The sequence below is a fragment of the Electrona antarctica genome (assembly GCF_951216825.1).
Source record: "Electrona antarctica genome assembly, chromosome: 2".
In the NCBI taxonomy this organism is placed as follows: domain Eukaryota; kingdom Metazoa; phylum Chordata; class Actinopteri; order Myctophiformes; family Myctophidae; genus Electrona; species Electrona antarctica.
In genome coordinates, this window is record NC_136807.1 from 18579437 (window position 1) to 18721320 (window position 141884).

Sequence of the window (141884 nt, forward strand, 5' to 3'; positions counted from 1 at the left end):
ATAAATATAAGATAAAGACACAGTAAATCCAAGTGGTCATTTAAGTCTGAGTTAAATTGACACTAACGATTTTGCTGTGTGCCATGAATAATGGCAAATGCCTTGGATGAATGTTTCATGTTACCTCACTCACGAATGAGCTGCAATGCTTCCATTCAGTGCCTGACAGACTGTCCTCCGATCACGTCATACAGATGACAACCTGTGTTGTGAGGCAGAGTTCACTCATTATTTAGTGTTCAACCATTGACCAAAAATAACACCATGCAAACAATGAAGTACATCATTATTCAATAGCAGAATGGAAAGGATCGACTTTGCAGGGCCATACCCATGATGGTCATCTTTGGCTGCCTGGTATATCAGTTTATCACCCTGGATGTAACTCAGCTTCAGCTGGGCACAAGCTAATGAGATTTGTCTGCCAGTGCCACCAGTGCCACTAGTGCGCTGTGCGCCCCCCCCCCCCACCCCCTATCAAAACATTCATTTCTAGAATGCAAAAAAATTCAACTAGTCTTATACATCATTTTCATGTAGTCATAATTTAAAAGCGTGATGCTAATCATATTAAGATAACAATGGACAGAAGTAAAGTTGATGCGGTTTGTTTCTCAGAATGTCAAATCAGTGTATCAGTCCTATTCATCTCCGCTAGCTAAAACAAAGATGTGATCGTGAGGATGTGAAGTGCCGCAGCCCTGGTCCCACATATATAACAGGAGAGAATCTTGGGTGTCCCCGTTGACTGTGGTGGTGACCCACTTTCGCAGCACTGACTGCACACACCATTGGAGGTGATTATTACCTTCTTCTCCCATCTAACTCAGCATTGCTTGCAAGGGGGGAGGGGGAGTAAAGGTAGTAAAGTACACGCTACACAGATACCTGCTGACATTACAAGCCTGTCTGATCATGTGGGTTCAACATAGTGATCGCATCAGACAGCCATCCAAATACTGTATCATCGAATATCCAAAGTACATATGCCAACTAGCGAAGCCACCTGTAATGCTAACGCTATCTCTCTAGCGTTGGCTAACACCGTTGGTTTCCTCTGGATGCCAGTAGCCACAAAGCAGTGTTCAGTCAAGGGTAAATAGACAGATAACCGGCCTTTACAATCGGAAGGATTCAAGCTTGGTGTCTAAATCGGTTAAGGAAACTTACATCAACACACAGCCGAAAACATAAAACAGTCGCGATGTATCCTTATGTCCAGATGTCTGTATGTAGCTTAAGTTGCTAGCCACGTCCCAGGCTACATCCTAGAGATCCTACGCTTCTGTGTCGCTGTACGTACTGGGGGCGTCAGGGCGTAAATGTAACGCATTTGATTGGCCCAAAACATCAATTTTTTCTTCCACTCTGTACCTTACCAGATGGCTCTGGTGTACACATAACAGTGTGATGGCTTATGATATTCATGTCATGTTTATGAATTGAGTGCACAGGACCGCAAGGACGTTTTTTGTACTATCCTTTTAGACTAGTGTCTGAGTGTAGGCTACTGCACTGTTTACAAAAAAAACATACAAAATTACAAATAGAAACAGACAAACTAAAACAGAACATATAAGAACATATAAGTATTTATATTGTAGTTTTTTGTGACTGGAGGTCGCAGTTAACTGAAACTTTGCGGTCTTTTGACACCTAACCCACAATCCCTGTCACTCTCCCCATCACTCTCCCCGTCACTCACCCCAGGCAAGCCAAGTAGTAACGGCTGCAGGCTGCCACTGGAAGCAGTAGGGAGGTTGTCCTGGGGCCTGCAGGGTAGGGAACCCCTGCAGGCACCTTCCTGCCAGCTTCAGCCGTTACCTTCTCAGGCAAGCCCCCAGGTCATCGTGACATCATATGACATCAGCCCCCTGGTCACCCCAGGGACAGAGTGTAGAGTAGGAGAGTAGTGACACGCTTTGATCTCGCCGCAAAGCGGGTGCCTATGGGCTATAGTTCCAAACATTGCTCCTATGGCTGGAACTATCCCATTGAGATAGAATAAGCACTTCCGCATTCCATTGTCCATTGGGAGACAACGCTACTCTCTTACTTAGATTACTCTGCCCAGGCAAGCCCCCAGGTGCCCAGCTTATCGTGACATCAGCCCCCATTGTGAATTATTGGTCAAAGTTCATCCCATGCCAAAGCGTCGAGCGACCACACTCGCCTAGAAGTCTGATGTCACCCAAGCGGATGCATGCACACGCCAATCTGCCCCAGCAGGCATATTAAATATAGGATCGATAAGGACTGTTATTCAAAGGTTATGTTAGGGCTCGCCTCAGTGGTGTCCGATTAGAACTTAAACTGGGATGTTTAACAGAGGTAATTGGAACGGTGGTCTTGGTGAAGCTATGCAAGGTATCTGGGTTGTAAAGCCAGATACCTCGGAGCGTAGGAGTCGTATATACGGTACGAAGGCGTCTGGGTTGTAAGGCCAGACACCTTGGTTCGTATGTGTTGAGGTATTCTTGAGTTTGGATCTTGTGTCTTGAGTGTGGTGTCTTGAGTCCTGTGTCCTTGCTTGGGAGTTGGGTCCTGTAGATTCTGAGGATTTGAGATGTCTTTGGTATGGCTGGAGTCCTCTGGCAGTGTCTTCATGACCTTACCCTCTTCCACGTGCTCGCCTCGTGCTGAGGATGATGTGGTTGTAGAGCGACATCGGACTGAAACAGCAGTAACTGTGTGAGGCTAGATTATCCACATCATGTGTGCAATGATGTAATGTTGTGTCTCCCTCTGTAATGTATTTTTGTTTGTCATTGATGTTTTATGTGTGACTGTAGCTGGGGTGAAAGCCCAAGACAAATTTCCCTTGTGGACAATAAAGTTTACCTTGACCTTGGACTACAGTACACCTCATGCTCCTTTTAAAGGGGCATTCTACTCATTTTCAACATTTTACTATGTCATTAATATACCTTAAAGCTGTTGTGTGGAAATAATAAAAAAGTTCCCCCATTCTGTGTTTCCTAGAACTGTAAGTATGAAAAAAATCATTAACATGGTGAAACACATCTTGATGACATCATCAAGATGTGTTTCACCATGTTAATGATTTTTTTCAGATCTCCAGTAGGAGGTGGACCGTTCAGAAACCCGCCTACCAGTGACGTCATCGTTAGGCAGCGATTCATGCTACTATTATAGCATAGGCTACTAACTTTCCAGGAATATAAAGCCTGCTGTTTCTATTAGCTATTCTACTATTATATCGATGACATTTTTTTACCATTATGATCATTAGTGAGGACCAAATATATGAAGATAGGTTGAAAATGGGTAAAGTCGTCCTTTAAGTTGAAGCTCCACCCTGCAGGATTCTGTTTGGATATCTTAATTTACCAGAATTGGTTTTCTAGGGCAGAAAATACATTACAGTTCATTCTCTGGGTCTAGTACAGGCCAAAACTAGCCTGATTATCAGAGAGTGGGCGGGGTCTTTGGGCTGGATCCAGGCTAGGCCAAAACGTCATCCTAAGTAAAATGTCAACGTCACGTGTAAATGTTACTTGACAGTTTAATGTGGTGCATGTCATCAGAAAGCACAGTAAAAGAAGGAAACAGCAGCCAAAGTCCAAAGTAGAGCAGGTTTATTGTACTGCAATGAGTAGGTGGATTGCTGAGAATACAGCCACACTCACCACCTGAGTGATCTCCTAACAGTCAGAATAATAGACCGCCACAGTGCATGAAAGATAATTGCTACAAACCAAAATATGAGGATGTATGAGTCAAAACTAGAAAAAGTGGTCTCCACCAGGAGGATAGGACTGTGTGAGATGTTTGGCAAAATGTAATATAAACATTTTTTGCAACAATTTTCTTCATTTTGTTGAGGAAATGCAGAGCCAGATCACTCATAGCATCTCTGAGGATAGAATTCTGGATGAGCAGGACATGTGCAGCATTTTGAACGAAACGGGCCACACCTGAAAACTTTGGAAGGCAATGTTAGCCAATCAGTGTAGAATCTGACTCGTCTTGATCACATGACTACAGAGATCATGTGTACCGATTTACGTGAGATTTGGATGAAATCTGTGCGACTAACTTAAGCAATGTGTTTTGCAGAAATCGGCTTCATGGTGGCGCTATAACCGGCAGATGTGGAGGGATGCAGGGACAATGTTTTTCCATGGCCTCTAGGGAGTGCGCATACATAAGTTGTATACAGATGATGCAGTTATAGCTAAAAACAGGAATTGGCCTGGCGCCACCATGAGGCTGATTTGGAAAAAAATTACTGGCATGTCGTCCTCGGCCTAGTGGAAATGTGCGTGGATAATTTCACGGAAATTGCACACTGTGTTTGTGATTTGTGGCATTTTGTTCTTAACGAACCAATCATGTGAGGTTTGGAAGCCAATCTTAGCCAATCAGGATGGAAGATGGGAAATGATGCAGATCCGTGTTGATCACATGACTATGGAGATTGTGTGATGTATGGATAAAATGTGTATGAGTAATCTACAGAAATGTGTTTTGCCTAAATCGGCCTCATGGTGGCGCTATAACAGGCCGTTGAGGAATATTTGGGGCAGAGGTTCGTCATTGGCATCCAGGGTATGTGGAGTGTGTGCAAAGTTTGGCATGGATCGGGCCAACGGTGCCGGAGATTAGCAGCGGACGGACGGACGGACGGACGGACGGACGGATGGACGGATGGACGGACACACACAGACGGAGTGCGAAACATACTCTCTCCCCATGCCGTCGGCCTGGTGGAGACAACTAAGGAACCCAATGCACAGCTTTCCTGCGTGCATGTTCTCTACAGTCTACTCTAGAGCACTGTTTCTCAACGTCGGTCACACCAAAGGCAGGTCTGTAACTCTAAGTGAGTACAAATGGAACCATTTTGTATCTTTGGGATCAGTGTTAATTTAACACTGAGTGTGCAGAAATGGCACATTCGACACATTCTACACTTTCAGAGTTACAGACCCGTAAGGGTCCATTTGGACCCTTGGTGGTCCCCAGTTACAGACCCATAAGGGTCCATTTGGACCCTTGGTGGTCCCCAGTTACAGACCCATAAGGGTCCATTTGGACCCTTGGTGGTCCCCAGTTACAGACCCATAAGGGTCCATTTGGACCCTTGGTGGTCCCCAGTTACAGACCCATAAGGGTCCATTTGGACCCTTGGTGGTCCCCAGTTACAGACCCATAAGGGTCCATTTGGACCCCTGGTGGTCCCCAGCCTGATGTTAAGGGTCCATTTGGACCCCTGGTGGTCCCCAGTCTGATGTTAAGTGTCCATTTGGACCCCTGGTGGTCTCCAGCCTGATGTTGAGATTCTTGAGAAGACCCAAAAGAGAATTTGATGTCTCCCCGACCCGGGAACCAAATTAGTGAAAAGTCACGATGCGATGTAGATCTGTCTTTAAGGGACCAAGAAGTCACTAAGTGACTTTGGTCACTTATTGTTTTTGTGTTTTTTTTCTTCTTCTCCTCCTCCAAAAATAGCAGTTCTGGCTGAACCGTTCAGTCGGTTTTCGTGAAACGCGGGAATCAATCTGGTAGAGGGCCATGCCAAACGGTGACTATGCGAAGCCCATGACCATTGGTAAATGGTAAATGGTGCATTTATATAGCGCATTTATCCAAGGCGCTTTACATAGAGTTTTGCATCAATTCACCCATTCACACACCAATGGCGGCCGAAACCATGCAAGGCACCAACCAGCACATCAGGAGCAATTTGGGGTTCAGTGTCTTGCTCAAGGACACTTCGACACTAACTCTGGGGGAGCCCGGGTTCGAACAGGCAACCTTGCGGTTACTATCCAGCCCCCTCTACCCCTGAGCCACCGCCGCCCCATTGGCCAAAGGGTGGCGCTATAGCACTCAATTTAAAATGCAAACTTTTAACGTGCATAGCTCATGAACCGTTTGACCGTTGGAAATGACACTTTGATACACATATGTGTCTCCTCATGCCGAACAACTTTCATGTTCTGACTTTTGACCTCTGACCTTTAGATCACCCGCCATTTTGAATTATATGAAAAACAGTTAAAATGTATCTTCTCCCAGGATCTTTGATCAAAATGCACGAAAACTTTACGTGAACTTTGGACCTATACGGACAAAAGATCGTAGTACATTTTTTTTAAGTGAAAAAATGAAGTTTTTATGAGCATATAATACATACATGCAGCGTCATATGCTTATGTCACTTTACAGTATAGTAGAGGGTCATGCCAAATAGCACTGAAAGCAGTCTTACTCCAATTGGCCAAAGGGGGGCAATTTTTTGAAAATGAAACCTGTCATAACTCATGCCTCATTTGGCCAAAAGTCATGGCACTTGTTTCCACATCTGTCACTTTGACAGATGTGGTAAGCTCCGCAAGCTCCGCCCTCAGATTTTCCACCATTTTGAGCAGTTTGAAAAATGCTTATACCTGATTTTCTGCCTGGATTTTTGAGAGATTTGCCTGAAACGTTCTACACACAATCTATGGACCATTATCTGAAATTCCAGTTGAAGAGAACTTTGTACGTGAAAACATGAACAGCGAACACACTGTAGTAATGGATAATGACATGCCCAAAACGAGGACACACATGATTGTTATCAAACACAGGAATGATTTTCCTGTTTAAATTGTAGTCACTGATTGTCTCTGTGTAGCTCAGTCAGTAGAGCTCTCGCCCTTCGACCACAAGGTTGTGTTCAAATCCGGGTACCGCCAACTCAGTCTGTCAGTCTTATTTGTGCATATTGTTCTTATTCCGTATTGTCTTCTTTCTTGGTCCGGCCGTATTGCTGCTTGCAGCTATATTTTCCCCTTCTAATTGTCTCCACCTGGCAGAAGGCATGGGGAGAGACTATGTTTTGCATTCCGTCCGTCCGTGTGTTGTGTCCGTCCGTCCGTTACCAGCTAATCTCCGGCCCCGTTAACCCGGTCGATGCACACACACTCCCTAGATGCCAACGATGAACCTCTGGCCAAATTTTTCAGAACGGCCTGTTATAGCGCCACCAGGAGGCTGACTTTTGTAAAACACATTTTTTTATATTACTCCTCCAGATTTTGTCCAAAAATCCTGCAGATCGTTACACAGTATCTCTATAGTCATGTGCTCAAGACGGATCTGTCTGATATTTCATATTCCATCGTAATTGGCTAACATTGGCTTTCAAAGTATGCAGGATTTCTCCGTTTTGAACAAAAAGCCTCAAATCATGAACCTTTACCTTTACCTTTACTCCTCTTCGTCCCCTATGGGACATAAGGCTTCAATGAGCGCTCTCCATTGCATCCGATCCCTGGCAGCATGTTGCGCCTCTCCCCAGGACAGGTTCATCTGTTCCAGCTCCTGCGTCACAGTTCTGCGCCAGGTGGTCTTGGGCCTCCCAGGTTTTCTTTTGCCTGGTGGTGTCCATCGTAAGGCCACCTTTGTGATGCAGTCCTGCTCCATCCTCAGTACATGTCCTAGCCATCTCAGGCGTCTGTGTGTAATGTCCTTTGTAATGCTCCGGCTCCCTGTTTGTTTGTACAGTTCATTGTTTGAGATTTTATTCGGCCAAAATATCTGACATATACGTCTGAGGCATCTGTTGTGGAACACTTCTAATCTCCTAGTGTCTGTTTTGACCACTCTCCAGCTCTCAGAACCATACAGCAGAACAGACTTGACATTGCTGTTGTATAGGAGCATCTTCGTTTTAAGGCTATATTGTTTTGATCTCCAGATGGATCGGAGTTGGGAGAAGGCACCCTGAGCCTTTCCCAGCCTTGCTTTGATGTCTTTTGATGCCCCACTGTCCTTACTGATAAGGCTGCCCAGATAAGTGAAATCTTCCACAAACTCAAGTGGTTTTTCATCGACAAGGATGGGTTGTGTGGGGGTAGAGTTCACACACAACACTTGTGTTTTTGAGGTGTTAATATCGAGTCCGACCTGTCTGGCGAAGGTGCTAAGCCTGTCAGTTTTAGCCTGCATGTTGTTGTGGTTTGTGGATAGGAGAGCAAGATCATCAGCGAAGTCAAGATCTTCCAACTGGGAGAATAGGGTCCACTGGATGCCTCTCGGTCTGTCAGCTGTGGTGTTGGTGGTGATCCAGTCAATGGCGACAAGGAAGAGGATAGGAGAGATGATGCACCCCTGTCTCACTCCGGACTGCACGGGAAACGCCTCAGAGAGGTTATTTCCCATGATGATACTACACTCAAAATGTTCATAGAATGTTTTTATGATGGATATCAGCTTTGGTGGTATCCCATAGGAGTGCAGTATCTTCCAGAGGGTGTTTCGGTGGACACTATCGAAAGCCTTCCTGAAGTCCACGAAATTTATATATAGGGGTGTGTTCCATTCTAGGCACTGCTCTATTATGTTTCGCAGTGCAAAGATCTGGTCCGTACATCCTCTTCCCTTCCTGAAGCCTGCTTGCTCCTGTCTAAGCCTGGTGTCAATGGCTGTCTCCATCCTGTTGAGAAGGACTCTGCAGAACACTTTGCTTGGAATGGATAGAAGTGTGATTCCACGCCAGTTGTCGCAGTTCTTGAGGTTGCCCTTCTTGGGGATTTTGACAATAAGACCTTTGGACCAGTCTTCGGGGATGGTGTCACTATTCCAGATGTTTTGGAAGAGGTCCGTCAGCACTCGTGTTGATGTAACAATGTCGGCTTTCAGCATCTCGGCGTGGATGGCATCAATGCCACATGCTTTGCCACCCTTCAGGGTCTGTATGGCGGTTTTAATCTCAGCAGAGTCAGGGGGATTGATGTTTATGTCCAGGATATTGTATGTTGTTGTGATGTTGGCTGGTTGTTCTGGCTCAGGGAGGTTGAGTACTTCCTGGAAGTGTTGAACCCATCGGGCTGCTTGCTCGCGCTCTGTTGTACAGATGTTGCCATTCTTGTCCATAACATGGGCAGTTTGGTTTGTACATTTTCCGCAGAGACGCTTGGTTATCTTGTACACTGTGCCCAAGTTTCCATAGGCTGCAGCCTTTTCAGCTTCACTTGCCAGGTGTTCAACAAAGACCCTTTTGTCTCTCCTCGCACTCCTCTTTACCTCTCTGTCCATGTTTTTATAGGACATGTTGGCTTTTTCGAGGAGTCTTTGGGACTTGGTGTTCAGAGCCTTTGCCTTCAACTGCTTTCTCTCTTCGATTTTCTGCCAAGTGTCAGCCGATATCCATTCTTTTGCCCCTTTTTGTTTGAAGCCCAGGACCTTCTTTGCCGTTTCGGTGTATATGTTTTTGATGGCATTCCATTTGCTGCTTACGGTGGGTTCTTCTATCATTTCAGAAGAAGCCTCTAAGGTGCTGAAGCGGTTTCTGAGTTCCAACACAAACTCCTTGTTTTTGTTTGGATACTGGAGTTTTGCAATGTCCAGTTTCCTCTGCCGGTGGCCTTGTGGGATTGACTTCTTCAACTTGAGTTTAATGGTGGCAGCGATTAGGTAGTGGTCACTAAAGGCATCAGCTCCCCGGTAAGCTCTAACATCTTGCAGCGACCTGCGCCATTTACCATTGATGATAATGTGGTCGATTTGGTTGATGGTCCTACCATCAGGTGACTGCCACGTGAGCTTGCCAAATCATGAACGCAGCATGCAATTTACCTGAAATCCTTCACACACTTTTCTACTAGGCTGAGGAATATATCCCACCCTTTTCACATTGGTCATAGACTGGGAATTTCTTTTAAATGCAATTTAATCTTTTTTACTGTAAAATGCAATAGTCTTTTTTGTGAGTATTGAGTTCCAAATCAAATTGACATTGCGTTTGTGTGAGCAGACTCACTAATGCCGTCTCCCAATACCTTACTCAAAATCTGCATTGTTCAAAACAAGTCCAGATCAACCTGGATTCAATACAATCATGCTGGACCATTTTATCATTGCGTTGTTCTTGCCTGGTCCCATTTATTCATTAACAAAGATAAGTATGTGAAACTACAGTGGCGCATTGATAAGAAATTACTCAAGACACTGTAGATATTTAGCAATAGCACTTTATTGAACACAAACAACCCTAAGCCACAATACTGAATGACAAGACCAATTGGCTGCAGCAAACATTTTATAAAATAGATTCAGGTTTTTCATGTCACTAAATTCTCTTTTTTTTTCTTTTAATGTCAGAAAGACAGATGCGGGTTTTTCCAAAACAGTGAATGATCTTATACATATTTAACATTTTTGTAACAAATTATCATTCACGTGTTCACACAAAGGAATAACAAGGCAAAGTGCTTTCAGGATTGCATTGTTGGGAAAAAAGAAAAGAAGAAAAAAAAAAAGAATAATAAATGAATGGCTTGACGTTTAGGTGAGCTAGTGGGTGAAGGAGACACAGTGGGGTCCTGTCCTAGAGGTGGTGTGTGGGCATTGCCTGATCAAAAAACCTCAAGCCTTTCACCAATGTCCTGTACCCCTTGAGCGATGGGGGGGGGGGGGGGTGGGGTTGGGGGGCAGACACCTATATAGCAGAATTTGGTTTGGAGTAGACAGATGACTTTCGAAGGCATACGGCTTGAGGGTCAGGGGACTCACCCTCATACAGGATAGGGAAATCTACCTCACATATTTACCGCACGACAACCTGTGGTACAGCTGCAGGGTGAATGGCTAAGCCAGAAAACATGAAGCTGTAAACGTCCTAGTACGCTGTAGGGTGGTATACGTGATATATATATATATATACACACATACATATATGCATACATATACACATACGCGCACACACACACACTGTATTCAGTCAGTATACACACACAGTATATGCACAAGAGGAATTCGAAACAGATGGTAGTTTAAAAAAGAAAAAGTAGTTATTTTTAAAAGATGGTTCTTGTGGCCATGCATTACTGAATGTTAAAGGGGAGAGACTATCATCAGAATCTGCATCATAGCATTGTCTGGCTTCACATTCCAGTGGTATTTCTGTTGTATAAATGCTTTTCATAAATATTTTTTTTCTCCACGTCAAATAGACATATACACAACATACAGCACAACCAAGCACACTTCATTATGTGTAACTACCATTGCTTATGATAGAACTGTATTCCCATACGGTGAATAGATTTGCTTTAAGTCAAAAACAGGTGGAGAGACAAACAATACACAAGGCTGCAAAACAAGGAGGTAGGAAAAAATGCTACTGAAAACAGCAAGTGATGCTAACATGATCGTTTATATAAATAATTCACCTATGCATCAGGCTTAAGGCTAAGTCATACTTTGTGAAACGACAACAAATGAGCCTTTAGCCTGGACTTCTTGAATGCACCCAAGCACATACAGTTTCTATCCTGGTCAACTGTTGAGAATAATTATGGTTACATTAAACAAAACGTTAATAGGTCAGGAAGAAAACGCACCAAACAGACACTTCCTATGTGGCTTTTACACATTATCCTGATCCAGAAGAAGCTGACTAGGATGCCAAACTGGGGTGCTTAGCAGTATCCAAGAAATCTTACAGGGTGCTGTAGTCGGCCTTACAGAATTTGAATCGATTTGAGTCATTTGCCTGTATCCTTAGAACTGATCATGATTTAAATGGGCTAACTTAATTAGAGTAAGTTCCTTGGTCCTGTCGTCATCACAGGTCTATAGACCATGTTGCTGGTGATGGCATCGACTCCTTTACACACAGTAGACTAGTATATTTGCAGATTTGTAAATGAGGTAATTAGCGTTAGGCTAAATAGGGAACCCTGTCATTAACAAACATATGCCCACTCCATTCACTACCAGCAAAGCAAAAGGGGTTTCTAAAACCAATGGGCCAAGATTGTGAAAACAAAACTTAAAAACATAACAACTTTGGAATGTTGGGTCGACAAGCCAACGTTTTGTGAAGGTGCACCAAGAAATTATTTGATTGTAACTCATCATCATATGCCCTGATCCAGAGTCCTTCTACTCATATAAAGGGCTCCTTGGTATTATTCCCCAGATAAGCCACTCAATGTAAAACAGGCAACAAATATCTATCATTTTTTTCTTCCAAAATCTGTCATGAAGTAAGACTGCCTCAGTGGCAGACTTATGCCTGTTTCAGTCCAGTTGTAATAGGATTGTTAATAGCTTTGAGTCGCAATAAGGGATCAACATCAATGGTGAAGCAAAATAAACAGAAAAAAACAGCTAGGGTACTACATAATGTCAGAACATGCAGTATACATCCTCTCCTACAGTAAGCTATTCCTAATAGCACATTCAAGGGGGCTCCTAAAGGCTGTTCTAGAATTGAAGGACCAGAGTCCAAACAAGTATAAAACAGCCTTTAGTGACATTTTGTCTGATATGGCTCTGCTTGAGTATGATCAAGCTTGGTGTGAGACTACTTCCACTGTGGGTACACAGAAAGAGCAAGTCAATAAGGTGCTCCGTCAGAAGATTGCTGCCTTAGTTCACCTGAATAAACACCTGGGTGTCATTCAGTTCAGAGGGTCTAGGGATATACATTGGGGGAAACATGTTTTGAACATTTCAGGGTTGCTGTTTTTTTTTTTTTTTAATTTTTTTACTCCTTGCAAATATATGTTTTAGTTTTTTCTTTCCCAGACATGTCCTCTGCTGGTGAAAACAAACGGCACTTTCAAGGGGAATGTTACTCTAAAACCACAATCACAGGACCTCCAAGTAACAGATTCTGAGAACACATAGGCTATACAGTAGATATAAATCTCATGAGTTTCTTAACTGTACAAGCTTTAGGCTACACACTAAAAAGGGAGGGATACATAGGAACCCTTAATGCTCAACAACGAAAACAAATATATTATAAGGCATTTCATAATTCCTTTTATCCGCATACTTCACTGACAGCAGGTCTAAAATATTTTAGAAAACATTTCATTCAAGGAGGAAAAGGATGCATATACATCTACACATGCAAATGAACATGTCTATCAGCTATTAACCAGATTCAAGGAATTAGGTCTAAGTCCATAATACGATACCATCAAAGCCCATTTATTAAAATAAAACACGCGCCTACTCAAAATCTATCTTCAACTTGTGCACGGTCCTTTCTCTGAGCAGGCAGCGTTAATAGTTGAATATCGATCACAGTTTTAATAATGTAATATCACACACTCCACTATCAAACGTCACTTCTCTGAATGCAAACACAAGGATTGTTTTGAATCCCAAATTTTCTACAGGAGAGTGACTTTTGGTGTTAACAAATAAGGGCATATTAAATATTGAGTTTTATTTTTCCAACTGAGGAAGCAATGATAAACAAAAGGTTATTGCACTTTTATCTTTTGTCTATTTAAAAACGAGGTCAGCGATAAAGATGATTCATGCCTAAATAATGCCGTAAGAAGACAACAAATGTTACACTACTTCTATAGTATGATCACACTGTTATTAACACTGCACACAGCTACTACTGCAACCCTACTTTTGTTTAATCAGTCTACCCTAATAACACAAAACAATCTCCACAATCAATTTGCAACACAGTCACAACAAACAGTTATCCTAAACATAATCACTTGTATCTTGTATGAATGTACCATGTGACAACTTGGGACTGCGTTGATAAATTGTCTTTTGACTACCAAAAGAGTTGAGAACAATCAGAATTCATATGCTCTGGTATGAGACAATTGTCTTTCTACAGTTCATGTGTTGCGACAATCTAGTCTCGTCTTCCCTCACTTCACACAAGTCTCATGCCTTTCTTCCCCTGCATGCCAAAACTTCACACAGGCTCCTTAAACTCCATGGTTTTAGGAGCTTGGCTTAGCCTTGAGGTGCCATCTTTGGATTTGTGCTTTTGTACACTATTAATCCCTCACCCTTCCAATGTTTGATGTGCCCAAAAATCACATCAGGGTAACATGCCCTTCATTTTGCCACCCTAATGGAGCACTCGGCCACAGGCCACCCATTGGAAATGCAGACTATTACAAGAGGGAATTATTTAGGCTCTTCGGACTCACATCGCATCGAGTCGAGTTCAGAGGGAATATGAGCCCATCAACTGTAGTCTTGTACGTTCATTGTGTGTATATATTCGTTTCCCCATTATAAGGCTTCCGGGAAGTACAAATGGAAGACCGTACCTTTCGGTAGTAACAAATAAAAGGCACCATGCCACCACTGCGCTGGATATCACACTGGTTCTACTGGTGGGCGGGTTGGTAAATAAACAAGGATGTGGGTGGGGAAAGGCGGTCAAACTAGCGTTAGCCATACAGTAAAAATGTTTTACTTAACGTGTAGAGGTAAAGTTACATAGCTACCATCATCTCCCTCTTTACACTGGGCTGTACCCTAATCATTATGACTTGCCCTGGATTTACACTCATCTGCTTCGTATACACAGTACAATCCGTAGTGCTCATTTAACTTGTAGTGTAAAAGATTACCTGAAAGGATCAATTTTACAGCTAAATTAAATTTACACCGGATTTCACCGTGACACAAAGACACGAAATGTGTTAAAAACAAAAAAAAGGATTACTGTTCTTTTCAATATTAAACAGGGGACTTGTGCAACATGCATCTACAGAAAAACCACTCACGCACACTAGTAGAGAAATCTAAAACTACTGGCATCAGGAGAAGACAAAACGGGAAAATAATAATAAAATAATCACAGAGAATCAATGTCAGCGTCGTCACACAAAGATCACTGATGAGGTAAAACCGCAGGTCCAATAAAAACGCAAGGTGCATTAAACTGCCCCCCTTGTAAGGTAGGAAACATTAGACATCTGCCGACACTAATCTAACACTTCTGCGTAGATACATTTCTGGTTTAGGCTGGTTTAAGCAATTACGCTACCCTTTACAAGATGGATCAAAGAATTAACTCTTTGTTAACATAGCCATACAAATGTCCTCACTCCTCAATTTAATTTCTCAGAGGTACTCCACTTTTATTCTGTATTATTTGGCTCTGGACAGACCAAAGTTTGATTGTTTATCAGTGAATTATGACCGATTCTTTCACAGTGGCAAATATGGCAATATCCTAATCCTAACCTCTCAGAACAATCTCTGCAACCATGGCAACCTTGAGCTATGTGCTACCTCATTGATTTGTGTGCTTCATGACACCCACAGATGCCTCTATAGTCTGATTTATACTTTGTCACACAAAGGTGTTGCTCACCGAAAATAGCTGATCTATAAGCTTGCAACGCGTTGCAGATTCGCCAAATTGTGATCTTATAGATTAGCCTTTCCGCATGCAACAGTCATACAAGCATAAAAATTATTATTAGATCAAAATTAGCCAAGAATTTAGCAATCCAACTAAGTAGCATAACTCTGGGGGTGATGCAACTTATCAGGTACTGCCAGATATCACTTCCGTTTAAGCTTTTAAGGCAAAAGGCTCAACAGTGGATCAAAGAGTTGAATTGAAATTTGCAATTTATGAGCATTATTTCAAGTAAGAACCGAGACATCCATTGAGGCAACTCAATTTCATTTACACCATGCTTTAGTGGACATCTAAAATTATATTTTTCTCCCCTGGTAACACACATTATAAACCACATTGTTATACAAACAACCCTAGGGATTGCTTTGCCAATACCAAAAGGACTGACTATATTTCTCTGAAAGGTCCAATTAATTATAAAACAGATTTATAGTAACATTAAATCTTAACAGAATACTTGCGCTAAATGACTACTATCCCATGCAAATGTCTTCTTAGATTTTATTTCCTTTTTCTTTTTAAATTAGTTTATTACTGTTATACCTGGCAATAAAGGACATGCAGCTCCAAACACAAAATAATCCTGACTATCTACTTAAGTTACTGACCAAGTTAATGTTTTATGTCTAAAGGCAAATAAAGGTTTCTATGGCACTAGATGGGTGTAGCTTAGGTGCATTTTTGTCAAATATAGGCTATAAAATGTGTGTGATGGCATCTACTGTAGTCCTTTTTTTTTTTTCTTGTTTTCCGTACTGTAAGGCAATCTCAATGGAATGGATGAACACAAACTTTACTATATTTATCTGACCTCCTGTCATCGGTTTACCTTGTAGGCTACGTTTCACACAAAACAGAGGGGGAAAGAAATGAGTAAATATTACAAAGTAGGCCTATACTCTCAACAGAAATGCCAAAACCTACCCAGACCCTAATCGCAGGAAGACTAATACACAACTAATATGCAAGATAATTATAGGTTTTTCTTTTTCCATGCTACCTGTATAATTACATCTATACAACACAAATGAAGAGCAATATTTTAAAGTCAGGAGAAAGCAAATTGTCCTGCTCTAAACTGACCCTACATTCATTTCAGTCAGTAAATTCATGGCTCAGATTTGAAGGTCAGACTGTAAACTGCTTGAACATATGCATAAATCCATTGCTGCTTTACTAAGGGGGATCGTCCCCCTTAACAAATTTTGGCAAAATAGGCCTCATTCGTGACCAAAGATTCACACATCTAACCCGCATTTAAATCTTCCATTGGCATCTATGCTATGATTTACTGAATTGGCCTAAATGGATGGCAGTGCAATATTTGTGCTGCACACGATTACACACTCTCTCTATTGCTACAATTGGACCGTTCACTGCTTTTCATTACTGACTCTGGATATACTGTATATGCTCCTTTTGTTTGATCCATTTTTACAACAAAACTGCGATCTACCTCCATGCACAAGTACTCATCTACCATTGGTACACACAAATAAAGAAAAGCACATAAGAATACTGTGACACAAAAAAGGATTCAGTTACAATTTGTATATTTGCAGGGGGGCAATGGCTCCATTTACTGGCCATACATGGACATCACAAGAGCAAGATCTCTGCCCATTCCGACCTGTCCGCGAACAGCTGACGGCAGAGGAAATATGTAGGCTATTTTTTTAATTATTTTTTGGAAGAGCCTGAGGTGTTGTATGACTTTCACCACTTTGCCGCTGCCTAAAGTCAGTGCCTGCATTTATAATAGGAGGTTGGGTAATGTGATCTAGTGACATTGTTAGACTAGTTGCCCCAGAAAAACAAAACAAAATGTCTGGGTGCTTGCTACTGCTCCCAAGTGCTTAGAGATGACACTTCTGTTTTTGTCAATGATGCATTGTCAGTATACAGTTTAGTTGCAGCCTTTGCTTGTCTTTCGCAAATCTCTCTTCCGCTATTCGGCTGAAAAAAACTCATGCATGTAAACATAAGTACATACATACATTTGCTCCATTTTACACACTTAGGACCTGAATGTACTAAAGTGCGTGCTTCACTATCTAATTAAGTGCTGTAGGATCAAGAAACTATATATCATGGACCATCCCATAAAAAAGACTAAATATTTTTTCCATTAATATTTCTGATTTGATAAATGAGTTTTGTCTGCTGCATTAACACAGATCCTGAGACTACAAAAATGTATCTATTCCTACACAGATCATATAAAACATTAGAAATCCCTTTGTTCCACAAACCAATTTGACCCAGAGAACAAAGGTTGGGAAGGGGGATGGGGTCAAATAAGTCCATTTCATTTCAGTCAAGTTTCGTGATCATTTGAAATTGTGAACTAGAAATTTTAACTTTCTGAAAAACACTAAACTGTTATTTCACTGCTCTGAAATGGAGTTAATGCCAATCTTAAGAGTATCCAGTAAAGTACAACATGAAAGACTGTTTGCAGTATTTTCATGACAGTCTAGTTCCTCCTCTCTATCTCTAATCCAGTCAAACTCCAACTAACGCATGTAATTGTGCCATTTCGTCATGAGTTGATATGAAATATCTAGTCAGTGACAATGATCCTTAAAACTGTTGTTATGAACGCATCAATAGATGGCAACAAAGCGCAGAATGGCTAGGAATAATGTCCCAAGTCATAAAAAGCTCTAGTGGTCTAATACAATCATCTTTAGTATGTTAGTACCAAACATCAGGTGAGGCGACGACAAAAGGAACGCCAATGAAACAATTATTTGGATTTTTGCTATTCCTGAAATTTAAAAAAAAGAAAAACAGGTATTGGCCATAGTGGAGCGTCACCAAAGTTCTCTCTCAGTTTTCTCTTAGCCCTATATTCATTTTTAGTGAGGGTTAGAAATTCACTCTGGTCTCTTATGACACCAGGACACATACCATTGCATTTATTTATTTATTTAATTTTCCGCTGGAAAACTCTGGTTCAACTGTGTTCAAAGCTGTCGCTAAGCTATCGAATCGTTGAAAGACATAAAGGAATCAAAACCTAACTAAAAGTCTCAGGACTGGTCATAATCTGCTATAAAGCATTCCAACTGAAATGATGATGCGTTACAGAAGGCAGGGATCAAAAGGCATTTCATGAGATGCCATGAAGGTGATCCAGTGCATTTGTATTGACACTGACAGTAAAATGCCCGCTGCACAGAGCCATTCGTTTAGTCTTTAGATCAGTTTTTTTATGAACTGACAAAAAAATAATTAAATAATCAAAAACATTCCAGGGAAACAAAAGCCCTTGTGACAGTGATTGTCTATATAATAACGCTAAAATCAAAAAAGGCCAAAAAGAAAATATTGCTTGAAAACTGCCAAACCAAAAATAGCAGAAAAACTCTCCATCTTGTCAATTCTATCAGAGCTGACCACCAGAGAAGTCAAGATACAAGCTTTTAGATGGAGAAAATTAGATCACCGGCTCCAAACACGGCATTAAGTATGAGCTTGTTAAAGTCAAAAACGCTGACACTTGGTTCAACTACAGACAACAAAGACGTTTTAAGAGACTTAAAAAAAAGAACTTGATTGCTCTCTTTCAATATTTAGGCCATTCTAATTATGACATCTAATAATGGAAAAATAAAAATACTGTTCATTAAGTCAAGAGATGGGAAATAAATTGAAATGGCTTGTTCATTTATGTGCTCAGATATATGACGTTTGGATGAGGTGTTGTTGGCAGATATTACTAGTAAAGCCTCTTCATCTAAGAGATAAACAAGGCCTCAGTCAGTCACTATCCTACAGTAGTTCTCTTGTCCTACGGAGAGAACGTTAGGCCTACGGACCCTGGGTGAAGATGAAGCAGCTGCTAAACGAGTTGACGAGGTATATCAAAGATCTATTGTCTTTCTCTGTACAGTACAGTTCATCTCAAATAAATAATTTATAGCCATAGTAGTGTTGATCAACTTTGGTCATAACGTATATGCTTAGAAACATTCTAGCTTAACAAACACTTATGTAGCTTTTTTTTTTTTGTTGTTATGAAGAGTCAGCACTGAGAACAAAATAGATGTTAGAATGCCGACCCCAAACATGGATCTCCTTTGGAAGGAGACCAGCGTTACGTATTCAGCAGCATTAACGAATTCTCTTCTGTGAAAAAAGCGCTTCTAGGCCGTACATTAAAAGTATACTACGGAAATAACCTCTTTATGACCCTTTTCCAAATTTAGAATTGTACTGTAGTACACTGGCATTGCACTCTCAAACAAATTTGTACTTTTCCCTTGTATGGTTCCTTCATAAAAATCTAGGCTAATGGACAAAAAAAAGAAAAGAAAACCTCTTTGATCATTCTTTTTGGGGAGGCTATGCATTCCTCTACAAGGTCACAAAGTCTGATCCAAGATGATATGACTTTAAATACTGAACGATATGGAACAAATGACAGACAAGGATATACAGGTCTCCATGCTATTAGTTGTCAGTTATATAATTATGCCAACGTGATTTTAAAGGGCTTAATGATTCGGGGGATGGCCAGATTGCCAGGCTTTTTCAGGCGCCACAGCTCCATTTGAGTGACCTTGTAGAGCAATCAGACTCTTAAGTATCGAGCACTACTGGGACATGGAGGAATGGGATCTAATTGCATATTAGGTTTGACTGCACCTCAAGAGAAGACCAAACACTCACACGCGCAGACACACAAACACATACATACATACATACATACATAGAGAACAGACAGGTGGGTGGGTGCTCTCCTGGTCCTCTGGGCTGTGTTAAAGGGAGTCGCCCCCTGGTGGTGATGACGGTGATAGCAGCTGACTGTTGGGGTGGGGTGGACAGGGGGCTGGGACAGGGGACGGCCTCACTCAGACAAACACCCATCCAGGCTGACCGCCGCTCCGTGGCGGTCCTTGACATAGCCGTTGTGGAGGCTGCCGTTGGGCAGCGGCACGCAGGCGGCCGTGATGCCGCAGTGCTTCAGTAAGTTGAGACCCGGGGAGGGGGAGACGTTGGGGGACGAGCAAGAGCAGGAGGAAGGGTCCCGCTGGGGGAAAGGCTTCATGGTGGAGAGGATCAGAGCCAGGCAGTCAGCCACATCCTTGTTGGGGGCACAGGCCAGGGCTGGGGTGTGGCCTGTCACAACAGCAGCGACAACAAAAACAACAACAACACAAATCAGCAGTTTCCACAAGCAAGATTTTAGTGTGACACAAAATGCGCACACATCCCACAATAAACTTCGGGAGTGTTTAAAAAGTATGTGGTAATCTACTATCATGCTATACTTGCTGATTTAACTAAATATTACAGCTGTGGTGAGTGAATGACTGGAGCAGGTAACAGAATGGAGGAGGCAGGATGTGTGGGTTCATCACCTTCCTCATCCACAGCCAGCACGGTGGCTCCTCTGCTCAGCAGGGCCTGGACCACAGTAGCCAGGCCGTTGCGTGCTGCAAGGTGAAGGGGCCTGGGAACACATCAGAGACATGGATCAGGTTCAACATTCTGCCACGAAGGTGAAAATCCAACATGTCTTTAGCTGCTTGGTGTGATGGAATACCTAAATCTTTTTCTTTTCTTTACACATTTTCAACATTAACATCTCCAAAATAAATTCCTAGATTCTAAAAAGAATGTAATCAAAGAAAATATAAACCCAACAAATAATCTAGGAATTTCATAGTTTTAGACTTCAGATAATTGTAGTAGGTTCTCACATTTGCAGTGTACTGTTGGTGGCATTAATGAGAGTTGGATTGTGGATCTCTCCCAAAATAAGCAGGGCACACATCTCATGGGCCTAGAAAACAAATCAAAAACAGACAAGATCAAAACAACAAACATTAATTGATTTCGGTTTCCATTCCTGAGAAAATGAGCATTCTGGATTCCATTACTTGGTAGTCAAGAAACTAAATGTTTCCTGCTGGTGTTTAGCTTTTCGTAGGGGGGTGAACAACAGTGATGCATATGATGATTACCTTGCTGCAGGCCAGGTGAAGGGCAGTGTTCTTGTTGTCATCCAGCAGTGTCAGGTCAGCTTTGGCCCGGTGAAGTAAGATGGCTGGGTAGCAACACAAAGACATGTTATCTCCTGCAACCCTACACTTGACCACGATCACAGCATCCAGAACGGTTCTATTAGCTCACTAACAACTGGGATAGATTTAGTGCCTATGCATCCATGCGTGTCTTGATGAAGATGTGAACTTAGTGCAAGTTTGACTGATGCATGTGTGTATTTATGCATATCTGTCCCCTCAAAAGGAGACCAATCACAGCTTTATGGAATTCAGAAACGGGTCTCATGGTCGCAGCAAACATATTTCCGATGATTTTTTATTAAACAAAAGCTTGGCAGATTGAAAGAGGATAATTCAAGCTTTGCCTACAGCTGCAATGTTTGTGAGTTTTACGTTGCTTAATACAAGCAGATCGCAAACACAAATTGGATGAATGGGGAGTCAATGGAGGGTATTGCAACTCTAGAAAAGAATCTAGAGTTGCAAATTGCGGCTAGGGTATTGGTTAAGACTGACGGTCTTTCAGGACGTTTCACTGCTTCGTCTCAACCATTACTCTATGGATCTGGTCTCAGCCACCGTGGTGTCTTTTTTGACATTCCGTTTATCTCCAAAGTTGAATGTTGCCAATACTGTTGGAGCAACCATAAACTACACATCTTTGTAAAGTTAGTGTTAGTAAAAAGCAGGTAAAAGAGTAACGTTTGAGCAGACTAACATCAGTCACTCTACCATTCAATGTAGTAGAAGACCTGCGAGTTTACACCACAGATATGTCGTCTCCGCCTACAGGAAATACGTTTGCTGCGACCATGAGACCCGTTTATTAATTAGTCTATACAAAACAGTGCCATTTATGTGTGGACATACCCACGGTGCCACTCTGTCCCTTGTCAGCTGCAACCATTAGGGCAGAGCGTCCACTTTGGTCCACTGCATTGATCTCTGCTCCATGGCGAAGAACCAGCTGAAGTCCTGCCACGTCCTCAGCAAACGCTGCCGCATGGAGCGGGGTCCTGCGGGCAATGCAGGCAACTCATGAGCTCAGGATTACAACATCTGGAGGCATTGTTAACATAAAAACTGCTCGTGACGGAACATTCCGCCAATTAGAATCCAACCGGCAAATGCTCCTGGCGGAACGCTCTGTCATATAAGCTTTATTATTGATATCAAACGGGATCGCTGATTTTTTCTTTTTTTTGCTTGGCCTTTCCGTCTTCAGTGATCCTAGACCGGTTTCGTGCATGCGCACTGCCGTTCACTTCTTGTATACATGCTGACTAAAAAGCTGAATAACTCCATGGTTAACTCCATGGTCGGCAGTTAAGCGTTGGCACTTGCATCCACCAGGTGGCAGTGATACATAAGGTTAATAGGCTTTGTGCATTATGTGCTATTACTGGGTTAGTAAACACCTGTGAAATATGAAGATCACAAGAGTAAGTGCTGGAAACATTACTGAATATTTCAATGGGCAAAAGCTATGGGCAAAAGCTATGGATTGTTATGCACTGGGGAGGAGGAATGTCATTGACCGTGCCTGGTGCTGGGAGACTGGTGCAACGCACAGGTCCTGGACCTGGTGAGAGCAGGAATGGCCAGGAATGGACCTGGTGAGACGTAGGAGGGGCCCGGACAGGAGTCAACCCACAGAGCCTAGTCCGTCTACGTGCCAGTTCCTTTCACTCCCAGTTCTGGAGCATCGGATTGTGTTGCCCTGTCTTTCCCTAATGGGACTGATCGAGGGTAGCTACTGGGACGTAAGTCGGGACTTGATCACCCCCGGCTGGGTCACCTGAGTGAGGGGTTTGATGTTGAGATACCCGAAACCCAGATGACCTTAGGATACATCACTGAGGATACGTCCCAGGTGCATCCATGGTATGTATTTTTGTTTTAGTTGTTCTATTTATAGTGACTCATAGGAATAGGCTACGTGACAACCAGGAATAGTCTGGTGACCACCGGAGAGACAGGTGACAGCCGGAATGTAGACGGCACCCGGGAGCAGTTTGGGTTGGTGCCCCAGGCTGTGTCTTCCGTGAGGAGGAAGCCCAACAAACCCACGGTGAGGCCTTTAGGAGGCTAAGGTACTCCATAGACTCACCTTCCTTTGGCATCTCTGGTGTTTATCATGTGGACCCCCGCAGATTCTAGCAGTCTCTCTGCAGCACCGCAGTGGCCGTTCATCCTGTAACGCAGAGGATTATGGTTGTTTATTCTGCAAAAATAGCAAGCTCACAACCCATAAAAACAGGGACCTAGCATAGAGCCCTGGGGAACTGCAGTCAATGAAGTCTATATGGTTAAAGTACTCACAGAGCACAGTGCAGTGGGGTGAAAGGGTTGCCCTCCCCGTGGACAAGTGTTTTATGTTCAAGTAAAACCTCCAAACAGTCTTCATGCCCTGTGAAAGAAGTCAAACAGGCATAAGATAAGCACAAGTGACAAAACAATTCACACTACATACAGCATTGTAAGAAGAGCCTGAATGCAATTGTCCAATCAAGCATGGGCCAACCTTTGTAAGCGGCCCAGTGTAACGGGGTGTAGTCTTTGTTGTCCAGCAGTTTGTCTAGGGGATCACTGGCCATGACGGCCTGTACCATGTTGGCCAGGATCTCTGTGTGTCCTCTGGAGGCGGCGTAGTGCAGAGGGGAGCTACCCTGGGCATCCCGACACAGAGCAGAAGCCTTGTGCTCCAGCAAGGCCGTCACACAGTCATCGCGACCCAACACCGCCTGGAGTAGGAACCCAACCCATGTTCATGAATATGCTTTGTTCCGTCAAAATAAACATGCGTTGCCTCGTGCTTGTGGTTAGGTTATGGTTTGGGGTAGGGTGTCGGACTGTTAGTATGTCGGAACTTATGCTTGTACCCCTAAACCCACACCTACCATCAACTCCCAGTATTTACCGCATGACTTGCCGCACTCAAGCCCTGCTACTCATATGCCGAGTTGGCAGGCCTGGTATCGAACCCATGACCTTGTGGTCCAAAGGCATGAGCTCTACCAACTGAGCTACCCAGACACCAATACCAGTATGATTAAACATTGTATTGGCCTGGCCCAGGCGGTGGCGTAACCGTCTGGGCACCCGACTGGTAATCCAGTCGCAGTGTGCCGCGGGTTCGACTCCCGAGCCCGACACGGCCTTTACTGCATGTCTTCCCCCATCTCTCTCCCGTTTCCTGTCAGCCTACTGTCTGTCCCTTCAAAAACCAATAAAAGGCGTAAGCCGCAAAAGAAAAAAAAACTAAAAAAACATTGTATTGGCCTATTCAAAAACATATTCAAACGTACAGTGTAGGACATGAATGTTACATACTGTAGTGTAACTTTAATAAATAAATAAAATAATAAATAAATACTAAAATTTGATTATTTTTTTGATGAATGCCTCCGATTGATCGATTTGCAAAATCTACTATATACTACACAATAGTATTCAAGGAAGACCGGTATATTTGTTCCACATAATATCTAACTTTTGACCATTGCACTTATAATTACTACATTTTATTTTATTCTACTGTTGAACTTAAGTCACTTTGTATAATAGGCAGTTAAATGCTTAAAGTGCAATTGTCATCCATGCTTATACAAAATAATATCTCACTTTATAAGGGGGGGGGGGGGGGGGGGGGGGGTTGTACACCTCAAGACGATTATAATTAAGCTTTGTACGAGACATTATGAGGCCCTGCTAGAATGATAAATAGTGAGGTGTAACTCTGAAACTCACCCCTCTGTGCAGGGCGGTGCTGCCCCTCTTGTCCTTAGCATCTGGTGAGGCTCCCTTCTCCAGCAGGAGATGGACACAGTCAGTGTGACCTCCCAAAACAGCTAGCATCAATGGAGTCCTGATGGAGACAGGAAAACTTTTTTAAATAAACCTTTTTCATCATTAAAAATGTTACGGTCCCTTAATTTTCAGGAAACTTCCATCAACATTGACAGAAAACTACTCACTGGCCAAATGTGTCGGTGACATTGGTGAGGTCCCCCTCCTCTCCATTCTCAATCATCATGAGCAGGCAGTCTGTGTGACCACTGGCAGCTGGAAAGACACAGAAACATACCAGGACGTTTTAATATTTGCCAAACCCCCAAATGTAAGATGTAATTATAGTTTTGGCTAGAAACAAACAAGAATGGGAAAAACAGTCACACTAGGATGGAAGATAAAAACTTGAAATTTCATGTATAAAAGCTATGCGTTTGGGTAGATTCCAGGTAACCCTGACGGAGGCACGTCCTCGTTTCATTTGATTTACATTTTTGATTTTATTTTCCACTGTAATGTGCAAGAATATTTTTTCCAAAACATGAAATAAGACATCATCAGTATTAAAATTATCCATCTTTGTCCAACTCTGAGAGCATACAAATATGACATAACACTGGAGGATTGTACTGTATAGATATGGGGAAAATAGCTGCTATGCTTTCCAATTAATTCGATCTGACTGCCAGAGATTGGTATGCACCTGGATATGCCCCCGTCTCTGGCGGTCATCCAAAATTCATAGAGCCTTAGTTACCTGCAACGTGAAGAGGAGTCCACATGAGCCGGTTGTCATTGAGGAGACAGGACGCCCCCTGGGCCAGCAGGACCTCCACACAGCGGACGTAGCCTCGCTGGGCGGCCACGTAGAGCACAGAACGGCCTGCAGCATCCTGCACGTCCACATAGGCTGCAGTCTCCGTTAGCACGCGCAGCGCCTGCCAGTGGCCCTTATCAGCCTGAGGGAATGGCATAATCTAACTCAGATTGTACAATTGAAGGAAGAGACCTGTAAGGGTCCATGTTGTTCCACGTCTACACTCTCTTGAGTTACAAAAACATAAATGAACACTGAGGATTTGTATCGGACGCTATAAACACAGACTCACAGCAAGATGCAGTGGACTGACGGGGATACTGCTCTCAATGTCTCCTAGGGCGTTAAATGACATCTCCAGGAGCTAAAAAAAGAAAAGAAAGATTACATCTCAGTATGAGTGAGCTGTGACTCGAGCAAAGCATGCACAATTGTTTAGTGGTAAAACTCACCAGCTCCAGGTTCTGTTTGTTGCCGTGGTAAGCTGCATAGTGCACAGCACTGTAACCCTTCGAGTTGACCATTGATGGATCAGCACCATTATCCAGAAGATGTTCCAAGCAACTGTTAACAAATCCATAAATGTAAGTGCACAGGGAAAGAAAAACACAGGGTGCTCGTACAAATAATATAATGATTTCACTCCAAATTAGTCGTCATGATAATGAATTCCCCATTTTTCCACCCAAGTAGTATCAGTGACTGACTACTGACCCCTCCCTAATGGTTGGGCTTGGGGAATGCTGCAGACAACCACGTCTCTGCTGATACAAGTGAAGTCACCAGTCACTCATTTCCACCTGGCAGCTAGGGCAACAAATAGTGCCCTCCCACTGGTGAACACGGCCAGTTGTATTTGTTGGAGCGCCCAGCCAAGGCGGAAGCACCATGGAGGATTACATGAAGACAGAAGAAAACAAACAGTAACTAACTCACAAGTATGACTCTTTCGCTCCGTCCTCATCACTCTGATGGCTTCCAGAAAAATGACGGTCAGCTCTGCAAAAGGAAGGAAAGAAAGATCATCATTCTTCTAAAAGAACTGTTTACCCAAAAGCCTGGTTGAACAAACATTTACAATAATTACTTTCAAGTGGGTGATGAACATTATAATTTATTTTAAATACAAAAGTAAATTTGTATTTCCTATACCCAGTGTGTTTGGCAGAAACTGCTCACATAAATCATGACTTTTCATTCTTTGCTATACACCACCACCACCAGCACACAGATGAGAATGACAATATTAGCACACCAACATTCCACACTGGAAGCATCACGAGGGACTGGAACTGCACTTTAACTTTCTAAAAATGTAGTCATGTAAACACTTTAACCAAATTACATTCATTAGATTAGCCTCATGATCTGAATTGATGCAGTGTTATAAGTAGGCCTGTCACAATTACTACATAATCATCTAAATGCAATTAGAGATAATCGCAATACTTTAAGGTTTCTAATATCTATATTGAAAAAGGTTCATACATTATTTTTTGTATTTTTTAATAGCATATAGTCCATTTCCGCTTTTTCAATACGAATTAACAGAAATGTTTATATGGTCCGTGTTCAATGCCAAAACTGGGGGGGGGGGGGGGGTCCCAGACCCACAGGAACGCACCCAGGATGCCTTCCCGATTCCGGCGAGCCGCCCCGCGTTCGAAATGATGAAATGAGAAATGACAGAGTTACCGTGTGGGTCCCTCTACTGTACTGCACTGTACTAGCACACCCGAAATCACTATATATACACAGTCAATATGTGCGTGTTAGGTTGCGCACAGGTGGTGAAAAACAACCATGCTGTTTTCGTGCTCAGACGCACCCACCCAGCCACCCACCCACACAGCTCCGTAAGGGAGTGGTTGCACCATTAAAAAAAACTGAGCTATAGCTTGCATTGTGAGCTAGTAGATGCCTGATGAGCTAGTAGAAGATATGGCTTAAGTTGTTATGTAATCATATATAATATATAACTTTGTAATAGTTGGTGGATATTGACATTCAAACTACAGTGCTTAAATTAATACATTATTCAAACTATGATTTAATCCTGACTACGTGTGTGAGTGTACCACAGAGAGGGGCAGAGTGAGCAAAGAGTGCTGAGAGAGAACCTACCTGCAGAAGGCTTGTGAGGCAGCAGAATAGTGCAGGGGAGTACAGCCTGTCTGGTCAGGCTCATTGACCTCAGCGCCAGCGCTCACCAGGGTCACAGTGCACTGGTACCTCCCATTAGCAGCCGTATAGTGCAACGGTGTCCTACGGGGGACAAAATACAAAGTGACCTCAGACACATGCTAGTGAACTTCATCAAATGCCATGACATTATAATTTATTATCAGGATTAGCCATTTTGATATAAGGGCGTCACTAGGCTAGGCTAAAATACAGATACCTCATGATCCAGAATCTCTTGAAACAGCAGGCCACTTACCTTCCCATATTATCCCTCTTATTCAAGTCGGTACCACTACTTAAGAGCAAGTTCAGACATTCAACATTTCTGCAAGAGATATAAACAAGATGCAATTCTGTTACAAATAAAAATCAGTACCACTTCTATCAAGACTACATTGGGTACTTGAGTTCTTGTTTGTCAGTCTAACAGGTCATTTGGGGTGTGTGTGTGTCTCACCCTCCAGAGGCAGCAGCGTGTAGACAGGTCCTTCCAAAGTTGTCAGGGGTGTTTATGTCAAACCCAGCTGACAGTACATGCTCCTTACTCATAGATGAAACTATACTATACAGCTGACCTGCACATGGGGGGAAAAAGACCACTGTGAGAGAAGACTATGTCCAAGTGTACAGAAGCTGAGAGATCAAATGAGTTACTGTTGTCACACAAACACAGCAGGGTCACAAACCTGAAGAGAGTAATTTGCGACAACAGTCTGAAAACCCGTAGAGCACAGCTAAGTGCAAGGGAAACATTCCGTGGATCCCACGTCTGTAGAGATGAAGATAAATCAAATGTTATTGTAACCAGGTAATTTATCAGAACCTTGAAGCAATGAAACTGTTCACAGTAAAGAATATACACCAATACATTTCATAGTAACTAATAACACATCAGTTATCATGTTGAATTCAGTGATGAAAGCCCAATAGATGTGCCAAACTGCCAGCAATGACAGTGAATATTGTTCCCATAGTGTTCCTGACCTTATGTGACCTTGTTGGTCAGCTCTCGTTTTCTAGCAATATGAAAACATTTGGAAGAAAGCAACTGGACCGCACTGCACTCCTGCCACTGTGCCCACCTGGCTGTGTCTGCTCCGTTGGTCATCAGAGTGCTGATCAGCAACTCATGGCCGTACTTAGCAGCAACGTGGAGAGGGGTATTGCCATAGTTATCCACACAATCAATCTCCCCACCTGGTGGAGAGAGAGCAAGGAAGCAGAGACAATCAAAAAGCCATTGAGAGGCAAGATAAGCCTAATAACATATACATAATGTACACATGGTTACCATTTTGAATGAGGATCTGAGAGCGTGTGAAGCGTCCATGAATGGCTGCCATGTGCAAAGGGCTCTTCCCTTCTTTACTCTGAGGAGGGTAAAAAAAAAAAGGACAAATCAGTCTCAAGTGCATTGTTATGTTAACAGGGTAGTGACCTTTAAGAGATCAACATGGCAAATTACCATCAGGGAAAAGAAAAGGCTGGTACTGCAACTAAACAGCTTCACGTGAGTCAGCTCACCTGCTGGTTGACATCTGCCCCGTTGTTGACCAATAGCTCCAGGCAGAGAGCACCATTGGTGGAGACGGCAGCCAGGTGCAGAGGGGTGTAGCCACTACGGTTGGGCTGGTTGACGTTAGCCCCGTGGTTGACCAGCTCGGTAGCCACAGCCTCCTGCCCCATGTAGCAGGCCACATGCAGTGCCGTGTTCCCAAAGCCATTGGGCTCATCGATCTTATCGAACACAGGAAAAAACAACACAGTAGTGAACATGACTGTGTACCTTGTTATGGTGTGTGGGGGGTGTTTAATCATTAGATCTATTGCATCCCTGTGGCATTAAATGGAATTTGGCCAATAGATAAGTCGCAAGGACATGTGCAAGTTTGACATAACGCTTCCTTTTGCGTTCTGTCTGCCGACTGCCGAAAGCTTTGCTTTGACATCGATACAGAACACGTTCGGAAGAGTTATATCCAACAGAACGATATAATTATCCAACAAAATCATTTACACTAAATATCTGCATGGTTTTCCTTTGAGCTGAAAATTTCAGTCATTGTGTGCATTTGTAAGACATTCACCTTTCCCGATTCTGAATTTGAACAGAAAACTTGAGAATGACCTCATTTCAACAATAACAATGTTAATCATGCATCGGCAACATGAGCACTCACCTCGATCCCTAGCCTCAGTAGGTACTTGACAATTTCGATGTGACCACTGGCAGCCGCAGCATGGAGAGGCGTGTAACCCTGTTTGTCCTTGCAGCTCTTGTCAGCGCTGCGAGAAACCAGTAACTTCACAACCTCCACATGCCCTGCAGGAGATGAGAACACACACTTCAGTATATTGTGAGCAATGTATATTAAGCTTGAGTTACACTTCATAAAATGCTGCAGCTGCACTGTAATGCATGAGCTTGTAGATCTGCTATTTTCGTGTGAGACACATGTGCACAACTAAGTCAGGTATTCCTTGTCAGACGTCACAGAGCAAGAAGTCAACAGAAATCAGAAGGATCACAATAAAAGTACAAGTAATTGTCCGGTTGGCCGGCCGGGAATGCAACAAGGGATTGGACTCATTGAAATCTATTTCAATAAGGATCCTATGCCACAGAGAAGAAACTCAAGAAAAGGTGCTTACCCAAGTAGGCTGCACAGTGGATGGGCTGTCTCTCCCTCTTGTCAATGGCACTCAGGTTGGCCCCTTTATTCAGCAGTAGCTTCACCATCTACACCATAAAAGAATGATAAATACGACATTGTAGTCTAGACAAAAATTAGTCACGATGGACAATTGTTTCTATATTCCAATGGAAAAATGTCATGTGTAGACAAATTTTCTTTTAATAAATAGATGCTCCAACAGCATCCAAAACCAAGAAAGTGAACGCTGGTTTAAGTCTTCTCACCTCCTGGAACCCACTCTGAGCAGCGTGATGCAGGGCAGTTCGACCAGTGCGATCTGCCATGTTCAGGTTGCTCAACTGGGTTAGCAGTGCCTCTGCACAGCGCGTGGCGCGGTTGGCAGTAGCCACATGCAGTGGTGTCTGCCAGAACTTGTCCCGTGCATTTGCCTCTGCTCCACGCCGCAGCAACAGACCCACTGCCCTCTGAGGAGGTAGAAGCAATAGAAAAGGGACTTGAGGGGGAAAAAAAGGTATACACCTGCACGGCACCTTCACATTTCCTGCAGTGCAGCACTCACGCATATATGCGAGTCAACACATTATTGTTGTGAATAGATATAACACAATCTACACATACAAAACTACTATTAGATTAAAAAAGAGAATGTAAGATATTCATAGCTTACTTCATTCCGGGAGGCAGCCGCCCTGTGTAACGGAGTCAACCACACATGGTCTTTAGCATTTACGCTGGCACCTGTCAGACAGAGTAAACACATAATATGGCAACTTGGCAAGAAGACTCACAATTAAGCAACAGAACATACAACACTGCAAACGTAAAGGTACTATTACTCACATTGGAGTAATAAATGTGGTATAGCGAGTACTGAATGATGTTTGTTTACATACGAGTCAACCAGAAGGCATGCAGCTCACATATGGTACCTGATTCAATGAGAAGGTCCATTATATGGACGTCACCCACACAGGCAGCAGCATGAAGCGGCGTACGGCGCTCTTGGTCCTGATAATAAGGAACGTTACGATGAATCAACCCCATGACATTTTATTTGCAGCTCTCCAACTTATGAGGTTCGTTCTTACTGGTGATCACATTTTTCAACTAATAAATAACAACAACAGTGCTAAGGCATTTTCATACATTACATACCAGTGCATTGACATCCTCCTTTTTGTGCAATAATAATTGGACTTCTTCAGCATTTCGATTGAAGATGGCCTGGACCAGTGGAGGCTGCAGACACAGTGATGATGGCTATGTTAATGTAAGCTGCGTTAAAGTACATCAATGACGCCGTTCGGCTGCGTCTTCATAAATGCATATAAACCGGGGAGTCTGTACTGGACGTTTGGCATCTGTATGCCAAGAAATGCGAAAACAAGTTACATTTTGCGATTGCGTCCTTATCTCTTTCCAGCAAATAGTCTGATCCTTGAGCTGAGGCCTACACCAGGGGGCCGAGCTAAACTACGTCAGCCAGTGGAATGGATCCGGCTATAATCTGCTATCATCCTGGCCCTGACCCAGGCCAGGGCCTGCGCTACGCCACCGCTGCTGCTAGAACAGACACAATGTTCTAGCATCGTCGGTCGCAATATACCACGTTTCCACGATGCAAAATATTCTCACGCGTAAGCTTGACACTGATTTGGGTACCAACAAAAGAAATACGAAATAGATATTTCACGCAAGCGAGCAGTTATTTGCCAGCAAATAGTCTACGCCTGACGTGATGGAGCGCTTTCTCTAGTCTAAAAGCAAGCAGCAACCCACCTGGTCTGTAATGTTGTGTACTCCCATCTCCCTAAACTCAGCCAGGACGGAGCTCCTTCATGAGGATCAAACTGAGAGGTATGTTGTGACGCGCTGCTGTCTGTGTATCCACTTTAGTCAGACTACACCCATTACTGAATCACTGTAGAATTCCGTGCTGCTCTGCTGGGATCTTGGTCAGTGTTGTTGTCCGTATCCAATGTCTGTCTGACGATGATGCAGGCTACGACTCTACAATGGTCCGCCTGCAGGCGTGGCGGGCTGGTTTTTCCCTCTCGTCCGGTGAAATGGCGACATCGTGTGGCAGCTTTTAGAATAACTCTATGGTTGTAATCCAATAATCGATTTAGAGGATTGATTGATTGAAATTTGTATTCACAGACTCAGTATTGTAGAATGGGTACATTTAAAATAAACTACAGGTCAATACAAAAAACAGATAAAACCGGAAAAAGCACTAACTTGAATTGTTTACATCAGGGTCCTCCATTTTAAATTAATCAGAACATTTAAAGACGTACAAATATACACTAGCACACAAAAAAAGAAATCATCATATATTATAGCCTATACAGTTAAAAAAAAAACGTAATAAAAAAGGGGGGGGGGGGGGGGTCGGGGACAAAGGGAAAACCTTAGAGTATATACTCTAAGGGAAAAACGTGTACAGTGTGGAAAAAGGGTGAAGGTCGATGAAGCGATGCTTAATTAATGTTATTATTGTCTTGGCCTAAAAGTGACACATCCCACAGCCACACATCTGATTTTAACCAATTCAAAGATATTATTAAGATATTTTTTTGTTTTATGTAATATATATGTCGAATTATCCTCCCACACAGTAGGGGCAGCATAGTAGACGGTGTTGGGAACAAACCAAATAACCATCGTTTGGAGAAAGGAACCATTGTGCCTGGCTGGCTCTCACCGTCACCGCCGCCCGGCGTTTTTTTTTAGCCGAAGGTCGACTTGTTACAGCCTTAGCGAACACTCAAGACGTAATGCAAATATCGTACATTCGACCTAATCTTTTTTTACAGCCATGGAATGAAATAAGGGATTCGGCAAATTAACAGGACGCGTCGCGGCCCGACAGGTCGCGTTTGTTGGAACTTGTTGTTCTGGAATCTAAACGTTAGCAGCAGCTAGCGGGTAGAAGGGTCACCGCGGCGTTACGTTGTTGGACTGTCATCTGTTACTGTATGTCATCTAATTTACTAGTGCATGTCAACGTAGCTTAACGTAATCTGTTCGGTCACCTTAGTTGATCTTAAACTGTTGCTGTAAGTCACCTAGTTTAACTTAAAACTTTACTGTGTGTCAACTTGTAAGTTTATTTAACTTCAGCTGTTATGCCACCTAGTTGTTGTTATGTATTTCTCCTAGTTTCATTTTATCTTTACTGAATGTCACCTAGTTCGACTTAAACTGTTAGTTGTAATGTCTCCTAATTTAATTTGATCTTTACTGAATGTCACCTAGTTCGACTTAAACTGTTAGGTGTTATGTCTTCTAGCTTAATTTGATCTTTACTGAATGTCACCTAGTTCAACTTAAACTGTTAGTTGTTATGTCTCTTAGCTTAATTTGATATTTTACTGAATGTCACCTATAGTTCGACTTAAACTGTTAGTTGTTATGTCTCCTAGCTTAATTTGATCTTTACTGAATGTCACCCTAGTTTAACTTAATCTGTGCCAATGCCATCTAGTCTATTACTGTATGCCATGATTCATTGCCATCTAGTTTAACTTAAACTGTTGTTACCATATGTTACCTAGTTTAATTTAAACTATCAGTGTATGGCAACTAGTAGTTTAACTTAATCTGTTATTGTATGTCAACTAGTTTAACTTCAACTGTTACTGACCGTTATGTCACTTAGTTCAAGTTATATTTTGTTTCACAGACTCTGGTATCCCACAACCTGGTCCTGGACTGACCAGGCTGTTTTCTCACTTCCTCTGCTGTATCTCCGTCTTCCTGAAGACCGGAACCTGTGGCGGTTTTGATGGCAGTCTCGGCCAGTGCCAGGCGGTTACCGATGGGTGTGAGAACATTAAGCGAGTTTCTGGAGATTGCCACAGTGGGCAGCCCGCGATGCAGTCGGCCAGTGTGTACCAGAGAACGCTTGAGACAAAACATCAGGTGAGTTTTTCAATAAATCTTCTCAGTGAAACACTAAATTAATTGTGACTGCAACGGTAGATGCTGGTCTTCTCGGTAACGCCAACCAACCTCCTGGAGGTCCCCAACACCATGTGCTATACCTGGGGTGGTAGGACTTTTCTTTTGCTGCCCCAAGTCTATGGAATTTTCAATTCAATTCAATTTTATTAAAGTGTCAAATCACAACAAGTTGTCTCAAGACACTTTACAACCAACAAAGATCCAACCAGAGCAAGCAATATTGCGACAATGGTAACGAAAAACTCCCCTTTAGGAAGAAACGTCAGGCAGAACCCGACTCTATGGTGGGCGCCCATCTGCCTCGACCGTGTCGGGGGGGGGGGGGGGGGGGGGGGGGATAGGAAGAAAGAATAGAAGAGAGATAGACAGGGTGGGCTTCATGGAGGGGAATGCACTCGCCCCATTACCTCAGAGAAGCCCACACCCTAAAATCCTCTCAAAACCCACCTCTTCAATATAGCTTTCCCCAGCTCCATATTGTTTATTAGTAACTGTTTTTCCTAATAAAGTCGATTTTCTTTCGGTTATCCTACCCCCCCCCCCCCCCATGTAAAGCATATTTGGATACTAAGAAAATCGCTATATACATTTGAGATATTATGATTATTATTACAGTACCACCCCACTCATTCATTCATTCATTCAAACCTTTATTTATTCTCGAAAGACATTGAGGTTACCCTCATTTGCAGTGTCGTTGAGATACATACAACATTTTCAAAGCAAAAAACAAAACATTAATAGAACAGCAACATTTCTTCATCCGGGATATTGGATTTGACAAAATATTTTTTGTTTGGCTGTAATTATATTGATTATTTTGTTAATTACAGTGCCAGCCAGGGGTTCCCAAAAGGTAGATCATGATCTACCAGTAGATCGCATGTAGACCACATGACATGCCCCTAAAATATATATAGGGTGCGTTCGCAAATGCGCACCGGGAGCGCACTCGCCTATTAGTTTGCATTGCACAGTGCGCTCAGTGCGCTATTTCCGAACGCGCCCATAATCTATCACTTGAAATAAGGTGACTTGATTGACTGACATAAAAAGGGCCTGTCAGCTCAAACCCACAATGCAATACGTTGTTTTCAAGAGTGTTGCACACAAACGTCAGTTAGTCACTAGCATTACAAAGTTATATACAAGAAAACCTAAAATCCATTTCCTGTTCCAAGTATTGGAACAGGAACTATTTCCAGCAAGGAAATACTATTTCCAGCAAGGAACTATTTACAGCAAGGGGATAATAGGTCAGTAGATCTTCTTGAGCTGGTCAAAATAGCTATCAAGTCGAAAAAGTGTGGGCACCCCTGATTTATTACAGTCTCCAGTTGAACTGCAAAGGAATTGTAGGGTGGCCCTGCTTCTTATATATTATAGACGTGTTGGGCAGCAATTATTAGCGTCGTGTGAGCCACCTTCCAGGGGCCATAAGAAACTCTTAAGTGGTGGAAGTACTAGTAGCATATGAGAGGGTGTCACATTACATGCCATTCACACATACAGTATGCTGGCTGTTACTCAGAAAATACCAGCATGCTTTGAAACAGCCAGGGACCTTCTATTCCCTGCTGGACCTGTATGTTATCTATGCCTTTGACTGAGGTAAAGGGAGCTGGAATGTAATGGGTTGTTTTTTTGTCATGGGGATGGTGTGGTACTGGTTCCAGAACATGGTTTATTTGACTTTTCCTGTTCACTTTAGACACTTGTCGTCATGTGGCATTCTGATGACCAGAACTCCCAGAGTGCTATGCCTTCAGGACTGGGACACGATGACATCTGCTCCTCAAAGCAGAAGCTTTATGGGCTTCACCAACAAAAGGAAGGGGTATTCGGAGCGTCGGATAATTGGGTAATTGCCACAGTGCAGGTCTATAACAGCTGTTATTCTTGAAATCACATTAAGAATATACCGAGTCTTACTGTTCTGCACCTCTCTATATTGACTGTGATAGGTACTCCATGCAGGAGATGTATGATGTGGTGAACAATGTGGATGATTACAAGCTCTTTGTGCCATGGTGCAAGGTGTCTCAGACCACCATGAGAAGAACAGGCCACTCCAAAGCACAACTTGAAGTGGGTTTCCCACCAGTGGTGGAAAAATACACATCTATGATCACTAGTGTCCGGCCCCATCTAGTCAAAGTAAGTGTCATTGTTAGTATCTGTGAATGGATACCTCATGTTAGGTGTGTTGTGTTCCGTTAATACAGAGTTTCTCATTGACATAATGCAGTATTAAGAGTTTGTGCTTTTGGTGTATTCAGGCAGTATGTACGGATGGAAAACTCTTCAATCACCTGGAGACGATATGGCGCTTCAGCCCTGGCATCCCTGGCTATCCGCGCACCTGCACTGTGGACTTTTCTGTGAGTAGGCTAGATTAATTGTGCTTGCTTGAAGTATCTCTGTCTGTTATTTGTCCTCGGTTTACAAAAGTATTATTAAAGCTATTATCTCCCTTCTGTCATTTTATACTAAATATTGATTCTATTCGATGAATTCTGTCCTATCTTAAACAGATCTCCTTCGAGTTCCGCTCTGTGATCCACTCCCAGTTAGCCACTGCCTTCTTTGACATGGTAGTACAGACAAATGTCGCTGCCTTCCATCAACGAGCCGGCAAGCTTTACGGCGCAGAGACTCGTATCCCACGGGAGTTGATGTTTCATGAGGTGCAGCAGACGTGAGGGTTGCCACTGCATGTCCTCCTCTAGCCTTACATCATACCGACCGTTATCCCCCTCGTACACATTTTGTCTGCATGACTCCGCTGCTCAGACAGCCCCTCCTCACATTCAACTCTCCACCATCACCACCTGGATGCCACAGAACGTCATAAAAATGAAGACGCACAGTAGGACAACCCAAACGTGAGCATTATGCGGAGGATAACTATGGTTATGCTTATTTTTGCATCAGCCTATATATATATCACGTAACATAGCGAATTGTTGATACTCCCCTTCAGTCTGTATAGTTTCCATCTACCTCCACTCCAGGGACCATCTTTGGAAGAGGAACCTTTTGTTTATGTTAAACATATGGCATCATAGAACATCATAATTCCAATGGCAGTGAGTTATCTAATGGACAGTGGTAGTGTACAAAATGTACTTTGACAATAAGCACGGTGACCCTTTTAAAGCTTTGTGCTTGGGATGGGTGTTTGGCCGGTGACTAGGTTCAAGGTTTTACTATTCAACATGCCATTGTAAGGGATTTACATGCCAATCGCTTATCAGTTTAGGTTGTCAACTCACATTTTCTGTTTTGGTTCATTACTGGCCGTCACTTATAAAAAAACATTAGAATAGAATGTCTGAATTTATTAGATTTTTAAGTGGTAGTTTTAATATATTGTCTCATTGACAATGGAGTCAATGCAAACTGGTAAAAAAGGAAAATCATTTTATCCATGTATCCATCCATTCAAGTTATGCAGCATTGGTGCTGGGATTAAATTACTTATTTGGTTTACCGGATATACACATTATATGTGCCAAAAAGGACAGTTCTCCTTCCATCCCACCCACCGTGTGCTGTGAGAATATTATTCAAGTGTTGCTTTCTGCAGAGGGAAAGGGGGTCATTTTCAATTTAATAGGTTGCAATTGTGCTTCAATTGACCTAAAAGTAAGCTTTAATTTGACTGCATTAGGCTGTGAAGACGAGCTTTGGATATTGAGACTTGGTCTGATTGCAGTAATGTCTTATTTTACAGCCCAGCACATTATTATCTATCGTTGAAACTATAATCTAGTAGTGTAACAATCGTCACTGGAATTATTTTCAAACGATTGTAAACCACCTGGTATGTAATGGACATAGTGGTGGAGTATTTCTAAAATAAAATGGGACTTCTCAACTGATGGCTGCTTACCTGTGTATGTCGATAAACTTAACCACTTAAACCCTATAGACTTAGTAAACTGGACCTAAGTTGGCTATGTACTAACGCTTTTATCCCTCTACACCAAAAATCTTCGCCAAAATAGCCAATCTACAAGCTCACAATCGGTCGCATCGTGACACCTAGATCTGTTCATTTTTGGTTAATGTTCCCCCAGAATAGGGTTCTGGGGTTCGAGTGGTTAAAGTTGTTGTAGATAATTTCTCATTCTCTGGTAAATGGTCTTCCTTTAAATTGGATACAGTAATTAAAATTAATCTAAATGCATCACTGTGTTCTAGTAATCAGTTGGTTCCTGTACTGTATTCTGAATCTGTACTGTAGTAAGAGATTCTGAAAGGAACCTTCCCAATGCTGTTTTATGTAAGCAGGGGTACATTTGAGTCAAGAACACAAGCAGAAAGTAAACGTAAAGTAATAAACATGCATGAAACCCTAGTCCGATTTTGTAGTTTGTGCTGAATGTGGCAGGCAGCAATGTAGTTAATTACATTAATGATGGGTGTGTTGGATATTGGTCTGCCCAAGTGCAAGTATGGACAGTATGCTTGCACATTGGTACACCTACATCTAACTCACCCATTATTAATTTAATTAGCTGCAGCTGTGGTGTACACATCAGGTGTACTAGAAGGTCAGTCTTAGCCCAACTGCCATGTTTTTACGCTTTATGTAGTTTTTAACCTGAATCTGAAACGAAAGCTATAAAATAAGACTAGGTTTTCATTACCATTTAACCATACTTTCTATTATGCACACTGACAGTAAATGGCTGGTATACATTATGGGCTGTAAAATAAAATATTAATCACAAAAGCATAATACCCCAAAGGGTTTTTTGGTTTCATTTTTGTTTTTGAATTGTTATGCAACTTGATTTATTTATGAAGCATAAATGTAATTGAGTAGAGGTGAACATATTTATTTGAATGGTGCTGTAAATTATTTGGTTAAAACAAAGTTTATTGTTAAAGTTTAAGCTCAACGATAAAGAGTGTTCAGTCTCCGTTAGTCTCCAGCTCTAGTAACAGGAAATTCATCCAATCAGAAGATGGAAACCCACAAAGATCACATATCAGCCTGTGGTCCAGTTCCAATTTCCATGTATCCTCCACGAGTTCTCTCTTCTGATTGGATGAAATTGGTATCCTGACATGAAAAAGTATTTTCTGTATAGTGCAGGAGATTGGATACATAGAGCTATCTCTCATTTGTTCTAACAAAAACAAATCAAACACCACCTTAAGTATTGTGTGACTGCTTCTTAATGGGATGTACATTTCTTTATACTACAAAAGGGAGTGATTGTATTTGACATTTCTGAGGACATAAGGTAAAGGACAACGAAAGAGGTCTTTAACTATGGTCTTCCTCATAGCGGATTCGTTGTATATGAGCCTAATTTATACTTGGTTGTAGGACCTTGTGCTCGCTGAAACTGATTTACAAGTAAAACAATGTGAGCAACATAGTCATGCGACAAAGGATAAATAAGCCATTACTCCAAGCCTGACTAGCAGAACCGAGCTCATGTTCTGTATGTTCAAGGCTACACAAATGAAGGGGCAGTGTATTTTTACAAGTGCATGTACAATATGGTGTATTACAACTATGGGAGTGGCACTTTCTGTGAATCACTATCTCAATCTGAGTGAAATGTTAAGATTTACTCAAGGCTTATATGCTGTTATTTAAATTGAATATATTGTACAATAAAATGTTTAAGTCTGTTCTACAATATAAAAGCATATGATTGAAAAGTTTGGCTTGGTAATTTTTGCAATAATGCTTGAATTGTGTATATATGCATTTCCCCGCAAAAACAGGTTTTTCATGTGCCAAAATGTAAATCCAAGGCAAGCCCATACATATCTTTATACATTATATAATTGAGCAATTATAATCCAACTAGGAAGGACAAAGACATCATGCACAGAAAGTACAATAATGTAATCACTTCATAATACAATTAATATTTATTCAGAATCACATTTAAATAAACATGTAAAATGCATGTGTGAGCCTCTATGTAAATGATTATTTCTGTGCACATGGTGAATCGGAATGCATCAATGTAAAATTAGCAAAGTTGTACACACAATTTGTAAGAACTACTTATTGAAGGAACATTGTCAGTATCGGCAATAATTGCATCAATGGGAGACACTTGTGGGTTACCAGAGAGTGGGAGATGCAACCCTTTCCAAGGGCAGCCGAAGCACAAGAAACCAGAGTGGGGTAATGGTATGTGGGCCAGATATTAATAACATCACATGGGACAGGCCGGTACTTGGGCCATCTTCCCATTTGATCATGCCAATTGACATAAAATGCAGGTCTCTGCTCTTTTGTTTAAAGGTACATTCAGTGATTTCACTTAATTCAACTATCACTTATTTTTTGGATAATCCTCCCTACTATAAAGTGTGCTGACCATATAAGGAGTTCCTCCCTGTCCCCAGTGAGCCCCTGGGGTAAAAAAAACCCTAGTTTCGGGTTGGGCTTTGGGTGGCAAAGCTTTCATCCAATCAGGATGAGAGGTGCCTTCCTCCAATCATGATCGAGTGTGGCTGGCATTGGTGCACGTGCTGTTGGTCTGTTGTACTTCCCCCACTGTAGAGTGTGTGCATGTGCACATCTTGTTACCGGGTGGACCGGGTTTTTTTTTCTAAATCACCCAAATCACTGAATGCTCCTTTAAGGTAAATGTAAAAACAATTGCACAATGTACAGTAGCTGATGAAATTGTGGAAGTGGTTACTATCAGACTAGTACCAAAATGGTACTGGTGACAACTCCATTGTTTGACTATAGTGCACCCCACTAAACTGTTCAAATCTGTGTGCTCAAACAAATGGCTTCAAATAGGGTTCACACAGCCAGTGAGTGAGCTCATGTAACACAGGTCATGTCTTCTGGGGTTGTAACTTTATCCAAAGCTAAATTTGTACTTCGTCACACGACTGTGTCGCTTGCCGGAAATAACTGATTTTCAAGGGTAAAACGTGCAGCACTGTTAACCTGACTCCGCCAGATGGGGCAGCAGAGAGTACACTGGGTTCCCCCTCCTGCTCCCATCTGGGAACTCTCAGGCAGACTTGATGCCCGGCCACAAAACGGCCTGGCCAATCAGCAGCAGCTAGAGGCGGGATAGCTGCTGCTGATTGGCCAGGCCGTTTTGTGGCCGGGCATCAAGTCTAACCCAGTGTACTCTCTGCTGCCCCATCTGGCAGAGTCAGGTTACAGCACTGTGCCCACGCTGCCTTTTTCCACTTCACAGTATTTACACCCAACATAAGTTGGTCTTAAAAATCTCAGAACAGACCAAACTAGAAAAAGTGCCCTTCTGGGCACAGGTCTCCACCAGGAGGATAGGAGTGTGTGTGTGATGCTTGGCCTGTTGTAGCGCCACCATGAGGCTGATTTGAAAACTGTCAAGTGGCATTTCTTCCAAAGCCTAGTGGGAATATGCATGCAGTTTCACCACAATCGGAGTAGTTGTGGCGATTTGTACAAAACGGGTACAAAGCGGGCTACTCCTGAAAAGTTTAGAAGCCAATCGTAGCCAATGAGGTTGGATTATGATTAATCAAACAAACCAGTCTTGATCACATGACTATGGAGAGCATGTGTACCGATTTGCGTGAAATTTGGCTAAAATCTGAAGGAGTAATATTAGAAAATGTGTTTTACATATGTCGGCCTCCTGGTGGCGCTATAAAGAGCAGATGTGAAAAATTCCAGGCAAAGGTTTTTCCTTGGCCTCTAGGGAGTTGGCATACAAAGTTATCCACATATCCATGCAGTTAGGTAAAAACACTTTTCGGCCAGTTATAGCGCCACCATGAGGCTGAGTTGAAAATGTTCATGTGGCATTTCTTCCTCGGCCTAGTGGGAATGTGCGTGCACAATTTCACGGAAATCACACGATGTGTTCATGATTTGCAGCATTTTGTTTGAAACTGAGCACTCCTGCGAACTTTGGAAGCCAATCTTAGCCAATCAGGATGGAGTCTGAGAAATCTGAAAGACCAGTTTCGTTGAATGGCTGTGTACCAATTTGCGTGATGTTTGGACAAAATCTGTACGTGTACTGTCCAAAAACTTGTTTTGCACAAAGCTGCCTCCTGGTGGCGCTATAACAGGCCATTCTGGAAATGTTGGGGCAGAGGTTCATCGTTGGCATCCAGGTAGTGTGCAAAATTTGGCATCGACCGGGTTAACGGTGCCGGAGATTAGCTGTTCACAGACGGACGGAGTGCAAAACATACTCTCTCCCCATGCCTTCGGCCTGGTGGAGACAATGACAAACTGTCTTTGCTGCGTGTAGGTGTGTTGCATCGGTATCACACCTGGCATGGACATTTTAGAGCCATCATTAAGAGCTGCTCTACACAATGTTGACTTTTCTATACCTTGAAGAAAATGAGACGATGCGTGTTAATAAAAACTTTTATTTTTCCTTGTTTATGTTTTCCTGTATTTCCTCTGTCAAGAACTTCTTGCTCATTTGAACCATCCAGTCCCAGTCCCAATGTTTTTTTTTTTCCCTCCCTCCTGATGAATCCATCTGCAACAAATTCCCTCAGCTATCATGTACAGTACAACCTTTATCCTCTATGATCAAAATAACTATATATATTCTAAAGCCCAACCACATGGAACAGTAACAGATTATAAACACAGAACCAATAAAGCCGCTAGGGAGAAGGAAGCAAGGCATGGTGATGCAAAAGATTTACCAACTTAACATGGAAAAGAAATTTGAGTTGCGGCAGGATGAAAGGTTCAGCTTAAACTACACAAAATGGAGTGTGGACAAAGCAGGGAGCTACAGCATGGGTGAAGCGGCTACAGATGTAGGGCTTAATTTATACTTGGTTGCGCGTGGACGTCTCAGGCTGAAAATAGCTGATCTACAAGTTCACAACACGTTAAAACACGCAAGTTGTACATGCCATTTCTGGTGCTTAACACGCACACGCAACTAAGGATAATGCAGGCTTAGTAAGAGCAAGCTTGAAACATTCAAATTAAACACCTGCAATAAACAGCACCAGCTAAGGCCAGAGCTAGCAAGAAATCACTATATATACAAGATAGCTGCAATATAGGTTTGTTCATTGTTTTCAAAACAGCAAAAAGTTTACATTTCCCAGTGATAACTGAGGCTGGACATTACACAGATGGTTTAATCTAGGTAATTATTGTGTTTGGTTATACAAGCAACTGGTTTGAGTAGCGCTCATACATTCAAGCTATACATATATATATACCTATGTACACAAAGTATAAATAAAACCACAAAATGAGTTCCCACCAAAGACTACAGTATAGGTTTATACATATTTAAAAACCCAAATCCTCCATAAGTCACACTAAATCAACTGGGTACTACTGATACAAATTAGGGAATCCAATTTAGCAAGTGCTCATTTTGGAGTAGTAGTTGATAACTGAAGCGCTTTCGTCTGGGGATTAAATAACCACACACCAAAATAAGACGGGACCTCAACAAATAAGATAGGCTCCGGGCTGCCAACTTTTATTCAAGCTTGCTCTTAAGCCTTCACTGTTAGCAAATTATATCATCCCTCTAACATTCTGTTGCTGTACAGTTATGCTTATTCTGATGGCTTTTTGGAGCACCCATTGAGGTCGAGACCCACTGAAGATTTGAACAGGTAAACTGAGGAAAGTAGGGGAAATAGTTTCTATTTTTAAAAGGAAAGTCATTTTGATCATAGAGATGATAAGTCATGAAAAAATAATTATTACAGTAAAGTTGGCGAGAAGCAGGAGAGATCAAAGATTTAAAGGGGCAGTATCTTTTAACTTATTTTCATTATGCTGAATGGGTAAATTGTTACGTGGGGAGACCTAAAATGGAGTGTTCATACTGGGAGTGATGCACTGGGTGAGATAATGTCTGGGGAAATTGCATAGAAGAACCTATGTTATCAGTTTTACATAAAAAATAAATAGATTTTTGTGGGGAATAATCTACAAGACAGAAAAACCACAGTATGAGCCAAAAGCAGCAACAGTTGAGTCAGATGATTAGTAACTTGTTCTGTAGCTTAACTTGATGATACAATTGAAGTGTCATTCACCCCCCCAGATTCCCTTTGAATGCCATTGCCGCCTCCAATTTGTATTTTCCATCCAGTGCCCAAAGAGAAGACACTACACTGAACATCAGGAACAAATCTTAGTAATAATGTCTGACCTTTTCATAGTACATTGAGTGAGCCTAAGCCTATTAGGGTTAAAGTGTGTATGGCCATAGTTAGGCGGCATGTTGTAAAAACTATGTGAAACCAACAAACTTTAACACCACCAGCATGAATGCTTGAAAGGCCCTTTTTAAATTGAGATTAAAAGCGTACTGTCTCTTTGAATCCCATTTCCCTGGGGTTGGGAAGGACAGGGGTCATCTTTTGTCTGATGTGTGATGCTTCTTCCTTATCTCCCTTTAAACTAACCCCCCACACCCATCGACCGGTTCTTCAACCTGACTTAACCCCCACCAACCCCATCAATCCATCAGTGCTCATGGACTTGGGACGCTCCAAGGGGAATCCCAGGGCTCTGCTCCACACCAACTGGGCGAGCACACCCAGGGCTCGGGAGACGCCAAACAGCACAGTGTAGTAATTCATCTCAGTCATTCCATAGTACTGCATAGACAGGGACAGAGAGAAGGGCAGGTCAGGATGAGAAGAAAATCCTTTTCCTAAAAAAGTATAAAAATAAACAGCTAGCTTGTTTAAATGATCCTTAAGTCTCACCACCACCCGTTTTCTCACCTGCAGCAGTACTCCACTGTGGGCATCCACGTTGGGCCAAGGGTTCTTTGCCTTGCCTTGCTCCAGCAGGACATTGGGAACAATCTTATAGAGCTGAGCCACCATCTTGAACATGGGGTCGTTGGGCAGGTGCTTCAGGGCAAACTCCCGCTGACAGGTGTAACGTGGGTCAGTCTTCCTTAAGACAGCATGGCCGTAGCCTGGCACAACCTGCATCAGATAGATGGGGGGGGAATTGAGCACAAATCATATTGGCTGTGATAACAGGGTATTCTACATAAACCAAGACAGGGTAAAAGATACGTCCTATTATGAAGCTTAATGTCAGTTTATGCTTTGGGTTTCAACTACAAGTCTCAAATGACAAGTCACACTACACATCTCACAAGGTTCCCCAAATATGTAATTGTATCCCCAAAGTATGTAATGTCTCATGCATCTTCATGGTAACAGAGCGTCGTTCCCAACAAAGAGTAAACAACATTTCATGACAGCGCCTATAACCATTTGTTTTTCCAGAGGTACGAGACACCTAAGATGGTCCTCCATTACATATGTTCATAGTGAGACACAACAAATTGTCCGTAAGCTGGAATTACGAGTAGGCTGTAATGTTTCATAGTAGAATCTGATAATGTGCAACACTTTACCCTGCCAGACTTGAGTGTGTTCCAGATGTAATCCCTCATCCTCTCATCAGACACCTCTCCACCGAGCTCTTTCTGCAGAGCTGTCAGCCACACTAGCACCTCCTGCAGGATGCAGAAGGGATTCCACATCAGAGCAAAGTTAAGACATTGTGCCGATTGACTAAGCTGTTTTTTACACCCATAGTTTGAGTGTACATTTTTTTCCCCCAAAACTCCCACGTTAATAGTCTAGAATATGGCATTCTAATGACATACAGCAAGCTTTGGTCCAATGCAAGTCTGCATCTGAGCAGACTTGTAAAAGAGCGTCCCTCCGCAAAATTCACAGACAAAAAAAGATTACTGAATCAGACTACTAACGTGGGAAGTTTGGAAATTTCCTTTACACGCAAAATATGGGTGTAAACAGCTTAGTGAATCGGCCCCTAGAAACCAAATGCATTATCATCCTCAATCAATACAGTCACACATTAGATCTTTAACATTTGGCACTAACCTGATTGGCAAGACCATGCAGCGGACCGGCCAGGCCATTCATAGCTGCGCTGAAGGACAGGTAGGGGTCAGACAGGGCACTGCCTACCAGGTGGCTTGTGTGGGCACTGACATTGCCTCCCTCATGGTCACTGAGACAGGGGATTAGAGGTTGGTTAAGGCAACACAAATCCCTAAACAAATCTCTATCTGTATTCAGAACAAAATACATTGTTTTCAGAGCAACCCAACATTGAACTTTATTATAGTACCACATACATAATATGGGCACTAGAGGGCAGTGTTTAGTCAACCTGTCATCTATGGCTCACTGATGTGGGGCAGGGTGGGGGCTGGGCTTGCAGCCAAGCCTCCTGGCAAGCAGACCGTGTCTGAAGGGTGCATTGTTGGTTTTGTTCACCGATTCAGAAAGTGTCAAGTAGTACTAATGTGGCCTTACACCCTCCTAGAGTATCATTCAATATATGCTCTTACAGTTGTATTCCCTCCCCGTTTGCAGTCAAACCACTGAGGTGGAAATGTGTTTCCTTCAAAGTTCATGTAAGTTCCTAACATACCAGGCAAGCAACCTTGAGGCGGGAAGTCTGATGTTGTGGTGGAGTAGAATAGTAGCTGAGAGGAGGGGCTGAGATGAGCAACTACTGTCTGAATACATACACTGTAGGTTCTTGACGCAAATGTCCCACCAGCTGTGCCGTGTTTCCCCTATATGCACAGTTGCGATTTTTGTAGAGATTTTCAAGCGAAAGCCCCACCGTCTCATCACTAAGCGTGAACACTGAACACCATTTGATTTTGCTGTGAATACTGTCAATGAGTCACTAATTTGTGCTGGCGTCATGTTCGCCTTATCTGTAATGCTGCATACTGTCAGTGCAAAGACACCTTATGTATTTATATTGTCTTTATTAACGTTTCAATGTGTTCTTGTTGCTTTCTGCAAATTCCTGCATTCGCTACTGTATATACACTATATGCATTTAACAGCTGCTAAGTAAGTACATTTTATGTATAGAGCACCTTTTACAGACAAGAGTCACAAAGTGCTTCACAGCAATAAAAGCAAAACATGTCAATAAAAAAACAATAAAGCAAGGAGACAGAAAACGGAACAATCGGCACTGGTGAAAATCAAGAAATCAATACAGGACTATGTTACATAGGACTGTCTGAAAAGGTGGGTCTTTAAACGTTTTTTTTTCTTTTAAGGTCCACGGAGGCGTGCCACCGCTCCAGATCCGTGAGCGCCACTGCTTAATTTTGATGAAAATTATTATTACTATAAGAGTTGTGAGCAAGATTCAGTGCCGCCGTTACAACTTCCTCCTAGGGGAAACACTGGGTGCCTCTGTATTTCACTCGCTTCAAAACCCCATCAGGCTGAAGATACAATATTTAAGATTAATCCATCTCAAACTGTGGAAACAGTGTCCAAGTGCCATAGTATTAACGGAATAGTGATAATGTTCTGTAATCAGTACTAGTGAAGAATATTATTCTCTCTTGAAGGGACAGGTCCCACAGGTCCAGCTGCCTGAAAAGCCTGTAATTCAACATTCTCCAGTTCCCTGGCCACCAAATGGCACTAAAATAGAGTGGCTGATTTCTCAAGCAGGCAAAATGTCACTGGCTTTCTTCCGTAACACATGGAGCTGGTTAGAACAGGTTCACTTGGGGGTATCGCAAGCTATTGTTGCTTGTTGTCTTGCTCAAACTGAGGTACTGCATGTTAGGAACTTGTGTCATACCTGTGGATGGTGAGGTAGAGTCTCATGAGCTCAGTGAACTGGGCGTCTGGGTAACCCAGCATGTTGGTGAAATTGTGGGACCAGTCTAGGTTGGAGTCGATTGCTCCAATGCTGCTGCCTTCTCGGTACAGGTTGCGGTAGATCTTGGCGGCGACGCAGGGCAACTTGGCGATCAAATCCATGGAATCTTCATAGACAAACTAGGGGAACCAGGAGGTTTAGAAATACTTCATGACAACATTTCTATAACAAATTCTGCTTTGTTTATTACCGGTCCTTTCAGACGGGGAGCGAGTGGCGCAGGCGTTGTTGACTGGATCAGTGATAGGTCTGGTAGGGTGCAGTAGCGTAAAAAAAAATCTCACCACAATCAGGTCTAGTCGTCCGCGGGCATGTGCACAAAACGAGCACACGCGCGGCAATTTCACGGGACCGCGCCCATGAAAATAATGCGTAATAATAATTGCGTAATCGCCCCTGAACTTCTCTACGAGTCCAAAATAAACGCACGCCTTTCATTGAAAATGAATTACTATTACTCAGTCGCTCCCTGTCTTTAATAAAGATGGCAAATGGGTGTAACCAGCAAGAAATAACAAATACAGACTGAATCATTACAAAGGAATGTATTAAAAATCCAAGATGGAATAGGTTCTGTACCTCCCAGTACTTCGCCTTGTTGACACCCTCGGAATAGGCTCGGGCAAAGCTGCTCTCGCTGTTCAGAGCTGTGATAGCAGCACTGAACTGAGACATGGGGTGCAGGTTTGTGGGGAAGTTATCCAGCATGGTGACAACGTGAGAAGGGAGAGCTGCTCTCTTGGCCCATTCTTTTGACACCCAGTTCACCTAGAGCACAGACAAGACACATAACCAGGTCAGCTGGTGGAATGTCCATGATTGAGTAATCCCACCACCTATTATGCTAAAGGTCTTTCCATGACCATAGTAATACTGATTTTTGCAGCTCCATTGATGCCTTCTCACCTGCTCCTCGGTGGGCACCTGCCCTGTGACAAGCAGCCAGAATAGGCCCTCGGGCAGTGGCTCCTGACCTCCTGGACCTTTGGGCAACAGTTCTTGGCATTCTGGAATGCTGTAGCCCCGGAAACGGATTCCCTGTACACCAATGTGAACAGAGGAAAAGCAATTGGATCACATGGTCATTTCATGTGGCAGTACACCAGCAAGACATGTGACGAATGAGGCCACCGACACTAAAAGCAGTTATTCTTCAACCTCTAAGAATAGAATGCAATCTAGATAATCAATCCAAGAGCAATTTAGCTAAGTGCCTACTTAGCGTATACAGTCCGATTATCTCCCAGGGGTGAGGAGTGTTCAAAATAAAACGTATTTGCGACTGAAAACATAGCATGTGTGATTTTTCCTGTTAGGTGTCAGTATTGCTATACACACCTCATCAGGATCCAGCACTGAAGTCTCATACACCAGACCCTTCATTCCCCTCATCCCACCATAGACCTACAAATTAAAACAGAAGAATTATAATCCATCTAGGCTGCAGTAGAATTCAGTGGTGGAAAAAGTACTCACATCTTTTACTTAACCATATCAATACTGCAATGTAAAAATACTGTAGAAATGTAAATACATTTACTTGAGTGAAAACATTTATTAAAGTACCAAAAGTAGAAAGTACTCATTATGCATAATGTCCCATTTCAAGTTTTCAAATGTATAAAAAAAAAAGAAAAATGAAAATAGCAGATCTATCAAGATGCGATGCATTATGAGCTTGTAGATGAGTCCTGACCAAATAATAATAATAGAGATATTTTCAGATTGCTCATTTGTCTTGCTCCCACTGTGTTGAGACCTGTACACTGAAGAAACAAAAATACAAAACATACCCAGGCCAGTACCCACATGCTTAACTGCATTGTATGCAGTGGGGGACACCAATTACTCAAAGATAATTGCATGCTGTACTGTAGCCTGTAGGTCCACTAAAAATATCCACGTGACTACGGCCATGAAGTTTACCTAAAACAATTCCAGAGTTGAAGTGGAAAAAGGATCAGCTGACTGTGTGTGTGTGTGTGTGTGTGTGTGTGTGTGTGTGTGTGTGTGTGTGTGCGCGCGCTCGCTCTAGTTTGGGAGCTAAAAACATTTCAGTTAGCCAGTCACACTCAACATTGCAATGTCATATTGGGACTCAGGAAAGGTCTGAGGATTGACACCTGACACAGTAAATGGTAAGACAGTCCAAGACAGGGGGTAGACAGTCACAATAGACATATATATTGATTTTAAACAAACACCAAAGTAAGTTAAAGTAAAGTTACCATGTCAACAGTAATGTTTCCGATGTTGGTTTTGCCATACTGCTGTTTGAAGTTCTTGATCCTGGTCTGTTCTTTGGGGATAAGGTCTGACAGAACATCCTTCAGATTCTGGAAATTGAACACATGTTACACCCGTTTATTCCCTTCTTTTACACACCATACACACACATTTAAATAAATAAGCTTTATATTAATTGCTGGCTTAAGCTTTACTTTTTCTAAACAAATGAAAGGCCCAGGGTGTTGTGTTAATATATTTGTCAAAAGAGAGGGGGAAAGGAAGGGTGCCTTACTAAAATGATAATTTCTACCATCTCACATTAAGCACAAACAAAAGACTGACAAAGAACTCACAGTGCTCGTTGATGCGCTGGCATGTCTGGCAGCCACAAGGACACCAGTGGCATTCTGAAGTAAAGACAAAACAAGTTTAAAACTTTGGTAATAGGGACAGAACAAAGATACCGATTGTAATTCTAAGCTAATAGCCTACAGTTAAAAAGAACATCTCTAAACCACCTTGGATTGTAGTCACAACATCCTTATAGCCTTCAGAGATGCTCCTCCATCATAGGCACATCATGGTAAATATTTATCCAGATATAGAGCTTAGCTAGTGTTCCCCACAACACTGATGCAATATGCAACAAATGGACACGAGTTAGTACATTATCAAAGTGTCAAATCATCCTTTTCATGATACAGTACTTTAATATCATTGGTAGCGACTTCTTACGGAATTGACTCTACAAGATGTCTACAAGTGTTAAATGAGGATGCTTGGCCTTTACAGACTCCATACTATTTTCAGTTGCATTTTCTGTTTGTAGCAGATGGGGAACCCAGTGTACTCTCTGCTGCCCCACCTGGCGGAGTCAGGTTAACTCCCAGTAGCTCATTCCACTTCATCCCATATCCCAGTGGTTCAACTGTAGACATGGTGACTGGTCAGGCCACTAGAGCAAGCCAAATGTATTTACTCATGTTAGCAGGACATGTTTCCTGGACAAACACTATGATTATGGGGAAATGCTGCTCAATATACGTGATCCATACAATGCTGCCATGAAAGAACTGCACATTATTAATGACATCTATTGGTGTCCACTTTCACCAAACTAGGTGAAAAGTCAAACAGGGCTGTAAAGTCAAACAGATCTGCGAATAATTAGTATGTCCTGTTGAAAAGCACTTTAGTCATTCATGTTCACACTAGGAATAGCTCACATCATAGCATGTACAGACTACATGACGTTAGGTTTTAGCCTTCATTTACAGTTTTAAGTTTGTATCTGGAAGTTGAACCCAATTTGTAGCTTTGAATCTTTTGCAGCTGAGCAGCTACAAACGTCGGATTTGCTTCGTAGCTTCATGAGGATAACGGAGAACTCGCCGGTTTTCTGACTCGTTTAGTGTATTTTAGTTTTACTTCACCTTCATTTAAATTGCATTGAAATGAGAGAGAGAGGATAATTGCTTAAAGTTTACACTAGATGAAGTAGGAATGCTAAAGTTTAAACACCAAAGTACCGAAACAATGTAATTAATTAGTAAACAATATCCTGAATTGGTAGGCCTACTATCATTGGTATTCACATACTCAACTTAAGTTTTTATCATTATCTAGCTGACCATTTAATTGCACAAAATAATTTGATCACTTTGGTTTGACATACTACACTGATGAAGACAGCATGTTAGCATAATGATGAAGAATTTTCGATGCGGCGAGTTGGTAAACTGGCGAGTTCTCCGGATACCCTTCATGCTTCCATTGAAAGGTAGACTGTATCTTTGCATCTGCCCCCACTGGCCAATGAAGCAATTTAATGTCAAAATGTTACAGGATTACAGGAATGAAAGTTATGAAACTCATTTCATGTGTTAAACAACTCAAAGAGGTACATTCATTACAGAGTCAGTCACCTTTTTGCGAGGGCAAGTTAACGGATATAATGCTAGGTGCTCCGATCGATCGGCCTCCTATGTAAATTGGCTGATTTTCATTCCAAATGATCGGTGATCAGCAATTTGCCCGATCCAAAAAAGAAACCTGATCTTTAATGATGATGAGCAGCACAGTATAACACTGTGGTTCTAATGGCACCAACCTGCTCATCCTGAGCAATTAGGTGTTCAGAGTCTTGCTCAAGGACTCTTCGACACCAATTCTGGGGGAGCCCAGGATCGAACTGGGAACCTTGCAGATCTCCATCTGGCTCACGCTGCTCTACCGGCCACTCCAACCCTGAGCCACTGCCGCCCCTGTTGTCAATCAATCAATGGTCCATTATTCTCTCTGACTTACAACAGCTCGAACTAAGCTTAATGTGCATGGTATGTTAAGACTTGTGTAATTTGCGTTATTTTGTCATGTTCCTTATGTATGGTGTTGTTAATCAATCATGGGCTTGCACCAAACAACTGCACTGCAACTCTCTAGTCTCAACAGCAACATTGTAATAAGATTGTAGTGTAGTATCTAATTCGCCCGAAGGGACAGCTGAGAGCTGATTGTCAGCTGTAGTATGTACAGTGTCTTTAAAGCATCTGGTCAATATTTGACTTTGACGACATCAGTATTATGCAGCCAATGTGTCGAAATGTGAAATGCAATGTGTTGACTCACTGGCCTTCACTGCCTTTGCAAGTTCTGTGATGGTGGAATTTAAAAAAAAAAATTCTTCACTGTATCAAATGGAATTTTAGATGTTTTAAACGTTAATTTACTGTAAATGCAACAGGTTTCGAGGCAGGTTATTCCAAAGTGTCAATGATCTATAAATAAATGATCTCTTTAGAAACACAAGCTGCCCATTACTGGAACCTCTAGTGTCATGATCATGCACAGTATTACTAAAAACAATCTGTGAATTTATGAAAAGTATTAAAAGATAACCTATTCTCAACTGTAAGCCAGGCATGCATACGACTCAATTTGTTCTGAGAGGGCAACCCATTACCAACCGTGCAGCCCTGTTCTGGACAACCTGGAGCTTCCTCAGGTCACCACTAGCAGCAGATGACCAGACAGTGGAGCAATAGTCAAGATGACATAAAACTAGACTTTGAACTATCTGACGTAAAAGGGGATGGGCAACAAAAGAACAACATTTCCTTGCAATACCAATAGCTCTCCCCATTTTTAGAACAATATAGTTAATGTGGTGTGACCAAGACAGAGAGCAGTCAACCATCACTCCAAGGAGTTTAGTACTTTCAACTTGTTGAACTGTAGAATTGCCCAGGTTTAAAACAAGCTTTGGGCTTGTAGATAACCTGTGCCTTGTACCATACATTTAGTATTTGAGATGTTAAGGGCAAGTCTATTACATACTACCCATTCATGCACAACCTTTAGTTCTCTGCTCAAGACCTCATTCAGTACATTGCAAGACGGAGAAGCATAACACATAGTCGAATCATCTGCATAAAGAACAGTAGTGGCATATTTTGTAGTCCAGGACAGGTCGTTAGTAAATATAGAAAATAATAAAGGTTCTAAGCAGCTGCCCTGTGGGACACCACACTCTAGACCCCTGCTACTGGACAGACTGCCATTTAGATACACCTTCTGTGATCTGGAGGACAAATGGCTTTTGATCCATTTTAATGCTGAAAAAATACCATAACATTTAAGTTTTTCAACCAGTAAAGAATGGTCAAGCACATCAAATGCAGCACTAAAATCTAATAACACAGTGCCCACCATCATAGAATTATCTATCGCTTTAAGCCAGTCATCAGTCATTTGTATCATCGCAGTGGAGGTAGAGTGGCCGGCTCTATAGGCATGTTGAGAATCTGTTAGATGAAGATTGTTTGATACGAAATACTCTTGAACTTGTGCATGCACCAACTTTTCTATGACTTTGCTCAAAACGGGTAAAATACTTATAGGTCTAGAATTCCCCTCATTAAAAGCAGCTTTGGTATCCTTAGATAAAGGAATAACTTTAGCCTCCTTCCAGTGTTTTTGAGTGGTGCAACCACTCCCTTACGGAGCTGTGTGTGGGTGTCTTTAAAGCATCTGGTCAATATTTGACTTTGACGAAATCAGTATTATGCAGCCAATGTGTCGAAATGTGAAATGCAATGTGTTGACTCACTGGCCTTCACTGCCTTTGCAAGTTATGTGATGGTGGAATTAAAAAAAAGAAAATAGTCTTCTTGATGCACATCCATCGTCAGTCCTTCATTCTCTCTGGCAGCTCAGACCGAGTTGAATGTGAAGGAAAATAATAACACTAATTTTACTTCATTAAATTGAGACTGTAATCCCATAAATCTTATGTCTAATCTTAAAGGGTAAGATCACTTTTGTAGAGGTATGGGCTGTTTTTGAGTGGTGCAACCACTCCCTTACAGAGCTGTGTGTGGGTGGCTGGGTGCGTTTGAGCACGAAAACAGCATGGTTGTTTTTCACCACTTGTGCGCAACCTAACACACACACACACACACATATTAACTGTATATATGGTGATTTCTGGTGTGACAGTACAGTAGAGGGACCCCCACACGGTAACTGTCATTTCTCAACCGTTTCGGACGCGGGGCGGCTCGCCGGAATCGGGCCGGCACCCTGGGTGCGTTCCTGTGGGTCTGGAACTTCCACCACCCCCCCTCCGTCCCCATCCCAGGACCCCCACAAGGAGTTGCACCACTCACTTCACACGGGTGTGATTTTTTTTGTACCTTGCCAGTTGCCATGATGTAACTCCAAAAGTGGACAAGAAGCTTCAATGATTAGAAATTTGATACATTTGGATTTGATATTCAAAATATGCTCCTCATTGACTTACATTGTACGCTGAAACAGCTCTCAAAGTTACTTTTGAGTGGTGCAACCACTCCTATAGACAGCTGTGTGTGGCTGGGTCCCTGGGTCTGTGCCTGGCTGTGTCCGAGCACGAAAATAGCGCTTGTTCACCACCAAGTGTCACTGTTGCACAGCCTAACACACAGGCCAGGGAGGAGGGCTTGCCTTGTACAGTACAGTACAGTACAGTACAGTACAGTACAGTACAGTACAGTACAGTACAGTACAGTACAGTACAGTACAGTACAGTACAGTACAGTACAGTACAGTACAGTACAGTACAGTACCATGATGTACGTTTCAACGTTTCAGTGATGTAAGTCAATGAGGAGCATATATTGAATGATCAATTTCTATTGATTCTATCATTCAATGCCACAGGACGCCTTTTGACGCCTTTCCCAAAACATTATTGTTTCAAAAATATTCAGGAATTGTGGTCCCTTGCCCACTGTCAGTGACCCATGCACTGTGACTGCACTATAACTTATTTAAAGAGTCGGTTTAGTATCGGTCCAGTAGTTTGAGTGCCACTGCTTAGCTGTGGAGAATAACACACACACCCCTGATTGCAATACACTCCACGCGCCTAGCGGAGATAATTATACAATTCGATACTATCTGACAAAATATGACACAGAGTGAGAGTATGAATGAATACCAAAAGCCATTTAAAAACACATGAAATAAGTTCCTTCCACCAAACACCATCATTGTGATTAATAATCGTGATTAATCAGAATTATCAAAATCATGCAGCCCTACTCTCACAGCTAGAGATTGGAATCATGGTGAAAAAGTCATGAGGGATTCATGAAATTACTCACCCTGAGATTCCTAGTTTAGACATCCTTTAGGACAGAAAGAGCAGCGAAATTCAGAAAATGCAGTCCTTAAATTTGACAGTCTCTGACTTAGTTGTAATGTGTACCAAGCACAATTACTGAACAAGGCTTAAGTGAAACTGAAAACCCAACATATCTCATTCAGCTATAATGACTTAGGTGATTATCTAATATCTATAGTGAATTTAATGAAGAAAAGAACGCTGAAGAATAAAACTTTAAAAGGGAAAGTCTAGTTCCAGGAGTGAGAAGTGTTAACCACAATTGAATATGGACTTCACCATCAATTTCGTCACACAACAATTTGCTTGCATTTTCCCCAAATTTTGAAATTCAGAAAATAAGACGTCAATATAGACTGGGGGGCCTGGTGGCTAGTGGCTACAGTACATAACGCTGCTTGTGAGCTTGAGGACCCAAGTTAGAACCCAAACTCTTGTCTTGTCTTACATGTCTCCTCTCTCTCTCTGCCCTTGGTTTCCTGCCTCTTTGCACCGTCCTATCTGACAACAAAAAAATCAGCATCATTGGCTTGACTCTTTAAATAAGTTAGACTAAATGTATCAGTTTATAGATGTCATCCATATAGCAGATGTCATGTCACAGATGACACCAAAACAAGATGCTTGTGATAAAAATAGCATACAGTCCTACTGTAGCTCAAATAGTACTGCGATCACATGTAGTCATCGTACCTGCACTGTACAACTACAGTTGTACAGTTCTACAGATTGATTGGGCAAAAAATAAAGATACTGTAACTAGCTATTATTAACCCATATGACTATTATTAACCCAAATGACTTCAGCGATAAAAGGTCTGTCTAGTATACAGAGGATGAGGTTGGCATCTGCTACAAAAGAACTTGACTGGCATCCAGGAATGATGTCAAAATCAAAATGGGAGGAACCTGCAATTGAGCCTACTGCTGCCAATCCACTGAAACATGACTCCCCTGTCAAACTAGAGACACTGTCAATGAACAGAGGAGTGGCTTCTGGGCCAAGAAGACATCTGGCTTTTCTCTCACTAGGTGCAGAGTCTGCAGACTGCAGATCACATTTGCCAAGTAGTGTTGAGTAGATTATGCTCTTGGTAGTTCACGACAAAAACAAAGCCAAGATTTCACAGTCATCGTAGTTACAGATTGTCTACTACACAGCTGAAAGAGATTATGTAATACTGATTTTAAATATAGAGCACGGGTAACCCGCCGGTCACTCCTGACCACCTGTGTGATGGGACCGCGGTAAGGGTGAGATTACGGCACGGCACTCACAGAAGTGCAAAGGCATCACCATGAACCCCATTTTATACATTAAGAAAAACAAACTGCGCACATGATAAAACATAGAATTTAGGCTAAAACAATATTCAAAATATACAGTCAGACACGGTATGTCTCTGTGGGGCAAAATATAACCGGTGTCAAAAAAGACGTAGGTGCGGGTGCCGATTATAATTTCTACCCTGCAGCTTCATAATGCAAGCAGTCGACTCCAATAAAATCGGCTCAACTTTTCCAAAGGGAAACCAAGAAAAGGGAAAGGAAGGTGTGCGAGTATCACAAATACTTCATCACTACTATAAATTTTCCTCAAGATCTAAATATTTGAATCATGTGTCTTTGTTGTTGCAATACTTCATCTCATGCCGTGTTCACATGGGCAGATGCAAAGATACAGTTGAGTCTACCATTGATTTTCATGGAAGCCATACATCAGACATTTGTAGCTGCTGCAAAAGCTACATAAAAGTTGAGCTGGCATGAGCTGGCAAAGAATACAAATATGCTGTGAATCTTTGCATCTGCCCGTGTGAACACAGCATTAGGCATTCAACTCATGATATTTTCCAAATATTATTTGGTAATAGAACGGATTTGGTCATTTACTATGGGCCGTTAGGTAATAAATACAACATAGGGGGGGGGGGGCATGTACATAACAGGCATAAGCAGGCGTAAGCGTTCAAGCAAAGTGTTGAGTCACTGATTCTGACAGGCTGAACTACATACAGTAAAGTCCTAGTCTGGTGGGAGGCACAAGTTGACGGTCATTTAGTAAATTACTATGGGTCGTTAGGTTCGTTAGGTAATAAATACAACATAATTAATCATCGTGCCAAATTGTGCCAATAAGGCTTCTGTCTGAACAGATTACAGTCGATAGTCTGGGAAAGGGTAAAAAATGAATAAGCGTTCTGAGCAGTGAGCACTATTATGGTATGTACACAGCAAGCGTCTGTAAGCGTTCAGGGAAGCAAAGTGTTGAGTCACTGATTCTGACAGAGTGAACTACATACTACAATTTGCAACTCTAGATTTTTGAGTGGTGCAACCACTCAAAGGAACAGCAATGTCCGTGTTAACACGTGTGACTATGTGTGTGACTATGAGTACCAGTAGGGGCAAAAGTGGCACTGGTGTGCCAGAAACAGAGAGAGAGAGATAGTGCTGCACTGTTGCCTGCTAATGAGAGACAGAGAGAGAGAGAGAAGGGGGGGGGGGGACACTCAGTTCACACAGGTGTGATTTTTATAATGGGATGATGCCATACCCTCCATTGACTCCCCATTCATCCAATTTGCATCTGCGATCTGCTTGTATTAAACAACGTTAAACTCACCAAGATTGCAGCTGTAGGCCAAGTTTATTATCCTCTTTCAATTTGCAAAGCTTTTGTTTCATAAAAATCCACCAAAGTTATTAGTTGTTATGAGCTGTGTTGGAGTTTATTAGCACTCGTTTTTATTAAAATGCTGCTGCCTCCTTCAATATGTGAAAATTCGAAAAAGGTGGTACGCAGGGCCGTACAGTTACTTCGACAAGCGCATCCAAACTCCAACACTTAGAAAAAGAATGACCTGTTCTGCACATAATTTCTTGACAGAAAGTAGCTCAAAACCGTCTACGGTGGATTTTTATTAAACAAACGCATTTCAGTTTGAAAGAGGATAATTAAAGCTTCCCCTACAGCTGCAATGTTGGTGAGTTTTAATGTTGTTTAATACAAGCAGATCCCAGTTACAAATTGGATGAATGGGTATGAATGGAGGGTATTGCAACTCTAGATTCATCCCATTATTAAAAAAAATCGAGAGTTGCATATTGCGGCTATACATACAGTAAAGTCATAGTCTGGTGAGATGCACAAGTCAGTGTTGTGAGTTTAAGGCAGTCTTGGGTTAGGGTCACTATGACATTGAGTTACATGCATTCAGGCCAAGAACGCTCACCACTATCACTCATTATTACTCAAGTAGGATCCAAACAGGTCAATACGTACTTAATGAGCCTTTGAATTATGATCAGTATACATGTAGCTAGATGTTATTATGGGAAACATTTGCATTTGGTCTCTAATGGGTGATATGAACCCAGCCGTGCAAGAAACAAAAATATTTGGGAAAGGAATCCATTAAATAAACAGGTCATAAACGAATTATTGTACGTTATCATCAAATTAACAGAATGAGAGATAACGTTATCACTATCATTTTTTTTCCACGTGAAGGTCAAGGCAGGGGGAGTGGGTGCTAGGTAACGTTATTGTTTGACAGGAGGAGTAGTTCTATGACTATGGCACATGACAGACTGTAGCCTAAGCATTGCATAACAATACACACAGGACGACATTCAACATAGTAACGTTTAGTTATCATTCACGACTATAGACCAGTGAGTGACATAAACCCAACCAGACTATGACAATGCCAGCGGCCAGCCAGGCTAACAAATACCAAGCGAATGCCTGGACAAGCGGTATTACAGCCGTACAAGTTCAACTCTGTCGCCTTTTACCAAAGAAGAGAAGAAATACAATAAATACAAGGTAAATTATATAAACTGCTCTCGCTGTTGTAGAGCTATAAGCCCTTTAATCAGGGGCGTATATTGCTGACACACAATGTGCTTGACAGCGCTAACATTAGCTAGCATGCGAGCTAACTTTCGTCAGCCCCCGAAAATGGCCTGATCTACAAGCTCACGGAGCGTCGCGGGAGCGATGCCCCGTGAGCTTGTAGATCAGGCTATTTTCCGTCACGCGACGCCGCCGTACGACGAAGCAAAACGGGGAGGCTTTAGCCCGGCTAAGCTATATGGCTAACTTCCACGGCGACAAGGGGTTGCCATATATAAAGTGACAATAGCCCCTCCGGGGCGTCCTCTCACCTTTGAATTAAGGAGTTTCGGCGCTAGCCGGCTGAGAGACAGAAAGGACATGGTGCGTGCGTCAACTTCAAGGTGTCGGTTCCTGTGGTTGATGAATAAAGTCAGAAAGCCAGTGCCAGTGAGCCGCGGAGCTGCTTGAAGGTGCCCCTCCAGAAAGCAGAAGGTTGAAGAGAGGGATCCGGGCCCGCAAGTAGCGCCGCTGTTGATTGGGCGACGCCGGCGTGCGTGCTCGTCGCGTAAGGGCGACCTGATTGGCCGGCTGATTATGGGGAGAATGTTGATTGGAGGTCAGCTAAACTGTAGTGCAGACTTCACTGGAGATCAGAGTAGGCCTTTTACTGTCTGACTGTAACTGTCTGTAGTTACGTTCAAGAGCGAGTCTGTGTAAGCGTTTATATTCACATTTCACAAGACAAGACTACACAAGTAATGGGTTTCTTGTCTTGTAAGTTAATAATTTCTGTGTACTTAATACTTATGCAAAAGTATTTCTCTGAAACTAAAGCACCTGATTTACATGTAACATGTCATGTACAGTACAGTATAGTACAGAACAATAGGCAACTGACTATAATACCCTGTGAATTGTTGCTACTATAGGTCGCATTTACTATGAAAACCTGCATCTCCCGTCCATCAGTTAGTTAATCACCCCATGCCTCCATATATGGTTGGTCACGCCTCGTGACATCACACCAGTCCATATGCTATATGGTCACGCCTGATGACATCACGCCTCCATATATGGGCACGCCTTGTGACATCACGCCTCCATAATATATATGGTCACGCCTTGTGGCATGTCACACCACCATATATGGCCATCTCCATATATGAAGATCACGACACTGACCTCATCTAACCCTGGATAACCATACATGGAGAAGACTCGTTCATCACCTAGATCTGCATATATGGAGCCGGCCAGCAACTCTACATCTGACCTCAAACCTCAAACCCTTAGATCTCCATATATGGAGCTGACCTGTTCTGACATTCCATATGTTGATCCTCCCCAGAGTCCCCACCCGTTCTTCCTGTTATGACATTCCTTATGTTGATCTGACCTCATCAAACCCTGTACACACAAGACACGTACTCCATAGGGGCGCCTGCTGGCCAAGTGTTCCAGGCGCATGCCACTGTGGTGGCAAAATTCATATAACTATGGTATTGATTAATTGAATGTAGCCTACTAGTAGATGGGAAATTGTAACCCTCTGATTACCACCTGTTCTTCTCTGACAAACTCATTATAGACTGCCGACTCATGCAAACCGACTCACCAAATCTATTTACAAATAGCTTAAACTAGACTGCACCTAAACAAGACCCATGTCCATGTAAGGAGAAAGCCTAGTCACCATCTGTTGTTACCGTTCTGGACATTGCCTGTCAATATAAGTGTGTGTGGGACATTGATGGGGAGGCTGGGAGGCAGGGATGCTGCTACTCTGTTGTACTGAGAACTACAATAAAAGAATGAAGTTTGAATCCTGACCATGGAGTCCTGCAATTTCCTGATTTGTTTACTTACTTATAGTATCATCAAAAACTTCCATAACACCACATATAGGCTTTGGCCTGACAGCGTGTCGCGTGTTCGAGTCCCATTCATGGCGACCTTTTCTGCATGTCTCTCCCCTTCTCTCTCTCCCCCTTTTCTGTCCATCTTCACTTGAATAAAGGCAGAAAAGTAAAAAATAAAATAACATATATGGCCACTGGCCAGTACAGAATTCATTTAATTCCATATGTTGATCTGGCCCCCCATGCCAAAGTGCCAGCGCTCGCCCAGCAGTCTGCTGCGGATGGCGAAGTTGCTTCTCGCCCTCAGGGTGTCTTACTGGTACTATTGTGTGTGTGTGTGTGTGTGTGTGTGTGTATGCAGTACCGGTCAGCTGTTACCAGCTACTGGACCATAATTAGCTGTAAAATATATAGAGTAGCCTATCATTTAACTCAATTGAACCCTTCTTTTTTGCAGTAGAACAAGAACTTCATTATTGAGAAGGAAGGTTCAATTCAATTTCAAAACAACTACATGCAGTTTGTTTGATAGACTTCTCCGAATACCAAACGAGTCACCCATTTACTAGTCTTGCGTATAGCTACTAGCCAGACAATACTAATTAATTACTTACTGATATATTACTGGTATTCCTAAAGTAACCTAAGTAAAGTATGCTTAAACGTTTAAGCCTAATCTTATTCCTAACTTTAACCTCAGTAAAACGGTGCCAAAAGCTAACCCTATTCTTAAACTTAACCCCAGTAAAACTATGCCTATTAAACCCTAAACTTATTTCTGACCTTATTCTCAGTAAAACAAAATAAAGAATACAAGAACCGCCACAACAAGTGGTCGGCGTGCGGTCGATCAAGATCTCATCCAACAATACAGCATGCTTCTCTCTGAAAGAGTTGCTTTTTTGGGATGCAACATACAGTAGCAGCCAACTTATTGTTTCAGAGAAATAATCACATATTTTCTATTGTTTCCCTCCCGTCACTAAAATTATAGAAACACCACAATTTATAGATAGTCACATGGTGGATTATTTGAGTTGTTTTAAAACTTTTAATGATTTTTTTACATCACAACTGGTGCAGTGAATAGCATAATCATTCTTTATCACATTCATATGAAACTAACATAACAAAACTTGTGGGAAAAGTCCATGTGGTGTATTTGGCACATTGAGGATGAACAGTATGCATGACATACAGTAACAGCATTTAGGCAGAGTTTTCACATTAACCCTCGCTGGGCGGAATGAGGAGCTGCAAAACACAGAAGGACGCATTGTAAACCACGCCACATCATGCAGCCATTACGACATGCATGTTTTCGACTAGTTTGTAAACTTTGGGTAGAATCAGTAGCCTACCTGCTCACACCATCTCTTGTGACTCATGTAAACAAACAGGGTCTTAAACATATAACAGCACAAATTGTGTCAACAAAAGGTATACGGTTTTTATTGTTGTAGGCGGTGAAGCCGATATGTTTGGTCCCCACTCATGTGCTCTTGTGTCTGGTAGTTCGACCCAAGTTAATGCATAATATGGTACATTGTCCTCAGAGGCTCAGAGTGTTCCTCTCCATAATAACTCAGTCATCCTCTTCCTCTGGCTCTTCTATGGGAGCGAAGAGGAGGCTGTGTCTCAGGCAGGTTTGAAGGTAGTTCACCACTGTTCGCTGGAAGTGTTGGATGCTGCGCGGCTCTCTGAAGTCGTGACCCTCATCTGGATACAACTGCAATGAATAGTTGGCCTCCACCTTCACCAGACGGCTCAGGAGCTCAGCACTGTGCTGGAAGTGTACCCTCGCTGTGTAAAAAGAAAGAAACATACACACACCCACAAACGTTCAATTTGTGGGTGTCGTTCAATCCAAAAAATCCACACCATAGCCAATTCTCATTGAAATCTATTGCATACTAGCTGACTTCTCACCATCTGCAGTTCCATGAAGAATAAGGAAATTTTCATCTTTCAGCTTGTTAACCTCATCCAGCAAAGATGCAGACTAAAAAGGCAATGCAAGAAGAAGTGCAAGTAAATAAAGTATCCAACCCATACAAATCTCAGCAACTGACCAAAAACACTGGTCCTGGTCTCCAACATGAAATAAAGTGAACATTTTTCACTTATGTCTAGAGCTTTACTTTTAGACACTCACAGAGTAAATGTGTTCCTCCTTGGCTGGAAGGCCCAGGTACCTCTCTGAGAAGGCAGCACCTGAAAGAGGCAGAATGTTTTTATGTTATTTGTTGGTGGCTGAAAATACAAAGGATCTTACACAACAATACAAGACTTTTGATGAATATGACTTTATTGTTGATGGTGTGAAACTTTACTGAGTAGTAAAACTCTAAATGCACCTTTATGCCTTTTATTGCCATATTTTATTCCATCTATTCTTTATATGCCTTTCTATGTTAAATTACCTTTGTGTATGAAATATGGGCTATAAAAATAAAGTTGCCTTGCCTTGCCCTTGACCATAACTACTGTACCATAGATCCATCCCACGTGCTTACTGAATGAATTGCATAATTTCAACTCACTGTACAATCTGAAGTCAGTTATGGGTGTCACAGCAGCTGTACATTGAAATACTTTGTCTGTTGCTGCCAACATCTTGAGGGCTAAATAACCCCCAAATGCCTGTAAAGAAAGTCATCAAACTCATGAAAACACAAAACTAATCAATTTTATCCATGTAATATCTTTGAATAGCTTTCCCGGTCTTAATGGGTTAAGATAAGTAGAATCTCCCAATTTAAACACAGACCGACCTTGCCATACAGGGCCATGCGACGATCATCAATGTAAGGCAGTTGCATCAACCATCTGTGGAAACAGGTCAAACAAAAGCTGTCAGTTCATCTACACGCTGAAAATATCCAGGGATAAATCAATGACATAGCATGGACACATTAGCAGGTCACTGACTCCACTACTCCTAGTTGATCTTTGACTCTAAGTGAGCCAAGCTTGCGTGGATCCACAGTGGAGGTCTTCTGTCCACGGCCAACCCCACTCCGCCCATCCACCCAGGCCAAGGCCATATTATGTGTGCTGGAGAGGACCTGAGGCCAGCCCAGGGCGAATTCCTCCGTCACTGCTTGACTGCCAGGCACTCCATCTCTGTATGGCAACGGAAGGATCATGCCATTTACTCACATCTGATTTCACACTTGTACGTTGCTCTGGATAAGATAAGTCTGCTAAATGCTTAAATTGTAAGCAGGATGAGCTGGTATGGTAACAGGTATGAGGCTTGGGTGAGAATGCAAATGAGAAAATGTCACACTCAACCACCTAGAGCTTTTCTGCCAGCTTGTCACAGTCAATAGCATTTATTTAGGTCATATATAAAAGATAATTTACAATGTATCTAAATTCAATTGAACTGTAATGTTCCTAACTTCCTACTGTCATACTTACACAATGATGAGAAGAGGGTGCAGGGTGGCCTCATAGCCCTGAGGCAGAGATAGCTTCAGGTGCAGGTCTAATGAGTGTAAAACAAGATAGATCACTATTCACTGTGACTGTCTACACTCTACAACATCTCCAGAGTACACACTGGACCAGTAAATTAGATCCCTTGAGGCTGATACTGTATGTCCGTATGTGGTCAGACCCTCTATCTACAACAATAGGTCATGAGATATAGTGGGCACACAAAACATGTCTGTCCAAAACAGTTTACCAGAGAAATGTCTAGGCAAGTCGCTATTGACTAGCTGGACTGTAACAGAAGTCCATGGTAGGTCCATAGACTGGTATCACCTTGTTTAGCACATTGTTTAGCCATTCTCGTGCTCCTCCAAAATTACTCCTCGGCCAGAGGTGTCATAGTTTTATTAATATTATTTTTGTATATGTATGTTTATGAATCATACAAGTTTATTCAAGTACTTCTTGGAATACTTTGTTTAGTATGGCCATATTTTAACTCGTATAGCAACTGGCAAGACTATCAATTCAGCTTTCATATGGGGAAGGAGGTCTGTCACACTTTTTTTTGTTTGTCTTAGGGGGGGATTCCTTAGCCACTTTTGCCCCAGATGGTAGACATCTGACTAATGTAAGACTAAGGATAATGTGAATTGATACACAATGGAGATACTTTTTTTTTGAGTGGTGTAAACCACTCCAACAACTGGCTTTGTTAGTTTACGTGTCCACGTGTCCACGTGTTTGTTCGTACCAAAAAAATGAGCATGGTTGCTATGGTCACTCAGTTCACATGGGTGTGATTACGTCAGACATTACGTCAGACCACAGCTGATCAGGCTATATAACACCTTACACCACTCAGTTCACACGGGTGTGATTTTCTTTTTAATACTACTGATGGAATATGTAATGCTGGCTCCTAGTGAGGGCATGACTTAGAATCTCACTCACAAGGAGATACCAAATAAAGCAATTGATGCTTTGATTGGCTCTCTGCTGTATTTGTCCCTTGCAGTCTGAAATAGAGAGATACTGTATGTGCAGCCAGTGCCTCTCTGTCACGGCTGGATACAGTGTACACTGCAGTCAGTAAGCTTGGGGAAGGTATTGATCATTCTGGGAGAATGCATTGTGATTGTGTTTTTTGTGACCAATAGATCATAAGTAAATGTTTTTGTTCAATAAGCACCCTGGTCAGATGACGCTAATGAATACAAAACCAGGCTTCTCTACTGTACCATGGTTATCTGCTGATAGGGTACGGAACAATGTCTCCGGGAGTCTCTTATCCTGCAGTGCTTCAGAAAGGGGGCTGTTGTCCTCCAGAACAATGTATCCTTGAAGAAACAAAATGATGTACAGTATGCTATGCTATGTTACGGTGAAATACTATAGTGTCAGGTAATTGTGCATATAAAGATAGGGATGTATGGTACTATCTTTCATCCTGAACATCAGGTTAGTCTATCTATCAGATAGTAGTATTCCGGCAGCCAACAGGCTTCTTTTGTTTAAAGTGCAAAATGTGTTGGCCTAAAATATTGTCTATATACATACATTCATGAATCCACTTGCTGACTGTCTGTCAGCAAAGACCATTTATATAAAATTTATATATATTTATATAAACCCATATAAAAAAATGCTCAATATATATACTGACAGCCGGTCAGCAAGTGGATTCATGAATGTATATAGACAATATTTTAGGCCAATAAAAAATACTATATACCAAATTTCCCACTCCACAACCCCGACTGCCAGACTAAAGCGCTGGAAAACCCTAATCAGTCCAAGACTGCTCTAACTGGGAGCTAAAGACAGAGGGCAGTGTTCTCAAGCAAACAGTACTAGTGTACTGTAGAGTCATCAAAATGCAGAGCTACTGTCTGGTCCATACAGATAATTGTTTGCCTGGGTATGCCACCCTCTACAGGCTGTTTGTAAAATGTCTAATGGGCATGAGTTGAGTGTATTGCTGCTAGCTGCTGGATGATTACACCATTAGTCTGACAAGCAGATGTGATACTCACTGTAGGGGTCCTTTGTAATGTGAACAGTCACTTTAGGGATTCCTGGACCTGGGGGAATTGTTCAAAAGACAGTTATAAATCTGAATTGAGATGAAAGAGTATTAATTACCTAAACAGCATGGATCTTGAATGTTTTTGTGTTGGGGCATGCTTCAGTGCTCATGCATGCAAGTGTGTGTGTGTACGGTATGTCAGTGTGGAATGTTTACCTAGGCAATAAAGAGTGAAATGAGTCTGATTGGGACTGAAATCAACTTTGAAAAAGCTACATCCATCGATGAGGTCACAGGAGATGCACTGGCGCTCAAAGATTCCATCCAGGTCCACGCTGAGAGATAAGAGTAGTGTAGTGTTAATATTGCTTACACTTTAGAGAATGTGAGAGACTGGAACTATTTAATGTGCTCCAGGATGCAGCCAATTGATTGCCTACATATTAAGCAATGTATCTGTGTCCCGAGACAAACAATTCAGTCGATCGACCTCCCATGAACAAACAGGATCAATAAGGGTGGATATCAAAGCTATGTAGCACTGTTAGGCTCAGTCCAGTGTGTAAATGTCTGCTAATAATAGCAGACACAGCTGAATTCAACTGGTTTGCCTCCTCTATAGTATTAAGTAAGGGATGTCCTCAAGCCCCACTCTATGTAATAAAAAAACAATATAATACTATTATAGAAGCGTGAGGCCACCCCAAAAACTGTTTCACTTGTAGCACTGTTAGGCTCAGTCCAGTGTGTAAATGTCTGCTAAGTGCTAATAATTTGTAAACCTGATGTACTTCCACTTCGGTTCTTTGTACCTTCTCCCAGAGGGCAGAATTACAAACTCTCCATTTAAAACATGGGTAACATCACTGACAATTCTTTGAGCCTGTTTTAATGTAGCCTGCTCATAAATAGACAGCAGAAAGGAGAGTTGTCTTACCCCTATGATCTTCCCTGCAGTTTGCACCAATCTGCAGTTGCACCGAACCAAACTGTGATACCAAATCTGACCAGGCTTTCCAAGACTGCTCGATAGAACACTAACATACATTTTTGGTCAAAACCATGAACCCTGAGATGTCGGAGGAAGTGCAGTCTTTGCTGTAGTTTACTACAGAGACTGTCTACATGTGTGTTCCAAGTTAGTGAGTTGTCAATCCAGATGCCCAAGTATTTGTATGAGGAGACCTGTGAGATGGTTGAGTCATGAATGACCACAGGCCTGTGATCATCACCAATACTCTTGGGGTCAAACACCATCTCCTTTGTCTTCTTAACATTAAGAACAAGGTGGTTGTCATCACACCACTTTACAAAGCTCTGTACCTCTAAAAAGTAGCCATTCACACTGAACCCTTTGTGTACGTAAGAGGATGGACATTAAGGTCCCTCAACCGCTTAATTAAGAGATGCGGCTGTATTGTATTAAATGCTGAGCTGAAATCTACAAGAAGAAGGCGTGCATAATCTTTGTTATTGTCCAAGTGTTTCAAAAGAAAATAGTCCAAGGCCAAAACTGCATCCTCTATACCCCTGTCACTACTCACTCCTATATGCAAACTGAAAATCATCCAATGAACAGCCAACCGCCGCCTTCAAAACACTTCATAATTACTGAAGTCAGAGCGACTGGACGGTAATCATTATTTTCTTTGCAGCATGCCTTTTTATTTAGATTATAAGAGTCTTTCCAGGTGGACGGAACAGGACATGAGTCCAGTGACTTTTGGTAGATGGGACACAGGGACACCAAGCCTCTGCTAGCTCCTGACTGCATGAATGCAGCAGCTGGCCACATATCCCGCCTGGACCTGAAGCATTATTATTAAGTAAGGGATGTCCTCAAGCCCCAATCTATGTAATACAAAAACAATATAATACCCATAGGATAGAAGCATGAGGCCATGAGCACATTTATCATAGGTGGCAGACAGTAACTTTCGTCTCAGTGACTCATGCCTCAACAGCACAAAGGTTTCCAGTCTCTCTAGTAAATGCATTACTGTAACTGGGCTGTGTGCCTGGAGCACACTGGCAAGGATGGAAAGGCTTCATCTGCTGCACAATAGATTTTACCTCACAACTCAAGTTATCTTTAAACTTTGTAGTGGTAGTAGCTGTTCAGTGACTTCAGTCATTCTCAGAGAATTCTTGTTATCGCACACGAGAATGATTATTGTGTGCCAACTGATTGTTAATTGAAAAATGTGACATAAGGGACAATTCATTCATATAAAATTCATATAAATATTTTATTTAAAAACTATTTCTATTTCTTATATTTAATAGATATATTTTTTTTAATCAATGGACATAATTAAATAATTTACCAATGTCATAACTATCCCAATCTAGTCCTTAATCCATCCTCAGATTCCTCACCCAGCTATCCCCAACCCAAACCAATGAGCTACTAACTGTCCCGAAAACATACCCAACCATTCTCAAGACCATTCTCAACCATTGAAAATGTATTCCCAGACCATTATCAGCCTTTTTTAAAACATCCACAAACTATTGTGAAATGTCCCACACCACAAATCATCCCTAAACAGTCTAAACTATTCTAAACCAAACTATTCCAAAACATTCACAAACTAGAAAAAGTGCCCTTCTGGGCACAGGTCTCCACCAGGAGGATAGGACTGTGTGAGATGTTTGGCAAAATGTTTAGGAGTAATATAAACATGTTTGTTTTTTGCAACAGTTTTCTTCATTTTGTTGAGGAACACAAATCAACCTGTTGGTGGCGCTATAACAGGCCAATGTGAAAAGGGTGGGATATATTCCTCAGCCTAGTAAGACAATGTGTGAAAGATTTCACATAAATTGCATGCTGCGTTCATGATTTGAGGCTTTTGTTCAAAACGGGGGAATCTTGCAAACTGTGAAAGCCAATTATAGCCAATTATGATGGAATATGAAATATCGGACAGATCCGACTTGAGCACATGACCATAGAGATACTGTGTAACGATTTGTGAGATTTTTGGACAGAATCTGGAGGAGTAATATAAAAAAATGTGTTTTACAAAAGTCGGCCTCCTGGTGGCGCTATAAAAGGCAGATGCGGAAAATGCAGGTCAAAGGTTTGTCCATGGCCTCTAGGGAGAGTGCATGCAACGTTTCACGCAGATCGGTGCAGTTTTAGGTAAAAAATGTGAAAAGCTGCCTCATGGTGGCGCTATAACAGGCCGTTCTGAAAAATGTGGGGCAGAGGTTCATCGTTGGCATCCAGGGAGTGTGTGTGCAAAGTTTGGCATCGACCGGGTTAACGGTGCCGGAGATTAGCTGGTAACGGGCGGACGGAAGGACGGACGGACGGACGGACACACACACACACACACGGACGGAGTGCAAAACATACTCTCTCCCCATGCCTTCGGCCTGGTGGAGACAATTATCCCAAACCACCCACAGCCTTCCCCAATCTGTCCGCTAAATTATTCCCAGTGTTCTCCAAATCACCCCTTACCTGTAAAGATGTCTGCTTTGCCTGGATTCTTCTGTGCTCAAGAAATAGCTGCATAAAAGGGTGGAAGGCCAGTTATTAAACACAAGTCCAAATACTACACAATACTACATGTTTGATCCATAATAATTTCTCCATCAAAAGAAAATAATTTCTCCATAAACAATTACATCAAATGATTAATACAATTACATTTGATCATTAGGAAGTGTCCATGATAGTGAATTTTTGAATATGACCAGTAGATTTTAGTACGTCATCATTGCGGTATGAAATTTGGAAGCAGGGCATTGAGTGTGCGTGCGTGCGTGCGCGAGAGAGAGAGAGAGAGAGAGAGAGAGAGAGAGAGAGAGAGCGAGCTTGGAGGCAAAGAGCAATGCCACCAAATGGGCTTTGGAACTGCAACCATCTCTGAACATGTGGTGCTCATGCCTCAAGCTGGGTGAAGGCGGAATTGGCAATTCTCTATGCTGGCTAAGACTAACTAATCCTAGTGTGTGTCATTTCCACTGCTTTACCCCAGAGGAAAGAAGACAAGACCTTTCATATTATTCTTTTCATAAAGATCAACGAATAGAAGTTAAAATGGTTTTCTTGAGACTGAAGTCACTGAACGTTTTTGTGAGGTGTATAACCTTGTTTAAATGAAATATTGTTTTGAAATAGATACTTCCTCCAACAATGACATTTAAAACTGCAATGCAAAAGCTGCCATTTGCTGAATTTACATTTAGACAAATACCAAGACCATTTTCAGCAATGTGTTTGAATGTTCTATTGCTATTCACTCCTGCACTTGTACATTCACTGGAAAGAGCTACATGCTGATAAAGTTCAATTCTGCACAGCTCCAAACAGAGAGTATGACGACTATGACGGCTCTCACATACATCTTCCCAGCATCCACGTCTAGGGCACAGAGCAAGGTGACATCCCAGTTTCCAGATGTCAAGAAGCGAGGAGGGGCAGAGGGGGTGGCAGGCTGTGTTATGTAGAAGTAGAGAAACAGAGACGAGGAGGAATATAGAAACAGCCTAGTATGAAAAATAGAAATGCAGGCGGAAAATACGCCAGGTGTATCTGAGATGAAGTAAAGAAATATGTAGACATTGGATTGCCACGGAGAGAGTACAGAGAGAGAGAGATGTCATGTCCCAAATAAAGTATGCTGTACATTTTACTTTGGTTTTTACTTTATTTATTGATTTATTTCCGGGACAATGCATATTAATGAATATTTCAATCAATACACATGATTTCATGTAAATATGCTGGATTTTGCTATAAGCTAATTTCCATCCGTAGTCCCACATATAAATACACCACAGTGACAAATAGACAAAACAACATAAAATATATTGTTCAGCGAGTGATCATAATAATGAGAGGCCAAAATAAGAATTTGCTCTCATAATGAGTGCCGAGAGTATGAATAAAGTAAACTTTGGGCTCTGTATTGTTAAGATTTGTAATCACTAGATATTTTATGTGACCCTATTGAAAGGTTAACAAGCAATTTAGTAATAAACCATTCATGGGTGACGTAAAAGTTAATTGCCCTAACAACTGACCTGTACTGGGAGGCTGGCAATGTGATGGAACTCTCCGCGGGCACCCTGTTTTGCTGGCAGAATCATATAAAACACAGAGCCATCAGCTGAAAACAATGGCACCTCCTGTTGGGACAAAGAGACACATCACATCACATCAACACTAATCCAGGAGAAATATGCCATCTTGGGAGTCGGCCAGGGGCAGTAAATAGGTTTCTGTAGCCATGAGTAAACACCTACCTGCCGTTGGTTTTGCATTAGATCCATGGCCATCTTGTGTTTCTGGAATGTAAATAATACATTATAGGGAAATGTATTGTTTTATCATTTATAAAATACATTTTAAAAGCATTTTAAGAATAATGCCATATAAATAATGTTTATTGTTGCTGTCGGGTAGAAACCTTTTTTATGGGTGCTAGCCCCTCCTATATACAGGTTTAATGTTTGCTTTTAGTTCAATGTTTGTTTTAAAAACACCATTGACAATGAAGAGAAATTAATTTAGTTTTAGTGGTTTAGTTTGTTTTGTCCCTAACACAAACATTAAATCCCATTAACAATAAAGACAATTTGTCTTTATTGTTAATGGGATTTAATGTTTGTGTTTGTTTTGACACCGTTTGTTTTTATCATTACATCACCTAATCATAGCAACATGAGTTAGACTTTAATGTATTAGTGCCCCTCACTTCATATGAGTGTGCTTTTTTTAATGTAAACTAATGCCCTACTTACATGACATACTAGTGTCACATAAAAGTAGAAAAAACATCTGTGCGCTTTGAGCTTGTAGATCGGCTATTTTTTGCTATTTCTGAATTTGAATCCTGAAATGTAATCGTTTTGGACAGATTTTGGACAAGCTTCCATCCGACAGCAACGATATATGTATTGTTATTATTCATATATAGTGAATATGTCATAAATATGTAGTTTCTAACTGGTAATCTGTATTGAACCAGGACTGCAGGAGGCTAAAAGAAACAGGAATACTGCAGAACACCACTATAAATTCCTCACATACAACTATTGACCTTAAATATTAATATTGCATGGCGAGGTGTGGGAGCTTAAGGAAATCAATCCTAGCTCAGTGTGCCCGATTTGGAACATTCTATTAAATCCACCTACTCTATGGCAATGGGGGACCCATTGGATTACTGAGGTGGAATGACTCATGACCTCTCACCTCTGAGCATGCCCCAGTGGTTGCCTCACACACGCAGAGCACTGATTGGTTCTGGGCGCGATTCAGCCAGCGAACTGCAAGACGGGTGCTACTGATCCAAGTCACCATGGAGATATAGTTGTCTCTAAAGGCATATACCAGAAAGACAGGATGTTTCACACAACATCTCTGACTGTAGCATTTTCTATGTTTTGTTTCTACTATTTTTTGGGGGGTTCTCCTTGAGGCAGTACCTGGCCCTGAGGGAGTCTGGAGGAATCATCTCTAGAGTGTGTGCCGGGCCATACAGATTCACAACAAACAGACTGACTGAAGGGACACTGGAGCCCGCCTAAGAAAAAGAGAATAAAAATGAATTCATGCATTCACCGTCAAAGATTTGACAAATCAGTATGTAAACAGGTGTCACCTTGGGGTAAGGAAAGACCATATTGGAGGGATAGAGACCGCCTAAGAAATGAGGTATCTCCATCATGGGAGTGGCAGTATTGTTGATAGTGAGGTATGCCAGCCGGGCTCCATCAATAGACCACCAATGGGCAGCATAGGACAGGAGAACTTCCTCTGTTGGAAAAGTCACCAGCATCTCTGAATTATTCATTTGCAAACACATACATCTACCAGTAGCTTTTAAACAGACTTGTTGTCATCATTCCTTTCCCCAAACAAAAATGAATGTGATTTAAATAGCTTCTGGTGATGTGATGCCACTTCCTACCCTCATAGGTCCAATCTGAGAGCCCGTTGACCACCTGTGGCTCCTGGCCTGTCGAGGTGAGACGCACAGGTTCGCTAGTCACATCTGACTGGTAGTAGATATCCCCTTCAAAGATGAAAGCCTGGCATGACAGCGACACAGAGGGACAGCGCTAAATCCGTTATCAAAGACATAACAGCTGCAGGCTTCAGTGTTGGCTGCCTCAATCATGTATCAAGCTCTGTCCAAGAGTCATTGGCCGGCACAGAGGAGTCAGTGAAGCATTGATATGCCATGGATTTATAATAATACTACTAGTATTATGAAAATTGCCACTACAGAGCAAAATTCTCAATGTTATTTTATCCCTTTGTAAGAGAGTGTTAAAATGTAAATGATTGAATCCTTACCGGTCCATGAGTTAAATTAACATTGATGTACACAAGATTAAACGTGGAATAACAGGTTCCTTCCACGCACTACGTTCTACCAGGGAAACTCCCAGGTAGGTGATAAGAACTGGCCTGCTCACTCCTCATGCATTGAAGGAAGCATGAACTCAGTTCGGGGCTCTACCAGGTTGGCAGAGGGAGAGTAGTGCCCATGATTACAGTTTAGGCAATTGGCACTGAGTGAACAATTGGCTACAAAATCGTGGGTTAGGAGAAAAAATATCAAATATAAAAAGAGTAACATTTATATTGTCTTGTTTAATAAAAAAAAAACATTAATAATGGAGAGCCAGTCTTACCAGCTGGTTTTCCTGAGGTCCCCATGCTGCATACTGGAGCATTGCCTTCTCTCGCTCTGGTGGGTTAAGCTCCAGAAGTTCCCTGGAAACATATACAAAGAATCCGACATAAACCCTTCATTAGAGAAGAACAGCACTATTTAAACCCCACTGGTAGATCAAGAGATAGAGGACCTCCGAGATCTGTCCATGCTTGATCTTTGTTTGAAAGAGAGATTTTGAGGGGAGAAATAAAAAATAGAATGGACCAAGATGCAAGAGTGCAAAAAAAGAGAGACTGGCACTGGTTCATGCAATGGTGACACATTTGTCCTTACATATTTCTAGCCTCACTTAGAGCTTCCGTAGGGCAAGCAAATGTTTTTCTACAAGACATTAATTCTCAGGCAATTCATAGTGCAGGTTCCCCTGAAATCACTTCAAAGAGAGGCTTTGGCTTTCCTAAGAGATTTTTTTTCCTATTTATCCACAGCTACATCCACCACTGAGTGTCTCACTGTGATGATGCTGGCAATGAATCGCAGGCAGAGCACATCATAGAGGTACAGTACATTACAAACCTCCAGGCTGGCTACAGTATGGCACTCAGAGAGAAGAATGACAAAGTGGAATGCATGTTTGACAGAAACACAATGTTCTCATTCGATGAGGCACGCTTGGAGGAGTTTTGGTCGGTCCGCGGGCCTGCTTGCATTAATTGGCAGGTAGATCATGCCCGGTGCAGCCCATGCATTGGCATTCATGGTTCTACCTACCCATTAGCCACATTGTAGATAGCATAGGAGGCTGTGAAGGACTGAGAGAATACCTGAAAAGAGGTAGAGGACATGATGCACATAGGGGTGCCACACTTAACCACTTTCCACCTGGTGCGCCTATTTTGGGCATGTCATTATAGGCGAAAATGTAGAGAAATTTTCTAAGAAATTCAAAATAATAGTGAAAATAGCACATCAACAAGCACATCAACGTTTTGTGAGATTGGGTGAGAGATTGGCTATGTCCAATATTTTTGCACGACACCATCATAAGACAAAATATAAAATAAGGCTTAAGTGGTTAAGTGAGAACACGCTCAGTCAAACATTGCAGTAAGTTCACATGCATGCACGCACTTGCTCACATAGAGACGTGCCTATGTAGTATGTACACAGACAAACAGGCACTCAGCACAGTCGCAAATGAGGCAAAAGTAACAAACCAAGCAAGGATTGCACTTAACCCGCTCGTATTATGGGTCATTAAACCCAGGCCAGCCACTTCATCCATTATATTTGATATCATCTATACCGTTTCATCTGTCAAATCATTTCTGTTATCAGGTCTGATTAATACATTTTATACAGAGTAAGTAAGGCTAACACGCAAGTGATGTAATGTGTAGGTAATGTGAAGGAGAGGATGGGGACAAGGATATGCATTCTTATTAAATGATATAATTATAGCTAATATCTTTCTCAATGAGAGCAATCCATTGTGGCAGCTCATCTCTGGCATAGGCAATCGTAGCTCACTGAATGATTAAATTAACATGTTGGAGAAGAGTTGATACGATAATCACTGTGCGTGTGCGTGCACACACACGTGAGTGTGTGTCTGTCCATATTAAATGCAATTGATGATCACGATCACCTACTGTAGGTAGGTATAGGTACCTGATGCATTCTAAGGTAATGCACATGCAGTGACCGTTACCTTTTTCAAGCAACCAGTTTACTTTGAAGCATGCTTTTTATCCCCCACTGGCCAGTAAGAACTCTTAGCCTCTAGAAAGCCAGTCCGTAAAGAAATTAAATGTCACATCTTCTATACAGCGTACTTAACAGTGAAATTGGATTTATCTCTGTGCACTTTGTCCCCGACTGTAAAATGCAGGGATTGAGAGAGGCAAAGGCAAAGCTGCAGGGACGTATGAAGAGAACATTGTCACTTTTTAACCAAAATTGAACCCTGATTGCAGAATGTAACTCCTACTGTACACAGCAGGTCACTGGCTCTGAGTATGGAGGGATTGCGGGTTAAAAAGGGGAAATGGCTCTCAGGGGTGCAGCTAACACTCAAACCAAAAAACACAATAGCAATAGTGAGAATAGATAAGACTTGTGTCCTGCATATAAGGATAGAGCGAGTGAGAAAGATACAAATAAAATACAAAACACAGAGATACTGACAGTGAAGTTGAAGGCCAGAGTAATGGAAAGAGACAGTGTATGTGTGCATGCATGTGTTTTTATGTGAAGGAGGTGTCTAGCAGAGGCAAAATAAAATTTAATGTGGCTGCCAAGTACATGTCACAAATCATCCACGGTTGTGCTATAGTGATGGATACACTAGTTCCACAAACCCACGGCCCACCGCCCACCCTCCCTCTAGTGCCCACACACCTCCCTCCTCAATCCATGGTGCCAAGCAGGGGGAGGGTGGTATTTAACACTGAAGAAAACTGCGCATTCACGCGGGATGCAGCGACAATGGATCCGTAAAGAGATTACAACTCCTCATGGTCATACCTATTGCCTGTTATTGTGAGCCACAGGACACACATTGTGGGATAATAGTATTGTTAGTTATCCATCCCATTGTTACTGCCTCACAGCCATTTCTCAACAATTCTACACTGTGCTGCTTCTTGATGCCAGCACCCAACTGTCACTTGCTGCAGTGTGCGTACAGACAGACATATCACTGCTTGGTGTTTCACTTGTCCCTAAACTGCACCGTCTTGGCAGGTAGCTGTCTAACCATGCCACCACAACTTTCCAGTCCCCCCCTCTCCCTCTCTCTCTCTCTCCATCACGCCCACTTGCCTGATTCACAAGAACTTTGAGGGAAGACCTCCTATAAGAATTCTGCCATCACGCGTTCCTATCCGCCTCCATCCCTATACCTCACCTTTTTTTTGGACTGGTGGAAAATCCATTTATTTTCCACCTCTGCCAGACACTAACCCTCCCTAAAGCCTCCAGAGCTAATACAAAATCCAGAGAAGCTTTTAAACTTACTCACAGCTCACTCACCAATTTATCTCCGCTGCGGTACTCACATTTTAGTATCGGCATCATTCTTTTATACCCATTTTGATTGATTTCGATTGGACGGGGTATCTAAGGCCAACTATGGCATACCGCACCCGCCTCAACACACGTTTCTCGACCTACACTCTCCCTTTCTCATTCTCTGCCATTCTCAGCACCGTGCCTCTTCTTTTCCTGATGAAGCTGGCGCTTGCTGCAAACTGCTTCAGTCAGCAGAAAACCCCCAGAGATAGAGGAGGGATAAAATGTGTGGGAGAGAGAGGAAGAATGAGAGAGAGGGAGAGAGGGAGAAAGATAGCACGGGGATGAGACGATGGTGGAATATCCCCACTCCAAAACATGTGCATATACATAAACATACACAGTTGGGACACCAACAGGGAGTTATACATAATACATACATACATAAACATGCAGGTGACGCACGCGCCTGCTGTTGTTGATTAAGAGTCACACTGAGACTGAGCATACAGATCAAGACAGGCTATCCTGCTGATAATGTGGCAAATATGCAAATGAAGAGCCTTAAATCACCCGACAAAACCTACAGATAAAGGGTAAAGATCTGAAACCCATCTCTCCACAAGGCTCAGAGAACGCGATATATGGTGCCAATAATGATATCGGGCTCTAAATAATTCAGTCAGGATGAATCGGCTGTGATCATAATGAAAGCTTTGACACAGCAACAGGCTCATCCACCCCCACACCCAGTGTCTCTGGATATGATGCAGATCATAATTAGAGCTAAAGCACATACTTCAAATGAAAAACAAAATATATATATATACCTGTAACCTATGGACCCAGAGAGTGGATGCTAAACAACATCTGTGCAGTCATTTTGAATAAATAAGAAAACAAATGCTGTAGGCTGCGGGCTACCCCCCCTCATTATTGAAATAGTACCTCTATATTTTGCCCCTTGAGGAAAAGGCAACAGCATGCAGGTATTTACAGAGTGAGGGGTTGGTGCGGGGAAGGCTGTATGGATCTGCAACACAGAGTGGAAATATAATAGTCATTTGTTTGTTTGTTTGTTTTATCTACACCACTGACGTGTGTAAAGGCTTGACTCACACTACCTGCAATCGTGCATTTGACTCTCGTAAGTGCCTCATTAAAATTCCCCAGCGAAACAGCAGGGTGATTTCACTACCGCAGCTCCAACTTTACAGTTCCACTCCATCCCTGCATCGTCACAGCCTGTCCGCACCCCCTATATCAAACTGATCACTCCCGCTTAGTTTTCCTCCACCTCATGCACGCTGTTCCATCAGCCACTTTAAATATTCAATCCACCATATATTTTCCCAGTCATTTGGACGGCCCGTGTTACAGAGTCACGATTGCTGCAGTAGCAGAATATACCACTCACTCTCTCTCTCTCTCTCTGTGTTCCAGTCGCCGTTCTCTGTCGTTTGTTGCAGGTCCCCCTCGTTTAATTCAGAAGGTGTGTGAATCAATTAGAATGCATGTCACTGTTGTCTCTAAGACACCAGTGGCTATAACAAAACATGGTTGGGAGCAGAAACGGACTGCCTTTGAAATTGGAGCGTGATTCATGGTGCCTATGTTCTCTTGAGGATGAAAGCTTGACAGGCCATTTTGGCTTAGTTCAAAGTCGACTTATGGCCAACCTTCCTTTTTACCTGCTTATATGTAGTGGCAGCAAATCTTTTCTGGCCATTACATTCAAGCAAAACTTACCGGTTGGGTGTTATACGCCAGGAGGACAAACCTCTTGTCTGCAGACACGTGGAATTTAGTAGAGGTCAGGTCCTTGTGAAAAACACAGGGGTAAAAAATAATTTACCACTTAAATACTATTATACTTAATTGACCGGAGTCCCCTGGGTCCACTTGGTCCACTCCTTTTCCCCACTACACCAACTCTCTTCACTGAAAATAGCTGCAAGATCAGCTGCAAGTGTTTGTGACATGTACTGTATACAATATGCAAGTATATGCACTTAAATGTTGGTGTTACATTATGACAGTGTTGAAATATTCTATAAGGCAAAAATAGAGTATATTGACAATTTACTAGGAATTGCATCTTCCCTCGGTTACTGAGGTAGAATATGTTGCAGCCAGAGGAAAATAGACTGATGCTGCAGAGATGTTAGACCACTAACAACTCAGGAGACACTAAAGAGGAGAGGCATCTTTCCAACGTGACAACACGCAACCCTGTGCCTAGGCAGTGACCCACATAATTGCCAGTGGCACACAGAGGAAGCATTCAAAATGATGCCCTTGTTTGGAAAATCCCTATGAAGCCACATGTTGGGTGCTCAAAAAGGGAAAAAAGCAGGGCTGATATTGTCACTCAGCTGATGCATGTACTATTTTCTATAATCTGTGAAATGTGTAACACAGTAAACACACTGCCTAAATTCACTCTCCATCTGGAAGCACCTCTCTATCGACCAGTCCATTTGTCCAGCTGTCCACATACATGAGTCAATCAATAATGAGATCTGTTCTTTAACGTCAGAGTGTGTACAGATCTAAAGATAATTTATTACTCATTGATTATTTTGTTGTACAAATGTTGACTGTGTTGTTTGTAAAAAATACCTTATTTTTGAATCAAGAATGAGACAGACGGTGAGCGATAATAAAAAATCACCCCTGTGTGAAGTGAGAGGCGCTCTTATCATCGTACATTATCCATTCATTGTCAATGGAAATTTCATCTTTTTTTCGGCTTTTCTGCCTTTATTGATAGTATCAAGTGAAGACTGACAGGAAAAAGGGAGAGAGAGAAGGGGAGAGACACGCAGCAAAGGTCGTCATGAACGGGCCAATGCCTATATGTGGCATGCGCCTGGACCACTTGGCCAGTGGGCGCCCCAGGAAATGTAATCTTTGTGTAGGACAAAAATAGCCGATTTGCTCGTCTACATATGACGTAAATTCTCCATTCATTGTCAATGGGTCTCGTCTTAGTGTAGGACAAAAATATGTATGATTGTGGCCTTATGCCCCAACCGGGACGAAGAGGATAAGTAAAAGTAAGTAGGAAAGAAATAGCCGATTTGCTCAGACACATATGACATAAATTCTCCATTAATTGTCAATGGCATTTAAAGTTTGTGTTAGGAAAAAAGTCTACACTATAGCTGAATATAGGAGGGGCTAGCGCCTCTCAAAAATAAGGCTTGACTCACCAGGGTGCTGTTGTCTAGCAAAGTGGCTGTGAGGTTGCTGTGCAGGCTGTATGACAGGATGTGTGCCTCTCTGGTGCGCAAAGCCACTTCATTGTCTGCCAGGGACAAGAAAGATCTGTGTTATGGCACTCCTGACATACATCCACAGGGACAACATTAAATTAATACCTCTGCTCATCTGAGGCTTAGTTTCAGGTGAGACCATTACATTTGATTCACACTGACAAGCATGCTGTTGTTTGGGGGGGGGGGGGGGGGGGTGTTGTGTCAATATGTGATACGATCACGTATATCTATTCTAGGTCCGAGCATATGGTAACGCCCCGCCTGCCTGATTGGCCTACCGACACTGCCCGTCTTGCCTGTCCTCCGAGATGCAAGGGTACTTTGTGGTGGGAAATAATATGGCAACACGCGACAGTAACTTGTAACTAATATTGTTTGTGCCGTTTGCTTTGATTGAATAATTGATTAAACACGTATGTACTATGATTTGATTTGACTGTGTTCTAAATTAAAGTGTTATGTTGATCATTTTGAATGCTGCCTCTGTGTGCCACTGGCAATTATGTGGGTCACTGCCTAGGCACAGGGTTGCGTGTTGTCACGTTGGAAAGATGCCTCTCCTCTTTAGTGTCTCCTGAGTTAACATTTGGTCTAACATCTCTGCAGCATTAGTCTTTATATCCCTGGTTGCAAATCTTTGCAACATATTCTACCTCAGTAACCGAGGGAAGATGCAATTCCTAGTAAATTGTCAATATACTCTATTTTTGCCTTATAGAATATTCCAACACTGTCATAATGTAACACCAACATTTAAGTGCATATACTTGCATATTGTATACAGTACATGTCACAAATGTGTATTAATCTAATTATAGTAAACTAATACTATTATACTGAAAAGATAAAGATCAAGGTATTAATCTAATTAGTAAACTAATACTATTATACTAAAAAAGACAAAGATCAAGGGAAAAGAGACCTTTTTACAATACAATAATGTTTCAAGTTTACACATGTATACAAATAAACAGGCCAATGGCATAAACAATATTAGTTTGCCTCTTCTACAAAAATAAAAGTTACTGTCACGCGTGCCAAGCTGTCATTCTCTTGAGTCTTGTATTATATCGTACTTGTATTATTTATTTATTTCCCACCACGGAGTAACCTCGCGCAGCAGACTATCCAGCATGTATCCTCCACCTCGGAGGAAACTCTGGTGCAGCCGGCAGTGTCAGTAAGCCAATCAGAGGCAGGCGGGGCGTTACCATGTCTATGCTCGGACGTAGAAAAGATGTACACGATACGAGCACAGGCTCTTACCATTCAGCCATGTCATGCAGGGGTCATGGACTTTGAAATCCTCACTCTCCAGATCCTCCATGGTGAGCCGGGAACGGAGTAACAGATGAGATTCATCTTTGGTATGGTAAAGAGAAAACAGTCCAGAGGGTTGTTTCACCAGAAAAGATGGACTATTTACATAAAGCCAAAGCATTGCTATTATCAATGTACAGGTTTTTTTTTATTCCTGTCTGGGTTTGTTTTGTCATAATGTTGAATGCTAGTACTGTTAGTACTATATTTGTCATCCAGCTGCATTGTATTTCCTTGAAACCATCTGAGTTTCTTTCCACCAGTATACAAGGTGTCTTCCTGCTAACATCATTCCACACACCTACTTTCCTTTTTTCCCTCGAATTCTTCTATTCTATCCTTTTTACCCACGTGTTTTCAATATTTTCGTCTTACCAGGGGTCAACATGAAGACGGACAGTATGACCAGTGACATGACAGCCAGTATCACTATCATGGCAATCCCTATGCCCTTCCAGTTCCGCGGTGGACCACTTGAACTGCTCATGTCCTGACAAAAAAACAGAACACAAGATTACACACACCTCACCTACACACACCAGGCTCATACATACTCCAGTTTGAGGTGATAAGTTATCACCTCAAAATGGAGTATGAATAGGCCTTAAGTATGTGTGAGAGCGTGAGCACAGCCGAGGGAGAGAACATTAGTGCTGCATCATCTCCACGCTTCAGTTGGGAATCTCCTCTGTGACAGAGGAGACACAGGCGCATCAGTATTGAATCTCCTCTGTGACAGGCGCATCAGTATTGTAAGCCTGAGGGATTGAGGCCAGTTTTCTCTACCACAGAAATTGACTAATTTGCCTATAAAGTCCAGCATATTAAAGTAGAACATTTGTCAATGAGAAGTTCTACCTTTAATTGCACGCTGCATTTTCGTTTCTTTTTTTTCCTGATTCATGCTCCCACAGTTGCCTCATTTCACCTGTTTCATACTGTATACAGTGTAGTGTGGCAGGGAGCTACACAATTACCTTGAAAGGTGTTTAGTTAAAATATATGCCTCTGAGAAAAAGGCTTTGTCAGAGAGTTGTGTGCAACGAGATGCGCTAAACTGATATAGAGTAAGTTCTTGATATTACCGTGAAAATAAGCACAAAAAAGGGAGTGCTGTAAAATATATTATTCTGTATATGTATAGCTTCGGTTTCAGTTAGCAGAGGAGAAAATACAAGATCTCTATATTCCTTTGTATCATCAAAGGGAATAGAGAGTATGAGATTCGACGGACAGCATCACTCACAATTATACATGGTTGTGTCCCAGTCCCGGGCGGCGCTCCTCTCATAATGAGAGGCCGCTACGGCTAGGGCCTCGCGCCCACTGGAGTGTGAGAGCTCAATCACAGAGCATCCATAAAGCTCAACCTTCATTATGGATCCGTTCTCACAGCCTTGCCTGCCCCATTCACCTTCCTCTGAGAGTAGAAAAGGACCACGGCAGGTCAACAGATTGTTGTGCCCCGGTATCCCTTGGTGACACCAACTGTCTCTGGATCATGGCTATTACATTACATTGCTGCCAACATAGATTACATGTGCACAAATGTGAAATAAATGCACTCCTATGCCCTATGCTCTATCCATATGATCATATGACATGAAGCCCTTAGCCTTGACATGTTGACATACTGTATGTGGATTTATTGATTGATTGATTGATTGGTTGATTGATTGAAAATAAATTAATAAACATAATGTCGAAGACCATAATGATATTTGGGTCTGTCTGAAAGGCTCAATTCAGATCACAGCCAATGTGGTGCTGAATTGTTTGGCAATTGTATTGTCAAAGGTTGATACACTTGCTGAAATAGTAGGCACACTGGGCACTGGCATTCACACCGGATGAGACATTTCTTGTCTTCATCAATAATCCTCAATGCACCTTTTCACAAATCCAGGCACTCAGAAAAAAAGAACCTCCATACCTGTGTTTCTGAAGCTGTGGGGATTTACTTTCAAACTGAAAATATGTTAAAAACAGACAGGATCCCAGTAATATATCGACTGGCCTTCAGCATGGGACTGTGGCCAAAGTCTCATCTTTAATAGAGGTCCCTAGCCGCAGCTTCATAAGGTGTTCACATTAAAAGCACAGCCAGCTGTGCCTGCAGAGGCATCTTCTAAGTAATGTTTCAACTGAACTCCCAGTAGTGGAGACAAGAGCTGGGCAAGCGATTGATGTACCAGGCTCTCTGTATATACTGTCTTTCTTTATAGCACTGGGTTTTATCTCATTCGCTCACCCAGTTACCACACAATCTCTGTAGTACTGAGGCCCACCATGATTCTTCCATCTGATAAGGTTACATAAGGTATTCCATGCAGCCTGGAGAGAGTATCACACGTCATAATACATTGTGTGACAATTAAATTTCTCACTGGGTGGAAGCGCAAATACAAATACACAAGTCAGACTACCGAAGCAATTTCTATGCATATTAAATAAAATGTTTAAAACTGCCTGCCTCCACACACAGGCCATTTTGTAAGCAACGGAAAACTTCAATGCCTTGCTTCAAATACCAGAAAATAACACCTGTGTGAACTGAGCGGTGCAACAATACATTTATTGTTATAGTTACTGTACTGTACTGTGCTCAACATCCAGACCCCCAAGAACGCGCCCAGGGCTCATACTGTAGTGTACTCTGTGCCACTTTACTCTGTGCTGTAGTGTACTGGCCACTTTAGGTTTTGCACACCCCAAGGTTAAGGTTTATATGGAGACTTCTAGAGGCCTTAAGGTAAGGGTCTTTCAAACGGGAAGCGAGGAACGCACACATTGTTGCCTGGATCAACGAGAGGTCTGCTACAGGTCTTCTCAAGAGGGGCGTGATAACAGTCGTGGTGTAACAACGCAAGCGTATTTACGTGAGCGCGGTCCCGTGAATTACGCTTGCGTTGTCGCACCGCGACTGCTCTCCACAAAAACGCAGGTCTCATTGAAAATGAACTATAGGCACGTTATATCGCTTCACGTTTGAAAGGCCCTTTAGAGATGGTCGCCCTTTTTATCATTACACTCTACTGGCCACTTTAGGTTTTGCAGCTGTCCATGCTTGGACAGACACAGAGACAACATACATAGGGACACACATAGCTGCATAATGGAGCGGAGGCACCGCTCAAAAATCTGATTCACTCTCTACATCAAAACACGGCCATGCCAGATCCTTTCCAATTCTCAGCCCTAATGGAGCCCATAGCAGACGGGGAATATCTTAAATGAAATCCCTCCACTTGGCTGATTCTGCCACAGACACTGTTTTCATTTCTGAGTCCTGCCTATAATTACGGTGCGCAACATCATCCTTCCTAATAGGAGGCACGGCAGCATCAGCTCCTCTGTGCACAGAAATTAGACTACACTTCCAATTAAGGTCATATCGTTGTAAGATAGGGAGAACCCCGCACTGGTGGAATGAGGAGGCTTTGTCACACTTCAACTTGCAAATGAGGCATAGATACGATGAACAGAGTCCCTGGTGTGAACACAAGAGAGCAGCCGAGCTGAGCCGACACAATGCATGTAGGAATCCAACACCTAATCATTTATACTTTGTGGATTGACCGTGTCACTTGCCAAAAATAACAGATTTTCTGTTGAAAAACGCAATGCACATAATTTTGCATAAACTGCTGGCACAGGTGAACAGATGAAGAATTGGGTTTTGTGACAGTAAGAGCTTGTCTCAGTCAGCAACCTGATGGACAAGTGAATATCTCATAGCAGGTTTTCTGCTGAGCCAGATCAAACATGAATAACAGATAGATCTTCCTCTGTAAGCTGTCTATCCCAATGCAGCCTGCTTGATCCCATAAGCCTTATAGGAGGAGGTCTTGATGAGGTGTTAACCAAGCACAAAAGGGGGACAAGAATGTGAAATAAAGATCTTTATGTTTATGGATAACGCTTTCTCAAAAAGGAGTCGCACCCTGTCAAGGGATCCATTTTCTCACTAACATTAGCCATATAGCAAGGGAGCTCCTCCAAAAGAGTTTGGGCACTCAGCCAAAATAGACTATCGATAAGTGTGCAGTTGAACAAGGTCTAGTGGGAAACAATTAATACTAGTAATGCAGCTTAAAAAGGAGACATGGTGTCATGGATATACTGGCCGAACACAAAGGCTCTACCCATTTTGGAATGAAACACATGAGAGGTACTGTAGGTAAGTGTAAGATAAATAAGAAATTAATAAAATAAAATGGATGAGTGAATACGATACAAATACAGTATATGAATAAATGTAAATGTACACATTGTACAATTGTACAATGTAAATGAAAAACGGACTATAACAACAAATAACATAATTGTGGATATGTGTACAGTCTTTAAACATTGAATGAATACGGTCTGTCAACAGACCTTCAACAGTGTGGATGAATATACGTATGTCTGTTTTTATATGCCAATATGTCAATCTATTAACAGTCTTTGAGTGAATATAAGTACAGTCTGCCTAGAGTTATCCTTAACACAGATATCTGTGAAGGTTTGGGAATGTCCATCCTAATAGTCCACCTGCAAGCGTGCCAACCCATGCAGGAGTCAGTACTGTAGTCAAAAGTCAGACTCAGCAACCGACAGAGGTAATAACTTTAAATGCTTATCTGACCAGAACCCTTCTTCAGATTAAACACGCCCAATATTGAAATTATTGGATCGCCTGTTCGTAAACAACGTGCACAAAATCAAACTGATTGATTCCGTTCTGGCACTATGAAAGCAACCACACCAAATGCAATTACTCAAACTACACACTGTGCACAAACAATATACAACTGTGCTGTGGAGGTTCCAAGCAGTGCTAGAATTCATAAATTAACTCCATCTTTTTTTCTGAAGTTGAGGCGAGGAGAATCCCACAATAAATCATTCTGCAGGGAATCAGGGAACCAATGAAACCATACTGTTCAGAGATGCTGACTCTAATCTGCATACAGTACCTCTCTAGTCGAAACCACTTCAAACAGGCAATATTTACACTTGGCTTGAATAGCCTAGTTGTTAACCAACTTGCCCAAGTCAATTATTTACCACAGCTTGATATTGATTTATATCTTGGTTGTCATTTGTCACATCCACATGAATTATTGTGCTCCTACCCACCATATCGCCATCACTGTTCCCTTTCTCTTCTTCCTTGCTACGAAAAAAGTCAGTAGGTGGTAAAGATACTGAATGGGACCAAGCGGGCAGATTTTTTGCCCTCAAGGGTAATGCCAGACAATGCAGCACAAGCCTCAGTCAAATGAAAAAAGAAGGGGGAAAAGGAAACCATGCTATAGCCTCCTCTGCTGCAAGGCTATGTGTGTATAGGCCATACTGTCTCTTTCTTTTCATGCCTCCCATCACGCATTAGCAAATTACAGTACAAAAAGGGTTCTGTATGAGGAAGCCTATATTTGCAACATGTCCCGCTTCTCAATGTTTCTGCCTTGGGTTTCTGCCTTGGGAAACAAATGTCGGTGAAACATGCAGTATGTGGGTGAGGTATGGAAAACATGGCACAGAGTTGCAGTAAAATATGGCAAATAAGAATACTGGTATATGTTCTCTTACAATATTTAATAAAGTATAGCAATATCACATATAAAATAAAATACACTACACAAAATAAACGTTCACTCATCACTGTGAAATATTGTCATAATATATCACATATGAACTTGACCAAAGAAATCTCAAATTAAAATTAAAAAAAATAAAATTAAAAATGTAGGTAACTCTTTTTCCTCCGTACAGTTTCCTCCGAGTTTGAGGTTTCCGGATAGTAAATTGTGATTATTATAATTTGAATGACATTTTTTTTTTTTTTCCAGTTCCACAATTCAGTAACGCACCATCATAATATGTGGCTAGCCCACATGGTCTGCTGCATATATTCAATATTCATCAGCACAGCAGAATGGGGCTAAAATCCCAAATATAACTGCATATATTATTCACCAGCAGAAACACCTGTAAATTAGCAATAGAATCCTGAAGAAGAAAGCACTTGAGGAAAAGAAGCAAATGAGGTTTGCCTCATTAATTGCTTGACTCACTAAAGGGTATTGATTGGAGACCAGTCCTTAAGACTTAAGATGGATTGTCTATTGTCTGTTAAGCATACAGCTTCATGTGGTCTCGAGATTTCTGCTGCAGGATAATAATACTCTTAATTGTCTGTGATCTTACCATGATGTCAAAGTTTGAGTGCAAAATATAAGAGCCATGTGTGTCACACTATCAAACATGACTTTGGACATTGCTTAAGTCCTTGCATCAAATAACCATGGACAGTTAAAAAAATCATTATAAGCAAATGCATATAGAGCGAAGCCAATCACCAGGCTACATGATTTATGGATTAGTCATCGTTCAGGCTTTTCAGACTTGGTCCATCCAGTATAGGCTATTTTATTTGATATTCTCTATCATTTATACTTTTATACAGTTTATGGGTCCATTTTGGTTACATTTGTGCACTCTTTGGGTTATAAATGGACAAATCAACAGTGGGGATCAAGCAATAATCCCTACCCAAGCCCTAATCAGAATCTAGGCTACTTTCATTGTCACATCACAGGTTTACAGGTGTAGGCTATAAAGAAGGTGAAATTAGTTTTTTGTGCAAGCCCCATGTTTGTTAAGAGGCAAGCGGGGGGCAAGAAGAGCAAAGATAAATACAAAATGTATCTAGGCTACATACATAAAGATAGCATAACACATAGGCTATCAGCAGTAGACGAGGTTGAAACAATGTTATACTTTGTTCATGGCAGGCTGATATGTAAAGAAATTAATTTGGAACCTCTTTTAGGCCTAGTTTATTAGAAATGTGTTTGATATCTAAACAATCCGGATGAGTCTGTGGCGAAATCTGTTCAGGATCAATGAAATATGTGTAGGCAAGGAACCCGGGGGAGAAAGTCGTTGGTCTGTCTTACCAGGACAACAGTATAATAAATCACAACACCGCAGGATGTCATTTTGAGAGCCATATTTTTGACACGCAGTCGGCTGATCTGTCAGCTTCTTATCAGATCGGAGATAATGAGAACAAGAGTCAAACAAGAGTGGAGGGTGACTGCCTGCTTGGACGTCGAGTTACCATCACTGCAAACACTGCAGTGCACAAAGTCATCTTTTATGTCCAGGAGGTGGTCAATGACTGAAAACTCTGAATGGACTGCAAGTGCCTTGGTGGCAATGACATACTACAAAAGATAAAATTATTGATTTTGTGCAGATATGAGAAAATGAGAAATTCTAGGCAGAACACCAAACCATCTGTACGCACGCACGCGCGCGCGCACACACACACACACACACACACACACACACACACACACAGCCTTGCTTTGTAAACGCAAAGCGCATTTGGAATCTTAGGATTGCAAAAAAAATAATACAAAAAATAAAATAAAATAAACAAGGGAAAAAATGATAGTTACATACCAGCTCCGTGGTCACGTTCTGTTGAGTTGTGGCAATCATTGCACGGCCGCAACAAGCACCACATTTACAATTACAAACCGTTCGACAGCTGCATCCTCCGCTTTGGCAAGTTTGTGCTTGGTGGTGGGCTAGTGATCTCTCTCTCTCTCTCTCTCTCGCTTTCTCTCTCTCTCTCTCTCTCCCTCGCTTTCTCCCTCGCTTTCTCCCCTCTGAGCCCTCTCTCTCCCCCCCTCTCTCTCTGCGTGTGATTTTCGTTCATTCATCCGTTTATTTCCAATCCACAGCCATTGATTGATACCTTGCTCGGAAATTGTACCCAGGAAAGCTCATCTGTTTAGCAGTCAACATGGCAAAAAGCATTCCGTGTTTCACATTATTCATTTTTCTGAATTATATTGAAGGATACATTTCTCTTCTGGAAAATCATAGTGCTAGTGGCGAACATAGGCCTACTGTCACTGATAGCATACACTAGCAATAAATAGCTATAAGACTGTATTACAAACAGACAGCAGCTATGGCCAAATTATATGTACTCAAGGCTAACTTGATGAATATCTCCATCTCATCATGTGTTGCATTGTTCAAAAGCCACTTTCTTGTTTCTTCCTCTTGGGGGCGCTGTCTGTCGCGGCGCTCTTGCCTTTCGCTCTTTCGTCCTCTTTTTTTTCTTCTTTTTTTGCTTGCTTCCTTTTATGTAATTTTATATTTTTATTTTTAATTGACAAGAAATATGGTACAAAGAATTCAGGCAATTAATCAGCACAAACACCAGAGAAACAGAAAATAAAATCAACAACAATAAAATAATAATAAAATAAAAAAAACTCTGGCTTCACGTCGCTACGCAGACCTATGACGCAGACAGACGCACAACGGCGGCACGCTGTTCATTGGCTAAACGGATACATTTGAAATGCAACGCGCTCAGGCCAGGCTCACAGAACAGAACAGGGCTCAGATGCTCAGATCAGATGAGTCAGAGTGATTCAGAAGGTACTCTTCCTGTACAAGAGAGAGTCGAGACAAAACAAGTAACCTGATCATCACAAACAACACATTGGATTAACACTGAAGTCGTGGAGGCTTGGCCTTTCAGAGACGGTATGTAATGTTTTAACGCCGTTAATACTCTTAACGTTAGTTTTTTACATCGTGTAGGTTTCGAGTCGTCGTGTGTGCATTAATAACGGTTCCGTGGGAAGGTCCCGTATTTAAACGTTACTTGAAGATCCGTTGCTAAAGCCGTTAGCGTGTGCTAATTATTTATAGGCCTAACCATTGTTGTATGTATGTATGCATGTTCGTGTTTGTTTTGCGTTGTTTATGTGGTTCCTATTTTACCCGTTTACTGAGTCAATATCAATATGGGTTGTATTTTTTTTAGCAGGAAACCATGGACACGGCATTGAATCTGCGCCGTTTATACGAGCAGTTAACATCCCAGATTAACGTCCTCAACAGCGAGAACGTCGAACCCCGTAAGTTTTGGATTGTACATTATCTAGTTGATGTACAATCATCAATTGTATACAATACATTATACAGTGTGTAGAGTAAGCACAGTTCGAGGGCAATACAAAGGTCGTTTGCTAAAGGACTAGGAAGTTTCTGTTAACATGTGGGACGTCTGTCCAAATACAGAAAGGTAAACTAGGGTCCCGATTGATTGATTGATTGAAAAATGTATTAACAGTTTGCATAATTACAGTACATTTCAAGCACAAACTCAATACAAAGGCTGTTAACTGTGAGTGGACGACCCAATTAAGCATTACACTTGTTTCCAATAGGGTCCACCATGTTCAAATCATCAAAAACATTTAGAGAAGTACAAATAGACACTTCTATATAGACACAGGACAGAACAGGAAATGGGCTACTAAAAGGATTTAAACGCCCAGAAAATCACAATGGCTTATTTATACTGTGGCCCCTCATCTTTAATTCATCAGAACATTTGGTCACATGCAAATATACAGTAATATGCAAAAACACCAACATATAAATGGGGGAGGGGGGAGTACAATAGGGGGGTCGAATTGCAGGCACCTGTAAGTATCGTCCTGCTCCCATCCACTAAAATGACTTCTGGTTTGCTGTCTACCGCTTGCCTGATCCCATGTGAATGTGGCATTAAGGTTACTTCACAATGATTTCTTGTATATTATTATGTTTGATGAATTGTTAATACACTGTAATTGTTCCATTTGTAGGTTGCATTTTGTACACACACTTTGTTAGAAATAGATACATTGACATTGACGATTTTATTGTGCAGACATGTCTAGCTGGTCCATCTTTTAGACATTCATTCATTGTTGCCTGCTCTCCCAGACTTCATTCAGATGGTGTTGAACTTCGAATTGTGCCGTAAGAAGTGGCTGAAAGTTGAGCAGGACCTGGGCTCCTGCAAGGATGGCCTCGCACAAGCAGAGAGTGACCGAGGAGCACTGGAGGTCAAACTGAAACACGCCCGCAATCAAGTGGACGTTGAGATCCGTCGGCGGCAGAAAGCGGAGGCTGATTGTGAGAAGCTGGTATGTTGGACTTGGACTCTAGTGTTATCTTTTGTCTGTCACTAGGCATATTGTCCTTTCAGCCACAATCCACATGAAGTAATTTATTTATTTGTCTTATAAAGGATCGTCAGCTCCAGTTGATTCGAGATCTTCTCATAAACGAGGGATCCGGCTCAAACAGCATTAAGCTGAATGAAGAGCAACGCTCAGCGCTGGCATTCCTGAACTCCCGCACGCAGCCAGCACAGAACTTGAACACCAGCCGACGGTAGATATGAACATGCACACACACACACACACGTCCTATAGTTTTAGTTTTGAAAGATGATGTGATGTCCTGATTGTCCTGCTGCTTAAAAATCTTTTTAGAATCATTTGAAATGTATATCTGTCTGTCACATGATATTAACCCATATGATCTGATTTCTTCTTCATAGACTCACAAGAATAGATGAGTCTGCCTCCATCTTGTCAGACATCAGCTACGACAAAACGGATGACTCTCTCGTAAGTAATTTTTCATATTTCAACATAAATCTAAGATATATTCCCTCTTTCATATTCATCCGTCAGTACGAAGAAAGAATGCAGATTACCTTCCAGTTTGTCTAATCTGTATTCTGTTTACAGGATTGGGACTCCTCTGTAGTCAGGACGGTGCGACTCAAAAAACGACAGAAGAGGGTATGTTAACTAAAGTGTTTTCTTCCTAAATGTTAGAGCTTTGGTGTCTGTCAGGTTTGTTGGAGATTTATTCTTTTTTTTTCTAGCGTTCCTCCAGACATGTTGACGGCCCTCCTCTTGCCTCCAAAAGGTCTTGTTCTACAGGCAGAACATCAGACAGGGTATGTTGGGTGCAGAATCACTGCAGATCATCATTGACCATCTGGGTCAATTGACAGAAATGCATCAACATAGTTTTGTGGGGTTTTTTAGGGATGCAACTAGATGTAATTGATTAATTTGTAAATGTCCAATTCTTCATTTATTGGTTGTAGGGAAATGAGTCCCTCATCGCAAAGACTGTAGTGACAATGCCTGCAAATGGTGGACCTGTTGAAGCAGTCTCTACTATTGAGACTGTTCCCAATCCATATTGGACTCGCAGCAGGAGAAAGACTGGTGAGTTAATATTTCTTTCCTTTAGTATTTGTAGTACATTAAAGTGGTAAACATTTTGCTATTTTTACTATTGTGGAGAGGGAAAAACAAAATGTGAACAATCCTCTACTACGTTGCAATGCTGCTTCCCAGTACCACTAACTGTAGCTTGTTACTTTTGTGTTATTTAATCATTATTTGTGGTTGGAATGGCAAATTTGAATTGGATATTTGTTATTCTGATGCATGAATGCATGTCAATAACTTTGACAAACATGCATGGACTCACTCACTTCAGTCAAAACCATTTCCCAACTGGAGATTGGGATGAATAACTTCAATATCTCTTATGTTATATCTAGTCTTACTCTTAACTAATATTCTGCTCTCTCCTGTTCAAGCTGCAATGGAGTGGGACTCTGAATCTGTCACATCTGAGGACATCTTCAAACAGCCAAACAAACCAGAGATGAGAGCTGAGCCCAGCACTCCACAGAGCAATGGGGGAATCCGCCATCATGAGTTTGTTTCGAAAACTGTAAGATTAGTTTCCCCCCCCTCCGAATTACAGAGTATATGTCCTTGCAGACTGATGGGTTTCACAGCCATTTTCAGTCTGCAATGACCTTTAATGACACTTGGGAAATAAATACTTTTATTTTCTGACCACTGCAGAGAAACATTTCTTTACCTTTACTAGATCAAGATGTAAGTAATACATTCTCTCTGGTTGGCCAAAGTTCTCTGCACAGAAATAGTGGCAGTGACCGGAGCAAATGTAGTAGAGGGAGTGCTATTATGTATATGCCTCATTGCCTCCATAATTCCTCTACCCTTGATCAAACCAACAGATTTCTGTTAGATAGTTTACTGTTTCACCTGACAAATTCAGTATTTGGTGTGCCAATGCCACATGATTTTGAGAAGTATGGTCGTAACATCTACACAGTCAAATTGTGGTAGGTGAACCTACTACCAGTCTTTGGATTGCATTAATTTCACAACATTTCTCAATTCCACAGGTTATCAAGCCAGAGTCTTGTGTTCCCTGTGGTAAGAGGATCAAGTTTGGGAGGGTATCCCTTAAGTGTCGTGACTGCAGAGTGGTCAGTCACCCCGAGTGCCGGGAGCGCTGCCCTCTCCCGTGCATCCCCACCATGATTGGTACGCCTGTCAAGGTTAACGAGGTATGTGTGTCTGAATGTAGTGTGTGTGTGTGTGTGTGTGTGTCTTCCTTCCCAAAGAAGACAACATGATGATAATAATACGGTCCTATCTGTTTGTTTTGCTTGTTTGGGTGCTATGCAGGGTACCCTTGCAGACTATGCAGCACTCGAATCCCCCATGATTCCTGAGTTGGTGATCCACTGCGTCAAGGAGATTGAGCATCGGGGGCTAAAGGAGGTGAGTGGTACATGTCTATGCCTGAGATGGCAGGCTTGTCCAGGGCAATTTAATCTGAGGTCCCTGGTTGCTAGACAGTAGACATTTTTTACATTTTAAATTTGCAACTGAAAAAGGGCTGGGCAACATATTGCTTGTCGCTTTACGCCGAAGTAAGTGAACACTATTACTTACCTGCAAAAAAGTGAATCAAAGTGCCTGAAGGAGTGGAGCCAGTCAGTCAGTTTGTCACAGTACAGCGCAAGCCCTGAAGGACCATACCCAGAAATAGTCAGTGATGTGTGAACACAGTTTCCTATGCTGTTAGCTACAGCAGTGTTTCCCAACCTTTTTTCTGCCAGGGCACACTTTTTCTTTTTTTAACTTTGTTTTTATTTCAGTTTAGGCAACTTCACACAATTAAAAGCATACATTTTTCTTACAACTGCTTTTTTTCTTTTTTTTACACAACCTCAGCTGTTTCATACATTCACAAAATATATATATATATATTATACACACATACATTTACAAGTATTCACCATAAAACAAGGAAATAAGTAGCGAGACAAAAACAACAGAGTATCGACCACAATGGGAAGTGAACAAAACTGAGAACAGACATGACTGGAGATAGAGGAAAGAGTATGAGCACATCAGAAGGTCTGGGGAGAAGTGTATTCGGTGAGTCGTTACTCGAGATTCCGAAACCTGCTACCTCATTAGTAGAGGCCAGGGCACACTTTTCATAGCCAAAAGATCCCAGGGCACACCTAGATATACTAAGTATATACAGTATATATACTTTTTCCGCACACGCACAGCTGCTACAATGTATTTGAAACCAGAACAAAATATTTGCTCTCACATACACAAGATGTGTGTGTGTATGTATATGTGTGTGTATATATATATATATATATATATATAAATAAAGCCCACCACAGCCGCTTTTGCAACACTGTGCTTGTAGGTCAGAAAATACAGTACGTGCCAGGCAGGTAGGTGATGGCCCCATGTAAACAAACCCATATATTAGCATTTCTATGGCCGAGGGTCGTTGGGCTGGTGGGGATTGGCAACAACAACAACGAGTTGACAGTATCTATTGCTGTCGGGGGAGGGTCAGTGTTACTTTTGTTCAAATCAAACTATACTGTACTGCCATAACTTTGGTTGCTTTGAATGCCAGCATCAGAGTTTTGTACTCTGTGCGGGCAGCGACCGGGAGCCAATGGAGGGAGCAGATGTTGTGCATTACATTCATTTACACACCGATGGCAGGGTTCAGAGTCTTGCTCAATGACTCTTCGACACTTAACTCTGGGGGAGCCTGGGTTCGAACTGAGAACCTTGCGGTTCCTATCCGGCCACTCTACCCCTGATCCACTGCTGCCCCAATTTGATACTCGATAGGTAGATAATCTTGCAATTCACTGCAGTTGGTTAACATTTGTCACTCCCGTCAGGCTACTGAATTCTGTTTACAACTACCCAAAGCCTTATTGGGCCATAGCAGCGGCAGATGGGCTCGAGAGTGGCATGATCTAGCCTCTTTTGGGACCCTAGTTTACCTTTTCTGTTTTTGGGACGTCGGTGACCTTGAATGTCAATGTCACTTTCCATGGTACGCACTGTGACCACTGTCTGGTCAGTCCTTGGTCACATCGCTTGAGTGTTGATGAGATGTTTCAAATATTGCAGTAGGCTACCGCGGAAACGTGTGTGAATCGTCACTATAGTATTTTTAATCTATTTTTGAAATGTAGGCTTCTCTCAAATTCTCTATTCCGTGACTTCCCATGTCCTGCGCCGCGATTGGCTAGCTGCATGTCCTAGTTACTGCCTGATTGGCCGACCTCGTACATGTTTTAGAATGAGTGTGGTAGATGTTTTTAATGCTGTCTTCGGTCTGTTTAATAACTACTTTTATGGCCCGATCTTAACTTTGATAATTTCAGTAAGAAGAGGACATTTTCCCTCTTTAAACTGTTTCTGAAACGTGCAGCTAGCCAATCGCAGCACGGGAGGCGGGACATGGGTCGATTCACACAAGTTTCCACGGTAGCCTACAGCAACTCTTTGCATATTTGAAACATGTCATCAACACGCCAATGACGTTAAATTTGTCTGTGACCAGACAGTGGTGCCAGTGCGTACCATGGAGACTAGATTGACATTCAAGGGACCCTAGGGTACCGACTTCCCAAATGCAGAGAAGGTAAACTAGGGTTCCGAAAGGGGCTAGATCCCCTTTCTTTGTTGCAGCCGTGCTTTGCTGGCATATTGAAAAACCGACATAAAAAGGAAATGGGAAGAATGTTTATGATGTCATAATGCCACATTGTAGCCAGCTGCAGCAACCATGCATGTACCCAGAGATACAGTACAGTCACATTACCTTTTCATCCTTAACCAGTTTGATTATGTTCTATTGCTCTCAGACTGGATTGTACCGTCTGTCTGGTGCTGAGCGCACAGTGAAGGAGCTGAAGGAGAAATTCCTGCGTGGCAAGACCATTCCACCCCTCAGCAAGGTTGATGATATCCATTGCATCACTTGCCTCCTGAAGGACTTCCTGAGAAACCTCAAGGAACCCATTGTCACCTTCCGCCTCAACCGGGCCTTCATGGAAGCAGCAGGTATGAGTGATCATGAGTGATGAGTTAACATCATAAAAGATACATGACAACAATTAATATAACGAGATTGGGGATTGTTCACTGACGGTGCAGTAGGTTTACATAATATCACAATTAGCTTACTCTTATGAATGTAACGGTATGGCTTCTGTTTGAAGGCAAAATCCAACAAAAACACTGATTATAATTACTTGTAATACATTTATTATTTGTGTGTCTGTGAGATATTTAGCCGCGGTTGCCGTTGGCGGATGTTGCGGTTAATATAAATAGGATGATATAATTAATGCGGTTGGATAACAGGTGAGTTGGGTTATGAGTTATGCCCTCATATATTTCCATTGTGGTGTCCCAAGCCAGTAGAGACCTGCGGATGGCGGATTTAGCCGCGGTTGCTGCGGTTGGCGGATGGTGCGATTAATATAAATAGGATGATGTGGTTGGATAGCAGGCGGATAATGAATTTGCGGTTGTGGGTGACCAAAAAAACTCCATCCACAGGTCTCTAATATATACGGACCATTTATTTTCCTTAACTTACAAATTGTTTGTTTTACTTTTCCTCAGATATTCCAGATGATGATAACAGTATAGCTCAAATGTACCAGACTATTGGTGAGCTGCCACAGGCTAATAGGGACACGCTGGCTTTCATGATCGTTCACCTCCAGAAGTTAGTATCCATTCTGAACCATTGATGTGTATGAATGAAGCATTGATATGTGATGTGAACTCTCACCTAGTATATCAGCATACAAGTTACTTAACGCATTTAAACCTGTTAATTAACCTGTCATTTAAATCTGTGTAATTTTAGATTTGAGTTAAAAGCATTAGTTTATACGTTGGCTATTCAAAAATCATGAATGTTTTAGTGTGTTCGTAAAGCGAACCTTTTAACTCAATTGTTTGCTTGCTTCTGGGCGTCTAAAAACCTTGTTGCTATATTAGTGGGTCTCAAACTAATTCATGCTTAATTAATGTTCTATTAATTTGGAAGTTGTTTAGATCATTGGGTGGCAGTGATGTAAATGGGTTTTCAATGTGGGATGGTTTTCAGGGATGGTCTTTTAGATGAGTCCCAGGGACATTTTATGAGTCCCACTTCAATGATACTGGGAGTCATATTTTGCCATTTTTTGTTGGTGGTTAAAACCGTCAAGTGTGGACATGGTGTTCCTGAAGCTCTAGCTGCAACGATGCTGCCGCTTTGTGTCACGTTTGGACAAATCAATAGCACTACTGATGGAATGTTTTTACATTTACCAGCACCCTCACTAGACTAGATGGCTAAGTATTCTATTGAATCAAACTACTGGAGACTGAGAGCTAGCTGACCAGATTTGTTTTATTGGAATGGAAATGGAGTTCATTTGGCAAAAGAATCACTTGATGTTAAAAGGGGCAATGTTTTTTCAGAGTTGCTCAGAGTGTGGACACAAAAATGGACATCAGCAATCTGGCTCGCGTTTTTGGACCAACGCTAGTCGGTCATGCAGTATCTAACCCTGAACCCATGATGATACTGCAAGACACCAAACGACAGGCTAAGGTGAGAGAATGCTACTATTAAACAACCTAAAGGCACCCTAATCATACAGTCATGTTGATTGACACTAATACTTTAACATAATGCTTCTTGAATGTTGAACTGATCTTAATGTGCAGATCTTGATAAATGTGTCTTCTGGTTCTGGACTATGCTGGAAGAGGAATTAGGCAGCAACGTGCTAAAATGCAATTTCTGTTTTTTGTTATGATTATCATTCTGTTAAGGTTGTTGAGCGTCTCTTGTCCCTGCCCGTGGAGTATTGGAATCACTTTGTGATGGTGGAAAACATGCAGCGAAATAGGGATGACATGATCATTGGAAACGCCAACTGCTATGCCACCCCAGATATGAAAAGTAAGTCACAACAAATATAAATGTGGTGATATATTGAAAATGTAATCTACTGTACTGTACACGCATATCTGCTTCTAAATCACATCATAGTATTAATGTGTTTTATTTGTTACTGTAGACTCTATGAGCATGCTGGGGCCTGTCAACACCCCAGAACACCAGCTCTGCAAAACCCCTTCCCAAACCTCCCTGTCACAACGCATGAAGTCCTCCCTGACACCAAGGTAAACACTGACATGACTCTCCTCCTTTCTCAGCTTCCAGTAGGGGTGGAAATGAAAAAATTATACATGATAACAGATATCGTTGAAAATAAGAACTTGAACGTTTTCAGAAAACTTTAGGTTAGGTTTTAGAAGGCGTAAGCGTTTGAGCTGAAGTTAGGTTAACTACTTTCAAACTACTTAAAAAAAAAGAAAAAGAAGATTGGCTATTTTTATTTGGAGTTTGGAAGTGATTGTGATGTATGTTTTGTGTGTTGCAGATTTGGGAGCAGGAGCAAACCAGTAGCAGCAGTTCATCAAGGGAACTACTTTGCATCTCCACTGCTCAGATAAAAGCAAAGCAGATATGTACATTTTTGTATTTGACAAACTTTGAGTCCACTTTTATTTGTTCTTACTGTTTAAGAAGATTTGTATTGATTGTTTTACATGTGTTACTACATTGTTTGTTTAAATCATCTGGCGTACTTTAAATACCTTTTTTAAGGAATGGTACTACAGTTTTTATTTCAGAGTAGGTTTATATTATGCTGTGCAGAAAGGTATTCAACTCATGTATTACTCAGTAGTTGAAGTTAATTTTAAGCATTTCATTCTACAGCGTAAGCGTAATTGATACTCTGTAGTCCGTAGTACAACAGTGTCTCATGCTGAAAATAATCAGCCTTCAAGCAAACGGTGTGTTGCAATGTGCTGTTGGCTTGAAGATCAGTTCTTTTTGACGAGCGACACTGAACAGAGTGGTTCCTACTCAAGCCAGTATATAGTATTATTTAGTTTAGATTTTTGTTATTAAAAAAGTATATGCAAATAAAATGCTATGTAGAGGTATGATGTTATTTGTTGCTCTCATACAGATAATTTCACTTGATTTTCATAGTGAGTGTTCTTCATGCTGCACTCCCAAGTGGTCCAAAGGAATTGTTCAAATTGTATAACTGCAGCAGTACTATAGGCTACATGTATAAATTAGATTTGGCCAGTTCAGAATTGTTGCTTTTTTTCCCTCGCCTTAATTTTTTTTTTACTCTTGTAATGTTTATTGTGATTTTGTACAAGTACACAATTATTATGGTTTGTAAAATATAGTTTGAACATTGAACTACTTCTGAAGTCTCCTTCTTTCTGTTGAGTGCATTTCTCTTTGGAATGTAAAGGACACATGGGGTGTATGGTGACTTAAAATGTCACGTACTGGGGTTGGTTTTGTTGTTTATCGATATGATACATGCACTTATCTTCAGATTATCTATTCAGGTTTTGCTATGCTGTGGCGAATGGAGAGGTGTTGAAAAGGTTATGGACAAATATGTTAGTACACAACCACACTGCTTATCAAAAGTAATGTATTTGTTACTACATTTAAACATTACATGCCAATTCCTCTACATTTACTCATACTAAATACTAGGAGTAGTAGTGGGTGATATTACAAGTAAGACACTCAAACGCGGGATTGTGCATTTTATGACTAAAGCATGAAACTTTCAGGATATCATCTACACACCCCAATGTTTGATTTCAGACGTGGAAACACTTTCTGACTGACCTCTGGTGACCTTGAGAGGTCATTGACCTCAGAATTGCATTTTTGCATGTTTTGCTCCATTATTTTCCACTAATAATTTATTATGTTTGTTAAATGGAAGTTTTGTTCTAATGAATGACAACTTAAACCCCAATAGTCTACAGAAATGGTGAATCATGTCAACTTTTATGATATAAAGGTTATGACATTGTTATAAAAACATCTAGGGGAGAGGTTAAGCTCATATATGGATGGTATTGTGCATTTTACTAAAGCATGACACTTTCTACAGTGCTAGTGCAATAAAATAAAGATGCAGCTCTTCACACAGCTACAAAAAGGACTATGAAGAGGTACAAGGAATTGGTGGAGATGGTCAAAGCCAAGAAAGCTGCACAGGCGCTTGTGGCAGCGAAGAGTAAAAAATGACAAGAACCACAGAAGAGATAGTTATTTTAACATTATTGTATTGGTCTTTTCTTTTTTTTCTTTTTTTTTTTTAAGTTAGGGAAGAAAAAATTACAGAAAGACTTGATTGATGAGTGTTTGGTTTTTATATCCAATATCGTTACAGTATATTCAAAGGTATAGGGCATAGCAGTGGTGGCCATTTTCTGGTTCCATCCATCCAGACCCCATTCATTTTTCACATGTAGAGATTTCCAAACAATATTTATATGAATTATTCTGAGCCTATGTAGTCAAGCCATCTAGGATCCTGGTAATTAATGACCATAAATTCTGTGAAAAACAAATAAACCTCAAAACAAAGGCTATATTATATAATTAAAAAGAAATCACAGAATAAAATGTTTTAACGTCATGATTCAGTAGGGTCCTGGATGGCTTGATTCTATAGGCTTATTCATTTTTTATATAAATATTCGTAGAAATCTCGATGGGGGAAAAAACAATGCGGTCTGGAACGATGGAACCTGAAAATGGCTGCCACTGCTATATTGTATGCCCTATTTATCGCATGATTTTGGTTTTGGGGGCAGTATATGGCGAGCGTTCAGGGTTCATATGTTTTGGGGGAAGTAACTGTTGGATACTCTTAAACCTCCTACCAGGTGGCAGGAGTTTAAGGAGATGTTGGGAGATAATATGGTACCATTTCTGTCATAACACTTGCTACCAGTGACATCGATGGAGAATCCAAGCTAATATGAACTGAAGACTTTATATTTTTGGAAAGTTAGCTATTATAGAAGTCATTGTTCTCACATTAATACAAAATCAAATTAAAACATTTAAATGTTCGAAATGAACAAACCTGCCTACCGACAATGTCACCGGTAGGCAAGTCTCTGAACTGTCCACAGCCCTACTCTGAGACACAGACTGAGTGAACAATAATGAGCACTAGTGAGTTCACTTAGAACCACAACCTCACACTCAATGGTATTTTTCCACTATCTTCATAATCTCTCTCCTCATTCCCTTTAGCCTCTGCATCTTCTTTGTCTTCATCTTTGTGTATTAGACCTTATATTATAATCATATTGGAAAATTCTGTTTTCCGCTTCAATTATGTTATTGCTGCTCAATGCCGTCAGACCTTTGAGGTCAGGGGGTAGTTGGGGATTAAGGGTCTTTCTTATGTGGCCCATTCAGCTATGGCCATCCGAATTCTTGTGAATGGGTTGTAGAAGTTCCAACAGGAACTGTATTGAGAGACTATAGGCATGGTACTTTCTCACGGGGTAGGAGAGTAAGGAGACAGTATCACATTCACATCCTAACAGGAAGGAGGACAAGCACAAGCATCTGATAACACTAGATGCCTGCTTTTATCACAGACATGTTCATCAATGTTCCAACACAGTCAATGAATGACATCAGAGTGTGCATCATGCCGTGCTTTCAGAATCCAAGACGTCCAATCTATCTCATGAGCCACTACTGCCCTGTCACTCCACTGTATTAGACATGTCATAAAATAGGCCTAGAGCTTGAGGTTCAGTGTGGTGTGCATATACTTAATGGAATAGCTCTTTAGTGATTTCTTAGGTGAGCACGGGATCAGGTGAGAAGGTGGACAAAATGAATCGATAAATGGACATCGATCCAGACAATTTACTTTTTAAAAGTAAATTGTCTCTAAAAGCACCTTTCTAAATCCTTAAGTTAAAATATTACTATTTCCTGGTTTGGGACGAATTATTATATACCTTATGCAAATTATTAATTTATGTATCAACATAGTATAGATGTAGACTCTAAAACAACCTTGATATGTTGACTAAAAGCAATAATACTGTATAGCTAATTCCTAATTTGTACCTATGTTTTACATAATTTATGCCAATTATGCTAATGAAGAAAGGGTGTATGACTTCACCATAACAGATTAATTTCTGGATATCACAAACATAGACTTTGACTCTTAAGTCACCTTTATAAGTCACCTTTCAAAGTTAACTGGATGCAAAATGATAGCCATTTCCAGTTAATTTGCTCATTAAGCAATTGATTTGCTCATTATGCTAATTACTCAAATTGTCCAATTTATAACTTTTAGCAAACAATCTTAGTCTCATCTGCTAGCCTATAGATGACATTTTAATCATAAAAGTTTAAAGGAAACAACATTTCTGGGTTTAACATGGGTCCTATGGCGGTTTACAACATGGTTTGACAGCCCGAAATGTGTACATCCTCTGACAAGTTCCAGATGTAAATTCAGAAGTGTTTCCACGTCTAAAAACAAACTTCATGGTATATAGAAACACTGTAGAAAGTGTCATGCTTTCTCCTTCTGAAATGTACACTCTGAAGCGATATTGCCCTTTGCCCCTGTTAAGTGTTGACCTGATGCCATATGTAGTCCTGAAGAAAGCAAGGATGTTACAGAGACACTGGAGATGGAGTCACTTGGAGGGGGGAGGGAGGGAAGAGGGGTGGAAAAAAAATCCTGGGAACTGCACTTGTGTCCTATGTATACATAGAAATGCTGTTATTCTACTGCTTTTTCCAAATAAAATAAATATTGTAAAAAAAATTAAAATAAAGTGTCATGCTTTAGTCATAACATGCACAATACCTTCCATATATGAGCTTAACCGCTCCACTCTCTCTCTCCGCACTATCTCTCTCCTAGATGTTTTTAATGTTATAACAATGTCATAACATTTATATCATAAAAGTTGACATGATTCACAATTTCTGTAGACTATTGGGGTTTAAGTTGTCATTCATTAGAACAAAACTTCCATTTAACAAACATAATAAATTATTATAGTGGAAAATAATGGAGCAAAACGTGCAAAAATGCAATTCTGAGGTCAATGACCTCTCAAGGTCAACAGAGGTCAGTCAGAAAGTGTTTCCACGTCTGAAATCAAACCTTGGAGTGTGTAGATGATATGCTGAAAGTGTCATGCTTTAGTCATAAAATGCACAATTGGTTTGGTTATCCGCCGCACTCGCACCCATGTGGGTTAAGAGATTTCCGAGCGACCGATATGGTTGTATTCAATATTTGTAGACTGTAGGGGAATTTGATGATATAATATTTGCTTGCTGATATAGATTTATATGAATGGCACAACTTTTAAGGAATATGTGTAGAAAACAAATTAAGTTTATTTTGAATAAGTTAAATACAACACTGATTCTGATTATTTAATGGAGACTATCAGTGTGGACATCCAGTGTATGTGTTCAAGACCTATATCTCAGGGGTATATACAGAAAATATCAATTACTGTCTCAGCCGAGACTACCTAAAATCCAAATGTCGGACGTGGCCATAGAAGAGGTGTGTTTTTAATGTAGTCCTGGAAGGCCGGCTCGGAACCCCACTTCTTCATTGCTTGCTTCTCCAGCATGGGGATACCACTGATGTGACGTAACAGGAACCACACGAAGACATAGTACTGTGACAATGGCCCCCAGAAATTGGCATACCCCTACCGGGCTTAGGACCAAACACAACATAGTTTTTCCTCATCTCTAAGGCCTCCCATACATGAAATGGATTCTTGTATAAAAATATTTTACTGTAAAAGTGGTGAAATTGATATTTAAAGTCATACACCTCAAACTAAAAATACAGCCTGTCCGTCTGGGGATTAAGGCATATAAACTCATGTAGATTCACAATGGAAGCTCTGAGAGGTTTAGAATGTGGCATATTGGAAGCCAGGACATCCCTCTACATTCTAGAAAAATAATAATGTCAATATGTTAATGTAAATATGAGATATAGTCATTTGAACACATACCTACAATAGGCGAAAATGTAAATCTGTATAGTGTCTTCTTTACTTTGCAGTGACTCTGACATGGATTGTCATAGAGACACACGGGGACTACAAATTTCACGCCCCCAAATGAGACAGCGGCCCCACTTCTGGTCCGTTAGACCAGTGTACTGCATGCCAGCCCATAGAAGTCAATTGAAATTCCACTGTAGTTAGCCTACTTTTAAAATAATACAACATGAACTGAAGACTATATTGATTTGAATAAAAATATGTTTCCAAATGTATGAAGTGTCTTTGTCAACATATTTTTTTGTTTTCTCAATAGATGACTTGTTTCACATTTAATTTACCACTTGAATGAGTTACCCATAATGTTAACGGAGCAGAGCTGAGTTGACAGACTGATTACCTGTCGCTTATAAGTGACGTTCCAAGCGTCGCCGAGTTTGAAGATACATTATCCGTATTTGTGGTGCATGGTGTGAACATGCAGGCGTATATGAATTCTTTACCTGCCGCGGAGCTCCGACGGTACAAAGAAAAAATAAAACTTGTTGGATTATCAATTTGTCCATATGATTTGCCTAAAAGTAGTTGGGAAAATGACCCAACTAAATGGCCAGGAGTGACATATCCAGATATTGTCAACTATCTAGTGGATTCTCCAGGTTTATAGATAATAAAATATCAATTAGAATCTATCTTATTTATTACAGTTTTAATACATATTACAATATATGGGCTATTTATTTATATAGCCAATATATTGCAATTTCACGGGAATTGGGAGCTTCATGCATGAAGAATAATATAATAAATTACTTTTCAGGCAGTCAATTTCAGTCTGTGTAATCCTATATAGCAGCATATGCTCCTCAGATGATTTTGCCTGACTTCTTGATATTGTCAATCTATATCATATTCAGTAGGATAGGATTAATGGTTCACATGACGCTCGTCCTTCACGTGCGTCGTGGCGTGACTTGCTTTGTTTTGAGCGCCTGGCTAAGTTATGTGCATTTGTAAACGTTCAGATTTCAAATAGCCTATAAAGTGCTCACCCCCGGGGACACGGATGTTAGAATTTTGAACGGGCTGCTATTAACACCCGTGCATCCCGTATTGTTCAAGAAAATGCATTTTAATCCGATCGGTGACCATTTTCTATAAAGGTTATAATAATGCATGAGTGCAATACACCTCCCAACCGATAAGGGCACGTATTGAAAGCATATAGCGAAAAAAATTGAAATTGGCCAGCCGTCGGATAAAAATGCTTTTTATTGAACAATATAAGGACTACACGGGTGCTAATAAACGTGCAAATGTATAACATCCGTAGCTCCGGGGGTGAGCACTTTATATTTGAAATCTGAACGCTTATGTACACTTAAACGTTGTAAATGTAGCAAGGCACTAAAGACAGGGTGAAGTTGCGTCATGACTGACTATCATAAGTTTCAAGGCTATTTTCACTGTGACATATACCTTCATAAGCTTCACTTGAATACTTAATTTCCACCACTTGTGGAGTTCACAAACTTCTTCTGGATGGTTTCACAGATTTTTTACTAGTGGATGGGTGCAGCCATTTCTGTCTCTTTTCATGATCAGCTGGAAGTTGATGAAACATCAAGTCTGGGTTTTTTTCTTTGTTGTTTTTACAAAGCGGAACGCAGCACACTTTAGGCATGATGAAGACTGGCCGTTTAACCGTTTACAACGCTGGACTCTGTCACGCTCGTCGTGGTCGCTCGATCCGTCGCTGGGGAATGCCGCATCTAGCGGTATTTATAAGGATTAATGCGTGACGTACAAATCATACGTCAGGGAAACTTCAATATATCCGATGCTAGCAGTCTTTACAATCTTATGGAGTATATTATAGTACATTGTGGGTTGTATATTGAGATGGCAGGTATATGACATTAAAAAGGACAAATAAAACATATGGGACACATTATTCGAACACAAAATAAATCGCTACAGCCTCAGTAATGAACCAGTGAAATAAGGGTATTTTATGATGCCTCTCATAGGGATTGCATTGGCAGCTGCAGTACACAGTTGAAACGGACCAGAAGTGGGGACGCTGTCTCATTTGGGGGCGTGGAATTTGTAGTCCCCGTGTGTCTCTATAGCAACACATATGAGGGCTTGTAGGAATGGTGTGGTTCTACTGTATCCAGCAATACCAATTGTGTAATTGTATACTCGTAGGCAACACCAACACACTATTGTTCTCTGTCCGATATTTTTTTGCCAGCAAGGTGCTTTTTGAGGGAGGTTTAATGTTTTTTTTTGTTCAATGTTTTTTTTGAAAACGCCATTGCCAATAAAGGGAACATTTGCGTCATATTGTCTCTTTATTGTTAATGGCATTTAATGTGTTTACACCGTTTGTTTCACATCACCATTACATCACCTAATCAACATGAGTTAGACTTTAATATATTAGCCCCCCTCACTTCACACAGGTGTGATTTGTGTTAACTTTTGCACAACAGAAAAGTGAAGCTTTTTGTCATGCTTCACATGACATCACAATATAGAATACAAACGGTAAGACGGAATTCAGTTCCCAGGTCCCTATATGCTTTGTGACTCATGTCAGTGCAACCACACTTGCAATTTCCCAGAATTGCACCTTTCTAGTTTTATTTTGACTTCACTTATCAATGGTGGAATAATTATAACAAATTGACTTGAATAGAAGTTCCAAAATGTATGAAATCCCAAACTTGAGAAATTGTGAAAAGAATATTGCAGCTGCAACAATACTGCAGAGAAATGCAGGCCTACAATAGAACTACTATTATATAGCACAGACCTGGATGAGGGTGCTCAATGATCAATGTTATCCTCATAACAGCAAGTCATTAGTTACTGCGAGAGTCTAGCAAACACCAACTCAGGATTCCTGGATCTCTGCCCTCCACAATTTTCACAATTTTCATTTTGTATTGTTTACTTTATTTAGAAAAGCAATGTACAGTAACTTTTCACATCCCTTATACAAAACAAACACAATCAATTCTCATATTTCCCCCATGACCTGTTAAGTCTTAAGTCTTAAGTTCTACCAGTATTAATGAAATGAAATGAAATCTATATTTACCCAGGGTATCTGGGCTAAGCTCAAGAACTTGTTTCCAGCCAGGCCCTGCTCATAGAACACATTTCATCGTAGTGGTTCAATGCCTTGTTCAAGGGCACTTCAGCGGTGGTAATTTTTAACCGTGTCGGACGGCTGATTCGAACTAGGAACCTTCCGGTATCAAGACCGCGCCGCTATCCGTTCGGCCACCGCTGCCAATAATAAGACAAGACAAGACTTATGGAACAATGCAATTAAAGTAATTTTTACAGTATTTGTCTCCATCTGCTCTATCTGCATCGTGTTGCCTATATGGGTTTCTTCATGAACTGACACAGCAAATATTTTGGAATGTGAAAAGAGCAGAAGAACCTTGTCAAGTCTAGTAGCTATTTAGCTCGCTGGAGTGACCTAGCTTTAAGCTCCATTTAGTGTAACAGATCCTGTCCAGTAGCATAATAGAAAAGCCCAGACTGTTTCACCAGAATGGTTCATTAGTATCACTTGTAACAGCATGGTTACTGTGCATAGTACCTAACTATAGTAGTGTACGGTCGGACACAACATAGTTGATTGATGAATTCTGAACCTGAAGTATTTGTCTTTCTTTTTTTTTTTTTTTTACCAGAGTGTGATGTACAAACATTGGATCCAAATATTTGTATCATCTGTGGTAAACATTTAGAAAAAGTAAAGAAACAAGATCCATAATGTCACAAACCCCAAAGCAGAAGACCTTCAACACATACTAAATGGTGCTCAACAGAGTGATGATGATGATGATGATGATGATAATGAAAACCCTGGCTCCAAATACAGAAAATATACTTTCCTTCAAATTAAAGATATCTTATCATGTATCATGTTGCTGAGCAAACTACACCAGTCAGAACAGCAAATGTTGAGAGTGAGAGTATGCCTGCACCAGTCTCATCAAGAAGACTGAATAAGGTTGATAATAGTAACAGAGACAATGAGGAAGGTTGATGAAGTTGTATCGTCGGCTGCTCTTGTATTATATAAACATCATAAAAGCTACCTTAAACCTCTAAAGGAAATAAAGCAGCTGCCAGACAAAACAAAGAATCAGAACAGCAGACCAAATGTTCACCTATTTTAATTTAATTAAATGAAAGTGATGACACTAAACTAAGCGTTATGATGACATACTGAAGACACTGGTCCATGATTTTCTTCATCAATATATCTGAAGCTCTACAGCTGTTTTTTACACCTGGCTTTGTTAGTTTACGTGTGTCTGTCTGTCTGTCTGTTCGTACCAAAAAATGAGCACGGTTGCTATGGTCACCCAGTTCACATGGGTGTGATTTCATTACGTCAGACATTACGTCAGACCACAGCTGATCAGTCTATATAAGACCTTACACCACTCAGTTCACACGGGTGTGATTTTTTTCTTGGACGTGCAGCTTCTATCAGTGCATATCCCATGGGCACACTTTCAGAGCATACCACATCAGACCTTTCAGCTCAATCTACAATTCAAATTGTAATTTTCCTTCAGTTTCCAGGATTTTCCTGTATTTAGACCATCATCACATCTTCCTCAGAGCTCAGTCTTCAGTATGTCATTATAACTCCCAGTCAGAGGTTATATATTGTATGATATTTATCTTCATACGATCAGGTTACGAGAGCTTAGTGTTGGTATATGGAGCCAGGGTTTTATGAACATCAGCATAATTTCTCTGTTGAGCAACATTCAGTGTTGAAGGTCTTCTACTGCGGAGGTTTTGACATTATGTGACACGGTCTTCTACTGCGGAGGTTTTGACATTATGGACCGTGTCACTTTCCTTTTTCTATTTGTATTTGGATGTTTTTTTAACCATGTTGTAATAGCGACGACACATCACATTTACTATGAAAACATAAATGTCCTGTCACTGTCAGTCAGTTAGTCAGTTAGTTATAGTCACCTTGTGACATCATCAGGGATGGAGATCCCTCATCAATATTAAGGCCATATATAAGAATTCCCATATATGGAGATCCCTGATGTCATCAATATTGGCCAGCAACTCTACGTCTGACCTCAAACCTCAAACCCTTAGATCTCCATAAATGGAGCTGACCTGTTCTGACATTCCATATTGTACTATGATCTGACCTCATTAATCCCTGTATACTCAAGACACGCTCCATATATGGCCAGTACATAATTAATTCCATATGTTGATCTGACTCCCCATGCCAAAGCGCCAGCGCTCGGCCAGCAGTCTGCTGTCACCCAGGCCGATGCGTGCATGTGACCTCGCCCTTTTCTCGCCCTAAGGTCTACAGTGTCAGGGTTCTACTATTGTCAATGGCTACTGGACATGCTCTGTTAGTATGTTACACTAAATGGAACTTAAAGCTAGGTCAGATAGCTACTTGATTTGCCATTATTCCAAATATATATCCTTTTCATATTCCAAAATATTTGCAATGATTTACCTTTTATGAAGAAAGCCATAGGCAATACAATGCAGATGCGGTGAAGCTAAATACAACTTTACCTTAAGCAAACAATGATTATATCAACTCTACATGAATGAATGACTTGCTGGTATGAGGATAACATTGAGCATTGAGCTTGTCCCTCATCCAGGTGTGCTAAATAATAGTTAGTAGGTAGTTCTATTGTAGGGCTGCATTTCTCTCTGTAGCCTACTATTGTTGAAGCTGCATATATACTTTCACAATTTCTCATTTGTGACATTTCATATATTTTAGGGACTTCTACTCAAGTGAATTTGTTATAATTTCACCACCCTTGCATAAGTGAAGTCAAAATAAAACTAATCTGTTTGATACTGTAGATTTCATTAGGACTGCTTTATTTCCTCCCATTTGGGAAACCATATACGTTTAGTGCCATAACTCCACGAGTATTCAAGCTACAGTTACACAATAATTGGTATTGCTCAATTCAGCAGAACCACACCTTCCATACAAGCCCTCATATGTGTTGCTATGACAATCCATGTCAGAGTCACTACAAAGTAAAGAAGACACTCTACATAGATTTACATTTCCGCCTATTGTAGGTATGTGTTCAAATGTCTATATCTCATATTTACATTCACATATTGACATTATTCGTTTTCTAGAATGTAGAGGGATGTCCTGGCTTCAGGAATGCGAAGTTGTAAACCTCTCAGAGCTTCCATTGTGAATCTACATGAGTTTATATGCCTTAATCCCCAGACGGACAGGCTGTATTTTTACTTTGGGGTGTATAACTTTAAATATCAATTTCACCACTTTTGCAGTAAAATATTTTTATACAAGAATCCATTTCATGTATGGGAGGCCTTAGAGATGAGGAAAAACTATGTTGTGTTTGGTCCTAAGCCCGGTAGGGGTATCTCGAAAACTAAAGCACTTTTTGACTGTTCGTCACAGGACTAACAGGAGACACTACGCTGAGGTACTGGGAACCCTGCATCACAGATGAGGCTGACAGCCACAGACCTGACCATTGCATGATCTCACCCAAGTAGTTTGGATGTTGGCTGTAAGCCCACAATCCACTCTGAATAAACCTTCCCTAGAAGGACAAAAAAAGTTGTGTAAGGGGGAGGGGGGGAACATTTGACAATGCCTGTCAGTCCAGTGTAGGACACAACACAACATGACTTACAGCATTATCTGGGTCACGTTTGAAGAGCCACTTCTGTTGGTCTGCAATAGCCTCTGTTGCAAAGCCAAGGCCCCACAGAACCCAGCCAATATAATCCCTCGTACTAAGAGGTGGATCTTGCTTCTCACTGTTCAGCATGAGGGTAGGCAGGAGGGTCATAAATACCCACACAGCTGAGAGATAGGAAAAGGGATATAACAATATTGTATTCTTCCACAAAAAAGAGTCAACATTCACTGAATTTGATAGTAGAAAATATGTGGAAATGATAAATCCATCCATTTACAATGTGCTGAGATGGTCACGTTCACAATGGTCTGAAATACCTTGAATGCTCCAATATACAAAGAAAGTCCCTGGGCTGTCTCTGACATTGTTAAACCTGCGATCGTGGCCGTCCTTCAGGATCCGCATGAAGAGGAATGTCCCCAGCCTACAAAAAAACTACTCGGTTACTTCTGTTCTTTCACATTAACTCGAACATTATTCATTAACCCAACTTTAATGGCTCACATTCATAGGTTCAGCACTGACCTAGCCAAGGACTCCATACATACAGCTTACATAGATTAATTAAACTAATAAGGAGTAGTTCATACAACAGTCGGATCCTACAAAACACGTTATGACCTTTTCTTCTGGAAAAGCTACATGACACTAGATATGATTACCTGAGTCCCCATGCAGTCACCAACCCTGTCTGCACATTCTGTCTAACATGGCCAGCCCCACCCCATATACGACTCAGGTGGGCAAGTAGTATAAATGTGCCGGATCCTAAAACAAAGGCAAACATAGATTAGACTTTAAGGAAGAGCATAATGCCATGCAGTGTCACTGGTGGGTATGGGTTATGGTGCATGGCTATATCACTTGTTGCAGAGTAAGGCGTGTTCAATAAATATTTTACCCAGGGAACTGCAGACAATTGGTTCCAAAGTTCAAGGGTAAAATATCCAGAAGCACAGATCCCAGTTGGGGAACAGAAGAGGACGAATATAGGAGAATTGTCCAGGTGATTCATTTGCCAATTTAAGAAGAATATCGAACACTGGTGTCTGTCTACAGGTAAGTTGCACATATGTATGAGATGGTAATGCAACTTGATCATTGATTGTAATATAGGTCCAATTATGCCTCCAAATATGTATTTTAATGCAGTAGGCTATTTAATGGAATTCATCTACTAAATCTGCAATTTACTTATGAATATTGATTGTGGTAATCATTTTTGTTAAAGAAAATTACTTTAGACTGTTGATTTGTCTACATTTTATTTGATTTGTCTATTAAAAGTTAAGTGAGCCTTATTCAAAAATCATGTAGCTAAACATGACTCACATTAATAACCCTTATTTACACCTACAGTAAGCCCATAACTGCTTTTTAATTTTGTAAATGACACTTCAAGTCACTAAGTATGTACATAACTATCTAATTTAATAATATGGTAATAAATAACATGGCAACATTGTAATTTTCATAGTTCATAGTTATACAGAAGTGGCAGGCCAAGTTCTTTAGTGATAACCAGAGTAATCTAATAAGATCAAAGCGTTTGATCAAACGCAAAACGATCAAAGATCAAACGCATTCCATTGTTACAATGAGAGTCAACGGGAGTGTCATTACTCTCTTTTATACTACTCTGGTGATAACCAGTCTTTCATAGATTTCTAACTTTAGCGCTGCGCCGATAGAAAATGTGAAAGAAACAGCGTAAGCTGCTTTATGATGCTGCTTAATTCTTAAGAAGAAGGAGGGGCTATTGGGCTGTTTCACATTAACAAAGCTGTTTAGATAACAGTCGTTTTGCATCAGTAACCCTTAAGTTATACACCAAAATGAAAACTCCTGCTATGTTAACCTTATTATGGCAGGTTTTCGCTTTTATATCTGATTTAGAAATCTAGTAGGCAGCACCACTGCAGGATCGAACGAACAGACTACAAAACACGGAATTTCGTGGGCAGACTGGCCATAAACATTGTATAACATTGTATATAAACAAGTATATAGGCTATACATCAACATGATTATTATTACCTGCCAAATCATAAAACTTCTCCGTTCTGAGAGCTGCTGCAATGGCCCAGCCAACCCATTGGACACCCAGATCTGTGATCGCACATTTCGTCAGAGTGCTTGCCATACTCATGTCCACCAACTCCTGGAGTAGCAAATAATTTTTGTTTTCTATCATTTGGACCGCCCTTGAGTCGTGTCATAACGAAATATAACTGAGGGCAAAGTTCGCCATTTCCACGATAGCACTAGTAGGTGGAGTGACTTCTAGGAATTCTGGGTATTGTAGTCATGGTCTCATGGAAGCCACTTAGGGCAGTGGTTCCCAAAGTGGGGTCCTTGAGGGAGTTCCAGGGGGTCCCCAGCCAAATGATAGTTTGGAAGTTGGAAACAAATGGAATGGACCCTTATGGGTCTGTAACTCCAGTCCATTTGGTTCCATTTGTACACTCTCAGAGTTAAATTAACATTGATTTTACGATATAAATTGGTGTCCCAGAGATAGATTCCATTAAATGGGGGTCCGTAGACTAAGGCTATGAATGAGCCTTTAAGGCTCACTCATCATGTTGTAGTTCGGTGGTCACCTCACCACCGAAAATCCAGACTATGAATAACGCTTATGAATGAGCCTTAATGCATGTCAAACTGGGTGTTGTTGAAATTAAACGGGTTGAGAATCACTGCTAGAGCCGTAAAAATCTTCTCTTATGGGGGTCCCTGCAGCATATCTTTTCAAATGGGGGTCCGCGAGCTAATACGTGTCAATTTGGGGGTCCTTGGCATGAAAAAGTTTGGGAACCTCTGGCTTAGGGAATCTGTTATTGCATATGTGGTACAAAAAAAAGACTATCAGTAAATTACATAGGCTAAAAGGAAATATTAAACCCCTCGGGCGTCCAAATTCAAAGTTGCATTCGTTTTCTAGCACTATAAACAAACCAAAATTATACTTAATATGCAGTACTAGCTATTTGTAGGCCTATTGTAACATTGTTTTTTTCTCTCGCTCTTCTTCATCTCCGTAACATAGGCAACACCTTTTGCAAAAGAAGATACAAATATGGCAGAGGGCAACAGTCCAAAAGGCAGTGCTGGGGTCTTCGCTAAAAAAGTTCAAAGGCAACTGAGTAGAAGCAAGGAAAAGGTATCATCACACACCATCACCTCTCCTTTATAAAAGTAGCCAACATGAAATGTAATTTCCTGTTTGTTATGACATGCATTACTTTGAGTTGTGTTTGTTGTGTAGGTATTACAAAAGCTGGGGAAGACAGTGGAGACCAGAGATGAACAATTTGACTGTTTCCTCCAAGATTTCACTGACCAGCAGGTATCAGTAATATATAGCCATGCACTGAGTGCTGTGTATGTGTCTCTACATAATTGTGCCCAATAAAGTTATCGTGATATACATAATACATCATAGGAGATAACTAACCTCTGTTTGCATGCAGACTGACGGGAGCCGAATAAACAAGGACTTAAAGGCCTACCTTAATGCTCTCAGAGGTAAATGATGAATATATTTCTATACATGTTGCAAGTGGGGAGATCACAAAGCTACACTAGATGTATTGTACATACACCCTGATTATGAATCTGTTCATTGACTACAGAAATGAGAGATGCCTCAAAGCGCCTGTCCCAGTCTCTGTTTGATGCTTATGAGACTGACTGGGCTGCCGAAGAGGACTTGGGCGCCATTGTAGAGGTCAGATATGATCACAGATGAGGAAAAACAAGTCCATTTGGGTCAATTTTTACACTCCCAGAGTTAATTTAACACTGAGAATTTTACTGTACTGAAAACTGCTTTCCTCCACGCATATTTTTTTCAGCGCAGTGAAAAAAGAGAGAGAACTCGAAACTCCTCTGTCCTTTAAATAAATAAAGCAATGTGTATGTTGTTCTCTCACTCGATAAGGGTGAGGACCTTCTGTGGAATGACTATGAGGTGAAGATGTTGGACCAGGCAGTACGCACCATGGACACTTACATCGGTCAGTTCCCAGATATGAGGGTAAGGCACGAGCACTCAAATGTACACACAAAGGGGTACCTACTGTATACACACAGTAAGAAAGAGAGAACATACCTGCTGCTATCTACTGAAGTGTTACCAGCTTTGTGTCTAACCTTATTTTAAATACTGTACCTGCTGGTTTATGCTATGTGTATATATTGATTTTGGCCTCTCCTTGACATGTCTTCCTTTACCTTTTTTTTTTTTTTTTTTTCCATTCCTCTTTTTTTCCTGAAAACAATACAATTGATGCAGCTTGCACAAAAAAAAGATGAGAGAGAGATTTCTCACTTGTTCCATAATTTTTACTCTACAGGAGAAAATTTCCAAAAGGGGCAGAAAACTGGTAGATTATGATTCCTCTCATCACCACCTGGAGGCACTGCAAACCGCTAAGAAGAGAGATGACATCAAAATAGCTAAGGTCAGAGGAAATGACTGACCTATTCTCATTTTGTATTCCAACATATAGCTGAGTTAAAGGTTCATATCTGATTCTGTTTGTTTGTTTGTTTGTTTGTTTGTTTGTTTGTTTGCAGGCAGAGGAAGAAGTCCATTCTGCCAAAAGTGTCTATGAAAGCATCAACAATGAGCTAAAGGAAGATCTCCCAATTCTCTTTAACAGGTAAGAGCAGAGAGCAAATATTACATTGCTTTAGATACAACTTTTGATTTGGTTACTGTGAGAATAATCTCTCTGACTTTGAACTGTTGTGTATTCAAATACTAACTACACAGTAAAATCGTCTGTGTTAAATTAAAGATCGTACTGTGTACACTGTACAGTATGATCCCTTTTCCACCGGTTGGGAACCAGTTCAGTTCAGAACCAGTTTTTAGTCCATGAGCCAGACCTCCAAAATTGGAATGTTAATTATGAATTGAGCGGGCAAAACCATACCTACCCATATACCATATCTATTTTTTGCATATTTTCCTACATAATGCCTAATTTGCATATTTTAATGTACAATTTCAGAAAATGTGTAATACAATAAATAATTGTCTTCGTGTAAGTAATCAACTGGTGAAGTTTCATGGTGATAACTATTAATAATTTTTTTACCTATTCACCTATCACGTATAGGCCTACTGTAGGTGAAAATTACAAAATGTGTGATAAATATGAAAACGCTACTCCTGTGGAAGGGTTATCATATATTATTTTACTCATATTGATCCTATAACAATTTGATATAGGAATGGTTTTGCCGATTAACGTTCCAATTTTGGAGGTCTGGCTCATGGACTAAAAACTGGTTCTGAACTGAACCGGTTTCCAACCGGTGGAAAAGGGGCATATGTGTTCACATACTCCTCTCTTATATCTCTCTTGAAGCCGAATTGGATGCTATGTGGCGGTCTTCTCATCTATCTCAGCATTACGAGATGTCTTCTATAAGGAAATGAGCACGGTATGTCCCATGTTGTGTTTATCTGGTGATAAAATGCACTTGCCTGACAACATTCACAGACAGTTTTAACCATGTCTTCTTTTTAGCTCAACCATGATTTGCAGAATGTGATGAAGGAGCTGCAGGCTCAGCATCCTGACAAGGTGTTTGTCGTCAAGGGACTACAACGGTTAGCCTATATTTTTCACTCTGACTTTCAAAGTTGTTCTGATTCATTTACTTATCTTTTTGTATTCTGGGAGTCGAACTTGAAAATGTAGAGATTATATTTTTGTATGTATGTATTTCAGCCACGGCTCCCTGAAGAGACGTTCACTGATGTCCCCAAAATCATGGAAGTCCAGCTTCTCAGATTTTCACGCGAGCTACAGTCCCAGACCTTCTCAACGAAAGTCCTTCAGATCTCCTGATAGACCTTACCGTGATGAAACTCTGTCCAGGGAGAGCAGTACCCTTACCGTGTCCCCACAATCCCCACCACTGGAAAGCTCCTTCTCAGAGCTCAGAGATCAGTATGCAGAATCCACCCACAGCGACAGTGAGCATCCTCCTGCAGAGGCCAATCCCGAGTCTGACACTACGATGGAGGCTGCTGGTGATGAGCTGAAGTGTGGAGAAGACAACAGTCTAGAGGGAGGAGAAAGGGACGTAAAGGAAGGGGAACCTGAGCTTGAAGCTGAACCTGAGCTGGAGGCTGAACCTGAGCTGGAGGCTTCTGCAGACACACCTTTGATCACCACTGATAATAAAGGAGATGAAGAGAACCCTCCACCAAGTGAGAGTAGTTCAGAACTGAACAATTCCTATGACTCAGAGAGCTTGGAGCTCCAGCTATCTGCAGTAGACAACGCCCCACTCTACATAGAGGAGAAAGTGGAAAGCCCTGTTGCCCTTGAGACTCCCCAATCTAATGGACTGGAGAATGGCAACGTTTCTGGCCTTGATTCTGATGCAAAAGATGTCGCCTTTGTAGCCAAGGTCAGTTGTCCAGCAGACACAAGCTAAGTATTGTGATGCAGATGTTTCTATTTTGTAAGCTTTTCCTTTTTTCTTTCTCTGTTATCTAGGATATTCCAGTAGGAAACCACGGGTCCATGGACTCAAAAAGCACAGATGTTTAATCTATTAAACCTTTAGGTTTGTGTTTTTTGTGTATCATATTTCAGACAGTCTATCGAAACGTATCTACTGGTAAGAGTTTAATACAATCAGTTATACTTTGTTTATTTTGACAGGATTGGATTGGCTAGAGACATTTAGAGGAGTGAAGCCATCAGCAACACAAGAGAAAAAAACTGTAATGAAGACAAAAAATGTAATGAATGTGGAAGGACAGGAATCAAATTTCTAGTAACGGCATTGTTGAATGAACGATAAACCATCACTGACTCTTTATTGTTATTTATCTATTGCTCTCCTCAGTTGAACATTTCTCATTGGATAACATTTCATCTGCTTGTTTGTTTAAAAACTTTAATCATAATTAGCCTACAATCTCAGCAGTATCAATATGCGTAATCGGTTTTCTCTTTCTTAAGCTCATTCTTTCAGTTTCAGTTTAGTTTGAGTAAATTAATTGTTTGGTAGATTTCACTTTGTCCTTGTCCTGTACTTTGAGCGAATAGACAGGATAGTCTAAATCTAAAACATGTCACATTAAATCTTATACATTGCACTAACCCTAGAATGGCTGATATACATAATATATATATCATGTATTACAAATTAAATACATGACATGCATGTAATATCACAGCAGCCATAGGGCTTACATTGCACAGTGATTGATTGCTAATGCTATAATGTTAAATTCAATTAAATGTAATTTAAATGTGGGCCTACTACAGCCTAAAATAAACATGAATGTCGATTGCTCTAAATATAGTTAAATAAATAATAACAATATGACACACGTGTTGTTTATTTCGGTGTGTGTGTGTGTGTGTGTGTGTGTGTGTGTTTGACTGTGTGTGTGTGTGGGGGGGAGGGGAAGGGAGGGGGGGGGGGGAGGGGGAGGGAGGGGGGGTGAACCATGAAGGGGAGGAACGAAAGCAGGAACGGAAATCGACAGCGTGAGCGTGGGCGAGAGGGAGACTCCTCCTACACACACACACACACACTGCATCTTCGAGACTGAACTCATACTCAACTCAACTGCTTCATTAATTACTTGAGAGAGATTATTTTGCATTATTTAAAACTTGAGCTGGTTTCGAGGTGGTGTACATCCTGATGATTTAAAGCATATGAAACAGCTGCTGCTGTCTTACGGACGTGAACAGATCGACTATAGTGTTGTGAGTGACTCCACACAGGTAAGTTTACTCTGCTCAAACAAAGCTCTGGTGTGGCCGTGTAGAACAATGTCTGCGGTTGAGCGTTACAAGCAGCTGGCTATTGTTTTGTAGATCCGTCTCGTAAAAGTTTATTGCACGTTTTTACTTTGGGTTGGATCGTGTTGTCTTCCCAAGTTAAGGAACTTCCCAGTTTGGTAAAGTTGGACACAAGGGAAGTGAAACTTGATATGTTGTGGCTAGATGCCTAGATTGACCAAACCAGTCGAGTCAATAGATTACAATTGATGAATTGATAGACAGCATGTCAGGCTTGTCAGCTGATTAGAGTCAGTGGTATGATGCAATTACTGGTATGTGTCACTCGAGTCATATACTCATAGTAGTCAGTCAATATCAAACTTAAAAAAGCCATAGTCATGTTTCTATTTCAAATATTTCTACTTGTTTGTCATAGTTTGTGACACCAGACAACAACAACATCACTCATCATGACGTCCAGTCCACCCTTGAATGGTATGTACGTTTATTAGCATATTATACCTGTAATACAAACCCCCAATATTGAGCTTTAACCTATATCAAATTAACTTTGTTTGAGAGTAAAGGTTAAGTGTACACAGACAGACTGTTAGGGTTAGTGATAATGTTGTTTTTGTGTTGACTGGGAAATGGCTAGTATTGAGCCTTTCTCATACATCAATGGTTGTGTGGTTCTGTTGATAAGGATATTGTGTCATAGTGTGCATGTATTTTCTGTCAGTATTGACAAGTTTAGCTCAGGTCCAGCTCTTGATAATCAGATTAAGCCCACTGTGTCTTGCAAAACACTTAATATGCTGTCCTTGCTCAGACATTGTACCAATTGAATACATCACCTTTTGTGTTATCCTAGCCTCGGTACCCAGGCTTTTATTTTCGCTCATGTTATCCTACATGTCTGACTGAACCCCATGCTGTTTACATTTCTGCCTAATAAAGTATTCAATCAATAACACAGGGTGTGACCAGCAGACTAGACTTGATATGAGCTCTTACCTTTTGCCCATTTTAATGTGCTTATCTGGTATCATTTCAGTATCAGAAATTGGGCATTCCGCAACAATTTCCTCGCATGTGGATACAATTAAAGGTAGGCCTATGTTTTGAACTTGAGTACATTTTTGTGTGGGTTGTATTATAATAAGTGTTATATTATTGACTAATATATATTTGCCATATTTCAGCATCTACTATGGGGACACCAACATCACTTCCCACACATGCGAACACAACAGTGATTGAGGGTAACTCCTGTTCTTTTTTTTTTATCGTGCCTTGCCATGTGTAGTGTGTCCCAACTGTGTGTGAATGTTATGACTTGACAGTTGTCCTAATCTAAAATAACATCTGTCTCCAAGCTGTGTAAAATTGTATTAATCCATTTGTTTTGTTCTTTCAGTGTTAACAACTGCAGTCCCAATGCACACAGACGCCACTGTTATTGGAGGTAATGATACTCATGCTACTCCGCCCTTCCCATGCCAAAAGTCACTCACCGCATTAACACATCAATTTTGGTCTTGTTTTAAAAACGAGTTTGCCTTGTCTTAATGTCTTTCCAGTGGTTATAGTTCTGGTCCTGCTGACAGTACTTGGTTTGGGATTCCTTCTTTATCGATATCTCTGCCACAACAAAGGCGATTACAGAACAACAGGGGAACTGGCTCCAGGAGAGGAATCTGATGAGGACTGCAAGGATAAGGCCACAGTCGAAAAGAAGGAGTACTTTATCTGAACTTGGCTGGCAGCAAAAGAGTCGTTGGATCTTAACAGTCTAAAAAAAGAGTGGCTTCTGGTCAACTATAAAGACATTTTAATATTTGTCTTTTGAGAGTTGCCCACTTTTGAGTTTCCCACTGCAGGCTAAGTTAAGATGTTATGCTGTAAAACACTCATGCATAGGCAGGGAGTGAGTCCTGCCAAAGATTGATATTGGTATTTGCTCAAACTGTCTAGGGTGCTATTATAGGTTGAATATCTGTTATATACTGTAGTCATATTTTGCTTTGTTTATTCAGTATCTGTGATGTTTGATTTAGACATGTCTATTTACTTTTCAAAACAGGATATTTGTACAAGATGTGTACTGCTGTTTTCTTTTCTTTTATATAATGTAAACAAGTTGGCCATAAATCTTTTAAAGCGAGCAGCTAGGCTATATTTGTTCTAGTTTTACCAATTATCTTCCATGATGTTTTGCCAAAGTTACTGATAAAATATACATCTCCATTGAAGGTGAGCATGGAAGGCAATAAAAACTGTTTTTCAACTGTTATTACAGTGACATTTTTAATAATTCCTTTCAATTCCCACCTGATAAATATTATGGTGCCCTCGATCTAGGTGTTAATCCACCAGAACACCTACATTTTGTAGTAGATCAAAACCTAATTTAATGTTAATTGTACCAACACGAAGGAAGCTATAGATTTTAATGTTAAGTGCTATAAGGAAATTGAGCCGATTTGTGATAAAAGCGTACAGTTGACAATTTATTCACTTCCAGTATTACATCTTTTCTAAACAAGGTTAAAATCAAAGGATGAACATGACACATTTCAAATTTCCAAAATAACATTTATTCTAAATTTTCATTTTTAAGTTTAGTATAAAAAAGTTAAGTGCACCTAAGTTCTTTTGCAAAGAGTTCCATCTTATGACCTGTCTCAGCAAACCATAGTGACACTCATCTCCTTTAGTAATCTTAAAAGATAGAATGTGTACTAAAGTCCATCAAATTACTTCAGTACATATATCCATGTTACAAAATATTTTAAAGAATCCCTGAACTATAAATGTCCATAATCCTTCAACAAAAAAGAATCCCATTCCACGCTGGCTGTGGTTGGCATGGCATCTACTGGTAAGCTTTAGGTTACAGTACTTGATATTGCTGGGACTAAGCCATCATTATGTTACATTACAAACACAATTGGTACTGTGACATAAAAAGAAAGTTGACATTTATTTTCTGAATCAAACACGTTTTGAAAGCTGTGGTCTGCTTTCTAAGCAAAACTATGAAGCACCAATTTGCTGAAGTGAACACACTTTCAGTTATTAAGTTTTGAGTAATGTCAACCATGTCTGGTCTGGTTTATAAGCGCAAGCTGAAAAAATCTGATGTAGAAGCTCACAACACATCGGAAGTTGGCACACTGTGACCTTGTAGATCGGCTATTTTCGGTATACGACAAAGTATAAATCATGCGAGCAGTTTCCTAGACTGCTAGCTAGTGTGACCATACCAAATGAACATTGAAGTAGCATACAAAGGTAGGCTACTACAACTTCTGCAGGCCACAGCTGTTGAAACTTTGTGTGGAATGTCGGATACCCAGTGACACATGTTAACCAAACACCAAAATGAAAATTGGCAACAAAATATAATGGCAACCATGCAAACTTACTTAGTTTAACACATCTTACCTCATTCGTCTACATGTGAAGAATGTATGGTAGTTTAATTAGCAGCACAATAATGACTTGGAAATGAACAATTCTAAACAGTGATGTGCCCTTGATATCGATGTTTGCATATACTTTCAGGCTATTGAAGAATATACTGTAACTTGGCATTAATTTAGACCAGGCTTGAAAAGCAAGTAGCATTTTTCAATCCTAAAATTTCACAGCTTTTTTCTTTTTCTCAGAAGAAATTAAAGTAGCATTTATTCAGGAAAAAAAAATTAAATAGATTTTTAAAACCAACAGTAGCCCCATGCCTGCATCCTTTCAGATTTATTAAGCAGTGCACATCATGAGAAAAAAAAATTCTATAATCCAAAGTTTACATCGCTATGGTGCAACAATGTATGTACATTACAACTTAAAAATGTGATTAAACTACAAAAAGTGTCAAACGCCATATTGAAATACTATGTCAGATTGAAGGTCTATGTATCTACTCTTTAATCACATCCTATTCAATGATATGCTTGCTTTTGATTGTGACATTTAAAATGTAATGTCACAACTCAACATGAGTGCAATATAGACCAATCTTTGGTACAACCAGCTCCTTGGTTATACTAACAAATTAGCCTACAGAAACATAAATCACTAAAACGTGCAAGAAAAAAGCTGTATCATTAAAGAAACGGTTACCTCAACTATTAAGAAAGTGAGATAATGAATCCACAAGTGTCATTTTTTTCTAAGACGAATAAATGCATTAAACAAAAGTAGAACAAAATGGAAGCAGTTGAAATCTGTACGATAAAACACTTATAGTATAAACTCTGGGTATCCGACTGTGAAAGAAAAACAAATTAAACCAAAAACTTCTGCTAACATGTTACACCAACCACCCCTTTCCACTCAATTCACTATTTGGATTTATTCTTTAAATTTCTTCCTTTAAGTTTACTGAAGTTAATGCTTTAATTTAGGGCTATCTCCAGTGCTCTTTGACACTTATGTTCATCTAACAGTTGCCCGTTAAGGTACAGTAAACCACCTTAAAGATTTTGTAATTACTTTTTTTCCTCGCATTCTTTTTTCGCTTAAAATCTACTCAGCAAGTGATTACTATGCCATGAATTCAATGTTGGTAATTTTATTTTGTGACAACGTTGTCACGACATTCTGGATACCATGCAAAAGTAAAAGACAAGGCAAGATGTCCTTGCTCAAGCATTCAAGACATTAACATTGTTATTGTATAGGTGAAATGTCATTTGTCAAATAATTTTACATGTAATTATTACACAGCAGTCTGTAACTATAATAGCACTAACAATTGTTTTTCAAAAAGAGGTGAAGTAACCCCTTCTTTCCTTTTGCATTTCAACTACAACTTCACATCTGTATTCCAATTTAACTACAAAGCAGCTAAAATATGTACAAGTGAATTTACTTCACAATTGCATGTATTTGTTTACACAAGTACAAGAACATCCTAATGCAAAATGTGATCTATTTGCTTTACTTGAACAAATGCAGATATCAGAATCTATAAGTGATGAGCTTTTAAATGACTATAGAGGCTAGACTTAATGAATTGTGGAATGAGTTCTGAGGCTTGCAAAAGAGTTTTGTCCTCTCCAGGCAGTGGTATCCATCAATTGGAATATTTTGTCTTTAGATGACAAGTGGAATACTGTACCTTTGAATAGGGCTCTAAAGTATTACATTCCGTTAGGTGATATCAGTATAGTGGCATGGCCAGCAGCCTAAAGAGGGAGGCATGTGGAACAAGGGAGGGGTATGGGAACAGTCAAATCCTCAGTGTTCATTTAACTTGGAGAATGTAGGTGGACCCAAATGTAAATGGCCATTATTACAATCTCAGTGTTAAATTTGCCCTGAGGAGTTTGCTGTGCTTTTTTTTTTTTTTTTTTTTGTAATATGGGACAGGGTTTAGCAATAATGGGGTACTTGAGGAGAACGGTTGATGTTACCAGATGGTATAACCTCCATTGGAACCACCCAGGAAGAAGTTATTCTTGCGCTGTGACATTACAACATTAGCACCCTGCATGGCAGCCAGCTGAGCTGCATTGGGTGGGTGTCCAGGTGGTGGGGGCTAAAATATTGGTAGAAAAGAGAGGATATAAACATATCATATTCCACTTGATTTACGTAAGAAAATTTTCCAGGCAGACAGACATTTAATTATTTGTTTAACTGCATACGTAGTATAATATCTATAATTACATTACATATTTATATCTATAATAATACATCTATAATATATGTACCTATATAGCTAGCTACCTGCAGCTACCTCATATGATCCAATCAGGAGAGAGAACCCATTCAGCTGCTTCAATTTTATATTCATCCAGTTCCAATTTTGTCTGCTCATTCATTTGTTTACCCGGTGTCCTGTGTGAGTTCTTTCTCCTGATTGGATACAATTGGTATCCTGACCTGAAATTTTTATTTTGGTTTATTAAAGAACTGGAGAAGGGGAAACCCCAGTTACTGAACAAACACTATAGCAATGATTACTGATTAGTTAGTGCTACATTTATTTTAACAAAACAATATTACAATACAGCACATTTTAATTGGCATCATATTGACTTGAATCAGTTTGACTCTTTACAAATGGTTAACTGAATGGATACTCACTGGAATGGCAACACCATTGCCTGCTGCAAAGCGCGCTCCAGCATCAAAGCCACCTTCCACCATCACCGTGGAGCCAGGTGGGTACATATGGCCCATAGGATAGTAGGCCATGGGAACATTCTGGCCAACTTGTCCAATAGGCATCTGCTGCATGGGCATGAACATCTGGGCATATGGGGAGGTCATCTGAGGCACCTGACCAGGGACCTGATGCGGAAGAACATATCTGGGCTGGTATATCTGTGGAGACGGAGATGGATAGCAGAGCCATATGGAATTTAGATTGGATAATTGGAATACATTTACACTCAGATTTGTTTTACAGCATTAGGGCTGGGTGATATGGACACAATAAAACAAATAACGCAATATTGATATGTGACGTAGTGCTGCATGATTAATCGAAAAAAGATTGCAAACTAGATTCAGACACCCATGCGATCTCATTTCAAAATTTGAGCAAGAATCGTGCAGAACTAGTTGGCTGTCCAATTAATTTTAGTTACTCTTGTTTTTGCTACAAGAGAGAGGTCAAGCACTTTTATATTGTCCGTTTAAAGCCACAGTAGTTGGCAGGTGCCACATTTTAAATGTAGGCCTAGTAATGTTCAGCAACTACAGACTAAAGACAATAAATATTTTCATGGAAAAATTTAGAATCGTGATCTCAATTCTTGTGGAGGAAACTCGAGATTCACATTAAGCAAGAATAGTGCTGCACTATTGTGACGATAATGTCATATTGTGGCAATATTTAATTATAACATTTTCGAAAATATCAGATCTACAAGCTCACTTGTGACTGAGTTTGTAGAACAGCTAAAAATACAGACCAGGGTATACTACAGACCCAAAAAAAGACCAGTTTGTCATATCATAATAATATTAAGTTATCAAAAATACCAGACAATATCTATTATCTAGTCTCATATGGTCAATTTGCATATGGTCAATTTATAGGTATTGACGAATTGAATACATAGGACCATAATGGAAATGTGTTCATATCCTTTTAGCATCATTGCATAATTGTACCACTGTACTATTTTGCAAACTGCTAATAAAGTATTCACTCAGTCGATCGATAATATAAATGTATACGTCAATCACTAAATATCAGTTACCTCAGAATATGCAGGAGGGGCATCTGTGTAAGGGGGTGCCTGCGGGGATACTTGCATAGGAGGATAGATGGGTGCAGAGCTCTGTTGAGGGTACACATTCTGCTGAGGATATGAACCTGCAACAATAACAGACCATTTCTCGTCATCCCGTCTTGTATAGATACACAATACACACAACACTCAATGTATAGGTTTTGCTTTACTTAAACCAAATGTAGTAGAATGATTTACTTAATAAACATGGAAATCTTGGCTGGAGCGTTAAATCAACACCATCATCTCTAGCTAGTACGGGAACGGCTATCATCCCCCATTGCACTGCCAGGCAGTTTCTAAACGTTGTTTACCCGTAGTAGCCTACGTTACGTTATGTCATTCTTTGTGTCTGAACTTTGAACACGGCGTAGTCCTCCAATCCTTTCATCGCTGTCATTCAACATTATTTTAGTATTCACAATAAAATAATAAAAGATGGGGTGATTGAAAACCCAAACAGCGGCGTCTGCTTTGTTTTGGAGGTCAGCCTGCCTGGTAGCGGCTAGCAGTGTTAACTAATGATAGATGATCGTACTATATTTGCACCGAAATGTACCGTCATCGCGGCTATATTGCTATTTTAAATGGCAACGTATTATTATGACACCTATTCGGGGCTTTCGTTTTCATATCGTGCGATTGTCCCATTTCATCCGATGGCAGAGTTTAGCGTAGCTACACGCACGGTGATATATGATCTGTTGTTTATTGTCATGCCCCGTCGTCGTTTCGCTGTAACAACGGACTTACACCATAACGGCATACCTCCATCTCTCTACACATGATGATATATCAGTATCACCGTGAGTAACCTACATCTATACCACGACCACATACGCACCTTTGTTGTTCATCGTTGTGAATGGGCGTGTAAGCTGATGAGTAAAGACGATTAAAGAGAGATTCAGAATCCTTTTTTTCACGGCCTTATGACAGATTACTGTTCACTTCCTTGTTTTTCAGCTTGTTGTGGTGGAAATGGTTACGTCACTCCTTCTTCTCCAACATACATTTTAATTGCACGCGCCCCCTAGTGTTGAGTATTCGAATCTACGTTTTCTGCCCTAATTCGTTGTAAACTGTTATAAAATAATAATGATGACGGATGATAAGATAATAATGATCTTTGGAATATAAGATAATGATGATCTTTGGAATAATATTTTTTTGGACAATGGGCTATATTAGGACACCACATTATTAAGTGAAGTTTTGTAATAGCTCCGAAAACGATAGATTTGCAGATTTATAACTTCACACGCACAAAAACACTCAAAAAATAATGCATGAGATACAAAAGAAGAGGACAATCACAACATATAGACATACGATACCAACTAAGGCAATGGACCTGGAATGAACTCATTGAACTGTATTCTATCTACTTTACTGACCATTATTGCAATAAGCTACATTTCATAGTTTGTGCATTTTGGCCATTGATCCTGATCCATTCCATCCTGACCAGATTGATGCTTGACGTTGAGGATTATAACAACACTTTATTTATTATTGTCTTCCCTTGTTTTTGTGAAAATGGTAGTTCAATTTAAGATTGGGCTGCTGCTGCTGCTTGAATATGGTTGAACATTCATGATTTATAACGGCATTGCATGATTAACTTTTCAATTTCACATATAGATGGGTGGAAACTTGCCAACAAATGTGTTAAGCACATACTCATTATCACATGTAAGTTAAGTAGGCTATATACGACAATCCCTTTACTGCTTACAGGAAGCAAGAGTCTTGAAATTATGTTTTCAACTTGTTCTTCAATCAATTATCACGGTTTTATTTATCAATAGGCTAACGCTAACCATTAAACAATTAGTGTAGGTCTAAATAGTTGTGATTTGGGCTCGTCTTTTTAAAGCTGCACTGTACCTTTAAGAGAGCCATGGCTCCTCTCAAGTCGAGGCAGACATTTTTCAATGCAAGATTTTTTCTTGCATAAATTATGTTCATGACGTAGTGCAAAAGGCCAAATTTGTTGCAATTTTTTGCTTGTCTAGGCAAGACAAATGGGATCTTTTAAGGCATTACGAGGATTTCCGATCATCTAAACTGTCATACAGAGGACACCGTGATTAAATATTAAGAAAGGGGAGATCCTAACATTGCAAACCCTCCTTATCCATGCAAATGCCTCTTTTGTGTGCAGTCACAGCGCCTGTCTGGAAGCTGAGATGAATTTTTAATTATGTGTGACCGAAACTAACTGTGACAAAGCCTTTAAACCAGAGACGATAACAGAAAACACGATACACCTAAAGCGGTAAGTTGAATATAATAACCCGACTCTATTCTAGCGCAGCTTTCGCCTATAGCAGCGAAACGGCGAGAGGAAAGGAGTTTTGGTTAATATGCAATGCTCGTAATTAGCATAATTTATATATTTATGATAAAGAGGGAAATACATAATATTCGGTCTCTCTAGGCATGGATCGAGATTATTTGTGTCGCATATACTTGGTGGTTACAGCTTGTCCCCAAAAGTGTACGACGCGACGATACTTTTATTGGCCAGGATGGGGGTGGGGTGTCCATCAAACAGCCGCTGAAGTTTTGACAGATCTTCATTTGGAAGCGGTCTTTTCTGCACAGAAGGGATCACCTTGAATCTGTTTGCTGTTAGATTGTGGATCCAGCAGAAATGCATGGCGTTGATGATCATATCAATACGGTTTTTGTAGCATTTTCACGTGCAACATAGGCTATAAGAGGCCTCTTCAGGCCCCATGAAATATTTTGGTCCTGGTATGAAAAATAGCCATGCGAAAAGGGAATAGCCTATAAACATTTAGGAATATGATTAAGTTGTGTTGACCCAAAACTATAACAATGTCTGTTTTTGTTTAGGCTAGGAGAATACACCCAGTAACCCAGATATTAACTTTTGACAAAAGTCTTGTGCAAAGTTGTTCGCTTTAATTGTCTTTTTCCACATAGAATGCCTGGGCAGTGACTGTACTGGTGCACTGAGCCATGGACCAGGACCTCCCGTCCAAACATGGCCCCCTTACTGTTAATGAACAGGTACCAAGCATCTGTCATCGCTCTCCTTCAGTGTTCAGCACCTAAACTTAACCTAATCTTCTGTCATTAGATGTTGTCACCCCCATGTGCCAACATATCATATCATAATGCAATGATTAACACAACACAGAAGTTCATTGAGATTATACCTTACTTTCCCTGATTTATCATCAATTAATACCTTACTCATTATGCCTGGGAGGTTTACCACTGTGTACATTGTCATGCTTATTGATCGATCAATTGTTGTTTTTCTCCTTTTTCTGGCTACATTCTCCATAGACATAGTCAGCAAACAAAAGCAATGCCCTTCGTTAATGACAGTTGGGAGCTTTCAGGAAGCATTGCTTATGCTGCTTGTTGGCTTATGTTCTCATCGTTTTAGTCGTGTTCTTTCATCTGTCTTTTTTTTGTTTTGTTTTGTTCCATTGTGTCCTAACGTGTGCTTGGCTTCTCTGTTTTCCTTAGCCATTCACTGTCTGACTGCAGAAGTCTTTTTTCAGCCATTTAGTTCCTGCACTTTGAAATTCCCTGCCAAAGACAACCAGGTATGCATCCTCTCTCTTCCTGCATTGTCTCTTCCGCATCTTGCCCTCCAGCCCAGGCTGTCCTGCTGCCTTTGCTCTAGTTCTTCCATTACAGCATACCATTACTGAATGCAGCTCGACTACAAGTTCATATAGGTGATGGAGCTTGTTGGGGAGTGATGATCATCATAGTTTTTGACTGCCCATTGAGTGGTGGTTAATTAAAAGAGAATAGCCATAATTTAATTCCATTTACTACAAGATATTACACTGTTATAATCTGTGAACAATTTAAGGGGAATATTACTGTAGTGTATTAAATCATATACAGTATCTGCTGTGCTAGCACGGTAGGTCTCCTCCAAGGAAAATGGGAGTATAGAAATTGAGTCATATGTGCATTTGACTTAGATTCATCTTTTTTTTTTAATTCCAACTGTTGTGCAGGTGATTGTGATGTCTAGCCATGAAACTATCCGTGTGCTAGAGGTAGAGGTCGATGCATCTCTCCCATCAGCACAGGATGGAATTGTGGACTCTAGAGCTGAAGAGGGAGGCAATTCCGCCCCTGAGCAGCCTGAGGCCAGCAGTACACATGACAGCCCCACTGTACCCAATAGTACTGGGAGAGTGGGTGAGTTCCAGAACTATTGTATTGTAAATTAATGTCATCTGATGGTCAAATATGACCATATATTTGACAGAAATGACAACGTTTCAATATATGGTGGATTCCAACTTCAGTGTGTGGGTTCTACGTTAAAACCATGCACATAAATAACGCCAAAGATATTTCACAGCAGGACAACATTTTCTTGTCATTTTGCACAATGCTTTTTTGTCTTATGCGAAATATAATGTGACTAAAACATCTGTTGGTCGTCAACACCTCCTGTATCTGACTTGTTCCAGTGCTGGAAGAGCAGCAGGTGATGTCTGTGGAGGCAGTGACTCCTACTGTCTCAATGCTGGCTCCAGCTGTTCCATTCAGTGTGTCCCTGGCACATCCACAAGCCTCCATGCCCATCTCCATGCAGGGCTATCCACAGGTACTACAAACATGCTCACAATAACATCTCCTCTTCTTCTTTTCCATTCAGCTGTTCCCTTCAGGGGTCGCCACAGCGAATCATTTGCCCCATCTTACACTGTCCTCTGCCTCCTCTTCTTTCACACCAACTAACTTCATGTCCTCTTTCACTACATCCATAAATCTCTTCTTTGGTCTTTCACTACATCCATACATCTCTTCTTTGGTCTTTCACTACATCCATACATCTCTTCTTTGGTCTTTCACTACATCCATAAATCTCTTCTTTGGTCTTCCTCTAGACCTCCTGCCTGGCAGTTCCCACCTCAGCATCCTTCTACCGATATACTCACTATCCCTCCTCTGATGTCCAAACCTGATGTCCAAACCATCAATAACATCCTCTAGGATTCTATATTTCTTCTTAAAGCGATATTAATCTTTGGTACCTTGGATTGTATAGCAACCTGGGCATGATATAAGTTTCAAATATTGTCAATTTTGCTTTTGTGCTCTGTGGTTAAAGTAGTGATTAGAATAGATTAACTCTCAAACTATGGCAAAATGTAATATTTAGCACATGAACTAACACCTGCTGGCATTTCTATAATTGCTCACATTACACCAATATTGGTGACCAATTGATGTGTGTTGCACTAGACTAGAGAACTACAATCATGGGTAATATCAAATGTGCATAGCCATCTCACAAAATTTGATTCCAGGACTAGTTTTCTTTTATATATTGACAGAATCTGATTTGTTTGCATGCCTTTATGTGCTATAAGTGTGGCCATTCACTGAATAGAGTCACTTTGGATTTTACACTCACAGATAAAGATGGTAGCTTTACAAACCCACCACGGCTAATTTACATTTTGCCACACTAACCCTTTAAATTCTCAAACAAATACACAATGTTAGAGTGGTGACACTTGCCAAAGATCAGGTCACCTGATGAAGGCCAGCTATGGCCGAAAAGTTTTGCTATTACATGTCTGTGTTTTAAACAAATAAAACACACTTCTTTTATACTGTATGAACCTTTGTCCAGCACCAGCGAGGGACTGGATGTGCGCAACTCTCTTGTTTTAAACGTGGTACTTTAGTTGTTTAATACTTTTATCTCAATGACATGACCTTCACTCTGTCCCGCTCTAGATCTTGACCCAGGAAAGCTTGGCCACCCTGATGACTGGGATGATGGCCCAAACAGGGTCTCTGGGTCAGCCTCTGCTCATCCCCTTCAATATGGCAGGCTCCATCGGTGGCCAGGGAGGCCTGGCTGTGCTTACGCTCCCCACCTCTAATGTAGCTACTCTCCCTGGGTTCTCGGCTGCTAGCCAAGCAGGAAACTTCCTCAAACTTCCCTTAGCTGGCCTGCAAGGTAAAACACTGTGTCTATATAGCTTGATTACTGTAGGCCGTATTCTTGACTGTAGGCCGTACTCTTATACTTTGTTGCATGCCAGTGTTGCGTGCTAAAATAGGATTGTAGATCTGCTCTTTTCAGCACCTGCGACACAGTCTTACCGTACGACAGTATTTAAATTAAGCATAATTATGTCACCTCAAATAATATGAAACTTTAGCATCACACAACATAACATTCATTCAAGATCAACTAATGGCTCCAGGCTGTTGCTGTTCCCTAGCTGCGACAGTGCTGAACTCAGTCCAGCCCCAGCTGCAGACATGCACCCAAGCAGTGTTCCAGCCTCAGTCACCCTCCATACAAACAGCAGCAGTTCATCAAATGACGTGTCAGCCAACACAGGTGAGCAGTGCCCAGGTGACCGCTGGTCAAGTTACAGCAGCACAGGTGACCTCAGCTTCTACGACGATCTGTCAGCCAAGTCTGTCTGTAGCCACTCTTCAGACTCCTGGAATCTCCATCAATCCTGCTATTGTAAGAATCATTACTGTTCATAATATTTAGACTAGTTATATTCTTATTTGACTAGTGAGTCACATGATATTGTGTGTGATTTAATGCTTTTCAGTTTAGTGCTGCTTCAATGGGAGCACAGCCCCAGTTTATCAGTTCCCTCACCTCCACTCCCATCTTCACCAGTGCCATAAACAACATGGCTGGCATCACTAGTCAGATCATCACCAATGCCCAGGGACAGGTGGGTAGCACACACACACACACACACACACACACACACACACACACACACACACACACACACACACACACACACACACACACACACACCTTGTTGCCATCTGCTTCAAATAACTTTATTGACCTTCTCAACCAATAGGTGTCCTACCCGACACCATGTTGAATAGAAGTGTAGGAGATTGTAGCTTTAGGCATGTTACAATCTGGGAATTATTTGAATAAATACAACATTGAGCATAAAAAATAAATAATTTAGGTATTTTGGTTTTCTGAAAAGATTGCTCACCTTGCGTTTATTTGCAAAGCTAGAACAGGTCCGTGTGCAAGACACCATTTATCTAAAATTTGCACTCTATTATCTATTTATTATTAACATGGCCTCAGCGTGAAATGCTGCTCTGAAACACGTCCAAGAGAATTAAGGGATTTGTACCTCTGCCAGTTAGTTTGTGATCAGCAGAATATGCATTTATACATATTTTTAAAATGCTTCTGTTTATCTAGGTGATAGGTACCCTCCCACTGCTGGGTCTCCAGGGTCTCCAGGGTCTCCAGGGTCTCCAAGGTCTCCAGGGTCTTCAGGGTCTTCAGGGTCTTCAGGGTCTCCAGTGTCTCCAGGGTCTTCAGGGTCTCCAGGGTCTTCAGGGTCTCCAGGGTCTTCAGGTCCAGACTGTCACCCCACAGTTGGTTCTCAACTCCCAAGGCCAGATTATTGCCACTATTGGGAATGGGCCTAATACTGTTCAAAGTTCCACTGCAGTTCTACCCAAGGTTACTGCTCCTCAGACGCTTTCCAAACCCAGCTCACAGGTAGATGATAACCCACTTTTAAAACAACAAAGCAATTTTAACAAACAAAGCAAACAAAGCAATTTCAACTTTAGAAATACAATGATGTAGCAGCTGAAAGTTGCCTTGAACACTACGGACTGAATGCATCACACTGAGTATAATGTATTTGGGGTGTAAATAAAATGATTTGATTGATTGTTTCTCACCCCCAGGCATCGGTAACAACTGTCTCTCAGTCACCAATTGTAATCGCCCCTCAGCCGACTATCATGAAGACAGCCACTACACTCTCCTCCTCAGTTCCTATCACCTGCGGAGACATGGCAACTGTGGGTCAGCTTGTCAACAGTATGTACAGTACACTCGCCTATCTCTCGCTGCCTAGTTCCACTTAGTTCAATCCTAAATAGGTAGATAATTTTAACTGAACTCTTGTTGTTTTTTTAGAACCCCAGCAAGCAGTCAGCAACGAAGAGGGCATTAATCTGGAAGAAATTCGAGAGTTTGCCAAGAACTTTAAGATCCGTCGGCTGTCCTTGGGGCTTACTCAGACACAAGTGGGGCAGGCTCTCACTGCAACTGAGGGTCCAGCCTATAGCCAGTCTGCCATTTGCAGGTAAACTGCACCCTTGCAAATAATTTAGTATTTTATTATAGCATTCAGGCATTTAACTAACTCTTATCCATAGTGATTTACAAAGAATTCAACCATAAAATAAGTTCTTAGATCGCCATATAGTAGTACAAGGTCAAACCACATAAAACATTCCCGTGATCCATAAGGACCAGATAAGGGAAGTGCCAACATAAAAAGTTAGGACAAGCATTAAGAGAGCATAGGGGGATTTGTTTTTTTCTTTAATTCAACTGCCTAAGCTAGCGTAGCGAGTTGCAGAGCAACATAGGAGGAGGAGAGCTGATTGGAGGAAGAGGGTGAGAAGTTTTCAGTTTACAGTGATAGTGTGTCTGTTGTCCTGATTGAACAACCCAAAACATTGTAATCCTAAAAGATGGAATGCCATGATTTCTTTCCCCCCTAAAACATGATCATCAGGTTATTATGATTGCCACCATTGGTGTGTGAATGTGGGAAGTGAGGACGCTGGCGTCAACTGTTCGCCACTTCACCTCCCAATGTATGAATGAATGGACCATTGTAAGCGCTTTGAGTAGGCACGTAGTGCATAGAAAAGCGCTATAAAAATGCAATCCATTATTATTATTATTATGATCATCACAGGTATGATTATAGAACGATTTTGTTTCTTCAAAAAAGTGCACAGAAAGTGTTAAAATTATGTTTTTATGTGGCCACACCCACCAGTTCAGCATGTCTGGTTTGCCTAGCCTCAGTCCCAGGCTTACTGAAAAGCCTGGTCACAACCTAAGGCAGAGACGGTATCGGCGGAAGTGTCGGGCCGGAACATCCCTCAGATGTATTTCCCCCGGATATGATATTTTTCCGACCAATCACAACACTTGTTTAATTCACAGAGAATGTAAACGGATTTGTAAAGCATCAACGTCATTTCCTTGAGCGGTACTTCTGCCAAAATCCCGCAACTTCCGCCCAAAAAAGATGATACCGTCTACACCAGGGGTTCTCAACCTTTTTGGCCGGGGACCCCCGGAAATGCTTTGGCAATGTCTCGGGACCCCCGCCCCGCCCCCTCCCGACCCCCAATATAGATTGACTGCTACAATAACCTTAATAATAGAGACAATACACCATAAATAAATACTGAAACCAGATATAATCATTAGGGAAGGTGTATGCATGTACTATGTGTACTATATGTAAACTCTTCATTTCCTTTTTCCAGCCATTCAGTTGCAAAAACAAAACAAAAACGTAATGTATTTGGGGACCCCCCAAAATAATTTGGCGACCCCCCAAGGGGTCGCGACCCACGGGTTGAGAACCCCTGGTCTACACTACAGCGTAGGTATTGCCCAGCGTGGGTTTGCCTGGTGGGTGGTGATGGGTGGTGATCCACCTGAACTGAAGCCGCACCCACAGCTGTTGTTGTATGATAAAGGGAGAGGGGTTAGGGGAGGGGATGATATTGTGATCACTGATATCGCAATATCACTATATACACAGGGAAGACATATTTCAATATTTTAACCACACCTGGGGGTCTATTAGAGTAATGTTAACTCCATAGACGCATACAAAACAGAAAAAGTACAAAAATAACGGCACTCCATCTTTAAAGGAGCACATTTTCAACTTTATCTTCATATAATTGTTTTTCAGAAACCTGATTAGAAACCTGACATCATTGATGGGGATTCCAAGCTAATAGAAACTTCAGCTTTCTCTTCCTTGAAAGTTAACATGCTAAAATAGAAGCCATTGTTGCATACAAAAAAGTGTGAATCTTATTTTTGATAGGCAGGTTTTTTAACTGTTATCAGAAATGGTACCATCTTATAATGACCATTAGTGAGGAGGACCAATTAGTATATGTTGATAGGTTGGGAAAAAAAATGTTCCCACTGAATAGTTACAGATAAGAATTCAATGTTTGTCATGCAGGTTTGAAAAACTGGACATAACTCCGAAGAGTGCTCAGAAGCTGAAGCCAGTGTTGGAGAGGTGGCTTGCTGAAGCTGAACTGTGGAACCAGAAAGGCCAACAAAATCTGATGGAGTTTGTGGGCGGAGAACCGTCCAAGAAACGTAAACGTCGCACTAGTTTCACGCCACAGGCGATAGAAGTCCTCAACACCTACTTTGAGAAGAACGCCCTGCCCACTGGCCAAGAGATTACAGAAATTGCCAGGGAGCTCAACTATGACCGCGAGGTCGTACGAGTATGGTTCTGCAACCGGAGACAAACGCTCAAAAACACAAGCAAGATCAATGTCTTTCAGGTTCAACATTGAGCGGAGTTGTGAGTAGTTGTGGTTCGGAAGCGGCTGCCATCCTCTTGCAAAGTTGATGGGATATAGGAAAAACAGATGTTAACTGACTTGTAAATATACACAGTGAACTCCATTATGTTCAAAATTACATGAACTTTAAGAGAGAATTAAGGAAATGACACTTGAATGGAGTTTTATGAATGAGCACTCACAATGAGTTAACCTGTTTTATAGGTGTACAGTATACAGTATAATGTGGGGTGGGTACGAAATAAATTGCATGAACTTTTAATATCCATATACATACCATGATAATGATGTCATACTCAATGGTATTTGATACAAATGGTTTTATATGCTTATTAAACATTTTTAAGTCACTGCATATATTTTGTGGCAAAAAGGTTGGCAATATTACATGGCACAATGGCTGACATTGCTAAATATTTGGCTAATATGCTTGTGCCATCAAAGTAGTCCTGAAACATGTAGCTGCTCATTCTTATTTCATGGTTCTGTACTGATTTCAGTGTAATGTGTGTATGATTCATATTGAAAGTATTCTGTGTTTTAAAATAATCTTTACTCTTTCTGAACCATTGTCAACGCTCCCTTGGATTGGTATACCATATGCTAAAAGATATATTTGCTGCTTGTTGTCAATTTGTTTGTCCAAGCATCTTTATTACGAGAAAAGACTAATTTGTCTTTGGCCAGTATGAAGTCAGCTTTAAAATATTGGCTGTTGTCAGTCTCCAGCTTTCTCTGAACATTATTATAAGCACAAATAATTAAATTGTTTAATAAATAATTAAACAATTTGTTTGTGATTAAGCTAATACTTTTTTAGCTATTTTAATCATCAAATTCAATAATTTAATTTAACTGTAGAATTTAAATTTGAAATGAGAGTAATGATTCATATTTGTAATTTAAATTAGTTTACCCTTAAATTAAATTATTTAATTTATGGTAATGGTTGCATTTGAAATTTGACTTTATATTTTGAAGTGGTTGGGTAATTTGCCGAATTTGCAAACAATCTTTAGATCAACATAAGCAGAGACAAACCTAAAGCTCTTCATATCCCTGCCTCTGCCAATCTCCCTAGACCTAGACCTTTTTGCACTTTAATGACAGTGGACAAAAGAAAATGTTCAGTTAACTTTTTATATGGTTTGTGCGCTTACCATGTTTCATTTGGACTTGCAAGAGAACTGAATTTTGTTTTTTCTTTCATGAAAACTTTTCAAAATGTAGCAACTGCAAGTACTTACAAAATATATATCATATCATATAATCAACATAAGACATCAGTGATAAAGGATAAAGTAATCTTTATCCGGATGTATTATAGGGGAGAGAACATAACATTAGTTACACCTTTGAAACAGTTTATTTGTTGGATGTTTTATGTTGCTACAATTTATATCTTCAACTTATCAAGGTTTCTTTATTATTATATTTGCCTTTTAGAAGTAACCAGACTTATTTTCAAAATGATATACAATCACCTTCCCCTTTTTCATGTAAACCGGATGTAAACGGTTTAGAGAGGGCTTAGTTTAAATGTCTTGTCATACATTCATATTCAATATTTCAGGTTACCCATATAATATTGTTTAAAACGTATGACTGATTTTAGTACTTCTGTATAGAAATTAAAAGCAAAATTACCAGTAGGACAAAATGAACATTGCTAAAAAGGTATACATCTTACGCTAATAGTAATGCTGTTGAGTTCACTTATGCTATACATGAGACAGATGGAAACAGGAATATGGATAATTTAGCTTTTTTTGTAAATAAAATATACATTTATTAATCATTCTACAACCTTGCGTTGTGTTTCATTCTCAAAATGTTAATGACAATTTATTTTTCATTCAAAAACATTCAAATCCTGCACAGTCTAAGTTCTATTTATGTAGTTGAGGTGTTTTCCCCCAGCTAGTGGATTCAAAAAGGTGAAACCTGTAAATAATATGCCACGATGATGTCTTAATTTAAAGTTTCAACCCCACTGTCCCCACAGTTTCCTAATCCTTATTATTCGTAGAACTCAGGGCTGATTGTGTGAGTTTTACAAATAATTATTTGAAATAATTTAATTTAATTCAGTACTGAGGAATTCACACCAGTTTGGTGTTAGAAACCACATTTTGCCCAGGCCTTGGTTAACAGCAGCAGGTGATGGTGGCATTTGACACAAAACCCCCAAATTCTTTCTCAAAACATTTGAGAAAGCAAGAATGCTTGGTTCACCAAAAGGTAGCGATAAAGCACCTACAACTGTAGTCTTGAACGGAAATCAACAAGCCGAAGAAGAACACAAACGGAAATTACGGAAGCTACTTTTCCCAGACGAAAGAGAGATAAACAAACAAAAGACTATTACTATTCGTGCAATTGTATAACTGTGCAATAAGTCTTTGTAACATATATGAATGGCAGATTCTGTCCGATTGTTCTTGTTAAGCTTGAATAACCAACACAAGGTGTTACCTTTAGTCATCCGAAGAGCTGCTAGCTAGCTAGCTACGTTAGCTGTTAGCATCTAGACATGTTTATTTTAGTGTTGGAACGAGGGAGCAAGACATGATGGCATGGAACTGACGCAGTGTTAGAGAGTCCAGCTGTACCTTTCTCACGATCAAAGGTAGGTTTTTGATTTTTTTGTATTTTACTTTTAATTGGGACCCTTCTGGTTAATTTGGTTACATGTGTGTGTACTGTCAGATAGTTTAAGTGGATGTATTATACATCCACTCACTGTATAACATGTACATCATGTATAACAGAGGATATTACTGTGTACTTGCTCAACATCGTTAAAAAATCGTGACTTGTTATTTATGACATGCCTGTCAATCCCGAGTCTATGTTGCTTTTCGCATTTAAATCTATATGTTCACGTAGTGAAATAAGTGAATAGCGATTCGATTTTCCACACCTGATTGAACCTATACCTCCTTTCCTTGCTTTAATGGTGAGTGATGATGCCACGAATGATGTTTCTCTTTCTCAGTCAAAGGTTTGAAAACTTTGCTCGGGTTTTGCATCGCGAGGAAACTCCACATAACCGACCATCGTCATGGCGTGGGCTCTGAAGCTGCCCCTCACGGACGAGGTGATTGAGTCAGGTCTGGTCCAGGACTTTGATGCCAGTCTCTCAGGCATTGGACAAGAGCTTGGAGCTGGGGCATACAGTATGAGGTACAGTATCATGAACTCACTTCTAATTAATATTATGTATTAGAATTATTAATATCTATTAATATTACATTCTAATTACTTGGCAGTTAATTGGTTTGTAATATATGTATTGATTGAGTGAATAGTTTATTAGACAGAATGTATAAACAGCAACAGAGTACAGTCAAACACTCCAACAAGTATAGCACCAAAAAAAAGTCCTTGTGGTCTTGTTTCCATTTAGGCCCTATGCAATCAATTCATAGACATGACATGAACAATAACAACAACATTCAATAATCAATAATCATCATAGGTTAAAAAAGAAAAAAACTCCATGACAACAAATGTTGTCTATTGGTTGTATACCACACTGATATTTAGTAAACTGGACATGAGTTGTAATGCGTTAATATGGTTAGAGAGTTATCAGATAGTCCAATAAACAGGCTGTAAACATAAGTCATGGAATCATATATTTAATGATTGCCTGGGATACTTATCCCAAAATGAATGGTCATGTGATATGCATATGAACAGCGAAGACATAGATGATAGCAAATACGACCTGTTACATCACAAATCAGATTCGCTCATATCAGTCCGTTGATCGGGGCGCCCCTGGAAGCAGGACAGAAGGCTTGTCTATCCTGGAGAATTCTGACGTGTCTCTACTTTTTCAGACACTATATAGAAATATTTCTGTCGCTCTGTGACCTTGCTTGAGCACAGCTAGGGTGCACACTCTCATGAGTAATGGTAACTGCTTAAAAGGTCTACTTTATCCCAACAGTTGCCTCTGTACTTGGTGCCCTCTTTTCCGCTCTACACCAAATATCTTTGCCAGAAATAACCAATCTACAGCTCATGCTGCAACACGTATGAGCTTACAGATTGGC

At 41.0% G+C, this 141884-nt stretch overlaps 12 protein-coding genes across 21 annotated transcripts in view; 6 read left to right on the forward strand and 6 right to left on the reverse strand.

The window, feature by feature from the left end:
- Nucleotides 1–1306, reverse strand: part of rnf41 (ring finger protein 41) — an 11938-nt gene extending 10632 nt beyond the window's left edge. Inside the window, exons 1-2 of the mRNA XM_079524096.1 lie at nt 1171–1306; nt 125–202 (exon numbers count right to left, since the gene is read on the reverse strand). The gene's annotated coding sequence lies outside the window, so the exon portion shown is untranslated. The remainder of the gene's footprint in view (nt 1–124; nt 203–1170) is intronic.
- Nucleotides 1307–9968: 8662 nt separating this feature from the next.
- On the reverse strand, nt 9969–32559 carry ankrd52a (ankyrin repeat domain 52a). The gene is made up of 28 exons (XM_079492944.1): nt 32419–32559; nt 31795–31878; nt 31569–31647; nt 31307–31377; nt 30903–31103; nt 30635–30722; nt 30163–30305; nt 29507–29719; nt 29274–29352; nt 29065–29179; nt 28669–28751; nt 28440–28557; nt 28239–28307; nt 27923–28063; nt 26735–26797; nt 26251–26362; nt 26091–26162; nt 25739–25940; nt 25167–25254; nt 24940–25057; nt 23714–23933; nt 23512–23599; nt 23300–23383; nt 22060–22205; nt 21148–21230; nt 20884–20966; nt 20542–20633; nt 9969–20299 (listed from the first exon to the last, which is right to left on the reverse strand). Exons 1-28 carry the CDS (start codon nt 32443–32445, stop codon nt 20028–20030), a joined length of 3234 nt encoding a protein of 1077 aa, XP_079349070.1. The 5' UTR covers nt 32446–32559; the 3' UTR covers nt 9969–20027.
- On the forward strand, nt 32479–40293 carry coq10a (coenzyme Q10A). 4 transcript variants are annotated; one of them, XR_013788843.1, is made up of 7 exons: nt 33308–33618; nt 34328–34566; nt 36320–36469; nt 36573–36765; nt 36888–36989; nt 37143–38663; nt 38905–40293. XR_013788843.1 is itself a non-coding variant. In XM_079492962.1 (6 exons), exons 2-6 carry the CDS (start codon nt 34430–34432, stop codon nt 37308–37310), a joined length of 750 nt encoding a protein of 249 aa, XP_079349088.1. In that variant the 5' UTR covers nt 32479–32496; nt 34328–34429; the 3' UTR covers nt 37311–40293. The 4 variants fall into 4 exon arrangements, 3 of the variants coding, with proteins under 3 accessions (XP_079349088.1, XP_079349087.1, XP_079349086.1); XM_079492962.1 differs by lacking the exon at nt 33308–33618 and adding an exon at nt 32479–32496 and having other exon boundaries at nt 37143–40293; XM_079492961.1 differs by having other exon boundaries at nt 33308–33701; nt 37143–40293.
- A 2676-nt stretch (nt 40294–42969) lies between these two features.
- On the reverse strand, nt 42970–60583 carry cs (citrate synthase). The gene is made up of 11 exons (XM_079520382.1): nt 60384–60583; nt 50899–50952; nt 50545–50652; nt 49655–49720; nt 49223–49354; nt 48896–49084; nt 48236–48435; nt 46489–46618; nt 45993–46094; nt 45343–45552; nt 42970–45213 (listed from the first exon to the last, which is right to left on the reverse strand). Exons 1-11 carry the CDS (start codon nt 60432–60434, stop codon nt 45043–45045), a joined length of 1413 nt encoding a protein of 470 aa, XP_079376508.1. The 5' UTR covers nt 60435–60583; the 3' UTR covers nt 42970–45042.
- A 2412-nt stretch (nt 60584–62995) lies between these two features.
- On the reverse strand, nt 62996–83963 carry LOC306936779 (inactive dipeptidyl peptidase 10). Its single transcript, XM_079520395.1, has 25 exons — nt 83889–83963; nt 83018–83132; nt 82589–82684; nt 81257–81351; nt 79791–79862; nt 75801–75853; nt 75046–75127; nt 74316–74436; nt 74007–74161; nt 73831–73928; nt 73598–73721; nt 72646–72687; nt 72424–72528; nt 71743–71834; nt 70856–70903; nt 67600–67718; nt 67391–67438; nt 66596–66694; nt 65340–65406; nt 64845–65039; nt 64688–64742; nt 64457–64556; nt 64069–64127; nt 63843–63915; nt 62996–63716 (listed from the first exon to the last, which is right to left on the reverse strand). The coding sequence occupies exons 1-25, from the start codon at nt 83931–83933 to the stop codon at nt 63499–63501; spliced, it is 2376 nt and encodes a 791-aa protein (XP_079376521.1). The 5' UTR covers nt 83934–83963; the 3' UTR covers nt 62996–63498.
- Nucleotides 83964–91014: 7051 nt separating this feature from the next.
- Nucleotides 91015–100981, forward strand: racgap1 (Rac GTPase activating protein 1). Of its 2 annotated transcripts, none has more exons than XM_079520480.1 (17): nt 91015–91204; nt 91488–91581; nt 92438–92640; nt 92745–92890; nt 93060–93129; nt 93253–93306; nt 93393–93467; nt 93621–93744; nt 94125–94261; nt 94746–94910; nt 95032–95127; nt 97551–97749; nt 98317–98422; nt 99169–99301; nt 99526–99655; nt 99774–99879; nt 100140–100981. In XM_079520480.1, exons 2-17 carry the CDS (start codon nt 91497–91499, stop codon nt 100210–100212), a joined length of 1902 nt encoding a protein of 633 aa, XP_079376606.1. In that variant the 5' UTR covers nt 91015–91204; nt 91488–91496; the 3' UTR covers nt 100213–100981. The 2 variants fall into 2 exon arrangements, with proteins under 2 accessions (XP_079376606.1, XP_079376605.1); XM_079520479.1 differs by having other exon boundaries at nt 91016–91204; nt 91491–91581.
- Nucleotides 100982–104971: 3990 nt separating this feature from the next.
- LOC306913998 (uncharacterized protein) lies at nt 104972–114613 on the reverse strand. Its single transcript, XM_079490857.1, has 6 exons — nt 114408–114613; nt 113033–113138; nt 112688–112794; nt 112362–112534; nt 112129–112268; nt 104972–105280 (listed from the first exon to the last, which is right to left on the reverse strand). The coding sequence occupies exons 1-6, from the start codon at nt 114562–114564 to the stop codon at nt 105136–105138; spliced, it is 828 nt and encodes a 275-aa protein (XP_079346983.1). The 5' UTR covers nt 114565–114613; the 3' UTR covers nt 104972–105135.
- Nucleotides 114614–115449: 836 nt separating this feature from the next.
- Nucleotides 115450–118948, forward strand: bin2a (bridging integrator 2a; the record flags this gene model as incomplete). The annotated part of the gene is made up of 11 exons (XM_079514133.1): nt 115450–115533; nt 115639–115719; nt 115844–115898; nt 116006–116100; nt 116314–116409; nt 116729–116836; nt 116952–117037; nt 117752–117827; nt 117914–117996; nt 118118–118805; nt 118895–118948. The coding sequence occupies 11 exons, from the start codon at nt 115450–115452 to the stop codon at nt 118946–118948; spliced, it is 1506 nt and encodes a 501-aa protein (XP_079370259.1).
- A 950-nt stretch (nt 118949–119898) lies between these two features.
- LOC306936070 (uncharacterized protein) lies at nt 119899–122438 on the forward strand. 4 transcript variants are annotated; one of them, XM_079519497.1, is made up of 7 exons: nt 119899–120142; nt 120579–120637; nt 121200–121253; nt 121348–121407; nt 121563–121610; nt 121726–121938; nt 122048–122438. In XM_079519497.1, the coding sequence occupies exons 2-6, from the start codon at nt 120613–120615 to the stop codon at nt 121896–121898; spliced, it is 360 nt and encodes a 119-aa protein (XP_079375623.1). In that variant the 5' UTR covers nt 119899–120142; nt 120579–120612; the 3' UTR covers nt 121899–121938; nt 122048–122438. The 4 variants fall into 4 exon arrangements, with proteins under 4 accessions (XP_079375623.1, XP_079375622.1, XP_079375624.1 ...); XM_079519496.1 differs by having other exon boundaries at nt 121726–122438; XM_079519498.1 differs by having other exon boundaries at nt 119899–120138; nt 120577–120637; nt 121726–122438.
- A 204-nt stretch (nt 122439–122642) lies between these two features.
- Nucleotides 122643–128400, reverse strand: dazap2 (DAZ associated protein 2). Its single transcript, XM_079519485.1, has 4 exons — nt 128243–128400; nt 127366–127481; nt 126242–126481; nt 122643–125690 (listed from the first exon to the last, which is right to left on the reverse strand). Exons 1-4 carry the CDS (start codon nt 128253–128255, stop codon nt 125562–125564), a joined length of 498 nt encoding a protein of 165 aa, XP_079375611.1. The 5' UTR covers nt 128256–128400; the 3' UTR covers nt 122643–125561.
- A 921-nt stretch (nt 128401–129321) lies between these two features.
- Nucleotides 129322–139620, forward strand: pou6f1 (POU class 6 homeobox 1). Of its 3 annotated transcripts, XM_079519457.1 has the most exons (12): nt 129322–129679; nt 130354–130440; nt 130909–130988; nt 131415–131601; nt 131880–132016; nt 133159–133384; nt 133653–133906; nt 134001–134129; nt 134633–134938; nt 135133–135268; nt 135368–135536; nt 137463–139620. In XM_079519457.1, the coding sequence occupies exons 4-12, from the start codon at nt 131424–131426 to the stop codon at nt 137809–137811; spliced, it is 1884 nt and encodes a 627-aa protein (XP_079375583.1). In that variant the 5' UTR covers nt 129322–129679; nt 130354–130440; nt 130909–130988; nt 131415–131423; the 3' UTR covers nt 137812–139620. The 3 variants fall into 3 exon arrangements, with proteins under 3 accessions (XP_079375583.1, XP_079375582.1, XP_079375584.1); XM_079519456.1 differs by lacking the exon at nt 130909–130988; XM_079519458.1 differs by lacking the exon at nt 130909–130988 and having other exon boundaries at nt 133653–133774.
- Nucleotides 139621–140081: 461 nt separating this feature from the next.
- The window catches only part of tfcp2 (transcription factor CP2), a 12597-nt gene continuing 10794 nt past the window's right edge, over nt 140082–141884 (forward strand). Inside the window, exons 1-2 of the mRNA XM_079492775.1 lie at nt 140082–140449; nt 140819–141006. Coding sequence (XP_079348901.1) covers nt 140885–141006 — 122 coding nt within the window. The 5' untranslated portion in view covers nt 140082–140449; nt 140819–140884. The remainder of the gene's footprint in view (nt 140450–140818; nt 141007–141884) is intronic.

What these genes read in the sequence shown, in the direction of transcription:
- racgap1 (XM_079520480.1), top strand. Translation starts at nt 91,497, where the DNA reads ATGGACACGGCATTGAATCTGCGCCGTTTATACGAGCAGTTAACATCC. An exon ending in AGGCTGATTGTGAGAAGCTG is followed by an intron (nt 92,641 to 92,744) that starts GTATGTTGGACT and finishes TGTCTTATAAAG; the next exon opens with GATCGTCAGCTCCAGTTGAT. An exon ending in CAGGCAGAACATCAGACAGG is followed by an intron (nt 93,468 to 93,620) that starts GTATGTTGGGTG and finishes TATTGGTTGTAG; the next exon opens with GGAAATGAGTCCCTCATCGC.
- LOC306936779 (XM_079520395.1), bottom strand. Translation starts at nt 83,933, where the DNA reads ATGAGAGGAGCGCCGCCCGGGACTGGGACACAACCATGTATAATT. An exon ending in CCACTGGGGCATGCTCAGAG is followed by an intron (nt 72,688 to 73,597) that starts GTGAGAGGTCAT and finishes TTTACATTCCAG; the next exon opens with AAACACAAGATGGCCATGGA. An exon ending in TTGCCAGCCTCCCAGTACAG is followed by an intron (nt 71,835 to 72,423) that starts GTCAGTTGTTAG and finishes TACATAACACAG; the next exon opens with CCTGCCACCCCCTCTGCCCC.
- LOC306913998 (XM_079490857.1), bottom strand. Translation starts at nt 114,564, where the DNA reads ATGATAGAAAACAAAAATTATTTGCTACTCCAGGAGTTGGTGGACATG. An exon ending in GAAGTTTTATGATTTGGCAG is followed by an intron (nt 113,139 to 114,407) that starts GTAATAATAATC and finishes CCTTTGTTTTAG; the next exon opens with GATCCGGCACATTTATACTA. An exon ending in TGTATATTGGAGCATTCAAG is followed by an intron (nt 112,535 to 112,687) that starts GTATTTCAGACC and finishes CCTATCTCTCAG; the next exon opens with CTGTGTGGGTATTTATGACC.
- coq10a (XM_079492962.1), top strand. Translation starts at nt 34,430, where the DNA reads ATGGCAGTCTCGGCCAGTGCCAGGCGGTTACCGATGGGTGTGAGAACA. An exon ending in TCGGAGCGTCGGATAATTGG is followed by an intron (nt 36,470 to 36,572) that starts GTAATTGCCACA and finishes TGACTGTGATAG; the next exon opens with GTACTCCATGCAGGAGATGT. An exon ending in CCTGCACTGTGGACTTTTCT is followed by an intron (nt 36,990 to 37,142) that starts GTGAGTAGGCTA and finishes TATCTTAAACAG; the next exon opens with ATCTCCTTCGAGTTCCGCTC.
- dazap2 (XM_079519485.1), bottom strand. An exon ending in CCCCTCCTGCATATTCTGAG is followed by an intron (nt 126,482 to 127,365) that starts GTAACTGATATT and finishes CCGTCTCCACAG; the next exon opens with ATATACCAGCCCAGATATGT. An exon ending in GCAATGGTGTTGCCATTCCA is followed by an intron (nt 125,691 to 126,241) that starts GTGAGTATCCAT and finishes CCAATATTTTAG; the next exon opens with CCCCCACCACCTGGACACCC.
- ankrd52a (XM_079492944.1), bottom strand. Translation starts at nt 32,445, where the DNA reads ATGGGAGTACACAACATTACAGACCAG. An exon ending in AGGAGGATGTCAATGCACTG is followed by an intron (nt 31,648 to 31,794) that starts GTATGTAATGTA and finishes CCTTATTATCAG; the next exon opens with GACCAAGAGCGCCGTACGCC. An exon ending in TCGCAAATTACTCTCTTCAG is followed by an intron (nt 28,558 to 28,668) that starts GTTTGTGACCCT and finishes CCCCATGTGCAG; the next exon opens with GTCAGCTGTATAGTATAGTT.
- cs (XM_079520382.1), bottom strand. Translation starts at nt 60,434, where the DNA reads ATGTCCTTTCTGTCTCTCAGCCGGCTAGCGCCGAAACTCCTTAATTCA. An exon ending in GAAACATTACTGTTGACATG is followed by an intron (nt 49,721 to 50,544) that starts GTAACTTTACTT and finishes TTTAATTTGTAG; the next exon opens with GTCTATGGTGGGATGAGGGG. An exon ending in ACACACTCAAGTCTGGCAGG is followed by an intron (nt 45,553 to 45,992) that starts GTAAAGTGTTGC and finishes TATCTGATGCAG; the next exon opens with GTTGTGCCAGGCTACGGCCA.
- LOC306936070 (XM_079519496.1), top strand. Translation starts at nt 120,613, where the DNA reads ATGACGTCCAGTCCACCCTTGAATG. An exon ending in GCATGTGGATACAATTAAAG is followed by an intron (nt 121,254 to 121,347) that starts GTAGGCCTATGT and finishes GCCATATTTCAG; the next exon opens with CATCTACTATGGGGACACCA. An exon ending in GAACACAACAGTGATTGAGG is followed by an intron (nt 121,408 to 121,562) that starts GTAACTCCTGTT and finishes TTGTTCTTTCAG; the next exon opens with TGTTAACAACTGCAGTCCCA.
- pou6f1 (XM_079519456.1), top strand. Translation starts at nt 130,390, where the DNA reads ATGGACCAGGACCTCCCGTCCAAACATGGCCCCCTTACTGTTAATGAA. An exon ending in CCCTTACTGTTAATGAACAG is followed by an intron (nt 130,441 to 131,414) that starts GTACCAAGCATC and finishes ACTGTTGTGCAG; the next exon opens with GTGATTGTGATGTCTAGCCA. An exon ending in TTTCCAAACCCAGCTCACAG is followed by an intron (nt 134,939 to 135,132) that starts GTAGATGATAAC and finishes TCTCACCCCCAG; the next exon opens with GCATCGGTAACAACTGTCTC.